The 104,377-nt window shown below is 44.0% G+C and overlaps 1 protein-coding gene across 8 annotated transcripts; it reads right to left on the bottom strand.

Annotated features, from left to right (window-relative positions):
- Positions 1-37,325: 37,325 nt before the first annotated feature.
- MKX (mohawk homeobox) lies at positions 37,326-86,822 on the bottom strand. 8 transcript variants are annotated; one of them, XR_010609938.1, is made up of 8 exons: positions 86,484-86,822; positions 85,782-86,023; positions 83,547-83,706; positions 75,685-75,838; positions 74,275-74,610; positions 72,512-72,552; positions 40,078-40,111; positions 39,907-39,962 (listed from the first exon to the last, which is right to left on the bottom strand). XR_010609938.1 is itself a non-coding variant. In XM_065666640.1 (7 exons), the coding sequence occupies exons 1-7, from the start codon at positions 86,505-86,507 to the stop codon at positions 39,776-39,778; spliced, it is 1,137 nt and encodes a 378-aa protein (XP_065522712.1). In that variant the 5' UTR covers positions 86,508-86,822; the 3' UTR covers positions 37,326-39,775. The 8 variants fall into 8 exon arrangements, 7 of the variants coding, with proteins under 7 accessions (XP_065522712.1, XP_065522714.1, XP_065522716.1 ...); XM_065666640.1 differs by lacking the exon at positions 72,512-72,552 and having other exon boundaries at positions 37,326-39,962; XM_065666642.1 differs by lacking the exon at positions 72,512-72,552 and having other exon boundaries at positions 37,326-39,962; positions 85,782-86,028.
- Positions 86,823-104,377: the final 17,555 nt, after the last annotated feature.

Raw genomic sequence — 104,377 nt, forward strand, 5'->3', positions numbered from 1 at the left:
CTGAGTGGTGGGAGGATGCTGTTACCTTGGACAGCACCAGGCAAGGTCTGATTTATGACTGTCCCCCTGCTGACAACCAAAACAACACAAACACCCAAGTGATTAACAGCAAACACACTGCTTGCAAGATTCCAACCTAGAAGATGAACCTTCAGTGATTTGAGAGGGATGGGGATTTAGTCCTTTGGTTTGAAAAAAAGAACACAGTCAGTGATGGGAATGAATCTTTCTCCTCAAAACCTCAGCCAAGGACTTCAAATGCAAAACAAGGGAAACTGGAACCAGCAAATGCATATAGGTACTTAAAAATATTCTAAAGGGCTAAAATTAATATTGAGAATAGGCATAATTATTTTATGTTTCACAGAACCACTTAAATGCTATGGAATTACTTCTAAGGTTATAATTAACTTTATACTGTCTGCCCAGAAATGTCTTGGACTTTCCACTGGCTGGTGAAGAAAGCTTTTCTGTCTTCAGGAGAATCACAGCCAGTTGTGCATCTTGTTGATTTTACTTATCATCCATAAAATTAAAAAACAGTGGTCCCCAAAACACCCAAATAGAGACGCCCCCAGTGAAAACTGTAATCTGGATTAATGACAACGTACCATTGCTATCACTTCACAAGCTTAATTGGACTTCTGAGAAAAGTAATTTTGAAATACATCAAATGAGTAGTAATTGTCAGGTGCAATTTATTACTTTGCAGAAGTTTGGAAATGAGAACTGTGAAAACTGGCTACTCTAGAGTATCAACAAATCTCTTCTATAGGTTGAGATCAAGCTCACAGCTGAAGTTTGTATGGGTTGTTCCAAAGAATGCATGAAAAAGATTTTGATTCTGACACAATTTATTGAGATTTATTTGTATATAGTCTTCTAACTATATATGTGTATGTTTTTATAATTATAATCTCATTCACACAGAGTAATCTGACTACAGTAAGTCTTCATCTGTAATTTATTTGTGTGTTATCAGAATTACTAAATGTTGGCTTCCACATGTACTGAACCATAGGCTTAATTTAAATGTTTCAGTCATAATATACTAAATGTTTCTTTAAAACTATGGAGAGTATTCAAAACATTGAATGGTAATGGATTATTCTGGTAATGATTTAAAGTGCTTTGTTTATTATTCATCACTTTATGATGGAGGAAATTTCACATTTAGAGGAAAATCTAAATTAGCTTTAGAAAACGTCAGCAGCAAAAAGTATCTTGGGTGGTCTTAGGATTTATAAATATGTACACATGCATGTATAAATGTTTGCATGTGTGGATACACACACAGATACACATGGGATTCAGCTCTATGCTTGATCTCAGCCAGTAGAAGAAATTTTTGCTATTTACGGATAGCCAGTTTTCAAAGTCTTTGTTTCCAAAATTTTGTGAAGTTGTAAACTATACCTGTCACTTAGGAATGTCTCTAGGTTAGTAGCTTGCATGTACTTTATTACTTTGGCTACATAATGATTTATGATCTTTAATTATAAACTCAGACACTGTTACATGTGTGAATACTAGTAGGCATGCTTCATTCAGAGGTGTAATGTGCTTCCAAATTATTACATGTAATTTCTGGCAGCATGTATTGTCTTTGTGATACCTTACCTATCTGCATAATGGTATCTACATTGTGATATATTAGCTATCTGCATATTAATAAGAACTTTCTATTTGTTTAATCTGGTATATTTCTGATGGACACAATTAAGCACAAAAATGGTCTTTAACACATCTGATCATAGACCTAGTGGTGACCTACTTTGAGATAAGATTTTGTACAGACTTTTCTGGACTATTTTGCATCTGTAAGGGATAGATTTATTGGCCCATGTTGTTGCTGTTAGTGCCTAAAGCAGAAACACTGCTTCAGCTTGTTGGCCTGTGTCCGCATGTGGTAGGACTGGAGTGGTTCCCAGGGTGGGCCACAGGCAGGAGAAACAGCCTGTTGCAAGATGACCTACAGGTAAACTATGTAAAATAACTGCTTGGTATAGATGTCAGGTATTCCTTGTGAGAGAAGCTAAAAGCTGGGTAACCCTGTGAGCCCTCCAAATGAGACAGGCAAGATTTCAAGTTGAGTCTTTCAAAACATAAGCCAGCTGAGATGACTGCTGGGCTACCGACAAGGGAAGGGAGGAAAAAAAGACAAACCCACCTTCTCTTCCCTTCTGGGAGCCAGCTAATGAACCTTCTTTTCCACATGTGCCTGTGGAGGAGTTGCAGTAGATGTTTAATCACAAATTGGACACTGTTTCTCTTGATCCAAATCAAGGGATTCATTTTCCCTTTGCAATCTGCCAAACTGAGCACCTGCTTAGCCAAAAGTATGTTCAGCATTGCCAGTCATTTGTACAACCTGGTTACTCAGTTCTGTAAAACTGCCCAATTGAGAGCTTTGCAGTTACATTGCTTTAATTGAATAGAACAAGTACATATCAAACAGCACGTACATGGGTGAAGTTCTCTAAATAAGGTGGCAGTAGACTTCAGAGGGTCGCAAAAGCTAACACCTTTGAGGTACTGAGGTCAAGAGGGTCTGCAGCTGGCTGCGGTGGCAGATACTGCAAGTCAGTAATCCAAAAAGAGATATCAGTCACCAAACAAAAGGCTTACTCCCTCCTCACCTGCACTCCCTTTGCTAGTGGAAAAGGCAAATACTGTCTTTCAGCAGAAGCTTTTGTCAAGAGCTGAACAGTCTTCAGTCACAAGTGGTAGGTGATAAAAGGGAAAAATGTGCATGATTTGATGCATGTAGGTTACCAATGAGCGCAGTGCTGAAAATTCCTGGCCACGGGTCAGTTTAGCATAACATTTGGACAGCATTTCCCTGGACTGAAGTTTCTTAGTCTGGAAATACAAACTGATGATAACAATTAGTTGTTCCCTTTGCTTCTGCCCTTAATTATGAATCTGTAGGGAAAGGCGGGGGAGGGAGGAGAAAAATGAAAGGCAATCAATCATTTTCAAACCTGTCAGAAGGTGAAGGTCAACTTAAATGTAAGCTGCGGCTTATGTTTGATTCATAGTTGATCTGAGCCATCACACACCCCTCAGACTTTAACACATCCTGGCAATCAGACGTTCCAGGGCTGCGTTTTTCCCACTACTTGCCAGACAGCGGCTGGGTGGCTCCCTGAAGAAGGATGTAAGGAACAGAGAAAGATGGGAAGGAGGTCATCAGTGACCACTAAAGGATCAAGGAGGGGAAAGTTGGGCAGTTTCATAAGGCCAGTGATGGTAAATGATTATTATGTGTATATATATATACGTATATGGTAAATGATTTTATATTGCTCAAAGTCCAGCTCTGGCACAGCCCATTGTTACTGCTTTTCTAAATACCCTGACTTGTTCAGAAATGCAGTAAAAGGCTTTCATCCCAGCCCATTCAACTTAAAAAATGGAAAACAAAATCCTCTTAATCCCTCCTTGGATCAGACTGCACAATGAAGTAGCCAAACTGGTAGTCACAGTATTGCTATGGTGCTCAGGCTGCTGTGATTCCTACACCTCGTCCCTCTCAGATCACCAGTGGGATCATTCATCCTCTATTAGGTTGGAAAAGCTCAAAAAATGAGAACAAGAAAAATGTTAAACGTGCTGTGGAATTTCATTCCACTTCTATAATGAGCTTAGCAAACCCTAAAGCAGAGAATACATAATTTTAAACAGATCTTTAAATAGCCTTTTTTGTCAGCGATCTTAGAAGGGCAGAGCCAGCTGATGACACTTTTTCAGGAGCAGAAGCAGCAGCTTTATGGGCTTGATCCCCACAGTGCTGGCTGCTCCTGGCTTCTCCTGCCGTTGCCTGGAGCAGGGTGAGCTGTGCCTTGTGGGATCAGGACCTCTTGGGGGATGGTGAGGGAGATCAAGGGTGCTCATGCTCTCACCAATTGTGTAATGGTAGCAACACAAGAACCCTTGGTAACTTGACATGGAGGCAGTCAGCTGGGCCTTGCAAAGGAACTGGCTCTTTTTCACTGGAGAATGACATTGCACAGCAGTAATTACAGTTTCAATAATATCTCCACCATCTTCATTTAACACCCCCCCCCCCCCAACTTAGCAGATGTCTTCTTTGAAGAAGAGCTTTTCTATTACTTGATTTTTCTTCAGCCTCAAACAATGGCTATAAAGTAGAGGAGGAGGATTACAATCCAACACCATCACATCTCTGACCAGAGTCCTTCTCTTTGTTCTTAGTATCATTTAACTGGTAACTGCTCAGCAGAGCAGAAAAAGAGCATCTGAAGCATCCCATCAATCCAGCACAGACTTTTAACACAGGCCCGTTCAATTATATTATGATGGGTGGCCAAAAATAAGATCCCTGTGCTCTGATAAGTCTCATGAATAAAGTTCTGGATCATCATGCTGTAGTGAATAATTTGAAGCTGAAAGCAAGAAAGTTTCTTGTCTCATTCTTTGTCTAGAAAAGCAGACAACATGGAAAGGATCTGCTGCTCTTGGTTTTAAAAAAAATAGAGCTGGAAATGAAACAGATGAAGCCATTAGTTTATTTCACTTGAAAGCTTCTGCTTTGAGGAGAGCTATGCCATAATGTTCTGTACAAGGACACCAGATTAATCGCCTTTTCTCTCCTTCACCTTTTATAGTGATGCTGCACAAATGGTATCAAGCTGACGGCGAAAATTATAAATATACTGTGGCTGCAATTTAACAGCATTAATCACATGAATTTAGTAGTTTTAGATGGTAGTAGGTCATCCATTAGCTGAAAAGTTGACAGTTGTAGCATAGAAGCCCGAGTTCAGGCCTCATCTTCCCCTTTTAGGTCATCTATTTCTTTCTCAGCAAAAACATCTGGTCATTTCAAAACTGTAATTTTCATACATTTTAGCTAACAGTGGAATGTTGAAAAGCTGTTCTGAAAAACATAGTTCTTTCCTGTGCCAAACCAGTTGGCCTAGATTTAGCAAATGTTGTTATAAATCTTCCCTTTGCTTTTTCAACAGCTCTGAAACTACAGAATTAAATGCTTCATAAAGACTAACCAGTGGACACAGGTTAGCATGCTGAAGAAGCTGAGCATGCAAAGCCACCAAGACCTCCTGAATGCTCCCTAGTCACCCCATGGAACTTATGCCTGCAGAACCCCCAAGCTGCCTCCCAACTCTAAACCTTAAATGGAGAATCCTTTTTCTTTCTTTCTTTCTCTCTCTCCTCCCAAGTGTAGCTTAATGTAGGGCGCTGAGCAGGGTCAGAAGGAAAGTAACAAAAAAGAAAACCTTTCTTCAGTCACTTGTATGCACACTCTCCATTAATGTGTATCATTGCAGATGGTCTTTCTCACTGCTTGTCTTCCAAATCTTACCCCAGCCTTGTGTGTAGAGTCATAAATAGTAGGCTGAAGGATTTCCCCCCCACACCTCATTTGTTTGCCAAGAAGAAGAGAAAACAGACAAAGGGCAGAGAGAGCACCACAGCAGTTTTTGTCAACCCAAAAGAATTAGCAACATGAAGTGAAAATGTTGGAAGTGATGAGATCATTTATTACCTTTCCAAGGTGCATTTAATCCAGAGAGAACTGAGGACATCGGAGGTGTGCCAGCTGGTGAGCTGGTTTGTCCCACCAAACAACCCAAGAGCCTGGGAATGACAAACCCACTTAATTTCCCTCCTCCAATAGATATGCAATGATATATGTCAAATATCAGGGGGACAACACACACACTGGAAGTGCTCTATCCCCACTGATTCTACTGCATGTGGCTGGGGAACACTGTGCAGACTTGCTTTGGTTGGAAACCCTGCTCTGAGTTAGACATAGGGATGTAAAATCCCACTTCCCCTCCCCATACAAGCCTCGTGGCTTCTGCTCTGGAGGCTGGTGCAGGGGATGTACCATCCCCTGTGTTGTCAAGGGAGCATGAATCTGTGGGAGAATTAATGGTGCTTGTAAAAAAACACATAGGAGAACAGGATAACCCACTCAGTCAGGGGCAGGGTTCCTGGTCTGCTGAAAATTCAACACCATTGAAACGTGAGGTCTGAGCCAAAGCAATTTTTTTTAATTATCATTCCAGTTTTGTGGTCCTGACGAGGACAGCAGGAATGGAATGTTCTCCGCTACTGAGTCCTGACGTGCTAACACTGCGCATCTGGACCAGCAGCATCGGGACAAAGCAAGAGGAAAATACTGACTGCATGGGATATCTTCTCAGAGCCATGACAAAATTTCTGGTCAGAGAGAAGAGCCCAGCAGGGCATAATACTTGTTTAATGCATAGAGGAGGATAGTTCAAGTTGCTCTTCCGCACAGTGAGTCCCAAACAAGGACTCAGCTGCCGAAGTGCAGGGGTTCACTCACTGTCATGTTTATCATCTGTCATTAGAGCTGTTCTGCTTTGTGTAAGGATTAACCAGAGTAAAGATTAAAATCCAGCTGCTAAGCTGCAGGCAGAGTGTCTGCCCATGGATCCATGCGCAAGTCAATAGCCAGCAAGCAGCTCTTCCCTTGCGCAGTAGGAGGCAAAGACTTCAAAACCCTTCATTTGAGGAAGAACAGGGTCTTAAGTGCATGTAATCCCCAGAGTAGTTTAACAACCTCAAAACTGGTGTTCTGCATCAGGGATCTTACAGGCTCACTTTTTCTGATCCTACGTGAAATGTGAAATAACTATCTTTTCATTCCGATTTTACACCTTCCCAAAGTAATAGAGGCTGGGAGTCTGAGCAGGAGTTTTTGTGGCCACAGAAGTAGGATCCAGTCATACTTTATGTTAGGAAGATGAACCATGCAGAGAAATTATCTCTGGCCCATTCTGCTTGTCCTGAATGTGATGCCTAGCAGCCTGGTACTTTAGCCACTGGCCTGAGATGCTCAGCACACGAAACCAAGAACACCCTTGCAATCAAGGTACAGCACAACCGTCAAAGGTTGCCTGTTTCTTAACTCGATATTATGATTTGCTTTTGAGGCAGATACCCGCAACTCAGCCAAGGCCTTTTCCAGCCTTGAAGCTATCAAGCAGGCAGATAAGACCCACCCTTGGAATGACAAAGAAACAAAGGTACAGAAAGAAAGGTGTGAATCACAGCTGTTGGCTGGACAAGCTTCCAGGCTCATGTTTCAGCAGGGCCCATGCGGAAAAACACTTCTTATTTCCAAGTTCTTCAGCCAGTCGTGGTAAAATTGCAGACTAGCTCCGTATGAGCCAATGCGTCCTGTCATTTGCTGTCCAGGAATGTGAAAGCACGCTCATTTTCTAAGGGAAATGAATTGAGCAATGCTGTTTGCCTGCCTCCAGTCCAGGACTCTCAAAACACTGGTGATGATATGTAAGAAGTACTTCTACTCTTCACTTCTCCTCAGCCTAAGTCCATGAAGCTTGTATAAACTAGTATAAAATGTTGCTTTGCTGGCATGGTGGTGGTTTAGATCAAAACTACAGACAGATGGTGACTTTGCAAGCTGTTACTTAGGTAGGAACCAGATTTTGATTACCTAAACGACACTTCCATATCCTAGAAACAGACTACCACCTCGCAGATCTGACCATGTACAGGAGGGACAGCTGCAAGATGCAAGACATCTGTTACCCAATCTCCACCACGGGACACTCCAGTCCCTCCACTCTGAAGACTGCTGTTCAAGGCAAAGTTATTTCAATATTGCTGAGAGATTTGACTTTGGTTTTAGCTTGCCACAAATTTAATTCCCTTTTACTTGAACTAGTTGCCCTGCTCTTCCTCACTGCTGGGCATGTTTACCTAAAGCAGGCTGACATTGTGGCTGATACTTATTTTGTAAGAAAGAGCGTTCTCCATCTCACCCATCTCTCTTCTACCTTTACCAGTGGTAGCCACTAAGGCTTCTCTTCCTCTTCCACCCATTGATCTTCTGTTGTAATTAGGGTTTCTGCATGCTCTACAACCAGAGGACCTGTATTGAATTTTAGAAGCTGTGTTTGGGAAGCATGAACTTTCCCCCCACTTTTCCCTCCAGTGGCTGTAACCAGCAGCCCATTTAGAGCTGTGTCTGTGTTGCAAGCTCTGTGAGCTGCTTTAGCCCCTTCTGGGTTGGGAGTGGGTTTTCCTGGCCAGCATTCAGGGCTGGCAGTCACACAGGCTGCGACTGCAAGAGCCAAGGAGAAAAAATTTAGAAAGCTACTTAACAAAGAGATTGCATATGTGCTGCTCGACCTGAGGAATGAACAATTACTTTCCTGACTGGTCTAAAAGGGGGCTGCTTTATTTCAGTATCAGAAAAGAGATTCTGGCTTTCTCCCCCTCTGTGGGCAGAGAAATCCTTCATTACTGATGTTCTGTGCAGCCTGGGAGAAAGCTCAGATCTTTCAGCTTCTTGAGCACGTTCCGATTCATCATTTTCTCCTAAAGCTCTCCATGAACATGAAATGGGTCTCACTGTCAGTTGGGCAGAGCAAGGGAAGATGAGAGCCCTTGCTCGCATCCCAGCACTGTCGGCCTAGATGATTCAGGGAGGGTGGTCTTGTGCACTGTAGGGAAAGAGCCATCACTCCTTTCTCCCACTTTTTCATCCATGCTCTTCTGTTTGGCTCTCCATACAGCGTGAAATAGAAAACTATCCCTACCCGCATGGTCAGCAGGCACAAAACAAAATCAAGGCAAGGACGTGAAATTCCTCCTTTTGATTACATCTGAACCTGCCAATTTAAGATGTGCTGCTGCTTCTCCCCTACCACCATTCTACGCTGCTAAGGGCAACATCTCACATAAGGAACACCTGAGTGAAAGGGGCTTAAAATCCCAGCAGGACCTTAACATGAGCTGTGGGTCCCCTTTTTGCTGGATACATCCGTCACCTCTGAACCCCTTGCAGCAGAGAGGATCTTTTACACAGGTAATGCCCTGTGATGGGGTGGCGTTTATGGACAAAGATTTGAGAGATACTACTGTAATACATATCAGTGCAAAGGGGCCCATGGTGACTGCCAAAAAAGCTGGAGGACTAATTTCTCTGCAAGGTCTATCAGAAGGGGTAGGAACAGTACAGAAAGGGATGGAGGCTGAAGGGGAAGAGGCAGATGAAGTCTTGCATTCAGAAAGTGCTGGAGCCCTTGCAGTGAGCTCAGATTGCTTACAGGGCATTTTGTACAAACTGTTTACAAAGGCCCAAGGTTTAAATTATGGTGGTGTCAGCAACCATTAAAGTTTGCTGCTCTGGAAGTGTTTCATGCTTTCAACATTCAACTTGTGCTCCGATACCCTTGAAAGAATTTCAGAAACAAAAATTAAAGTTAAATGACTTTTTTCTTTTGATTTTATCCTCCTGACCCACAAAAGGTGGGGGGAAACACCATCAATATCCTGAAAACAGCTTCAGTTTCCTAATCATGCTTTCATTGATAAAGTGACATTTCCTGTAGGAATTGGGACAGGCTGTGCCATTCAGAGATTTTATCTCCATGCTTTCTCCAGGGATCTGACTTTTTTCCTTACAATTATTCCTAAGCATTCCCTAAATGCAGTCAGACACTATAGAGAGTGACTGCATAGAAAGAAAAAAACAAACCCTAGGCAACTTTCTCAGCAGATGCACCATAGTCCATGCAGTTTCATACAGAAGAAAGATGAGACTATACAAGCATTTAGGAACAAGTAGCATTTGCACTGTGATAAAAAAGGCACATAATCCCCTCTCACCCCCCTCCAAACATAAAGAAATTATTAATTATCTGTGCTGAATGGAATGAAGCCAAACCTGGAACGTTGATGTTTTCTTCAGGCAGGATCACCCACCTGAGGGTTTAATTGATATTTGAGCCTTACTGGGGTGTATGTGCGAAGGGCTTATCCTGCAGCACAGTGTTTATATTAGACCAACATAGTGGGGTCACTGCTGCTTAAGTCTTAATTTTATCCCAATCCAAACTGCTTGGGCAGGAAACTTCAGGTCTGGTCCACAGCAGTTTCTGAAAGGCAGAACTTGATTTGCCATCTGGGTCTATTCCCAAACTATACAGCAGCACAGCTGGACTCAGAATCCTTCGTGCAAGGAACTTAAGAGATACTTCTCAATACCAGATCTCAGATACCTGCCCTCTCCAGACTAACCAAAGCAATGTTGTGTTTTAATTGACTTGTCCTCCTTTCGTAGGGTTCGAAAGCAAGCCTTCATCTTGGGTTTCCGCAAGCTAACAAGACCCTCAGAAAATAAACATTTGTAATTATCCTCGGCCGCCACTTGGTGTCAGTGATTGCTGGACTTCAGCAGGGGTTTCGGTTGAAAAAATACAGGGCAGCATTTTCATACCTGCCTGAGTCACAGGCAGCACCAGAACCAGGCAGTGAAATTGCAAGCGCGAGTAGATGGTGGGGCACACAAGCTGAGGACCAGATGTGCTGTTTTGTCTCAGGCTAAGTACTTGCCTTTGTACCCGCACATACCTGTATGCACTTGTTTGTGAAAACATCTTTTAAGATGGAGAAGAGACTGGTGAAAAAGAAGTGTCCTTTTGGCTGACAGACGCATTAGAGTTTAACAGTCTTCAATGGACCTGCTCAGGCGTACAAAGGCATTTCAGAAGTTGCACTGTGAAAACGTGGCATTGACACATAGACACAAGGAACACACAGAGAAAGAAAAGGTTGCTTGTTCACAGAACCCTAGAATGGTTTAGCGACAGTCCAGAGCAGAGTGAAGGAGAGCAGGAGGCACGACAGAGCAATACAAAATCTTAGACAGGCACCCCATGATTTTTACAGGCATAGACAGCAAACGTGATAGCTTCTGTGTGCTGGGTGTAATCAGAGTTGATGACTCCAGACTAAGCAGGTCTGTACTTACGCAGGAGTTAGTCATAGAAGCAATACTCTCTGCTATACAGTGCTGCAAAGGCATGCTGGCCTCTATAGGCTTCCCCTATAGATTGCTAAGTCCATGACTGGAAAGAAAAGATGTAAATGGAAACACTTGAAAGCTGATCTGTTAACACAGGATAGCAGCCTTCACGAATAGGGAAGAACCCTTGTAGAAGTAAACTGGATGATAGGAGGGAGGGAAGGAGGGTTAACGTGCTCAATTTGTTCTGTTTCCATAGTTAAAATATGAAGAATGTACACAAGTGCATGAATGATAAAGTAAATAACGACATTACACTGCAGAAGGCAGTTGCAGTGAGTGGCTTCCCCTGGTGTGTGGAGCTCAGAAGAGGCTGTCAGATAGCCCAGACATGAGAAACAGCACAGGGCGCTGCAGCTGACACATCCTCTCTGTGGCATTTGTTGTCCCAAGGGGAAAGAGCAGGCTGCTGGCGATTGCTGGGGTACTTTGTTGGGACAAGGGCACATGGGCTTCCCACTCTCCCCTTGCAAGGAGCTGCCAGGGACAGACCTCAACACTCCTTCTCCCAGAGCTGCTCCATGTCTCCTGCTCCCATTTTCTGTTCTTCATCTCTCCCAGACCCTCATCCCTACCTTACTCTCACAAGAGTTGCTCCCTTCTAGCAAAAGGACCAGAGCAATCCTCCCATCAAGGTGACCACACAGTGCTTGCTTGCAGGAGACTCTGTCTAATCTATTCCTGACAAGGACAGCACTGAAATCAGGTCCTCTGGTCCCCAGAAAAATGTTCTAATGACTGGGATAGATAGGAACGTCAGAGGTTGTATCACTGGACATATTTTATGGATGATTTTCTAATAAAGCGTGGTCTGGGATGTACATGTATATGCTTAGAGAGCAAACTGAATCCTCTGGGGGCTTTGAGAAAAACCTCAGCCCAGCATCCCAAGTATTTTGAGTATGAAGTAGGACTGCTTGCCTAAAATGGTTGAAAATGTGTGTTCTTTGGAGTGCCAAGAAAAAAAAGTGGGCTCTGAAGTGGGGATGTAGGCACTATGAGGGTCACCTCTTAATAGGGGGCTGTTTTCCATATAATCTGTTTTAGACTTTGCTATTTAATTTGTTTGTTTGAGACTTTAAAAACATAAAGTAATAAAGAATCCACCACAGCTCTAGATAAATGTTTTGGTGGAAAAATAACCAAACACTCAAAAGGAAGTGTATTTTAGTACCTTACATACACCTTCAGCAAATTTCATGGCAGCTGGGTAGAAGAAGAAAACGGTTTCATGGCAGCAGCAGTAGAAGATGCTGCTGATACCAGATGGCTATAAGCCTACCTTTATAATTTATGGCATTTTAGTAGCTGTGTGAGATATATTAATAAATCTACAAGAATCTAGTCACAGTATTTCACTGTCCTCCACAGCAGTTGCACACCACTGACCACAATTAGTAAGACACTACAGCAGGTATCAGAGACCAGCTGCCACTAAAAAGATGATGGAGGGAACCTACACGAGTGTCAACTGTGGTGAAGTACCCCACATCCTATCTCAGATGCCTCCAGGCATTTCAACACAACCAGATACAGAAGCTTCACAGTTGTTCCTATACTACAGAGAACCACATGCTTCTGGCAGCTTTGAGCTATGCTACACCTCGGACTGCAGGCAAAGAAGATGAGAGAAGAAGAGTGGCTGAAGGAACGTGAGGTGTTTGCAGCTCCCCTTTGAGCACCTGCTTTGCCCTTGAGTGGTGGCTTTGCACCAAATCGCGGGTACCAGCCACATGCCGTAGCCCAGCGAATCAGTCATGGGGAAGCTGAGCCTGCTTCCCTCTGTCCTCTTGCCACTGCAGCGTATCTGTGACTTTGGAATGCTCATGGAGAGCTGGCATGGAGGGAAACTGTTGTCAGGCTCAAGGAGCTATGTACCTGGTGGTGGGGGGGGGGCTCACACTTGGCTTTTTGTCCTTCTCCACTGGAAAAGCCAGTTCAGGCAGCAGTGCCTGTCACTGTTCTCACTGGGGGGAAGGAGGTCCCAGGACAGCCCTTACACCCCCGCTCTACCTACAGAGAACACGTTCTTTCTGTTAACTGTAGCTCATGCTGAAAAGACACCTTAAAGCCCATTAGCCCGTCACAGAGTAAGCTACTGGGGGTAGCTGATGTGGGGTAAATAAACCTTTCATAACTTCCTAGGAAAACAGGAATAGAGGGTAAAAGTTCTTTGCACAAAGCCTGTTACTGAAAATAAAGACTTCTTTCACTCTATTGTTAATGCAAGTATTGAGACAGTCCTCCCTTTCTAAAGTCTGGTTTTCCTAGCCCACAGGGGCCCGCAACAGGTCAGTACCAGGCTTCACCTACTCTCCCTTGACACCACATCTTTGATGCTGTCATTGGTAAGTGCTTTCATTAAATAAGAAACTGTTTCAATTATTCGCCACAATCACGTGCTCAAAATTGCCTGTTTTACAACTAAAAATGATTCCTTGTCCTAGCTGTCACCATCTTGCTTGTGAATCAGATTTAGCCTCACTGCCACGGGATGTGAATGAATGTTGAGCTTGACTTCAGTGTCAGCTCTGCAGAACTTTGCAGCCATAAGTAAACACTTATGCACTGATGGCCGGCCCTCTCCCACACCAGGTACTGCAAATACAGCAAAATCAGTGGGGACACGTAGATTTCCAGCCTGCCATGCACAGGGTGCGACTGCTTTGCCTTGAAAAGATAGCTATAACAAGTGAAGCAGTTTTCCTTTGTGAGCGTATGCTTTCTGCTTTAATTTTTTGTGAGCAGTATTTTACATTTTCACATATATCCAAAGGCACATTTTAAAAGTCCCTTGGAAAAATGACACACATACTTTATTTCAGATTCAGTGATTTTATGTCACGCTACACAGAAACTTCAGTACTTTATAGCAACCGTATTTCTCTGGATGCATTTACCATTGCTATTAGTAGGCTAGGGAAAGAAGAGTGAAGAAAGCTGGCAGGTGTAAGACTAAGAGGAACACATTTTAGAAGGTCTTTTTCAGACTACCAAGCAAAGTTGTTATATAAGCCCTAATCTTCAGGCTAAAAAAGTCAGCATGAAAAAATTTCTCTCCCTTCTCTTCCAGCCTCCTGCAGTTATCCCATGGTGGTAATTACTGCCCTTGGTCAGAGAGCTCTGACAAAGGGACAGATTAATTTTAGATCTACCTACTCTGTCCTTTCCAACAGCTCATAAGAAGTAAAGTTTCCTTTGAAAGATCTTGTGGTCTTGGGCAATATAACAAAAAGGGCTAGGAGCACCTGTACTACATCAGCAGTGATTGAGCCAGGTTTTTGGACAACCCATTTGACTCACACCAAGAAACATGCCCTAAATGAAGCCAGAGCCCCTAGGTTTAGCCTAATTCTCCATGTAAACTGATCTCACCACCACGCAGCCATCTTCCAGCCCCGGTGGCAGCACAAGTTTCCTGCTGCAGCCTGACCTGTACAGCAGTGCCAGCAGAGCTGGAGCAGGCAGGCTTGCCGCATTCACACAGCCACTGATTTATTATCCTCTGGGCACACACGCATGACTTCCACTGCTAATAATAGACACTGCTTGCACAATGAGGCAGAATAGACTCCCAAAATGCTGCTGCTTGCCTTCTGATCACTGTATCCCATGTCTCCATCATACCCTGTTGAAGCACTTTGCAGTCATTATGGGCTTGATTCTCCACTGCTTCTCACCTTGTGCAGTCATTTGCACCTATGTAAAGTGAGTGAAAAGTGAGTTTACATCTACTTTGCACAGGTGTAAATGATTACACATCCATGGAAGCTTAGACTATATTGAAGCTGCTCTGGCCAGAAATTGCATCTCTTGATGCATAAAGAACCCATAGAGAGCAGGTGATGCAATTACTCAGTAGGGGAGAATAAGGAACATGCCATCAAGGACGAGTCCTTTTGGCTTAGTATGAGCTTGCCACATCTCATAGCACGCAACCATACTTCTCAGACACGCGATAGTAATGCGTAACTTTATATTTGATTCTTTTTAAAGCAACTCTGACATTTGGTATTTTGTTACAGTGGGAGGAGGGTGAAACTGGAAATAAAATATGACTAAATGTTTATTGAAAGAATTTCAGTGGCTTGAAAGAATTTCTAGATAACACAGCTACTGCTAGCACACAGGTGCATGTCACCTCACTTTGGAAAGGGACAGGTTCCTGCCTTGCCTCAGTGCTGCAGAAAACATGGTTTGACAGCTCTTTTTGATGGGGAAAAAAGTGAGTGGTTGTTCTATCAGCAGCCAGTTGATTTTATAATGTAGACAAATTGGTTTGAGGGAATCTATCACTGAGTTAATGTAGGTGAAGAGGGTCTTTTAAAGATGGTGTCATAAATAAGTCTGCCGAAAACTTACATGCAAAGTTCATGTATAGTAATGATAATCTTAAAAAGATTAAGACAAAAGTAGTATTGCCTTTTTGACCTAACTGGTCACAACTTAAAATGCTGCAGGTAGGTTCTGTCAGGGAGAGAAATTGCTCATGAAATAATGAGTTTTTGAGGCTAGCCTCTTTATTCACAGTGATAATCTGAAGTTCTTCCCCTAACACAGTAGGAATTGGATAGCAAGGGGTCACATTCTGCTCAGAGTTCCTTGTGCCTTTTTGCAGGGTGCTTGGCCAAAGAATATTTTTTTTCTTTAGCATTTCACCAAGCTTGCTGGGTCAAGATATTTTCTTTCTTACTCTTCTGCCATATTCTGTCCCTACTTCAGGCATCCATTTCACAAAATGAAACCAAGAGAAGCTTGTCTTTGCACACAGGCATGTGTAGTGATGTCCATGTTTCATATGGTGGCTGTTGAAATTGAGTTCCACAAAAAGACTTAAATCCTTCCAGTTGAAAGGCAGCAGGTACTTTTAATTCACAAAGGCAACTTTGCTCCATTCTCGTCAATGCCATGAGGTTGCCCAGGGATGTTGTGAATGCTCCGTCCTTGGCAGTGTTCAAGGCCAGGTTGGACAGAGCCTTGAGTGACATGGCTTAGTGTGAGGTGTCCCTGCCCATGCAGGGGGGTTTGAACTAGATGACCTTCTGGTCCTTTCCAACCCTAACTATTCTATGATTCTATGAGTCTACAGTGGTGGTAGTCTAAAGAGTACATTCTTGACAAAAAGAAAAATGGTTTATATTGTAATCATATTTTAAGTAGCTATTGTTAAATAATAAATTATTACAGAATTCTACAATGCCTTTTTATCATTTTTCTATTCCACAATGAATTTATTCCATCCAAACAGTAGTGAAGATGTATAAATAAAATTTTTACCCCAAGGTGTGCTTATGATTTATTGTAATACAATAAATCATCTCAGAGACCTGAAACTTTTGTTGTAACTGGGAAACTTTCAAATCCTGTATGTTGCTGTAGCAATAATGTCTCTAAACTAGAAGTTCAGTATCTGTTAGCATCTGTTTCCTATATGAAAGGTATTTTAAAATCCAGAAAAGCAAAGTGTGAATGGTTACAAGAGCCTTTGTAACTCCACAAATGCTAAAACTGTGTTCTAGTGACCATTGAAATGGTTTTCTGCCACAAGCTCACCAGCCTAGCTGGTATTGTGCAGTATCTGCAAACTTAAAAATAAGCCTCTTGTTAGGAAATGAAGTCCTCCCTGATCCTGCACACCCAGGAGGAGCAGCTGTTTCTGGACAGCTCCACTGTCATTTTGTCAGCAGAAATTCCTCCTTCACTCCCCATTAGCCCAAAGCAAACTGCTTTTTTATTAAGAAATACTCTCTTTATTTGGAGCTTTATTGCAGCCTGGCAGACTTAAGCTTGTCTCAGACCATCTGTAAACCCAATAGGTAGGGGCCATGGCTTTTGATGTGTGCAGAGGTACTGCTCCATCAGGGAGTCCTAGGAGCTGGGACAAGAACCAGATGGATGCGTTAGGGTCATGTGGAGATGCTTAAAAGCAGTTTGACTGTGTCACTCACGGATGTGCTTGAGGTATAACCCCTTGCCCTGTGGCAGGGGGTAAGCAGCTATACTCAGTGGCCACTGTGGGCTTCATTCTGCCGCCATGAAGTAGATCTTTCCACTGAGGTCCACAGTTGTTTGTCAGATCTGGAGTGGAAAATTAGGCTGCTGTGATCCTTGCAGGTATGAATGGGACTACCCTTCTTCCTCTGAGCAACCAATGAAGCCCAAAAGTGATGTGAAAGTTCAGTCTTGCCTTTCTGAAATTTCCAGCTGCCCACAATATCTCCTGCACTTGGCTTCAGTTAAAGAGTGAAGTGACTGCTCCATGGCCACCTTCCTGTATTTTGGTCCTGTGCTGCTTTCACAAAGAGGGAGAGGCCAAGTCCAGGAACCTCAGCAGCAAAGGTTTGTAAGCCATCCTCAGCACCAAATACCCAGATGCCTGCATTTATCTCCATTCTTCTTCCCCTGTAGTTTTCTTCTGTATATTTACTACATCTGTTTACTTCATCGTGCTTTCTGGCCCTCATTCTCTTTCCCCCCTTTTTTATTTGCTTCTTGACAGAAATTATAGGCACACAAGGGGGAACAGATTCCTGCTTCCAATACACTAACACTTGAGCAACTAAAACCCCTTTGAGATCTTTGGTCTCAAAACAGGTTTCAACCTCTGGGAAGTAATTTCTTTGGCTAGAAAGCTCCCCTGGCATGTCACTTAGAGCAGTGCCATTCCTTGTTCTCTGCAAAACAGTTGTCTATAAATCATTTTGCTCACCTGTGCCACATACTTGTAAAGGATTTTCACAGGCAGGGGCTGTAAGACATGGTTTCCTGGCACTTACTCAGCTATTAGGCATAATGAAATCCAAACTGTTTATTAGCTCATCCACTATCTTGGCTATCCACAAATCTAGCTCAAACTCCAGATGTCCAATTTGCAAACCCAACTTTCCCAACTGTTGGACAAATGCACATTTCCCTGTCACTGTCTCCATTTGAGACCAATTAGTTGGTTCACTTTTGGACAGTCTACTCCTAACTGGTTTTAGCATGTCTGCTCTATTAATGGTTATCCGTAAGGCAGCATCCACTTTTTCCATGCATTTTACAGATACCAGCAGATGATTCACAGCCAGTCTCCTCCGGTTGCCCAACTGCGAGGATCTAAACAAAAAAAAGGGGGCCTCATTTGTGTACCTCTAGGCTGCAGTGACATAATGTGGTGTCCTTGCAACTCTTATACTGGGAAAGAGGCTTTTTACTAGACTCTTGTGATGTTTTGCTCTGGCCCAGCCTCCTATTATCCACCAAGTTGACGTTTTATAGCAACCTTTTTCACTATACCAGCACTTAACTGCTTTCTTTAGGTTTTGCATTATTGCCAACTTCTCTTGTTTTACAAACCAAGTCTATCACTTTTTCTAATTGTTCAAAAATGCCACAGACCAGACTAGAGTCACCTTTTCCATTTGACATATCTGCGCTCACGGGGCTCATGGCAATTAATGTCCATCTTTCTTGCTAGCAGCTGCTTCCTTTCTTGGTTGGCTGCTGCAGAGAAAAACTCAAATGGTGGGGCAAATTCCCCAAGCCCTTGGGGTGTCTGATTTCCTTTTGCTGATCTGGCCCTGCAGGTTGAAGTCCAGCTGAATGTGTATAAATTGTTCCACTGCCCATTTATCCTGGGAGTCCCTGTTTGCACCGGATTATGCCAAGACCAGGTCTCGCCTGGTCCTCAGCCAGGCCAGAGGATTCAGCTTTCCCCTTGTTGCTCATTCTCTGATCTGGCTCTTTCTGCCTGATGACTGCCTGCGTGCCACATCTCAACAGCTCCTGCAAACTTGGACTGCTCGGTTGTCTGTCGTGGGCTGCTCCGTAGCACGGACAGAGCTGGCGGGCTGGCTGTTGGAAAGCTCTCCTGTTCCTCTTCCTAGCCACTCGCTTGGGTGAGACGCTGAGCAGAGCCAAGAAGCCTGTCAGGGAGTTTTCCCTCAAAGAAATCTAGGTTTGCATTATTTGAACTGGACAATCTCTCCTCTCCCTGATTGGCCTCTGAGGATTATAAATGAAGTAGAAAATGGTTTTACTGAGGTCTTTTGGCTAACCCACTTGTGCAGCCAGGTGGTTGAGTGAGGTCTGCTCTGACCTCTGCCCCTTTCTCAACACAGTTTCTGAGAGCTGTCATTCCTTGCTGCTGCTCGTGTCTATTAGCAGGTCTTTGGTTGTCAAGACACCTCTGCGTGTCCCTGGCTCCATGGAAATCCTCCTCACTCAGACCAGACAGGTCTCTGCTTCCAGCTATGGGGCTTCCCAGTCTGGCTAGACACTGCGTAGCTGTTATTCCAAAAGCAGTTTTGTTTCTACCTGCAAGTTATCTCTCCATTATCAAGACACTTCTGAATGCTTCCTCCTCCTTTATTTCATGCTTTCTCCTCTAATGATGCCTCATGCTGCTGGCTGTAGGTCAAAGGAGATCTTTCTGCTGGTGGACGGGGGTGGGGCTTGAATGCGTTCAAACGTGCCAAGGCTTGTCCCAGCCCTTTCCCAACACCACGCCGGCAATGCAGATAACATTGACAGATATATGGCTGACATGGGATAGCTCTGTCCTTCTACCACTTGGCACCATAGAGTCAAGAGGAGTTGAGGAGGAGAGGAGCACAGGGGAGGAGGAGGCAGGAGAGCCGTGGAGGGCTGGTGGAGCACGGATGGAAGTAGAGCACAACTTCATTTGCCTGCAGGATGCAGCTGCAGATCCTTTCTTCCCACTTGCCTTTCAGATTTGTTTCCACCATGGTTGATTTTGGTGGCATCTGCATTACCCTATCTCCCTTGAGCCTGTGCACCTGCAGGTCCTCAGTTTCTCGTCCTGGAGCCTTGCTTCTGATGTGCACAGTAATGTTTTGCGCTCCAGATTGCTCGCCAAAATTCAGAGTGCTGTGGGCTGTGTTGATTAGGAGATGAAGGTGATGATAGAGTCAGGCTTCGTTACTACCATCCTCTGTCCACAAGGAATTTGCAATGTGCAGTTTCCCCAGACACGGGGTGAATTAGGACCATTTTTTTCATGTTACAATTGTCTTAAATCAGCTTAGGAAAATCTCTCCTCTCCCGTCCTGCCTCTGTTCTTGGAACCATAATCCTAATGTTTGGCATAACTAGGTTTGTTTAGGCTGTGTCCTTGAGATCTCTGGTCTGCTATGCCTTCTTTCCGTAAACACACAAAACCAGTAACCAGTGAGATACGAGACACCTGTAAGTAGAGGTAATTTCTTCATACTATTTGTGCAGGAATGCATGTCTCTGCGTGGAGGCTGCTTTGTTTTTTCTGGTTCCACAAAGCATCTTGAAGGCTTTTGTTGTTTTTATCCCAAAGGGATAGCAGCTCTTACAGTCCTCCTTGACTCATATGAGGACAATTTCAGCACTTGCCTGGCTGTTAAAAGAGCAAATCCCTTTAAAGAAAAGGCAGGGTTGTGTTTTTGCAGGTTATTAACAGCCATTTAGCCCTAATTTGCTTTTAGTGTTAATTAGCCTTAGTTTTCAAGTAGTGCTAAACTTGTTTTAGCACTAATTGAAAGGTCACAAGGTTACTACAAAGTCAGGTATCTTCATGGTGGCCTTAGTCTAGTCCAGTTAGACAGATGTCTGCAGACAAACCACTGCCCTAGCTAAAACAATCTTGGGACCGTTAACTGAAAGTCACAGTAATGTGTAGGTCGGGGGAAGGAATACCTTTCTCTGCCTGTCAAGATGGATTAGCACATTGCCATCAGAAAGGCATCTTGGTGGCTTCTTATGCCTGCTCTGGACAGCAAATGAAGTCTTCAGCCTCAAGACCAGCCTATTAAGGTACTTCTGCCAATGCTAAATTCAATCATTAGGAAAAAAAGTACTCACCAGGGACCTGTTCAAGTGTGCTGCAAAGCAGCATGGGTGGGGAACAGAGGTAGGGAACCAAAGAGTGGCTGGACCAAAGCTCTGGCTTTGTAATAAAAATGGAATGAGTTCAAATCCTTTGAAGGTTGTCCATTTGAAAACATTTCTGCTAACTTTTTTCCTCCATCAATTTGCTTATAGATTAATTTTTATAAGCTTTCCATGGGGGGAAAATTGATAATGTGACCCAAAATATTTCTCTTCCAAAAATGGCCAAGTTACAGTGGAAAAAAACAGTTCAGCCATGTAAAGATGTGATAGTTATAAAAACAATATGAGGGACTTGCACAGCTCTCCACCTGCAGCAGCTAATTAAGAAGCAGCAGCTGAAACCAGGTCTTTCCCCTTCTTTGGAAAGAACTGCTTCCTGTCCACCGACACAGCAAGATTTGGGGCTTGCTTCTGGAATTATCCTCTGCCTCCAGCAGACAGCCAACATGGGGGAAGACTTAAAAGCCCTTTCCCAACAATGACTGCTCTTTACTGGAGGCAGCAGATAATTGCAGAATTAGGCCCTAATTCTTTCTTCCTTGTGGGGCTGCAGCTAGGTGAGTAATCAAAGCAGGAGCATTCTTAGGAAAGGGTTAAGTAAATACGTAATGCAGCCAAATAAACTGGTCCAGCACTCACACTGTTGCTGTTGTGCTAGGTCTTCTGCTTCCAGGTAGAAGGGCAAAGCTGGAGCAGCTTGTCCTTGGCCATGTCCCTTTCAGCTCCTCCATTACATCTGTAGTGTCCAGGGCATCCATAGGGTACCACATACCACAAGCCCTTTCAACATCTCCAGGCACTGTCAATGGACATCTCTCACTGACACCCCTCCACTCCTTGCTGCCCTGCTGTGCCATGCCTACACCACTGCCCCCCTACCCTGGGACTCCCCAGGATCAGCCAAGGTGGAGAGAGTGCAGAAATGTTCACTGAAGACTGGACAGCCGCTAGCGGTGGGGTGCCAGCCACACAGCTAGTCCTATTGCCTGGGATACATGCCAACACAAGCTGTCTCAGATGGACCTGGAGACTGACCAGCGGTGGGCCACAGCTTCTTCTGTAATCTCATTTTGGTAATGGCTGATGCATGCTCTATATTTGTTTTCAGACCATTGCAGTGGTCAACATTTGATGATGCACAGACAGAAAACCAAGTGCTGGATTCAGAGACTGCAAGTGCAGAAGAGAAGATCTTTGTGGCCCTCTTTAACTTTCCATTTACTGTACCTCCACAGATTTGTATTTGTTTCTTACATGCCTCTAAGTTCCAAGCCAGAACAGGTCTGCATGTCTTTTCCATTCTCTATGTAATGTACCTCAAGCTATAGCCTAAAGAAAGTTTCTGCCTACAGCTACTGAATATGGAGTGTGATGCACCTTCTTAACTCATTTCTCAGCCCAAGTGACCTGAAATGGCTGAGCTGAAAACACTTTCTAACCCTGAACACACCAAAACTGTGAGGAAGATGCACCAGTCCCAGGTGAAAGGCTGTCTGCTCCTTTCTGCCCTGCCCTGGGTATTAATATTATCCCTTGCTTCTGCAGCCAGCAGTCCCCAGAGGGCTGCTTCTCCTGGTCTGTTCAAGCTGGGCAGTGCTGGCAACTTGCTGCCACAGGGCATGTCCTGTTCAAGAGACAGAAGAGGGCTGAGCAGAGCAGCCAGCTTGTGGCTGTGATCAGTGGTGCTGGTAATAGCCACATCCAGAGCTGTAGCTATTACCCACCTCTAAGGGCAGGGTTTCACTTGGTGATTGACACCTAAACAGGGGCTTCTGATAGTAGGTGTCCACAGGTGTCTGAGATAGAGAGGTGTAGGCAAGGAAAGATGTAGCAAGGAAATTTTGCTTTAGAGGGAACAAAATTCCTCTGCAGGCTCCACTGGCAGTTTCAATGAGATCTTCCTCATGTCAGTGGGAGTTTAAGTGCCTGGTTCACATGGAAACCTACATTTTGACTCCTAGGTTTGTTGTCTTGAACTGAATCATGCCCATAGGGCTCAGAAGGATCTGCTCCCAGGTGGAGATGCTCATCCACCCGTGGGCTGGCTCATGGACCTGGAAGCCAGTCGCAGGCATGCTGTGAAAACCAGGCTGCTATCTGCAGCTTGCAGTCATCTCCTTCATAGCCTGCGTTTGGGGTATCTGCAATCCCAGCTCCTTGGCATGTTCCTTATAAAATCCAGAGGGAGCATGCCCAGATGGTGCTCTAAGCAGTAAATGCTCTGTAATGCCTGCTGTAGCACCCCTAATCTGGGCTTTATGGTTCTGTGCCGGCTGCTCTTTGGGGCAGATTAGTGCAGCTAAGACCAAAATCTGAGTCTGTTCCCTGTCTGAATCAAGCCACTCATTTGAACCTGGCCTTCTACCTCTCAGCTACCTCCTGCACCCCTTAAACTCTGACATCAATTACTACCTCTGTCCTCATCCCAATTACATTCAGTTGCCTTCAGACAGACCCTCAAGAGAAAGATGACAAGTGGTAGGCTCAGATGTTAGGCTGAACCTCAGTAATGTCCCACAGAGACTGCTGCAGCAGTTGGTCTCAGGACTGTCAGATCTGTCACCAGCCTCTGCCTGGCAGCAGGGAAAGCTTAGTGGCAGCTTCCTCCTTACCCTCCTGGGGTTGAGCCTCAAGTTCACCCCATGCACCTGAACTTAGAAAGAGAGTATGTTTCTTGAAAGCCCCAACTCAGCTGACAGAGCTGTGTATGAAACCAGTTGTCCTTGATGGTCACTGTGGTCCCAGTGTGCAGCACTGGTGTAGCTTTGTTTACCATTGCCTGTACGCGCTCTCCTGGTGCCTTGCACAAAACCAGGCATGACCTCTGCCCGAAGGAATTCAACCAGGCAGTGAGATGTCTAGCTGCTAGAAAATCACCTGCAATTATTCACACCCTCAAAATTGCAGGAGCAAAATGAGTGCCTGCTTTTCAAAATCAGGTCCATTATGTGTCTGCAAAGTATATAATCTCCACATAATTCATCAACACCATTAATCTAAACTCCTAGGTACCTAGCTCAATAGCGCATGTGTTTTCCATGTGTGTGTAATATCAAACAAACCTGTGTTTAACTTGTCAGAATATAATCAACTTCCATTAATTACTTCAGTATGAAGTCTCCAGTACCAATGGTTCTTCATATAATCACTCAAAAAGCTTTTATTGGGGAGCTAAACAGCTCAATAACACTAATTAATTGTGTTTCTTGGACAACTGAGATTGCATAAGTGGAAAGGTGGTTTTGGTACATTTCCCACTACATTGATTTTCACATTTCTGGAACGCATTTCCCCATAATAGTCATTAGTGCACAGAGGGAAGAGTTGGAAAGGTGCAGTAGAAGCACGGCATTCCTGAAATATGATTTGAGATTTGTACTGGATCTACACTGTTTGCCAGAAATTCAAACTCTGGCAAATAACTTAGCCTTTCTAGGCTGTTTGCCCAATAGGCTGAGTGAAAAAAACAGCAAACCTAAAAATCTGCCAATATTTATGTACCAGCGTGTGATTCAATTGTTTTATTGCAGAGTAGAAGTGACACAAGAGAGAGAGGAGGAGGACTGAAACCCTGCGAGTCTGGGGGAAAAATATGAAGCATTTGAATGTTAGTGTTAAAGAATTTAAAGACCTTTAATTAAACCACCCCAAAACTCACAAGCTCAACAAAACCAAAAAAGAAAGAGAAAGAGGGCAATTGCTCTCCTGGGGCTTTCAGGGCTTTGCTTCTACACATATTTTTCTAATTCCACATGGAAGAACAAAGAATGTGCTTTTCCCACCTGAGAAGTGTTGTTTGGTGATTCATGAAGCTTTCTCCCTTCTCTCAAGCAGAGATTTCTCAGTTACGTACCCCAGAGCTGCGCAGCTGCAGGGCGGAAAAGAGCTGGCTGGGATGGGGGACTGCCAGTGGGGATGGTGTGAGGTCTGGGGAGCATTTTGGATCAGCACAATATTACTTAGTGTCATGTGTTTATGTATTTATGTACAGGGAGTAAATGAATTGTTGCACTCAACGGCATGGAAAAGTAAATAAAAAGCCTTGCTCGGCTGGATTGTGAATCGTAGAATCGTAGAATAGTTAGGGTTGGAAAGGACCTTAAGATCATCTAGTTCCAACCCCCCTGCCATGGACAGGGACACCTCACACTAAACCATCCCACCCAAGGCTTCATCCAACCTGGCCTTGAACACTGCCAGGGATGGAGCACTCACAACCTCCCTGGGCAACCGATTCCAGTGTCTCACCACCCTAACAGGAAAGAACTTCCTCCTTATATCCAATCTAAACTTCCCCTGTTTAAGTTTGAACCCGTTACCCCTTGTCCTGTCACTACAGTCCCTAATGAAGAGTCCCTCCCCAGCATCCCTATAGGCCCCCTTCAGATACTGGAAGGCTGCTATGAGGTCTCCGCACAGCCTTCTGTTCTCCAGGCTGAACAGCCCCAACTTTCTCCGGTTGTGGGTTTGGATTCGTGTTTCAGGGCTCTGTTCACTGCTGGTTTTATGTTTTCAGGCCCTCTGTGCAGCTCCAGTGTTATCTCAAAAGCACCATCTTTTTGCCTACACCCATACACAGCAGAACTCGAAATATGAATCTTCTTATCCATTTGTTCACAGCTTTGTGCCTTTGAAGTGTGTTGCTCTCCCCACCATAACATACAAATTCCGCTCCATGGAAACATATGGCACACCCAGTGCCTTGGTAAATCGAGGTCGAAATGTGCTTGAGCCTTGTGGGATTATTCTTATTTAGTATCATGTACTTCTTTAATAGTAAATGTTGTCACAAAGAAGTCATCATTTAGTCCTGTGTCCTATTGATCCAGAGTCTGTGAAAGTCATCTCATCCTTGGGAAAACTTCATCTACAAGGTGGTGAAGTTGTATTGGGAAGTGCAAGACTAGGAGGAGGAAAAGTTGTAGACAAATGTATTGTGATGGTTTTAGGGCTTTACAATTTCCTTTGGCCTAAAGGGCAGAGTTAATTCCAAGCTGTAATTAACTGAGGAATCAGATCTGCATTTTAATTCGGTAGTTCAAAGAAAGTAATTGAATAATAAGTGATAATAATGATTGTCAGGAACTGTAACATCCACTGCTGTTTTGCTTTTGCTGGTAATTTGAACAATAGGTGGTCCAGTGATTTCAAGAAATAGAGAAAAATCTTGTAATTACGTATGACCAGATTGTAGTTTCTTAAAAGATCACTTACAGATTCTTGATGTTTCACATGCTTTCATTCTGACTATGGAGTTAATACTATATTCTCCAGGCATACCTCTCAAAAGCCATTTGATAAACAGCTGGTGCCAAGAGACAGACAACAGTATCACTATTATGCATTGCTCCTGAAAGGTTCTCATGAGACGTTTCTGCCATTTCCGCAAGTATGTTTTCACAAGTAGGTTTTTGCAACTCTTGTTAAAGGAGCAGAATCTTAATACAGGAAAATGATGTTGGCCTAAATAAAGAACTAGGCTTGCAGTCTCGCTGAAATATTGGCAAGTCACAGTCAGGGTCCCTTTAATCCCTGGCACCAGGTGGAGCTTGAAAGAGGAATCTGTGTTCTGTTGCTAACAGGTAATGTCCCATACTGGTCAGATCTTTCAGATCTAGGACATTTGACTGGTTTCCATCCTCCAGTGATCGATAGTTTCGTTTAATAACCAGCTCCCGTTAGCAGTATCTGTAATATTCCTCTTTCCTACCTTGAGAGCCAAAGCCTATTTCTGTCATGCTGCGCTTGGATCTGTTTCAGGTTTCATCATCCTCCTGAACATTTCTGACCACTTATGTGAGTCCTTTACATCAAGAATAGCTCACTCAGCACATACAAACAGTTGGGTTGTCAGTCTTTGCAGTGAACACCTTGTGAATCATGTAGCTGGCAAAGAAAGGGGATTGAATTTGCTATAGCCACTGGATCTGATACAATGGTAATAAAATTCTTGTCTCCTGTATCAAAAGTGATTGTCTATCTGTTTGGCTAATGGAACTGCTGGTGTTTGCAAAAAAAGCATCTTATCGTAATGAATGTATGCAAGACTCTGATATTCTGATTTACTTTCCCCCTTTCTATTTCTGGCTTAGTCTCCATCTTCGTAGATAGCTTGACTTTGCTTTGCCTCCTACTCCCGCCTCTCCATTTCCCTACCCACTAGTTTCTTTCTGAAGTGAGCTGCTTCTATCCAGAAACATATTCAAAGTGCCCCTTTGAGTCAATATGCCAAGTCTCTGCATTCCCAGCAGAGACTTCTTTCTGAATGATCCATCTTGTCACATAAAGAACATTCCTCTTTTTTTTATACATCCTGCCGGCCTGCGCGCTCTCATGGAGCAGCTCTGGGGATTCTCCAGCAGCAATTTCCTTGTCTTTGTGGCACAGAGTGCGAATCCCCACTCGAATGACAGGCATTTGTTTCCCTGTTAGTTAGCGGCATCGACCGCAAACTGCCCTGTCAAAAAGGGTGTTGGTTAACATGTTCAGCAAACCTTTTGAAGCTTGAGGCAAACTGTGAAATAATTTCTTCCCCTGTTGGCATCTTTTGTGAAACTAGAATTTCTCAGCATTGAACATATGCTCTGGAACAAGTGTTACTTGAAGCAGCTTATAGGATCTGTTCTCGTGTTTTTCTTTGTGGTCTGTCTGCCTTTGTCAGGCTCCAGAACACAGTAAAAATGTTCAGTCTCCTGTGACATTGAGTAGAGGGAATACAGGCTAATCCTGCAATGCAGCCTTCAGAAGGCTCAGTGCAGGAACTCCAGGTTCTGCTCAAAACAAACATAACTTCTGGAGGGTTTCTGCCCAAGTATTTTCTATGAAGGCCAAAAGCACTTACAGATCCTTCACGAGTCATTCCATTGCACCTAACTGGAAATTTCCTTGCTTTCTTCTTCTGGGAATTTCAACTTTCATATTAAATGTATGTCCCTCTCTGTCAGCTTTCATGTTTTTCATGTCTGTTGTCTTCCATCTGGGAGTCACCTTTGTCCTTTATGTTAGGCTCTGAAAGGCTGGGAAAGTTAAACAGCCTCCGATGGATGGCTGCCCAGTCTCCTCCACTGGCTGACTGGTGGGATCAGAATTCGTCTGTCCTTCCCCTCCACTCTTACGCCTGGAATGTAAACACTCCTCCCCAAAACAGAGGAATAAACCAGCTGCTATTCACTCTTAACCATCTATTGAGCAACAGACCTCCATGCCATGTTTATAAGGCAGACTGCTGAAATGGAAAATAAGGGTGGGGAGGCGACCTTGAGGGGCCAAAAGTAGGATCAATTACACCTATTTAATTCCTGATTAATATGTCTCTAACTTGTTCTTAAAAAATCTTCAGTAATGGAAATTCCGCCACCCACAGAGGCAATATATTCCAGTGCTTCCCCATCTGATCCTCCTTCTTCTGTTGGTATGTTCTGTCCAGGAACTCACCTACTATCTCCTTTGCTGCAATTAAACTCCATTATTACTCAACTGTAATATGGTACAAAAAAATATTTCCTTCCCCTCTGCTGGCCATATATACCTGAAGATTGTTATCTTCGTTACATTTAGTAGCCCCGCCTCAATCATATCATGTTTGCTCCAAATCTGATAGCTTTGGGTGCCTCCAGTTAGTCCCTATCTCTTGTAAGTGCAGCCCATCAGAGCTCAGTAGAGCAGAAGACATTCACTATAGGTGTCATATAGTCCAACACCTAAATACATAACCCAATGTGTCATTTCCTTTTTTACAATAGCAGGATGGTTTTGATCATCTTTACCTTGTAATCAGCTGTCCTCTTCTGCAGAATTCCTGTCCACCCCACCATGCTCTGTGCAGTTCATCACTTTTGTTCATAGGTCCTTGCAATACAGTTAATTCTGTTATTTTTCAGGCCATTTCTCCAATGTATCAAGGTAATTTTGAATTCCAGCCCTGCCCTCTGATTGATGGTGAGCACCATGTTGACAACAAGAAAAATAACAAGATCCTCCACCAAAAAAGCTCCACTTTTTTTCTGCCTAAGACCACCATGAAGAACAGCAGAGACAGAAGGAACATGCCCTGGCAACAGCAGCCGGAGGCATTTTCTGGACTATATGCTCTCTAAGAACTGGTTGTATTAAACTAATAGCACAGACTGCACAGCTGGGGAACCTCTCCTTTTTAACTATAGCCAAGCTATTGTTGAAAATACTGAACACAAATAGCCAAGGACAGTCCGCTGTGGAAGTCCTTGATGCATACTTCCACTTTGATAATGAGTCCCTGATAACTTCTCCAAGTTGCAGCTTTCACTTGTTTTATACAGCCTTGATGGTAATTATCTTGATGGTAATTATCAAATGTTTCCTCTGCTTCTTTATGAGAATGTCATGCAAGATGTTGCCAAAAGCCTAACTAGACTCCCAGCAGCTGTCTGATCTGTGGATCTTCCGTATACACAATTTACATTACCTTCACGGAAAGAAATCAGATTCGTTCATGTGATTCGTTTAGAAGTCCATGCTGACTGTTACTTTTCGTACCTTCCTGTCTTCTATGTGCTTATTTGCAGCTTGACTGTGTCTGCAGTTCCCTGAGATGTCAGCCAGCAGTCTGGACCTTCCCAATTTGTCCCTTAGGTGGATGAGTTGCTCATGTCTTGGAGGAGCAGTGGGAACCCCCGTGCAGTGCCAGCAGTCAGATATCATGTTGCTGCTCATGCCCTGTGGGATGAAAAGCAGCTCTGTCTCTTACTGCCCTGCTATTACAAAGAAGGTGTAGGCAGGATCTGGGTGCAGGTGAGCCTCAGGTGCTGGTTCTGGTGATATCCTGTTTGATCTGCAGGGACTGGAGAAGTGGGTGAAACACAGATGAATGGGACTTGGCTGTGTCTTACAGTGCTTTGCCTGTGATCTGCCCTCCTGGGTCTGGGTTGGTGAAGCAGCACCTCAGACTAGAATGATGCTGAACCACCAGCGCCTAGGGGCTTACTGCTCAGTGTGCCTCTGCAGCTTCTCTGAAGTATATTTCCTAACTGAGCAATGGGAGCTACCAATAGAAACTACTGAAAACAAGACATGGAAGTATGTTGCCAGGATTCTCAGTATGAGGTGAAAAACAGAGTTTCTGGGATCTCTCAAGCCCAAGTGGAAACCAATATCAAAGCTCCATTGGTTTTGATGAAAGGAGAATTCAGCCTGGGGGCTGTGACATTTAAGACTTCACAGAAGAAAAAATAATGAGTCCTCCTGGTTCTACATGGGACTGTTTTTCTTTTCTTTCTCATACAACAGGTTTAAAAAATTACACTTGGCATTTGGTTTCCATGCTGCCATTTTGTTGCTGTTAAGGGAATGCAGCATGAAGTAGCTAAGTATTAGTTTACATAATAATGTTTCCACATGCCTGTATTTAATTTCCAGTTGTAAATCCGGGTTCCACCAAATCCCACTCTCATGCTGGTACATGTCCTTGTGAAACACATACAGGGAGTATTTCATGTTATAAATTGGGTAGAGAGTTCCCACCTTAGCTGTCCATTAGGAAATTGCAAAGACTTCAACCTTCTTGTATTTTTGTTTCTGAAAGGGAATCTGACTGATGCTTCTTAGCTGTTTGATATCGGCTGCGTTACGTACAGATGCATATATAGTTGTTTTCATAGTAAACAATTTTATTGCAAATAGCCTTGTTTGAGATAGCAGTAGCAGAAATGTGGTTTTCTAGGAACTAAGACCATAAATGAAAGCTTTTATTTAAAAGGTGAGAGAGGGTGGGTAAATATAACTTGTAAACGTATAGCACTTCACACACTTCAAAGTGACAAAAGCACCAGACTTTTCAGCCAGTCTCCTTCAATTTGGCACTGGGCATGGCCTGATGGGGTTATGCCAACCTGGGCATGCTGCTCTCAAGACCTTTCCATTGCCCACCTACAGGCACCTTCCTCAGCAGATGTTAGCTTCAGGAGTGCAGTCAGGGGTTTTAAGGGACTGGAAATTACCAAGTTTTACTTTGCTCTACATCTTGAAGCATGGAGAGGTATCGTTGGCTGTTTGGAGGTTTGTCACATTTTTTTTCTCATGTGGTTTCACTTCCATCAAAGTGTTGCAGCAAATCTTGGACCACTCAAATTTTCTGTTTACCATTACACTGCTCACTGAGAAATGCATTTATTAGTGTTGTTGCAGTCCCTTTTTAAGCAACCAGGATGCCATCTTCAGTCTGATACTCCTGCTTTTTCTTGCTTTCTCTATTGTTTGTAATCAACAGGCATGAACTAACATCACATAGGTTCTTCTATTACCAGAGCAGGTGTCTGCTGTCCAAGGATGACACTTGTTGTTCTTCATTTTCTGGCTGAATGCAAATTCTTTTCATCATCCCAGACAGCAGCAAAAGTCTCACAGTTTCCCTTAGACACTGGTTTTTTTGAAGGCAACAGGACAGTGATACAAAGGTGACCTACAAAAAAAGCAGCATTCCGCTTGTTGAAACGATTCAGCATAAAAACATCATACTCAAAAAATGAAGTACTGAGGTACAGTTTATACCCAAGCAAAAGTGCTCTTATTCTCAAAACACTGAGCATTAAAAATTCTTCCATGCAACTCTGGGGGATGTATTTTTCCATCCTGAGGAAATTTTTGAGATGTTAAAACCTTCTCATTTTAAAATGGGTTGGAAAGCATAAATGTATAAACAAATGAATATGAATAGCCAAAAGATTTTGTAAAATCAGTAAAAAAATTTGGTAACCTCAATATTTTGGTAAGTTTCAATGATTTCCATTTTAGCTTTGATTTCAACCTTTCTTATTATAACTATTTTATATTTCAAGACAAAAAAAAATTAATCTGGAAGACTAGACTTCTTCATTAAAGAAGAAATCCATTCCACTAAAAGAAATCCAAAGAGATTAAAGACAGTTTTCTTGTTCCACAAAATGTTTCAATTTTGCTGACCTGGCATTTAATTTGCAAAGATCTAGCTGAAATGTGGCTGACCACTTTTCACTACTACATTGGCTGCCGCTGAGTACTTGGAAGGTATTTTGTGGCCATTTCAGAAGATCCCCAAAGTTAGATTCACATTTTAAATGCTGCCCAATGTGTTTAGCCATGTATTTCAGTTATACACCCTTGCTCCTCCCTCTGAACAGAAGGCTGGCTTCCTTTTTCTGTGCATGTGAAGTCAGCAAATGTGAATGGGAAATTTACCATTGAAGAAGAACCCATCTGTGCAGTGCTGCGAAGGCACTGAAGCCCCCACTTTGATGTCTATGGGTCTGCTGTCCTATCCTGCCAGACCAGCACAGGGCAGGGTCATCTTTTGCAGCGTGACTTCTGGATTTCTTTGACTCTGATGAACAAATTCCACAGTTTTCAAATCTGGCTGGCAATTTTTGAAAGGGCCTGAAAAAGGAGCTTAAACCCCTTTGAAGTGAAGATTCTCATCCTCACAGCAGTTAATATGAGGAAGATCAGACTGCTCTGCTGAGTATCCCCAAGGATACTCAGGCAGGGTGGTTGGACTAGATGATCTTTTGAGGTCCCTTCCAACCCTTGGGATTCTGTGATTCTGTGATTCTGTGATGGTCCTGAGTGAAACATCTGATCTTACACCTGAACTTACACATCCACAAGTTCCTGGACTGCAAGTGAGTATTTTTTAAGTTGGAAAGACACATTTCACCCTTCCAAGGATGAGGTTTTCCAGGTGCTTCAGTGTGCTCCTCAGTTGATGTTGCAGAGGAAGGTAGGTAGTGGTGGCCTGAGTCCATAAGGTCTCTTCATTGTGTGGGACCTAATGTCTTGTTTCTTGAGAGTGTGGTTTGTTTTCCCTTACTTTGTCTGTGCCAGGTTTGGGCATCCGGTCTCAGTTGGAAGCTTGTTTTCCTGCTGCAGTCAGTGAAGAGGTAGAAGTGCTGCAGATGGTGATACCTGCTCTGGGACATATGCCTGAGATGCAATTTCAAATTGCCCTTACCATCAGATACCTACAGATGCTTAAGTGCATCAAACTGAGTGTGCCACTTCAAACCAGCACTGCTCTCTCCTATCTTGGCAGCCTTATAGCATCAGGGTGAGCAGTGAGGGATGTCTTGTAGATGAGATCCTCATTGTACGTTCCCTGATGCTTAAAGCATCCCCAGGGGATAAAGCCAGTTTTTATGCATGAACCAAACACCTCCCGTGTGAAGACAGGCTGAGAAAGCTGGGGCTGTTCAACCTGGAGAAGAGAAGGCTGCGTGGAGACCTCATAGCAGCCTTCCAGTATCTGAAGGGGGGCTATAGGGATGCTGCGGAGGCACTCTTCATTAGGGACTGTAGTGATAGGACAAGGGGTAATGGGTTAAAACTTAAACAGGGGAAGTTTAGATTTGACATAAGGAGGAAGTTCTTTACTGTGAGGGTGGTGAGGCACTGGAATGGGTTGCCCAAGGAAGCTGTGAATGCTCCATACCTGGTGCTGTTCAAGGCCAGGTTGTACAGAGCCTTGGGTGAGATGGTTTAGTGTGATGTGTCCCTGTCCATGGCAGGGGGGTTAGAACTTGATGAACTTAAGGTCCCTTTCAACCCTAACTATTCTATGATTCTATGAGGCTTGCCTAGGCTCACACAGGAAGCCTGTGGCAGAAAAGGGCCTGCACTCCAGTTCTTCACCAACGAACTATCTTTCTTATGCTCAAGATAATGTGCCTTTACCATAAAGAAAGAAACATCCCTAATTTGTGGTTATTTACAGCACTGTAAATCAGGCACATGCCACGAAGTACCAATAAAAATTGTTTAAAATCAGCCTTAAATAGCTAAACTCTCAACAGCAGCTCATAAAATGAGACTTGGCAGTTCTTAGGTAGTTACGGTTAAATTGACAGTCCTTTGGGGAGTTAAGATAGCCAAAAGCAGTAGTACTTAGGAGTGAAGTGATAGATGGCAAAGCTTGTTGGTTGAAGAGCCCCTATTGCACACTCCTGAGACTTCATATGTTCACTGGCCCTAGGCTAGGAGAAGGGAGATACCAGACTTTGTCATTGAGTGCCACCTTGTTGAATTATACATCCTTCACTATATGGCCCTAGAAACTGCAAAGCCAGAAAAATGAACTTTGGTGGGAAGGATCACATTGCTGTCTGCACAGAGGAGACTTTTCAGGTGGGAAGGTAGAAAGAGAATTGAGTCCAAAACAGGCTGAAAGGAAAGTTTGGGAAATATGAAGAAGGGACCAACACTATGGATGAAAATAAGCTCATCCATAAAGAAACCAGATCTCAGCTCCTTTTAAAAAGTCAGGTGCACAAGTTATATTAGCCTCCAGCCAGGTCTAACTTCCGCTGCCAATAACCACTTCCACTGCCAATAACCCAAGCTGACATAACACCAACATTAAGGAGGTTTGGATTGGTTTTTTTTCTGTTGCATTAGGCATTCATCTCTCTTTTCCACTTCATTTTTTTTCCCTTTTCTCACAAGGTACTTGTATTTTAGCCAACCTCCTTCCTTCTTGTTAAACAAGAGGAGTTTCAAGATGGGGCCCAAAAATAAACACTGGCTCAGCCACCCAGCACTGTGAAAGCCATGAGTTTGGGTCTCGATTATGATGATGATGGAGACTGAGCACACCCAGACACTGGCAAACCAGCTTGTACAACATGAACTTACATCCAGGCTGGATCCCTGTAGCCTCCCTTGCAGTGTGTCAAAGCAGTGTTCTCAGGCAATTCAGCCCTTTCCATCATGCTTCATTTTCCTAGGCTGGGTAGACATTCTACCAGAGCAGCTCCCAGCTATCAGCATCCTTCTACGCACAACAGCTCAGCAATACAGAGCAGTTTTGTTATCCTCTTTGAAATGTGAACCAAAACACAGAGAAATTTGAGGACATAGCAGTGGACAAGTGAAGGCATAGAACAGGCAATGGTCCAAAAGCTGCAGAGACATTGGCACTGTGTTGAGTCCAGTCCATGCTTCTGCTAGGAACCTTCATGTAGGAGCTGGAGCTTGGTTCCAAACTTGGTTACCCAGTTTCTGAACCATGCCACATTTCTGTCCAATGGGCTCAGAGCAGGCATGCAACTGCCTGCACTTGGCCATAGAAACATGCCTTCTCCCTCAGACCTTCAGAAATGCTTGAATCTGTTAGGCTAGGAGCCTGGATCCCTTTGAGGTTCTTTCTAATTCTCCAAGAGTCTCACAGGTTGTTCATACCGACACAGGAATACAACAGGGGTCTGTCATTCTTGAAGCTGTCACTGTGACCACCAAATTGGTGCCCAGTGCAATTTAGAGCTGCTTGTGAAGTACTGGAAGGTCTGGTGTCCTCAGTCTGTGCCAAGCCCAGACTATTTTCCTTCAAGTAACAGGCCAGGATTTTAAAAAGTGTAGTCACACTAAGGGCTGAGTAGAAGCACAAGTTGAGTTAAAGTCTTCATAGCAGAACATGAGATTTCACAGAAAAAAAGCATTGGTATGTGTGAGAAAGCCATGATAGAAGACAGCTGTTCCCTTCCCTTTGCCACATAGCAAAGTGGGCACCTGAGGCAGTACACAGCCCAAGGAACAATGACAAGCTTTGCTGCTGTAACTGCTTTTCTCTCCTGGCAGTGCCAGGATCCCAGCTCTACCAGGGCTGCTTTGAGGTCCTCAGTGCTCTTTTGAATGCAGGGATTATGACTTAGACTCGTATAGACCTGGTGGAGCTCAATTTATAGGGGTTTTGTGCAGCTTTGAAAGGCTGGATGACTAGTCACTCTCATCTGCCACCCCACACAGTATCTGTATCAGCAGATACACCCAGCTCCTACAGCCCTTGGAAGCCATGCAGGGAAATACGACCCAGCGCTTCCTCAAGACCAAAAGAAACAGAGACATCACTGAGCCTGCAAGTGTCTGGAAGGATTCCTGAAGGAGGGTCTGAGCTCAGCGGTTACAGCCTCACTGCTTGGCAGTGCCTTGGTAGGCAGGGCGTGCTGTGCCCCACTGGCATGATACCTGATAGCCCTGACTAGCCCCAGGTGATTCCTTAAGCCAGTATTCGCCCACTGTGTCAAGGCAGTTCCCTGGTACTCCAGAGCCTCTCTAGGGCAGCCACAAACTCCTTTCCCCAATGGGGGTTCCCTTTTAACTAATGCAGACCAATTCCTACAGTCTCTCCCACTGCTGGGGATGGTGCAGGGGGTACAAAGAAGGGCTTTCTGGGCATTAAGAGCATGCAGAGTTCAAAAAGCTTGTGATTATCAGAGATCCCACTAATTTTTATAATCAAGGCTGCTTCCGGCAATAGCATCTCACATTTGGTGGTGTGGATCTCCACTGAAATAGACAGTTAAGTAAAAACATCATTCATCAAAGCCAGGGCACATAATGAAAAATTAGCTGAGCAAAGCTATATTGGAGAAACAGGTTTAAGCCCATATAGCCTTTCCCCTAGCCTAAGATAAATCTATTCTTCCTTGCACAGTACAGAGGTGCTATCAACTTCCCTTCCCCATCTTCTCCTTCTAAGCCACAGTGCAGTGGTTATTTCATCTACTTGCATGTGGGCATCCAAGTCTACCTGTCATTCTTTACCAAAGCCCTAGTTAAAACTTAGGTCACCAAGTTAGCGAATGTCCTCAAAATGGCCTATATATTTTCCCGAGACTTGCTTTCAGTCTTCCTGTTGGAACTGCTTCACCTGGTGTATGCATTTATATATTAGGCCACCAATTGAGAGCATGAGGCCACAAAGCGAACTATAGCTCAGAGGCTGTAGCCATTGTACAATGCTGGAAGAGGAGACTGTAGTCCTGGTCCCAGTGTATATTCTAACTACTGAGCAAGCTGGAAAAACTGAAGGTCCCCTTACTCTCAATGGTTTGTAACAGGCTGGGAATGCTCAGCTCTTGCAAATGATGTTAATAGTTGTTGGGAGCAGAATGAGTTGGTTTCTTCATGTCAGAGTTGGGTGCAAAGTGGATGCTGAGAAGCTCAGCATCATTAGGATATGGGTGTTTCTATGCATTCCCAGCAGCAAAAATCAGGCTGTATATTCCGTCAGGAACTTGTATATCAACTGAATACTCAAACCCACTGACATGTTGGATGTGTGCATATATTACAGTATCACAGATTAGTAGTACATAAAACCTGAAAGTGCCAAGTGCCCACCAAAACATTAGTTATCACTCCTCCCATGTAACTGGAGGAACTTTGCTGAGGCACGCAAGTTAGGAGCCCAGTTGCACTGGGCTCTCATTACTATGAGCACTGACCTTCTAGATGGGCTGAATGCATCTCCTTCCCCACCAAGGCTTCACAGCCAGAGCGTATCTATACACGGTACTATACACAAACATAGCCTGTACTCATAAAAGATCCCTGTACTCATAAAAGATTCCTACATGACCAAAGTCTTTCCCAGCTCGTGTACCTTCTCCAGTGACTCAGTACAATGATTAGCTACGGTTTCCTCTGTATATCAAGGATATGCTAAGCTGCTTCATATAACTGCACTAGGACTAACCCTAACCCTAGCCCTATCCCATCCTTGTATCCTGGTACAGAGAAAGCCTGACTACAGCAGGAAACCAGAAACACAAATGACTAAGGACAGATAAATGAATATTTAATTCAAACCAACAAGATGTTGTTTGCAGTTATTTATTCTACTAAAATGGTTACATATGTTGAAAGAAAGAAGAGCAATAGTAATAATGTTTGTTTTTCCAATATCATAAATAATTATTGAGTCTTCATTAGCTGTTGGCTCAGCACTGATCATGACTTTTGTTAGTTAAAAAAAGACACATGTAATTCATTAGAATTTGTGTTTTCAGAAAACTCTAAAGCAGCAGTAGAAAAAAAAATAAATTAAAGGAAATGGTAACAAGAAATTATGTCAAGTATTTCTTAAATTTAAACCCCACTTGATGAGTTATACAGATTACTCTTTGTGCTTTGATCATTTAAAAAACCCCATGAACAAGTTGTTTATACAATGGCTTGTCTTCTCCAGCTTTAGTCCAGAGAAGTTCTCAAAAGTACCTTTTTTACATGACAAGTTTCATTGTCATTTATACAGACAAAAACACTGTGAATACTTCAAACAGAAAAGTTTGTCAAAACCATCAATTTATTGTCACAAAATATTTAATACCAGAATAACTTATAATAGTATGAACAAAAGTGAAGTATTAGCTCTCTGCTATTAGTTATAAACTCACATTATTATGTCAAAATCCAGTAAAGTATCAAAAATTAATGTCATGGAATCTTAGACATATAATGATGCAAGTCAGTAAAACATGTACTTCAACTGTTCATACAGTCATGACATACATTTCTTGCTTGGCACTTTAAGTCAATGCAAATCAGCAATTTAGAAAACAAAGTAAAAATATATATGTACAAAATATTTTCATATCAAATAATTTTCATTGTACACTAAACAAACCCAACAACATGTTATGTTACATTAAGAAGTTTCCTAAGAATCACACCAAGGCTGATATTTGCAATGTATCTTGACTATTTTAGTGCAACTGAGACAGCCCCTACTTGCAAGTTAATTTCATCATTAGCACAGTCTCGCTTCCACTGAAGTGCGAGTTCTGCCATTACACTCAGTGGGAGCAGGACTAAAGTCATGTCTTGTCCATTGATGGCTCACCAAAAAGAGAAACAAGGAAAGGGGTAAGTAGGAAAAAAACCTGACAGGATACCCACAGGAGAAAAATCCAAATCCTAGCAACAATCAGCTCTTTTCCAGTTTTCTGTAACTGATTCGGTATAAATTGGTTTTGGCTTTGCCACTGTTTATTCAAGCACTGTAAACCTCATTAGACTATTGTTATATGACTTAAGGATAACTTGTACACCTCCCAATAAAACTTAAAAATAAACCTGGTTTTTATGCCTGTTATTATACTCAACAGCAGTCAAGTTTAGAGACATGACATTTAATACATGGTTTAGTATCCACTTAAAACCCTCCCACCTCAAATGCTGAGATTTTTCAATGTTTTGTTTCCCATTTCTGTTTCTAGTTTGGTCTTTGATAAGTTTATATTATAGCTTTTTCTCACTGAAACACAAACTGTCAATCAACTGTCCTAATTTATGCAGTACACACAAAATAAAAATGTTTAAACCACATTAAAGTTGTAAGTTTCACCATGGAAACTTTTTTTGAGCTCCACTGCAAGTAATAAATGGCACTATAGATTTAGTTTTATACAAGAAAAAATTAATTGTACTTCTATCAAAATTTCAGTAAGTCACTAGCAAAGCTTTAAAATTATAGAAATTCAACTTGACTTTGCAGCTAGCCTAGTTAGAACCTTCACAACTGGAAATCTTCCGTGAGCAACACAGCTGGGAGCATATGTATAAGTTCAAAATAATCTGAACAATTATCTCCTAAATTTGTGTGTTCTAGAGTATTGCACTTTTCAAAGGAATGATTTTGGTATTTTAATATACTGCATATACAGGTAAGAAACATGCATAACAACCTCATTGTCACTTTGACAAAACATACTGTACAATTTTTATAACACTGTTGATTAAAAAAAAAGAGAGAGAAAATGATGTAACAACTCCATTAAGACTTGTCAATTTGTAGAAGTCAAATAAGCACAACTCTCCAGGGCCTCCAGCAGTAATGATTTTAGCCCTAGGCTGCTTAAGCCCACTTGGAATAATATACAAAGTTTAAGCATTATGGCATTGTCATTTTGAGGCATAATACTGTTATACTATGCCCACGTTATAGCTTATTTTTTTGAAAGCAAGGCACTTACTGTAATAGCAATGCAAACATCTTATGCGCACTTTGATTAACATAAAATAAGTTAATGTTTTGATAAAAACAGTTTTTTATAATTTACATGCCTTTTATAGAAGCAATTGAACATTTCATTTAATACAATGAAAACGTCTGAGTCAGAAGGAACATTATTTTTTTCAACTGACCATACTGTTAAAGGGGACCTATTTTCGACATTTGCCTCGTAGCCGTGAATCTGATTTTGCTGAAAAACTGATCCTGCAAGGAAAATGTCCATTTGACAGGAAAAAGAAAACAGGACCCATCTCTTAAAACTGCTGAACTAATGGCACTTTAACAGTCTTTACTTCTGATATATGTGATGATTTCTGAATGATGCAGCTGGTAGTTCCCTGCAGTTTATCCTTCCCCTGGGCAAGGTTCGTTAGGGCCATAGCTGCGTTGATCTCCTTCCAATATGTTTCATCTTTGCTGGTTCCTTTTCTGTTAGCTGCGCTAGATTCAAGCAGTAACAAATATTTACACATACAGCTTACAAAGCTATGTGATGTCAGGAAAAGTGTAATAATAACAACAGTCATTTTGGAAAACTGTGAAGTCCTTTACTCACCTTTCACACTTATTTGGTCCATTCTCCAGGGTTTCTGAAAACAGGAAAAAAAGATGTCTGTTTTCTTTTAATAGTTTCAAAACCAAGCAAGTTCATGGAATAGGCATATGGAAAATTAACCCAAGATTAATTCCAAAACTCATAGCAGATTTCCAAATAAAATTTTTGTTTTATCACATATAAAGGGCCAGCTTCATGCAATTGTCTGCCTGGAGACATCTGCACTGAGCTTGGAGCAGGGCACATGTCAAAAGAAATGCTGTGGGGAGGTTCCTGAGACATGACCTTACAGAAATAGGCTTTGGTGAAGCAGAACCTCACTGAGCCTCAGCAGAACTGTGCTGGCAGAACTGGTGCTGAGCCCTGCTCAGCGCATCCCACACCAATCTATGTGCAGGAAAAGGTTATCTCACCATAGTGAGAATAAAGTTGGTTTTGGAGGTTCACCTACATTTTGCAGGGTGATAGAGCTAGTTTTTCAATACATAAATCACAAGGATGTAAGGAATTGCAAAACTAAAAATAAAAATCAGCTTCGTTGCCCCTCAGTGAATACCTTCTTGTAAGCACTAAAAATAGCACTTTCACCCATCTACACATGATGTGTGTGGTTTCTAATGCACCCCTCGGCCAGGCTGCGACTCAGCCACAGAAGCAGGCTGAGAAGAGCACAAGTAACAAGCACATTTGGTTAGCAGCCTTCAAGGATGAAATTGCATCACAGGCATAAGCTACACTTTCCCATCAAGAGTCACATTTGTTCATTCATTAAGTCCTCACGTTGCAGAGAAGCCAGAAATATTTACCAGGTTGAAATGTATAAGCTTGATTCAGTGGGCTTGCTATCCTGACACAGAAACTCACTATAAAGGAGCAAGAAGCCGATGCCTAACTGCAATACCTATGGAGAACAAGTTAAACAAAAGAAACAGAAGTGGCATGAGCACGAAGAGGCTACAGAACCCCAAAAGCCCCTAAATGCAATATAAATTCTCATAAAGTAATGCACCTCTTATGAGCAGCACCTCATTGCCAGATTTCCATCAGATGATAAATTAAAAGTTGATATTATCTTTAAACAGAGCTTCCTGTGGAAGAGATCTCAAAGTACATTGCAACCCTTGGTAGCTCTCCACTTAGGAGCGACTTTGCCCACCTCTGGCCAGCAGCCCATTTTCTCACACAGCCAGCTGATGTCAAACAGCTCAGCCCAAACACACAGCCCAGCACTTGGAAGTGACCACTGAAGACCAGTCCCATCAAAGAAATTCAGGGAGACCAGCTGTAATTTCTTAGGTTAGATGTTTGCCAAGCTATTTGATTTAGCAGGCCTCCTAAAGCAAAACAGCTTTATAAATAAATGTCCACAAGCAACCAAGGTTTGCATTTTGTTCCAAAAGAGTGCATCTTAAATAAGTATCTCTTAGGCTCTCCCAGATCAGTGCTTGAATAGGACTCAAGAGGGGGAAGTTCAACCTATGCATAGGAGAGGGAACCAAGGGAAAAAGAAACATTCGATCCAGAGAGAGGTACTGAATGACACCAAATGTCTCCTTCTTCATGCTGTACTTGGCTACAAATAACTTTTCAGCCTTGCCTAATTTTTTTCTAAACAGAGACAATTTTAAAGAGGAGCTTTAAGACTGAATAGGTCAGTAGGTATAGAAATGGAAATGGCAAGTAATAATGGCCGTCGTTGCCAGAGCAAACCTGGATATAAATACACCTCTCTCAAGCATCTGTTAGTTTCTTTTGCTGTTGGAAAATATTTCCTACGAACAAAAAAATTGCTTGTACAAACTTCTGAGGAAAGTAGGTGTGAATGGTGACACACATTCCAATTCCAGCATTTATTTGAAGGAGTATTTGCAAATATTTTTTACTGGTGTTTAGCCAGCTCTAAAAGAAAGCGCCTTGCCCAGGGTATATAAAAGCAGTAGCAAAGCTAAAAAATAAAATCCATGAGCAGAAAGCTACCCATTCTTTAACTTCGCTGAAGATTTTTCCTGAATTACAAGTCTTCTTTTTTTCTACTTCATTCAGATTTTATGTTTTTCCAGACAAATAATTTATGTCAAAGAAACTCGAAACTGGGTTACAGTAAAACCATCATTGATAATTTGCAAAGCTCTTGCTAATAAGTGCTGTAAAAGCAAGTTAGTACAATGAAGTCTGAAAATCCATCATTTCAAAGCACAGGCTCACTTTTTCTTGCCAAAAATCCTTTTCTGCTATACCAAACCTCTGACGGCATATCCCAGTTTGCACTACCATAGCATTCAAGCAGCCCACGTATGTCTGAACAGCCCTTAGTGAAGGAAATAAGTGTTACCATCATTTTTTTTGGATGGGATGACCACATTGGGAGACGAAGACCATTCCTCATGCTCTCCTTGACATCTTGCCAGTCAAACCAAATTGATCCAACTCCCAAGGAAGGGTAGGGTTCACCTCACTTGCCATAAATATGCCATCCAAGTCATATATCTTTATCCAGGTCTAGCTGTCCAGACTCCATTCATAAACAATGGAGATGTCCTCCAAGTGTTTTCAACACACCTAACACCACACCCCAATGTTCCTGAGTTCTGCTTCAAAACCAGACCACAAAGCCCTCCTTAGAAGAGGCACCCCTCCCACTGTTTCCCTTTGGGCAGCATTATCATCCATGTGGTTATGCTGTTAGCTGGATGAGGGGAGGACAGTGTCTCTCCTTTGGACATTAAATTGGTGGTGTAACTACAGCCTTACCTGCTTAGCTCAGCCTGGTAGAAATGCAGTCTGGCCATGTCTGGCTCTTCACTGATCAGAGAGGGACCACAGGGGACAAGATTTTATCAAATTACAAGAAAAAAAGCTGAATCTTGTCTGGCAATTTGCTTTTTCATCTTTTGTGATCTACCTGATCTACCCCCAACTACTAATTAAAGCTTTGGATAGTTAAAGCTTTTGATATACCTGCACAGCAATTGCAAAGTATACTTCAACTGTAAAAGCAACATTTTGGCAAGAGTCTTTCATGAGTAAACTGAAAACCAACATTCTCAATATGGAAAGTGTTTGGTTCCTTGACCATCGCACAACTTGTTATTTGATAGGATGTACAACGAAGTTCATTAATAGCACACCACTGGCCAGCACACATAACTATCTGAAACAAACTGCAGTTGTGCTCAATAGCATATTTATTACTTGAAACCCAAAAAGAAGCTGATGCTGAAGGTGGTTTGCTCTGTCTCAGGAAGCGATGTGCTTCTTGTTAAAGGATGTTGGTAGGCTTTCAGCATACATTTCATACAGGAAGTCTCTTTGACATTAAACATCAGAAGCATCTTTTAGTTACAAGGTTTGAAATCACATAAACCAGTGATTGTTTGCCTTACAACTGCAAAGTTTTAAGCACCATGAAAATGGAAACTTAATCATTTATAATTAGGGACTGTCATTTATATCTCACTTTCTGGTGCTTCAATCTGCTCCCATTTGCAAGCATCCAGGAAATCAGCTTTTGCCTGGCCAGGAATGTCTCATTCTGCTCTCAACAGCCGTCCAAAGAAACCAGCAAGGCGGGATATTTGTTCCCTCTTGTTTATAATAGGAAGTCACTATAAATCACTTACCAATGGAATCCTGTATACCTTTCCATCAGTATGAGTTTTCAGTATACAGTTTACTGTAGCATGCAGTGCCAAGAGTGTAGTCACTGGACAATATCAGCTTTGTGATACAGTATGGGATTTGTCAGGACTCACGTAATTATTAATAATATATGTGGCAATTTTTCTTCTTTTTTTCACCACAGAATTTCTTCATAAACAGTCAGTGGCTGATCCTGACAGCTCTCTTGCAAGGTAGCTTGCAATCCCATATTAGCGCCGACGGAAATGAGTTTCAGAAGTCCAAACACAACATACCTAAGCAATACTCTGACCATTTCAAAAGCATTTAAGAGCAGAATTTTCCAAGATTTCTTATATTTTAAATGTTTTCTTTTGTTCTGCCACTGTCAGAAAGGCCCACACAAAGAAAATAAACCCCAGGGTTCTTGCAGGCAATCATCCTCAAACTGGACAATTGCATCATGTATGTCTAGTAAATAGCTATTACACCTGACTGTTGTCAAACTAACATACAAATAATTCACAAGAAGATACACATCTAAGTATATATACAGTGCTCTTTTACACACTGCATCCAGTATGAGGTAAGAAAGCCACAGCATAAATGCTGCAGCACATATGCCTTCTCCAGTTTACAACACACAAAGGCTCCCTGGCTACGTGGTGTTTGTGGCACATTCAAATATTTCAGAACAATTCAGACCTTCAGCGTTTGCCGAGTCCAGACTAGTAACTTTTATATACTTGGATGACTTCAGGGGTGTGATAAATAATGTTAATTACAGTTACATTTTATTCTTTGGATCTAAGAATTCTGAACTAAGAATATCACGTGTGTGGTGATGAACTGACTTCACCTAAAGGCCCTGCTGGGAGCAGCAAAGGAAAGACCAACCACTTACGTAGGACCAAGAAGCATCCACGTTGCTCCCCCCACACAGTGTTACAGACAGCTCAAGCTGAACTGCAACAACTGGCTTAAAACTCTGCTTTGTGTTATCAGGTAACACTGACAAAGCAAAGATGGCTTGAAACCAACAGGGGAAAGAACGTGTGAATGAGGGAATGCGACAGAGAGGGAAGGGTACAGAACATTATGTAGCAGGGAAAAAATGGACATGGCAGTCAAGACAAAGTAGATCAGCCCCACATGACCACAATATTTCTTAAAGGCGCTTAAACATGTACAGATTCCCGATGAATTACACACCTTCTATTCTAGCTTAAAACGAAGGGGAAAAAAGAACTGCTGGCCCTAAATGGTGAACACTATAAAATATTTGTTGGTTCAATAAAAGGTTCTGTGTAACTTATCTTCATTTTAAAATTGGCAATGCTATTCAGATGTTTCTCTTGCTGCCTCTCCTGAACTTTTTTTTGTTGGTTTTGGAGACTCTGGCTTAACATGTGTTGACCAGCATTTTCAAAACAAGCAAGAAGAGGAAAAAGAGGGAGGAACAGGAAATAATTTGGGGCAGCTGAATGACAAATGAAGTTTACATGTGTGAGTAAATTAGTGGTGAGATGAGGTATTTCTGTAGGTCACACACACACACCTTGACTCTGGTATTTTCCAAACCTCAGTTTCATGGCACATACAACTTTCAGGTCTCTTGTTCTCCAAGAACAAAACTGGGTTAACTGGAGCTAATATTCCTGCACTCTTCTGCATTCACACAGCTCCTTTTCTCCCTAAGGATCCCAAAGTAAAACCATGAATCGAACATCACTAACATTCACCCACATGTGGCGAGGGAAGGTGTCTTAGCCCAGTCTGCTCAGCAGTGCAAGGGAGAGGAAACTCCAGCCCAAAGCACCAGGCCAGAGTCCATGGTCTTATGAGAAATGTCATTTAATCTTGGTGCAAAGACTAGCATCTTTTGAAGAAACCCGGAAGAGCAGACTTCAGCTCTTCTAGCTTGAATTGGAGGAAGCAGGAGTCGGCCTTCAAATGCTTACAATTGCAGGGCTCCTATTTTGAGCCTGATGTGAACAGACAAACAAGTTTCTGAATGTGGATACTGCTCAGCCAGTGACCCCACTACCAAAGACTTCCTACACACAGACAGGACTCATGCGATCCAGCACAGAAACTCTTAAAACCCTTTGTCTTTTGCAAAGGTTTCCTCAGGAACATAAGACCTGCTAAGGATGATAAGCGCAAGACAGGAAAGCTCACGTTGGAAGAGACTCCAAACCACAGTCTCATACAGAAACGTTCCCCAGACTTGCGCTGGTGGCTGACCTCCTGCAGACCCCAGGCCACCTCCATGTGCGACCTGCTCAGTGTTGCCCTTTGTGAAGCCATTCCTGCCCAGAGCAGGTCCTGTTCTGGGCAGGTTTGTGTGAGAACACCCGGCTGGGGCTGGCAGTGCTTGTGCAGCAGAGCCCTTTGGTGGAGGGACGGAAGTCCCCACTGGAGTTTCGGATGACCTGCAGCTGCAGACACAGCGAGGCAGTGTGACCCGGGAGTGCGCATGATACCCATCGCAGCTGGTCCGATCTCTGCAGGGTACCGGATTTCTACTGACAAAGATTTATTACCATGTCCTTTTGTCGGGTGGGAGGAGGAGAGCTCTCAGAAACTCACAGGAACGAGCTCTGGGCCCAGGCTCCAGAGAAAACTCCTTTTCAGCAAAGTTTTCATTTACCACTGCACTCTCTTTCTTCTAGGAGGAGGCTATGGAGCAGCTTGTAATGAAGCACCCCCATAGCCCTGTTACCTCACTCCTTTGGCTTCACAGTGACACCAAGTGTAACAACTGACCTGTCATCAGTTGTTACATCCTTTCAGATGAACAAGCTGTATAATGACGATTTATGTTCACAGTGACAGCTATAGTGAATATTTTTCCCTGTTCTCACAGTGTTGTTTTATTTTTCCCAGGAACAGTTTTAGCCCTGGTCTGACCTCTTCTATTAAGACCCATACGCTGGGTCTTGCCAGTGTTGGAAATGTCCCTCTGCAGTCACATCTCAGAGCAAGTTTTTTCAGGGGAATATTTCTTTGATATTCTCTCCTTGCACCAAAACACCAGATATAAGCTTTAACTGTGAGGGGCTGGTACCACTCAAGGTTTTTTCTGGAATACCTGGGAACCTGAAGACTTATTTTCCCTGTGCAGCCTGGAGCCTGCTGAAGTGGGAGTAGGCATCTAGTTACATTTTACTACATGTGACTTTTACAAAATGAGTGTGGATGCCCAGAGAGGCTGCGATAGCTGTATTTTATAAACCATAAAAGAGAATTGAGTCTGCAAATCTATATTAATATTTGCATCAAGAAGTGAGCTGAAAGCCCCACAGAATAGTAGACATGGTCCAAATAGTCTTACAGTCTTGGGCTATGCACCTGCATGTAAGAATTTATGAGTTAGCAAACTATATACAAACCTGGTGTAAATCACTTCATTGTTCGGGCTGTCATGGCTAGCTCTAAATTTCCCATGACCAGTGACAGTGTGTTCTCCTCGGTGAGGTGCAGGACACTGTGTGAGATTTGTTTTCTTAGCCAGATCATTAGTAGAGCTTATAATGGGAGTCGGGGCTGCGCAGTGTTGGAGGCGAGCAGTTAATGAACTGACGGTTATATGGTATTATTTTCTTTTCAAGTTTGCTGCAAAGCTGACTGAAATCAAATCTTTCCTCATTGAGTTGGCATGTAATTAATAGTGTAACGTTGTCAGATTCCTTGGTGATAGTCTCCCACATGCATTCCATAATGGACAAACAAATATCTGACCTAGGCTTCACTTTTTGGGGTGTTATTGAGAAAGGGATTTATAGCATGTGCTGTGCTGATTGGAAGAATGACGTGGCTGTCCTCCTTATTGCAAACCATTATGGGTTAACACTGAAAAGCAAGTTAGGCAGCATGGAAAAGGAAGGGCAAAATGAAGAAAAGAGGAGAAAGGATAGGAGGAAATAAAAAAAGGAGGAAATAAAGAAAGGAAGGAATAAAGGAAAGAGTATAGGGGATGTTAAAACAAACAAAAAAACCCCAGAAAATGGCAAATGGATATTCATTAAGAAAATGAAGAGTAAGGGATATGAAGGAGAAAACACACCACTGTGTTCATTTATTTTTAATATAAAAATATCCTTTTCCCACCCAGGAATCTCACTGTTGTGCAGGCAGGCATGTCCAGGCTTTCACTCTGGATCTAAAATGTTTAATTGGGAGCTCTTAAAGACTAAAATAAGGCTTTAAAAGTGAAAAGCTAAAGTCAAATGCAGCCAGGGTAAGCACTATTACACTCCAGCCCGATTGTTTTTCATTAAAAAAGCAGGGTGAAAGGGAGGGTTTCAAAGCCGTATTTCAGCCCTAGGCTGACACTACAGCAGTAAAATCCAATTTTGTTATGTTAGTTGGCTGTGGGTTTGGGAGCAGACCCTACGCATGCAGTGTAACGTTAGGATATGAATGCGTGCACACAGGGTATTTTCAGAAGCCTCCTGCAGAATTCGGAGAAATGTGCCCCCCATTCCTGTGGCCCCGCTCGCAGAAGCCAGCTCCTCTCGAGCCCCTGAAAGCCAAGCACTCAGACACGGCACACGCTGCACAAAGGTACTTTAAATTACAAGGTGCTGTATTTTCAGGCAAGTGAAGGAAGTTCTAAGTGAATGCCAGAACTGATTTCCAGGGTGGGTTTAGCCAGCAGCCTGGAGTAAAGAATGGGCAAGTCTGTCAGAGACAGAAAATTCACTGTTTCCTTCCCTTGCCTGTAAGATAAGGAGAAGACTGATACGTATGACCTTTTTAAACATAGCTACTTCCATCCACTGCATGGGGCACTGGGATGTGCACAATACTTACGTCCAAATGCTAATCCCCAGGTACCTAAGTTATGTCCCAAGCTGACTGCATTCTGTGTGATCACAATCGTAAAAATTCAAGCAGCCTGTAAGGAAGTGCATAAGCACATACAGGGCTCCAACAGTCAAACAGCCATAAAAATGGCTGTAAGCTGTAAAAGAGCTTCATGGTAAACCCAGACAACTGTTACACAACAGATCCCCTACAGATCCCCTGCAAATGTAACCCCTACAAATCATGGGGTTACATGTGAAATTTAAAATATTATGTCTATACAGTAATACATATATATTCATATACATATATCTGTATATACTTATATATTACGTATGCATAAAAATGGGAATGCCTAAGCAGTCTGCCTTCCCACTAAGTGTACCATAAGATACAGTAACGCAATCACACCTGGTGTTTTCTGTGGTCACTGCCACACTCAATGCACAGGACAGACCTGCTCTGGGGCTGAACCTGGAGCAGTACATAAGACCTTTCCCACCACAACCTCAGTGTCATGGGACAGCAGCTCCAAGGCTGTTGCAGGACAGAAATGCAAGAAGATAAAAGATAGGTGGATTCAACAATGCCAAGTAAATCGTGTTAGTGATTGACAGTCTCTGCTTGTGGAAAACATTTTTGCGTGGCTCCGTAAGCTGTTTTAACCAACCTTTTCACAGATGTCATGATACATTCCCCAGTCTCTGGAGTATGAATCAAGAGCCTGAGCTCTCATCTTTAGCAGGGCTGAGCACTCACAAATGTAGTCAACAAGACATGTGATATGAATGTATAAAGAGCCATGAAATCATGAGCATCCACAAGGTCTTAGTGACCTTGTGTGAAGTCTAAAGTGACTTCAAATGTAACTGTTTGGTGCCTCAGTTCCCCATTTGTGAAACCCTACAGACATCCTATAGAATCATAGAACAGTTTGGGTTGGAAGGGATGAAAGCAACTTTATTAAAGTTTGCAAAGGACTAGATGGAACATATGAAATCACACTGAACAGCACATCATAAAATTAATCATCCTGTCCTCAGAGATGCTCAGTTGCATTCACCTCAGTGCTTTGCTGGTAGAGAAGCGCCAACAAGCTGAAAGGATGTGAGTTGGCTTTTGAGGCTTCTTTCAAACTGGCCCAGCTCACATATGTCAGAAAAGAATCTCTTTCCTAATCCAGCTAGAAATGTGGTGGGAACCTCTTTATCACAGGAACCTACATAGAAAGCTGTAGTCACACACCTTCCTGACCATATGCAGTATAACCAGCAGAAAGGATGAGCCACAGGGGGAATAGCAGCCTGTGGATTATTCTTACTTCCAATTGCACAATAATTATTTTAGTGTTTGATTGCACTTTTTTGAGTCAAGTTTTTAGCTCTGCTCTCTTTGCTTTCCCTTGTGAAGCTATTGTTGTCTTCGTGCTCCTGCTCACCACAACTTGTACTGTTGTTATTTCCACTAAAGGATTTCTTCCCAAACCTAAATATTCCCAGCCACCTTCTGAACAAGCCCTCAGAGATTCTAGTAAACTGGGAGGTATCTCAAGAAGGGCTGTGTTTTCAGTTCTAACGAAAACACACTCACTGAGTGCCTGAGAGGCAGCACACCAAACCAGGGAAAAGGGGGAAGGCTCCTGGAGCAGAAGAATCGCATAATTAGAATTACTGAGGAAGATGTACTTATTTGCCAAGAGGTTCTGAAGAAGCAGAAATGCCTCCTTCTTCATTTTGTAGTTGAAGTGGTTTGAGTCCTAGCTCAGTGCAGTTTCAATGGTTCTGCAGGAGAACTGTGATTAGAAGAGCTCAAAGACTACCCTGGCTATTGTGGAGATTGGTGCAGTGTAATAAGTCAGCCAGACCGACCTTGAATCCTTAAGGAGCAGCAAAACCTTAACACTGCAGATGCTCACTAATTGAAAGTTGAAAAAGCCCTTCACAGCAGATTCTGCGTAAGACAGATGATGCTCCTTGCACTCCAAAGGGGCATGTGCAGGAAGTCCGGAAACAATAGCAGGCTGGTATTTAACACTGCAAAGGCCTTGGATGCGAACAGCTTTGTGGAAGAAGATGGAATTGCTCTTTTGGCAAAACACATGGAACTAACTGTGATAATGGGAATGAGAGTAAGGATGCCGGAACAAATATTTGCACTGAATGCCTTGTCAGGACAGGGGAATTGCTACTGATACGATCTTTACTTTCAATGTTACTGCTTCTGACAGTCTTACAGACTTTGCAGATGTTTATTGGCCACTAAATCATTCTTCAAGAATGTTGGCTCCATTCCCAAACCTGAAGAGTCTGAATGTGAAGGGGTTTGTTATTCAACACACACTGCTGCTTTTGGAGACAGTGATTTTGAAGAAACCAGCAGGGAAGCATCGTCAACTGATAATAACAGGGGAGCAAATTCAGACTTCTCAGCACTTGGGGCCTCAGATGTTGAGGCACTCCTGAGCAAATGTGCACCACGTAGCAGGGCATCGTGTATCCACGTGGCATAGCACACTGCCTGAGCCAAGACAGAAGTGCTACACCACTTTAACAGCCCTATACTCTCGCAAAGATTGCTGTGGAGAGACAGGGCTTCATAGCTCATCCTGACCTTGATACACTGCTTGCACAATTGCATGAATTTCGGGGCCTCTGTAAAACTCACTCCATGAGGCTGCAGAGATTATTACTGGGCCGTTTGGCTCCTTTAACTGTAGGACACGCTGCATAACAATGAGGCGTATTCAAATCCCTTGCCATTCATCCCAGGAAGAGCAGTTTGCAAAGATGCAATTGCTGAGCTGTAGAGGACTCTAAGCCACAATATTTCAAGCCAAACAGATTTGCTTTTAAATAGAGAGTATCCGAACCATGGGCAACGTGCCCAGGCTTTTTCTCTGAGTGAAGATGCCAGTTCTCTGAGATCATTGCAAACAGCTCTCACCTGAAAAAGCTACACTAGCCACTGGAAACTATACCTAAATAGCAACTGCACCAAAATAGCAGTAATAATAATTGTGACAATAATAACACAAATATTCTAAATAACGAGTGTTCAAAAAGTAATCCATGCCTTTTCACTAATAAAATGACGAATTACTGAAGCACAATGTATTATTACCAGGAGAAAAATGTATTATGTAGAACTACTAAACATATTTCTCCCAAAAAAGCACCGATTATCTTGACCAGTGTGGCCCAAGTTGCAATAATAGACATGATCTAACAGCAAGTAATGCCAATAGCCTCCTCTAAAACCTAACTGAATTGTTGGCTATCAGCCCTCAAGATTAAAGACAATGTTATCTAAAGCAGCCCCTCACAATATTTTTCCTCCATACAGGGTGAATACTGTTTTAAAATGTCAGGTTGGTGCAGAGATAAGGTGCTTCAAAAGTATGTGATCAGGTGCAGGAGGCAATAATGTCATATTTACTACATATTTGGTTTACATTAGCTCATACAAGTTTTCCTGGAATTAAGGAGGTTTCTATTAGGGACTTCTGCAATAGTTTGCTATATCAGACTTTAAACACACATACCTATTTATGGTAAAGTTGTATGGTATTTATGGTTAAATCAACTGACATAAACAAATATGAATTTTGACTAATTTGAAAGATCTGTAGATCAAATACAACTCAGGAACTTTAACAGCATGTATAAATAGCCAGTCTTCTCTCCTGTTACTATACATCAAAATAACTCTTCACCCCACACTGTTTGCAATCAGGAGAAACTGGGCTACATGTATATGCACAAAAATATGGAAAATATCTGCATTCATAGAATGAAATTCCTCATACAAATGCAGCTGGAAATCACAGTGGACCTTTTCCTGATGGAGCAATCAAATTAATCTCAGAGTAACTCACACTTCTGTCATATGCTTGTGTCTTCCCTGACCTGCTTAGATGCATTCCGAAGGGTAAGCATCATTTGCAGCAATCATGTGTTTGCATAGATAGCGCTGCATCCTCACCTCCCTTTTAAGAATTAAGACCCTGAATTTCCATTTGTAGAGGGAAAAGCAATGAGATAGGATGACATGGTTCCAGACATAAGTAACCTTCATATTTTATAGGGAACAACTATGGTGAAAAAAACCTAAGATCCTTTGATCCCTCCAACATGGTCAAACACTAGTCTTTGAGCTTCTGAACGGAGGATGAGAGGACTCTGAGCAGCCACACAAGCAAAGCAGCTACAACACAAAGGCTTTAAACTCCGTGAACCAAAATGTTGCATGTTCTCTGATTAACTTGCTGCTATTATTAGTGGTTCTTCTGTTTTCACTTTTAAAATGATAAAAGCTTTTTCTTTCATTCTGCAGGGGTATTTTACTTTTAACTTTTGCCTGTGAGCCTAAGCTTTTCTGCAGAACAATAGCCTGTACATTACAGTTGGCAAAGTTTATGGAGACCTGCAAATGAGACAAATTCCACGTGTGGACACCTGCTTCTAAAACAGCAGGCAAACGGACTGTGCACCACCAGCAAATGTTATATTTGAGGGTACAAATTCATCAGGACACAGAAAGCACTCACATAACCTACCTAGCTGGCTGCCACCAACTCCTTTACTTCAGATGAACAAACCAACAAGGTGTCAGCAAAACCAGCCCCTCAGAGCACCGCTGAGAGAGTGGCTCACCCAGCCTGCAGGCAGGACTCTGCTACTGCTGGTATTCACCATCAACCCCAACTATCACTTGAGGTTAAGTATATCTTTTTAAAATACTCTCCTGATAGCACTTCCTAGAAAACTACCATTTCAGGTAGGAGCATCCTGAGGTACATTCATCAGGGACTGTAGCAATAGGACAAAGCGTAATGGGTTTAAACAGGGGAAATTCAGCTTAGATACAAGGAAGAAGTTCTTTACTGTAAGAGTGGTGAGGCACTGGAATGGGTTGCCCAAGGAAGTTGTGAATGCTCCACCTCTGGCAGTGTTCAAGGCCAGGCTGGACAAAGCCTCGGGTGACATGGTTTAGCGTGAGGTGTCCCTGCCCATGGCAGGGGGGATTGGAACTTGATTATCTTAAGGTCCTTTCCAACCCTAACCATTCTATGATTCTATGTACCTCAATGAGGTACATCCTCAACATACCCTGAAGTCTGCTGACCACCCAGAGAACCCATCCACAGCAAGGCTCTTCCCTTCCTCTCACACCTCAAACAGCTGGCTGCTGCACGCTGTTATAACTCAAGGCAAGTTCTGCCTAGTGGTCCTAAGTTTTGCAAGTAGTACATGCCTTGCACCCACCGAACACCCAGAGAACCACTTTGTAGGCTTAGATGACACCTGGCCCATTCTGTTTGTATTTTTACAAGTCCCATTAGCCTTTCTGGTGAAGCAGGAAACCCAAAATAAGAACAAGGATGCCAACAGTCTTAAATGTCTGTAGCCTTAGACCCCAAGGAGGAGCTGCCCAGAGGAAACAACAAAGTGTCTTAAAAACCCTGCCATAAAGGCCATTTCCAGATGATTTTGGTTAATGTTAGGAAGCCACACTGCTGAGCCAGGCCTGGGAGCAGTGTCTCCTGTTTTGTTTCTGAAATCTGCATTTCAATACAGAATATGAAACACAGAAACACAGAGGAATGTATAGGCATATCCACTGATTGCAATTCTCAATTAAAATAGCTTTTCAGTCATGTTGACTTCTTTTCTATCATGTTCTTCCTCTTCCATCCCCTCCCCATTTCCAACTGCATCCTTATTTTTCTTTTACTATTACAGTAGGGGAACTGAAAACTGAAGAAGAGTCTTCTGCTGTGGTTGTTTCAAAAAACCATGGAAGACTACCTGCTGGGATGGTAACTTGGTCTGCAAAGTCAAAACCATGCTTTAGCAACCCATCAAATACAAGGTGCTGTGTATGCTTGGCTGCTGGCATTAAACTGGTGTTGCCGTGGGAATTTGTCTGAAAATTGGAATTGCTGCCCACCCCAAAAAAAGGCAGATTGGGAAGTACGAGTTGTGGATATGAAGCACAAGGACTTTGGGAAAGTTTCCCTTGGCCACAACGCTGCACATGTCCTACCCCTGAATTTGGTGAGTAAGCTGGTTTGTATACAGCACTTAAAATGAGAAAAATATCCCTTCAAAAGAAGTGCCTTGAAACAGAGATATTGGCAGTGGATGAAACTCACTTGCTGTAATAACTGAAAGACAAATTTTGGAGCAAGACTCCTATTTGACTTCCATCCAAAGCCTCCTCGAGACTCCAAATGCTGTGGTCTTTAACATCAAGAGAGCAAAATGTTTTCTGTTCAAATGATTGGTAATGTAAAAGCAGCAAATCCACATACTAAAACTACAGTTGAAATTGTACTCCTGTTTGTCAATGAAATCAGACTCATTTCTTTCTGTGTCTCAGAGAAAAATAGGATTGGAAGAAGACATTCAATAGGAGGCTAAGTTTTAGAAAAATGGATAGAACTTGTAAATGGAGGCACTCATTTTTGAAGGATGATGAAAACAGTATCTAGATTTGTCATGGTATAAAAATTGCCTAAATGCTATGCTTACTTGCACATTAAAACACACACACACACAAAAGAGGCATTTATATTTCAAGGAAAGAGTAGGAAATGTTCTCTGATTATATAATGAAACTTCAGATGAATTTACAGCTTTTCCCCTGTTGTTGCTGTTCTCATAAATGCATGCAAGAAATGTTCCTTTACAAAACATTCCTAAATCCGAAGCAGCGGAAAGGATGCCCTCCTTCGGGCAAATACACACTTTTCATTTATTTGGGGAAAAAAACAAGCCAACCTAAAAACTCAAGAGAACAAATTTCCAATCAACACTTGTTAATTTGAAACACTAGAAATTCTTCCATATTGAAAGCAGATTTTTCTGAAGAAACACTCATTTTCAAGGTCATACAGCCCTGGCAAAACTCAAAAAAGTCGTAGTCCAACTGCTTGCGTTCAGCTGTGTTTACTTAGTCTCAATTTGACAAAAGTCTGCCTCTGATTATACATAGCAGTCATCTGCCCACAGATAAATAGATATTACACAAACGTTTGGAGGGAATGACACTTGGCTACCGTTATTTTTGGAATAATTTACTCTGCATCCTGAACTTAAAACACCAAAATGATTCATAATGTTTTTCGGGCTCAAGTATTTCCATTTAATAAATAAATTCACCTCTATGACCTTTGTGGACTTTATATCCTACACGTTAGTGGATTAAAAAAAGGTAATTTGTTTTAAATATTCTGTATACTTGGGAAAAGTGGATTTATAGAGAATTCAGACCAAAGATAGTGGCATACTCGGTGCACTCACTGCAACAGGTCAGAGCCCAGCACCGGTGCTGCAAAGGGCTCAGGGTGCTGCTGGAGAGCAGGTTCTAACTGCGCTCCAGAAGACATCTCACCCCATCACAACCTGCAAGGACACGCAGACTGCTCAGCTCTCTGCAGACCATGCAACTGCAGTTAAAGTCCACACTAGCAGAAAACCTAACAGCCATATCTGAGATATAAATGTTGTTTTCTATTTCAAATGTACCTATTTCAGAGGTAAACTTTATAGGGTTTTTGCCTATTATTTGTAGGAGTAAAAGTGAATACGTTTTGGATGCCAAACTGAAATTTTGCTTTATCCAAGTCACGTAGTTGTTTCATGACATTTATAAGATAGCTTATATTTTAAAGCAGACCTGCAGTATTTCTCTGATGTGGTTAGAAATTTTGTCCAGTAAAGATATTACTTAGCCTAAGGCATTTTGTGTTATAAATTATCCAGGAATAAGGCAAAAACTTATGAATAAATTATAGTCCCTATTCCCATTCTTTCTCTGACGCCTCTTCTTAATTCTCTCCTCTTTAAGCCTCTGTCAGTTCCCCCAACATCAGCTACCCCAAACCACACTTCCACATCAAGCACTGAGAGTATTGAGGGCAATTCAAAGTCCATGAGGGATATTGTTACTGCTGTACATTTAAAGTGGAAAATGTTTCCAGAGTGTGGTGATAGATGGAAGAATAAAACCTAGACCCGCCAGAGACAGATTAGTTTCTGTAAAGTTAGCATGCTTTCAAAAATGTCTTTTCAATTAGAATACCAAATTAAGAAAGCCTCTGATGCAATAGAAACCATATGTGTTTGACATATCCAGCTTCTCTATCTTTGACATCTAAATTTTCAGTTTAAAGAAAATTAAGACATTTGTTTACAAAGAACTAGTTTATGTGTTTACAAGACTAAACTGAATGGTTTTGGATGGAACTATTATATACTAGTCATTTTCCCTTATTTTCCTTTGTTTCAGGAAGGAATATTACTGTGAAGCAGGAATGTGTTTTTGATGTGGACAGCTGGAGGTACAGAAAACAGATTTCTGTCACATGGAACAAATGCAGCAAATTCCTTCTTTACGGGCTGTTTCCTTATAGAGACTAAGTATTAGGAGCTTATTACGCTATGATGCAAAGCCCAGTCATTCAGAAGTGTGCTAACGATCGCAACCCAGAGAAGAGTTAATTCAGATGGAATCCAGGAAAATGAGGCAGCACAGAAACCTCATCAGCAGTCCAATCACATGACAAAACGCAAGGCATCTCCAAAGCCACTGCCTGCCAAAAAAAGAAAGGCTGCTGCAAGAAAAATACTTTCACAGCTTGATATCTGGGTCTTGTGACTGCTATCCAAACAAGGAGTAAAAGTGGTACTATATAATGTGGCAGGGTAAACAGAACCACCCACTCGTCATCACCAATCTTGTTTTTAATTCAGATAAATTCTGTTTCTTTAAAAGATGATGGAGGGAAAAGAAACAAAACCTTTTGTTCAACTTGAAAATTATATGTAAAATCTGATCTGGCATGACATATCTCAAGTTCATATATATCATGAACTATACAGGAATGCATGATTTGCCATGCAGGATCAAACTATTGGTCCATCCCGGGTGATGCTCTTTCTATGCTACTGAACAATGCTTATCTCAGAGAAGCACAGAGACATTGCCCTCAGCCAACTATGCAACAGGTTAAAAAGATTTTCTGCCTACAACTTGGAGATGATGGCTTGAAAAAAAATTAAACCAAGTGTTTGATCTGAAAAACGAACAAAAAGGAGCAGAGGCAGAACTTTACTTTCAAGAACGCTGGGTGTCAGAGTCCTCCACACTTGGCCAAACTGTCATACAGTAGCCGGCAAACTAGTTCCAGTTCTCAAAACAGATCTTGGTGGGATTCACCAAAGTCTGTCCTGGATCCGATTAAGGCAAAGACTGAAAAATCTTCTATGCTTTTATGTCCAGCTCAGTCAGAGATTGCAGATGAACCAAGAAAGAGGGAAATTAGTAACCACATACCTCATGCGAACAGACACCCCTGTGACTACCACCACTGCCACCAAATTAACAGTATTTCCAGTCCCAGACTTTCTGGTATTTTTACCTGAGTTGTGAGCAACAGTTTGGATTAATTTGCTTTGTATTCTAAGCAAGGTCATACCTTTTTCTGGAAGTGTATTTGCTCTTAGCCTGTGTAACATGGAAAAAAAATGCCAAGACACAGTCATTAGACTCAAAGGTGCTTTCCAAGAAGACTGTCCATATCTTGAATCCTTATCTACCCTCGTTTCTCAAACATTTCGAAAAGGAAAATGTCCAACTTTTGATTTTGGACTGCGAAAAACACTAGTATCTCCTATGCTCCTCCAATTTATTCAGCAGCCCTTCCCCATTACACTCCAGATCCCTACCAGTATTTCCATCATATCTGCTTCCCCAGTATTTTCTCTTCTTACCTTCATCTCTTTGACCTCTTTTCTTTCCTCTTCCTTCCTCTCCATTGCTGCCCCCTTTCCTCTTCTTTTTTGTTGTCCTCAATTCTACATCCCCCTTTCCCTGTCCTCTCCTAGCACTCTTCCTTTCTTTACAATCTTGCAAAAGTCTCTGTTCTTCATTTTCCCACCTGTGTTTGTTTCCTGGCTGTGAGTTTTCCTTTCTCCCATCACTCCTTGCCCTTTCTTCTGTCTTTTGCCTCCTAGAGCTAAAATGATACTCCAGCCGTAACCTACCTGAAAAGCGAGGTACATCTTTTAAGTCCATTGTCAGTACTAGAGGGATGGAAAGTGTTTCAAAAAGAACTAAATGACTATTCCAGTCACTGTCCCGGACAAACAAGTGTAGCTCCCACTGACAGCTGGAGAAGTTCAGCGCCTGAGTCAAGTTATTCCCCATTTGTCGACAGGCACGGTTTGGTGTGGGAGTCCTGCTATAGCAATCCGTCCCCCACACCACGGCACAGAGAGACAGACAGAATTTTGTGCAGTGGCTGCAGGGTGTTGATGATGAGAAAAACAACTTGGGTAATATAAGTCCTTTCTTCACTCTTAAGTAAGAATGGCACCTAACACAAGTGAAAACATTGTTGGAACTTAAAAGATGAAGGCAGAGGCCTGTATAAATATAGACAGCCCTCTGTTCTGCTGGATCTCTAAGAAAATACCAAAACATCACAAGAAAAGATCCCGTATGGCATGCCTCATGCAATTAATGTCACAACTAATGAAAATCTCTGTCTTGGCTTCAAGTGAAGTGTTTTAACATCCTGCAGAAGGGCAGAATTATACCACACAAGCAATTGGGTCAAGAGGATAAAAAGCCTAAGCAGCACTGATTCCCTGAACTTCTTGGGATCTGCCCATCAAAACAGTGTGTTTGCTTTCCAAGATGAAGCAAGCTAACAGAAACATACACCGGAAATAATCTTTATGGCCAACGCTCCAGAGAAAATACTGGGGAACACTTTTGTTTCTCATGGTGAGTGTATTGCCCCTGTAACAACCCCCAGTTGGAAGCCTGGCTCCCTGCTCCAGCTGGTGCTACCTGGGCAAGCTACAGCTCTCTATGCACGGCCCAATCCTACTTGTATACCCAATCTTTCAAAATTTTCCCTGTTTTCTTTGTCTCACTCTTTTTATATTGCTTCTGGTGGTTTTTGTGTGTGTTTTTGGTGCTGCTCACTTCCCACCCTTACCGCTTTCCATCTGCTTGCCGGGCAGGCACAGCAATTCCATGTAAGGAACGCGGGGAAGAGACACATTCCTTGATTTTTCTGTGCACAGTAACTTGCATGACATTTGATCATACACAGAGATTAAGTCATTCATGAATAAGGCCCAAAGGGAGGAACAACTCCAGAAAAACAACCCTCCTCACTGGTAGTGCAGCATCCAGGACTCCACAGTCATTACTGCCACACTTACGGTTCGTAGCCGATCTGGCAAAGTGAGGAATCCAACTGCAGGCTCTGTGGTTTAAATAAAATGTATCTACAGCAGCTTGGATCAATGTTTAAAAATGTTCCATGTTATTTTAGTCCAAGGACAAGCTTTTAAAATTAAAAGAAAACTTTGGCTTTAATTACGGATGAAAAGTGAAAGTTGTTTAATAGAATTCATATTCTGAGAAGAACAGTAATAGAAATGACTTAAAATTTAAAACTCATTCTTCTCTCTCTCAGCATGTGACAAGTCTCCTTGTAAATATTTAGAACTAAACTTTGAAAGCGACTAATTTGTGGACAACATTCAGGGTGCTTCTGCCTCGCTGTCATGGATCTTTGGCATAGCTCAACTTTTTCCTACATTTATACTTTCAAGCTAAAGTGTCAGATTTTGATGCGCATTTCAATGGCCAAAAAAAAAAAAAAACACCCAAAAACCAAAAAAGAATTTTGTTACTACATATGTGTGATGCAGCAAATGTCACCACCCAAGACATAAATGCAAAGGGTTTATTCCAGATCGGCTACGAGCAATGTGATCCCAAAGTGGTTAGGTGCTACAACGGAGAAGCTGCTGCTCTCGGGATGATTTTCAGCAACAATTGCCCATCTGAAAATGATTAGTGCATAGCAGTGGATTTTCCACATGTTCATATGCTGGACAAGCAGGTTGCCCTTGAAGTATGGTTCCCTGGGGGAAGAAGGAAAACCCAGAGAAAAGTATTCTATTGTCAGATCATGGTTTCACTAGAGCCAGACAAAAATATGGTCAAGCATTCACTTGGCTGCTCTGCTGGCAAAACGATAAGGCACCGAAATGGAGACAGCTAATGAGGAAGGCAAAGAATGAAGCTCAGGAAGATCTTAAAGGAATACAGATATTTTTTTCCTTTAAAAATTCAAAATAGGGTTAAGTATACAAATTTAATAACTTTGACCTTTATTTTTATAAGGCCAAAAAGACTTAGAACGGGTAGTATTTTCCCAATAAAGAATGGCATCTTTTAATCCAGCTGTATTTGAAGCATCAATGAGAAAGTATTGAAGGAGCCTGAATAAAAAAGTGTATGAACATAACTAGATAGCAGTTGATATTTAATGCTCCATTAATCGATAATTTGGCTCGAAGGAGGAAAAAAGTTGGCAAAAGGGAATGGAATTCTTTAGCTCCTTGTTTTACTTAAGAAAAATTCCCAGTGGGCTTCACTTAAACAAAGAACTTTAGTTTTCCACTGGAAAGACAAAAAGAAAATCTTGGTCTAGCATGTCCTGCCACATGCTTTAACTACACAGTAAAAGAGTATGTACTTGGATCTCAGACACATTTCAAAAGTGTAGTATTTATTAGCTGCTCTGTTGCCAAGTTCCACTATTATCATTTTATTATAACTAAGGTATATTTTTACTAACTAATTTACGTTTAGGTCTTTAGTTTAAGCTGTTGAAGGTCTCAGAGTGTCACGTACAGATGACACACAATATATCACAGGAATTTGTTGATTTTCTCCCTCCTCCTCTCCTCTATAAACAGTTACCCTGTATCTGTGATCTCAGGGCATTTGACTTTCCTAAACCCATAATCCAGCTGTAAAGATATGCAGGGGACAAGGGAGCAAAATCCTCGGATGGAATGGAGCTCAAGGATGAAGGTGAGCCCTGTTACCAGATAACCTGCAGGTATGCACATCCCTCGCACCCCGAGGGCAGTGAAAACCCACCCCTCCACAGTACCCCCTTCAAACCCCTTGCCTCAACCCTCCTCTGACACCCTTCACCCAGCTCACCCACACCTGGATTTTTGCTGAGACCTCCCTTTCCCAGCTGGGGCTGCTGGATGGTTTTTTGTAAGCCAGGGGTGCTGTGTGGTGGGGCACAGGCTGCCTGTCAGCACCGGTGCACAAGAAAACTGGTGGCTCATGCCGAGATTGTCCCACACACCCTGTTAAAGGACTTTTGGTCCTGTGGGGAGCATGGACCTGCTGCCTGCAGTCTGTAGGAACGGGATGGAAAGAGGACATGGCCATGAGGCAGGAGAGAGTTTTAGTGGGCTCAAATTGGGCCGGGTGTTGCCACTGCTCTGGACCGAGGAGGGGTGTCTCCAAGCAGCCACAATATCCACAGAGAGATGGCAGAGCTCCTCAAACCTCCGCAAGTGCAGCAGTACTGTGGCGCCAAATCCAGCCTTTATTATTCCTATTTTGTGCAAGGAATGAAGGAAGATCAGTACCCAAATATGAGCACTTACATTCTCCCAGGGTCACAGTCTTTGATCTATGAGCAAAGATCCCACTGAAAGCAGCTGGAGTTCACCAAATGAAGTTTGAAGAGTTTTGCAAGCACATGAACACTGTGTGTCAAACCATGTAGAGTGCTTTGGGCCAAAGCACTCAAAAACCAGACCAGATCTTGGCACACTAGATTTTTGCTTTGTCCAACACAACGCATTTCCAAAGGCTTGGTTTTAAAATGTATCTGAGTGCCTGTCCATCCATTATCAGGTGGAGCTAAAGGCACTTTGAGATGGATATCAGATGTAATTATTAGCCCTTTTCGAAATAAAAGGGCAGAGAATAGGCAATGTGAATCTGAGAGCTGAATGAGGTTTGCAGGACTGAGAAATATTTATGACCTTTTCCCTATGTAGATCCATAGCAAATACAACGAACACAAATTAATGCTTATGTGCACTTGTAGCCAGGAGAAATTATTATCACTCACAGTCTCATTAGATGAGGAATGAAAACAGAAGCAGAAATGCTGGGAGACAGTATTAAAAGGCTTTTAAAGATGCCTGCCATTTTTATTCATTTAACATGTTCAAACAAGCATTTCTTTACTTTGATTTAGTCAGCAAAGAAAGGCCTTTGCATAGAGCAGAAGATCACTGGGATCAATACCTGCAGGTCAGCCTCATCTTCTGTGCTGACCCTTGTGAACAGGAGTTTGGGTTTTGCTGAGCAAGCACCTCAGTGAAGGATTTGAAAGGGACAAATCTCTTAATTTGTGAATAATACAGTTAGGAGCCTCTTTTCCTCTATCTTTGCAAAGTTCACCACCATGGTGAACTACTGCACAGCTCTGACCTGGAGGAGTAAGCACAGCAAAACAGCAAGGCAGCAGGTTTGAATTCCACAGATATCATGACCATAATAGAGCACTGAGGAAAATATGTGTGTGTGTGTGTGTGTGTGTGCGAAAAACTGCATGGTTTATAAACACCAAAGCAGTCTTTGCAGCTGGCCAGAGCTGGATAGGTTTTTTGGGTTCTCCCCACTTCAAAAGGTGTTCCTAAACATCCAGTACTACTGAGATTCAGCAATTAGATACCCTGCAACAGTTGCAAAACTGATACTGTAGACAGTGAAGAGTCCCAGGCTTCATCCAGAACCCATGCTCCCCCAGCTGGCATTAGTCCCACAGGCTTCACTGGGCTCCTACTGACCCTTCTTTTGCTGCTGTGCAAACAGCGCTACCCAGAGCTTTCCCTGATAAAGGAACAAAGGCCACTGACTTCTGGAGGAAGCTCCTGTTTGAAGACAATCCTGGGTAAATGAATCAGCGATGTAGTAACCCAACAACTGCACCAGCTAGATAATACGAGAGGGAGAAAAGTAGGACAATGAATTTTAGCGTGTCCATGTAATGGGCAATCCACCACCCCTCCTGTGCAAAGCTGCCATAAATACTCAGAAGCAGACTGTTTAATTTGCACACCAGCTCCAGGAAGTGCTCCCTGAGCAGCTGCTGGTCCAGGCTCCCTATGGCTTAGCCCACAGAAGGGTGAAGCCAGACCCTGCTTTTTGGGGTGTGAAAAGCAATTAGAAGAGCAGGGGCCTGGGATGAAAGCCTCCCTGAAGTCAATAGCTGAGACAAATTCTCCAGCACACCAAGATCTCATTAAACTACCCACAGTGTCTAGCCCACAAAGTACATCTAGTGCAAGGAGAGCAATCCTGCTGCTGTTTTGCAATGCATTACAAAATACCTTGGCTAGCAGAAAGAATTTGAGGCAATTCGCTCCTGAAGAGCCAGGTCGTGAAGAGCCTTCTCTTTTTCCAGCAAACTGGATTTGAGTTGACAAATAGTAACTGAGAATGAAAAAAAAAAAAAAAAAAAGCCTGAACAAAGTACAGGGGAGATGGAGAAACCGACAACATTTAACTTGATCTTCGGCAGTGTAAATCTGTCAATACCCACAAATGACCACAGGCCATATGCCAGTTTTTACTCTGAGATACCGTAACTAAGACATTTGGCTGGTACCTCACATTGGAAAGAAAGTTTTTACATTTAGAAATGTAAAACATTGTAACATTTAAGGAATTTTGGCTACAGCCCACTAGCCAGCCTTCCCCCAGCTTCAGCTAAGGGATTATTTTGAATGTTGCTTTGCTTTTCATGCATCTGTTGCCTAAATCAATGTGGAGGCATGAGGGAGTGACTGAAAATTGGCCCTAGAAATAGCGGTATATTTTAGTGTCATAACTGAGAATCTTGGCAATCCCTTTTAACTTGAAATGTCAGTGCCATACCAAATGATCTGGTCATCATAACCTCAACTCCTGGCCATCAGTGAAAGAACAGAGATTGTCTCCAACATCAGGTTTCAAGGCCACTGTGAAAACTAAGGAAAACACATTTCATGGCTCGTTGGAATTTTGCTTTACCTATTTTTGTGTGCTTCTTCTCAGCTGTTCCAGCTCTAGCTGTTTATCTGATCTCTTTCTGTTTGAATTGTTTTTACTTTTTCCAGATTTTCTACAATGCAGTTTACTTCTCCAACTTACTTTCCCGCTCTAAACTCCCGTTCCTTTTTTTTTGTAGCTCACATAAAACTCACTTAAATTATGCAAGTCTTCTGCGTGCTTTGACTATTAGGACATATTTCCCTTTCAACAGATCTAAAGTAGCTATCTGATGCCAATTTAATGCCATAAAGCATAAAAGACCTCAAATCATCGTTAGTCATCACTGACAATTTCCATATCTACCCCTTGCATCTCATACCCAAACTTTCAAGTCTGGAGTGAATCGGATTAAATATGAATCCAACTCTGCTTCTCTGGTTTTGGATAACTAGAAATTGAACTTTGCAAATGAAGATGAGGGATGTTTTACTGAAACAGGTGTTTTTATGGGCACTCTCCTACCTCCATCAAGATGGCAAAAACCTCCTACACAAACAACACCTGTAGGTTCCCCACATTTTCTTGATACCAGGTATAAGCTCTTAAGCAGCCTGACATTAGTCCAGGTAGACATTCCTTTAATCCACTTCTCTGATTGTGCCAAAACCCTCCTGAAAGCTTCTCTGTGAATACACGTGGAAGATCAGAAGTCTGGTCTTGCTAAACCGCTTTAATCGTTATGTTTCTGGTATTCACATTATGGACAAATGACCTAAAAAATGTCAGTTAAACACATAAAGGAGTTTTTTTAAATTACAGAATGACTTTCAAAAACCACAAACCTGCAAAGGGAAATAGGATTTGCTGGATCAGGTAAGATTACTCGTCTATCTGGTCAGGCACATTCAGCATGTAGCTTTTTAGAAAAGGAAATTAAAATGGGAGGAAATGATGGCAAATAAAACTAATTTTGCTGTCCAATACTGAAGCATTTTGGAAGATACTTTGAGAAGAATCTAATCAAAAAGCCTATTTAAAAGAAAACAAACTGGTCTTTTTTTTTTCCTTCTTTTTTTTTTTTTTCTATTACAATCTCTAGATGGATTCTACTGTTCACACCTGAGTGAATACAATTTCTTACCCTACCTGGGAGTGATCAAACCCTGCTTTGGAGACAGACCCCACAGAGTTTCACGCATTTGCCACCCACATCAAAACATTGCCACGGTAAGGAAAATGCATGTGCTTGTGCATGTAAGCAAACACAGAAAAACCCAAAACATTTTCTTTACTTACAGCTATTTGACTGAACACAAACAAGCTGATATTCACCAGTCTCACCATGGGCATAAACTATTTCAAACTCCAGGACTACTGAGAAGCTCACAGTTTTATTCAGCAGTCATCATGCTCCAAATTTACAAGCCTAACTCAGATGGTTATTACTGGGATGTACCTGCTTAAATCCCTTCCACAGATGGGAGAACGAACACTGCCTATGCCAAGTTTCAGCCTGGATTGAATTTTTACAGCTGGGTCATAAATTTATGGATTAAAAGGGTTCTAATGGAAACACAGATACAGCCTTAACTACACCAACATGCACAGCAGCACTGTAACACTGCACGGGGGACAGTCCATGGTACAAGCAGGATCTACCAGGACATTACCCAAAGTGGCGTTATTTCTCCCCAGCAGCGGAAGGGAGGTTGGGACACGCAGGAACCCCACGCCAGGTATAAAGTTTCAATTCAGACGGTTTTTCCAGAAAGAAGTGAAACTTTTATGGGCTCACCATTCCTTTATATTTACTGTCCCGGAATGTGAGAAGTCCAGCCCTCGTCCTCCTCCTGCTACTACCCTGTCCCACCTGTGCCTGTCTTCCCTGCACATCGTCCCCTCCTGGTCACACTTTGCTGCACTGCATATAGATGAGTGTCTTAGTAAGTGTCACCAAAGACAGCAGTTACTCGTGAAGGAGAACAGATTTCACATGTAATTCATTAGGCAAAAAGGAAGGGTTTTGTCCCTGCAATCTCTCTTCTCTATACAGGTGCCGCAGAGAGGCAGCTGGAGACCCACATGAAGCAGAATGGGCACATTCTGGTGTCAGAGCCTGTCCAAGTCTTTCTTGCAACCTACCACCAGGGTGATCTGCCCCCAGCCATGGCTTTGCCCTCAGAACCGCTTTCCAATCAGTGGTATATAAAGTTAAGTGTGTGATTTCAAAGCCATACCTGATGGGGTGACAGCACACATCTCTGTGTTTCTGGCTTTGCAAACACTCATAGAATCATAGAATAGTTAGGGTTGAAAAAGACCTCAAGATCATCTAGTTCCAACCCCCCTGCCATGGGCAGGGACACCTCACACTGAACCATCTCACCCAAGGCTTCGTCCAACATGGCCTTGGACACTGCCAGGGATGGAGCACTCACAACCTCCCTGGGCAACCCATTGCAGTGCCTCACCACCCTAACAGGAAAGAATCTCTTCCTTATATCCAATCTAAACTTCCCCTGTTTAAGTTTTAACCCATTACCCTTTGTCCTGTCACTACAATCCCTGACGAAGAGTCCCTCCCCAACATCCCTATAGGCCCCCTTCAGATACCAGAAGGCTGCTATGAGGTCCCCACGCAGCTTTCTCTTCTCCAGGCTGAACAGCCCCAACTTCCTCAGCCTGTCTTCATACGGGAGGTGCTCCAGTCCCCTGATCATCCTCATGGCCCTCCTCTGGTCTTGTTCCAACAGCTCCATGTCCTTTTTATGTTGAGGACACCAGAACTGCACACAATACTCCAGGTAAGGTCTCACAAGAGCAGAGTATGTTTTGTTCCTCTTTTTTTCTCTTTCATGTTTAAAATTGTGCCATATTTTTCATGCTCATTGGCCTACTTCCCCTCTTTGTCACAAACAGCTGGTAATCATATTTGCTGCCGGGTTTCCTGCATAGAGGAGAGAGCAGACATACCCTCCTTTGTGCCCCAGAAGCATATGGGGGAAAGCTACAGTGGCAGGGTTGCTCTGCACACACGTCCATGAAGCACAGGGAGGGCAGACTATGGGGATGACCCACAGGATGCAAACCCACTCTCCTGACTGATGCTGCACTGCTCCATCCCTGGCTGCTGCACCTGCACTGCAGCACTGCGACCTTTCTGCTCCTCTTCTTGAACTGGTGCATTTTCCCATTCTCTTGTTATCTCTCTCTCAAACCCCCTTTGCCTTCCTCATTCAAGCAGTGCTTCCTTTTGCAACACATGCAACTGCTTAGAGTAGTGGTGGCTTCAGTTTTGCAAGGTTGAGGATCCCCTGAATCAGTGCAAAAGCCACAGGAGCTGATGCACTGTAAGGCAGGATTGAAGCCTGACTTTTCTGCTGTAAGAGATCTGCCCAGAAATCCAGCTACCAGGAAAATCCTACTCAGGCAGTGGAAGGGGAGAAGGAATCACATCCATTTCACTAAATCAGTTTTCCCAAACCGTAGTTTCACACACTTTTTAAACACTCCTTAAATTAACTGCTAATTTTCTTACTAATTTCCTTATTATATTCATTACTAGCCATGCAGTCTGCAGCTAAAACTGGAAATCAGTCTGATTTATGATCACGTGCTTCTCCATGCACATAATTTCCTGAAACATTCAGATTTGGGTTGGGCCCAGGTTTTAAGACCAAGTATAATTCTAAAGAAGTTTGGAACAATAGGAAAATGGGGATAATTATTTCTTCTTTTTTTTTAACACACACCTTCGCTAAATGAATGCAGTCCAAGGCTTGCCGGGGAGCAGCGCTTACTGAGGCCCGGAGCACTGGCTAACTATAAAGAGGAGTATTAAAATATATCATTGTTAGCCATCAGTGACAGCACCATACATTTTTCCTGCTGTGTCTGGGAGAGATCTTCGGCAAGCGTAGGGGTCTGCTGCTTTTTTGGCTGCTGCTGCGAATACTTGCATTGGGGAATTTTTAATGGTCTCAGAGAAACAGAGGCGAGCTGCTGTACCAGCACAGGCAGCAGCAACCTGTGGCCATGGAAACATGGCTCATCCCCTGATTTTTTTTGATCTCTCTGATTTTCTGGTCAGATGCTGTCATCTTTTCCATTTCAAATCATTCATGTAAGAACATCTTATTCTCTGTGATGATAAAGCTGTCAGGAGTCCTGAAGCAAACTGACTTGAAGAAAATCCTCTGCAGCCAAACAACTGGCTTGAGCTATTTTCTGCTGAAGGACATGGAAAATTGGCCATGACATCAACAGAAGCAAAACCAGCAGAGGCGCACCCCCTCTGCCGCATGGGGTCTCCACAGCAATTATACCTGAATTATGCCCACGAACATGCGGCTATTAGAAGCACAACTGACTTGCACATAGCCGAAAGTCCAAAAGAAAAGAAGCCCAAAACATTCATAGTCATTTGCATCTGTAAACAAACAGATAAGACAAGGATGCAGTGTTTGCACTCAGCACCTGTGAGAAAACAAGCACTCTCTTTTCCCACAAAACTGACCATTAAAAGCAGGGAGTGGAGACAAATGGCTCAGAAAAGCCACTGCTGCCAGGCACTCTGTTTCTCCTTCCCATAGGACTGGCTCCAGGCAAAGCTCTCTCCTGCCTGCCCTCAAGCCTGGGGTGTCCAGGCTTTTGCACAGGTGCTCTGTCCCCAGCACCATCAATGCTCCCAGCCCAGCCAGCACCCCCTGTCCCCCCGCCTGAGAGAGGCTGAGACTCCTACCTTTCCACAAAAAAAAGATTCAGTTTTGACAAAGCACTGTTTTCCAGGGTCATGTGGAAATAATTCTGACCCATTCTCCCTGCAGCTCAAATACTAAGAAACCAAAAGACTAAAAGGAATTAAAAAGCATCTTATCTGATTTTTGCTGTTCAAACTGTAAGAAATACAAAAAGTGAAAAAACAATTGAACTAGCAGGGAACAGGCAGGATCTTTAAAATTCTCATGTTTGGGTTGTCACATCTGGTATATTAAACCTGACATTGTCCCTGTAGTAAAGCCATTTCCTTTTAATCTTTGCTCAGAAAAAAACAACAGAACAGCAAATTAAACGCAATCCTCTCCTCAATTCTCAATTCCATGCTATTTCAGTGTTGACGAATCGGGTCATGCAATAATAAAATTCCTGCAGAAATAGGATCTTAACCGTGTAACCTTCAAATTGCAGTTACGCTGCTGTGTGCATTTAATACTGTACTTGACATTCCCCTTTTCCATTTCACTTCTGGATGACATTAGGATTTGCAACAAGGACCTCCTTCAGCTCTCCCAGGTTACCATTTATTTTAAAGTATCCCCAAGGTCTCCAGCACCGTTTAGATCAAACTTACAAAAGTCCCTGGTACAAGTGGTTTTTGTGGGTCCCTTGAGTTGTCTCTAAAAACAGGTTCCATTGTGTTCATATTATGCCTTTAAATTTTATAGCTCATTTTTAAATTACATGTTAATTTCTAAAAATGTTAAATTGTGAGGAAAAGTTGGCAAGGACCACACAAAATCACAGCGCTGTTCTGCAGCTTGCATGTGCCTCTCTATAGTACTTATGTGCATGGCTACAGCCTTACATTTAAGTGCTCTTTATGAATGCAGGCCTGATCCTGGAGTGTGCTGAGGGTCTCATCAGAGGTGCTCAGTATGCTGCAATAAATGACCCAGGATCATGCTTTATAAATCACAAACTTTGCAAGATCCAAATGAAAGTAAGAAAGGAAGGCAAGAGGAAAGAAAAACGCAGTAGTAATGAAAACATCAGAAACAGAGCACACTCCTGAGTATAAACATCTAAAAATAGAGATCAAACATGCTCAAAAATCAACCATTCACGAGTTTAGTTAAAATCCACCCTCCTTTCCAGGCCTGCAAGTCTTTAGTTTCCTCACTATTTTTATTTGTTCTGGCTTTTCCACTGTGCTAAGTAACATATAAAGTGAAATCAATGAAAACCTGCCTGCAGAAAAAAGTTAGAAAACTCCCTGTCCTGCCATTTCATCTCTCTTTTTCTCATTTTAATTTTTGCTTTCATTCACCAAGTGCAGCTCACCAGACAGCAATACCCCAGAAAGTTGGGATTTTTCATTTCTTTGTGCTGTAACGATACAGAACATTTTGTTCCCGCAGGTGACTGACGATCGGGTACCCGCAGAGCACTGCCGTGTGATTACAGGAAAAGTCAGCATCTTAGGATCCGTAAACCAAAGACTGCTGCTGCCGCTTTAGATTTATGTCCAGCCTCACTATAAACATCATTAGATCTTTCCTTTATGGATTTCTGGGGTGCTTGTTGCAGTCAGTGTTGTTCCTGTGTGCATTTGTACAACAAATACAGATAGGCAAGTCTGGTTTTGGTTATTCCTGTCACACAGAGAACCTGCTGTGAATGACAGCATGCCAAGGAGTTAATGAAAACTTGTTCTCCAACATGGATTTTTAACTAAACACAAACACTGAACCAAGCCTTTCAGTGGTCAGTTTAAGACACATATTTGACCAATTATATATATTTATACATTATACCTTCACTGTGATTAATCCAAACAGAAATTTTCTGCCTCAAGTGAGCACATTCACGTATGTCACGTTATATACATAAGCGTATCAGCTTACGACAGAAACGCTCGCATATGTGACATATCCAAGTACAGTTGCACTCTTTCCCAGCTGCTCCATTCTCCCTGCTGCCTGCGCCACGTCCCGCTGCAGCTCCCCAGCTTCCCAGGACATGCAGCCAGAGTGGTATGGAGTGGCTGGGAGCAGCGGCAGTAAGGGCACCGCACCTGTGAGGCCTCCGGCTCAGGATATGCTGATCCCACCCCAGCACTAAAGCTGCTTTCCATGAACTCGCAATTGTGCAGAGGTATAAAGTGAGGCTGCTCTCCTGACAGTTGGTTATATAGCCTGTTCTCAATCTTTACCTGGGATTTCCCAGTTGCATGAAGCTAGAGTAGCATATGGTCCCGTGTTTATAAGCATGTTAATGACTGCAATGGGAAACCGTAGAGCCCATTTTCCTTATAAACTTTAAACTGTAATGTCTCGGTTTTGTCACTGGACACTGCACTTGTACCCTGTTAATTTGGCACAGGCTGTTGAGGCACTCGTGGCCACCCTGAACCTGGGCACTGGGTGAGCAAAGTCGCTCCAGACACACTGATGTACCCGAACTCAGGGTCTGGCCCGTAACATGAACCAGATGCAGTGAGTAAGCTTTCCACTCACAATCTACTACGAAAAGTTCCTTTTCCAGTGAAACACAATAAGGGATTTGCTTCAATGCCAATGGCTGCCTGCTCTTAGGAGCACAGCAACCTTGCCAAACGTGTCTCAAAAATAAAATGCCAATCACCTTGCACTCTGTGTTTTTTTTAAATACCACTCAAATTGTCTTTATAAACTAAAACATCCAGGAGGGACTCCACAATTCTGCTTCAGCCCCTTTGTGTTAAAAATCAGCTGCTTCGCTTAACAAAAAATTTCAGTGGGGACCTCCTTGTAAGTGGCGATACCTCGCGTAAAAATACACTTGCTGCTTTCAGGAAGGTATGAGTGGTACAGTCAGCCATACCCTGTTATTTTGCTTAGCCAAAATGGATTACAGCTATTTCTGAGAACACAGATACAGCTCTGCTACATGACTGCACTCAAAACTGCTATCCCAGGTATTCAAATCACAGAGAAAAGACACAAAAAATAAAACATCCTTATTTCTCTCTTCACATCTAACAATTATTTGGATAATTTAATCTATTTGTGAACAGATTTTATGAATGAACGATAACTTTACAATATCTGCTTTGCTCATGAAGGGATCAGTTTCTGCATAACATCATTAGAATATCATTAATTAATACTGTAATTTTGCAGCTGGGAAAAGTCTATTTGAACCCATTATTTCCTGAATGCACACACATATATATGAAGGATATACCAAATAACAAAGTATGTGCAAATGATCTGTTTTCTCCCTATCAACAGGTTACTGCTCGCCTGCTTTGGAAGTGTAGAAAGAATAAAACTCTATCCTGAGAGCTGCTGATAGGTTCACATCAAAGACCATAGCACTTCAAAGCATTAATAAAGATATCTAGGAACCGACTTACATAAAATCTCAAGAGGAGCTCCAGCAATGTCAGTTATGAACCTGAAGAACAAATATACCAGTTTTTGTGAACTCGCACAGTTACAGTGTGCCTGTCTCAGCATTCCCATTAAAGACCATGTTTTTCAGTACAGCTTGAAACTTGGCAAGAAGAACTTAATCCAGTAGCAAATTTATTACAATTTTTAAGAAGTCACTGTGTCCATTTTTAAGTTATAGCACAGAAAAGTACAGAAAAACAGAAGTTTCTGTATCTGAGCTGCTGCATCTGTTCTTGAGTAGCTTTTCACTTAAAAATAAAACTTGGCAGACAATATGCCCATAATGCGGTCCAAATGCATTTGGTATATTGGAAAATAAAGCTGAATGAGCAGAGAGAGTTAATTTTGAAACTTACTCATCGTGCTTTCACTATTCTTCCTCCCCAGGAGATCTCATTTCTCCGAAGGGCCCCCACTGTGTCACCTCGGTTATCCCCTGACAAGCTGCACACACTCACGTCCCTCTATGTTCACCAGCACATTCAGCCTCCTGAAGTCCTTGTGGCTCCTCTACAGGAGCAAATAAACACATGAAATGTGCCAGAAAAGAGAGGGCAAAGACTGCAAACTTCGGAGGTTTTAAAGGTGAGGGTCACCTGAACCTGCCTGCCAGAGAAGCCAAGGGAAACCAACATCATCTAAATCTGTATGAACTTTAGTGCGAAGCCCTCCAGTGCTTTTAATCAATATTTATCCATCCCAAAAGCAAAGCTGCCCACAGGGTGGTCCCTGGGAGAATAACCCCCACGAGAAAGTCCCTTGGACAACACGAAGCGCTGCTGTGATGGCTGTAAACCCTGAGGTGCAAGACCTCATGTTTTAGAAAGATAAGGGGGCAGGCAGTCTTTGCCTTACGCCCCACAGGAATACAGAACAAGTTTCACAAGAGGAGCCTTCCAGGACTCCCTGCCCCATGGGGACTGAGCAAGTCCTGATCTCACCCTGATTTACAGCAATTTACTGGCATGAAGCAGGCAGTCCCATGTGCCTTCCTCTGACTGGTAACAAAGCACATGATATAAATAATGCTTTTATATTTTTATTGATAAGATTAAAATAATAAATGATGTGTAACTCTTCAAAAGAACACTAAGCCAAGATACATAATGGTCAAGTCCGTGGCCCCTTAACTCAGTGCACTATCTCTGGACAATGATGCAGAAATTGCTCTAAATTAATCCATCTATTTGTAAGAGATACATGAGCACTAAAGGGCCATGCACTGGATGAAACACTCTGAGGACAGAAAAGATGCTGCACAACAAGGGAAGGTGTGCATGCATGGGAGGCATATGGCTCATGTAAGTTCCACGAACAGCCACCTTGAAATTTCAAAGCCCTTCTTTTCCTCCCAGCTGGGACACCAGTTCTCCCCTAGTCCTCGTGAGTGCTCTAATCGGACCCTAGTCCTCCCCTATTTTAGGAGTTTTCTCCTTTTTCAGGCTTGTCTTAAAGCTCCCAAAACCAGCCTTTAAGTGTCGTTTAAAAAATCATCCCCATAGCTTCAGCTTCATTAGCAGTCAGTAAAAGCATTTAACTACAATACTGCAGGTAGAGCTTCTCCAGTGAATGGAAGTGTGGACAGGAGTTATCCACTCTCATATGAGAGGATGGATAGGAGTTATCCACTCTCATAAAAGGCATGATCAGGTGACACCCATTTCAAGTGACACCATCCACCAAAGCTGGCTGTATTAGAAATGATGCAGAAAGAATCCCTTACCTGTCCGGTAGACAAAATTGCCTTCTGTCTCTGATGATGATGGGGACACCAATTCTTCCTCAAATTCATTGGAACTAAATGAACCAGAGTGATTCCTTTGCCTTGTTTTTTCCATCATAGCTGCATTAGTAGCCATGACATGTCTCAGTGAGTCATTTAGGTAACGATTCAATAAGCTGCTTTTGTATTTGGGGGGTGACACATAATCCTCATTGGCACTTGTTTCTGGTCTCACTCCTGTTTTTATTACTGAATTTTCAGTTTTAATCACAGTGTGATGAACTGGTTTGTTATATCCCCCTTCATTCATATGGTTTCTTGGAGGATTTTCCCCATCTGAAAACAAAAGAACAAAGATGCAGAACACATCAAATACCTAATATTTAAAAAGAAGCTTCCTCTACATGTTTTAAAATGTTATAAATATAGCTAAAAGTAGACAATAACTTCAGCTTCAGAAAATTATTTTCATTTTCTTCTATTCACACATTGCTCACAGCAGTTCCCAAGGTTCTCAGATGCTCCAGCTATTCCAAATTAATTCACTCAGAAAACAGTCTCTGTCTAATTTGTTCAGGAGTAATACAAGGCACGTGGAGAAAAAATGAGAAGTGACCTAAATCACTGGTAAGCATTTAAAAATGTGTGTGAATAAGCTGAGTTCTAACCTGAAGATTGGCTCTCCTGTATACTACAGTATTATACAAACTGAAACTGGAACGAAGGTAATTGAAACATACTCTTCTAAAAATTCACACAAAGATTTCTGACAATGTTCTATAGAATTTGTTCCTGTCAATGTATCTCCATGTCACATCCAACTAAAAAAAGTACCCACCGATGTAATTAATAGAAATGTTCTATTAAAAAACACAGGGTGTTACTTAAAAAAATCCTACATCTGTTCACTTGGATAAAAGAGGGAATTTCAGTGTACCTTTTAAGGAAATAAACTGATGGCAAAATACATAAAATAAATAACAGTAATATTCAGTTTACCATACAATAAGCCTTGCTGAAGTTAATCAGATTCTTTTGTTAATCAGATTCTCTTGTTAATGATGTGATATTGTTATAGCCCTTACATCAAGGAAAGTAACAGCCAAGAGATTTCTCATTTCCTTAAACCAACAAGACTAATAATTTTTTTCCTTTAACGCAGATTAAAGTAATAGTCTTGTAGAATCTAATGAACTAATGACTATTTTTCTAGGAACGATGCTATAACACAAAACCAGACTGTCCCCCAGATTAACCTACACAATCCCACTTTGAAAGGCTGCAGAGTATCTGGGCCCCAAATACAGCACAGAGTATGCTTTGTGAGGAATCAGAGCTAACGTAAGGTACCTGATACTTTCTAAGTACATTTTAATCGGTCTAAAACTGATAAGAAGAGCGTCAACAAACCTTCAGAGCATGAGTCATCGCTGCTCACGCTGAGTCGTTCAGCATTTCCTTGAACGTACTTGTTGTACAGTTTTATTCGTAAAGCCCAGCTAAGATCTGGTTGCCTGACAGTATTCTTCAGACGACGTCTTGCATTGGCAAACCAGTTGGATACCTGCACACAAAACAGTGTATTAGTTTCCCTTGAAAATTATGCAAATAAATAAATCTAACCCATAGAGTTTTCATGAGGTTTATGTAAGAAAACTGCAAACAAGGGAAACATGAACAAAAGTCCATGAATATCCCAGAGCAGAGCAGGAGCCTCAGACAGAAAGGCAGTTTCAGGCTTCCCACCCTTCACAAATGTTAGCAAACCCTCATTATGAACAAAGTTTTAATTAAGGTGTTCTCAAATCCTCCTTTTATATTAATCTTTTTGTTTGTTTTGTTTTAAAGATACTGCCCTGAACTTTTAATATGAACCTTTGATACGCTGCTAATATCCTAAGTTCAAATCAACAGGTAATGTTTGGTAATCTGCCTTTGACATTTATGTAGGCTATAATAAAGCTGTGGAAGAGAAAAAAAAAAAAAAACACATTCTGAATTTGGTTACATAAAAGCCCAAATTCTCCCTCATGTTTTATCAGTACTCTAAGTATGACAGAGAGTGGGTATCACAAAAGTCTTACACAGAATACAATGTACCAATGTACTTGGAGTCACTGCAGAAATCAACCATTTGCCCTACAGAGCAGCAGTTTTTGTGAACTCTTTCTGTTGTGGAAACCCTAAAAACCACTGAGGATGCATATTCTTCACAAGGGGACTACGAAACAAGAGACTGGCTTGTATTCCTTCTCAGCTGCACAGTGTTTTTTAGAGTTTGACATTACAAAAGGGATGCATGTTGGTATCCTTCTAGCATACAGGGTCACCACAAAGGCTCAAACACAAGATTTCACAGTGCTTCAGGCACCATAGCAGCAAAGAGCAAGTACAGTCATCTGAGCCAGCAGTGCTAATTAAACCACCAAGTGGGATGCGTGTACTTGCAGCAACTAAGCATGAAAGCATACCTAAGAAAATGCTGGCCTTGATTCTACTGTAACTTAAAAATATATAAAATAGGAAATACTTGATACTGACAGGGTGACCTTAGCATAACCTTACTACAAGAGAGAGCAGAGGCAAGCTACCTACACTCTAACAATATTTGTTTAATGATAAATCAGGTCTTAAAATGCTATTTACTCCTTGCAGGAATAAGTGTATTTTGACATGACCTCTGCAAGACAGAGGTGGAGTAGCATTACTTGTAAAGGGGAATGTAAAGAATGTCGGGAGTCTATAGTCCCACTCACATCTTTGTGTTGTGAAAGTTCACATAGAGGAAGCGGGAGACCACTGCAGTCATATTCTGACCTGGGAATGATCATACCATTTAATTTATGCTAACCTGCAAAGCAAGTTAACACATAATTTATCAACACATGGTGCCCCACCTACTAGAAAGCCAAACTGTAGACCTCAGTGTTGGATTTTGGCCCTAGTTTTGTCATCTGTCTATTGTAGCTCAGGTTGTATGAACTGCACAGAAGTATTTGGCTGATTACGCTGTATCGATAATCTCTTCTAGGGTGATTATGAGAAAAATACATTATCTGCTTAAAGGGAAAAGAACATTTCTGTTCAAACTCTCACCCAGAAATTAGTAATGGCACCTTTAGCCTGTCACTGTGATTTTACTTAACGTTTGCATGAAACAGGGCTTCACTAAAAACAACAGTGAGCCCTGTATCAGTGTTCAGATGCCAAACACCTAAGTTTACACACCATGTAGTTTACTGCAACGGGTTAGAAGACCAAAACTGTAGCTAGCAGAGAAGAGTAAGTAATTTTCATTCTCTTCCAAGGCTACTTGTTTATATTCATCACATTGACACAGCAATCATAATAAATGAGAAAGGGTGGACTGGAATTTATCCACTTTCTAAAGCTGTTAACAAACTCACTCCAGACTGTTCAGCTGAAGCAGCAGTCACCTGGCTGCTGCATGATTTAGTGTAACTCTGAAATCAAGTATGTAATGATAGAGATGGATCAATCTACAGTCTCACTGAATGTTACAGCAGTTACTGCAGCATCTTACAAAACTGACAGCTTTCCAACCTCTCACGAGAAAAATTTCATTATGCTCCATTTCATTACATACTGAAATATTTCATCAGTGAAGTGCCATATACAGAAAAGAAAGATGGGTAGTATTAGTGTGACTCATACATAAAAGCAATTAAATTTAGCAGGAGTGATTTTTGTATGGTACTCTTGGTTTATTTTGGGCTCATTCTTCCCATGCCAATGCTTTGCTTTCTGCATATCAATATGAAAAGATGAATCATATTTTAAGTCTTCTGCTATGAGAGGAGGAAATAGTAGTATTTGATCATTATTCCCTAATGAGACAAATATATTGCACCCTGTTATCATGCTCTTTATGGAACAGATCATCTTCAGTGCCATCACACAGCATGTACAGGTGCTCAGGCCCAGTCAGCATGGATTTATGAAAGGCAGGTCCTGCTTGACTAACATGATCCGTTTCCATGTTGTCTACCTAGTCTTTAGTAAAGCTTTTGACACCATTACCCACAGCATCCTCCTTGTGAAAACTGGCTCCTCATCACTCGGACAGGCATACTCTTCTCTGGGTATGCCAGATGGCTGGAGAGCCAGGCCCAAAGACTGGTGGTGACTGGAGTTAAATCCAGTTGGCAGCCAGTCACAAGTGGTTCCCCATGGCTCAGCTCGGTCCTGGGGCAAGTTCTGCTTAATACCTTTATAAATTATCTGGATGAGGAGATCGAGTGCACCCTCAGTAAGTTTGCAGATGTTGTCCCACCAAGTTGGATGGGGCTGTTGATCTGCTGGAGTATAGGAAGGCTCTGGAGAGGGATCTGGACAGGCTGGGTGGATGGGCCCAGGCCAATGGTGCGAGGTTTAATAAGTGCTGGCTCCTGTCCTTGGGTCACAACAACCCCGTGCAAAGCCAACAGGCTTATGGAAAAGTGGCTGTAAAACTGCTCAGAGGAAAAGGACCTGGGGGTGTTGGTCAACAGCCGGCTGAACATGAGCCAGCTTGTGCTCAGGTGGCCAAGAAGGCCAAGAGCATCCTGGCCTGTATCAGAAATAGCATAGCCATCAGGGCTAGGAAAGAGATTGTTACCCTATATTCAGCATGGGTGAGGCTGCACCTCGAATACTGTGTTCAGTTCTGGGCACCTCACTACAAGAGAGACATTGAGGTGTTGGAGTGTGTCCGAAGGAGAGCAACAAAGCTGACGAAGTGGCTAGAGAGCAGTCTTATGAAGAGCAGCTGAAGGAACTGGGGTCATTTAGCCTGGAGAAAAGGAGGCTCAAGGAGACCTTATCGCTCTCCACAGCTGCCTGAAAGGAGGTTGTAGTGAGGTGGGTGTTGGTCTCTTCTCTCAAGTAACAAGCGATAGGACAAGAGGAAATGGCCTCAAGTTGTGCCAGGGGAGGTTTAGACTGGATATTAGGAAAATTTCTTCACCGAAGGGGTTGTGAAGCATTGGAACAGGCTGCTCAGTGAAGCAGTGGAGTCACCATCCCTGGAGGTACTTAAAAGATGGCAGATGTGATGCTTAGGGACATGGTTTAGTGATGGACTTGGATAGGTTAACATTTGGACTTTATGATCTTTACGGTCTTTTCCAACCTAAACAATTCTATGATTCTATGATTATGAAAGCATCTGAAGTCAACATTTACAAGAGAAGCTTTCTGCTAAAGCACAAAGCAGCAAACTCACTCCAGAAACACTTATTACAGGCTGCTCCTGGCTCCTTTAAAGCCAAGGTCAGTTTTGTCACTAATTTCAAGCAGCCCAAATGCTACCTTGTGCATTACATGGTCTTTCAAAAGTTGTCTGCCTACTGCTGTAGGTCCCACTCACTACCAGTGCCTGTTTGCACCACACTTACTTAAGAAGAAAAAAATTAAGAAAAAATCAAAGCTGCCAAAAGCCATCCATCCTTTACCATGGTCCCAAGTTACACTACCATGAATTTTGAGAATAATAAAAGAAAACCAAAACAATTACTTAACACAAAAACCAGTGGGAAAATCCTTGTCCCAGAAACCTCACAAAGAACTAAGTAGCTTGAAAAAAAAGGCATGATGAAACTCACTATTCTCGTAAAGTAACGATCGTGCAGTTCTTCAAAAAGTAAACAGACAAAACCCAAGGAGAACGATAATGGATGTGACTTCCAGCGTTCATATTTTATAGCCACTCAGTCATTTCCGAAGAGCATCAGGTACTTAAATTGGCATAATGAAATATTGGCCCTCTGGTTTTACTTCTGAGGAGACTCTTTAGTTTTACTGTAATTTGTTCTGCTTCACTGCTTAAGAGTGGCCAAAGTTTCAGAAAGGGAACAGAAATCAAGCGATTTTCCTCCTCTGGTAATCCAGATATGCCTTTATGAATCTGAATACTATTAAATCCATAGCAGTACATGACCGATATATCAATCCTAGTATTGCAAAAAGCTTCTCTTCAACAATATGGCCATTCATATTTCTTCCTGGAAGGAATATACGGCCATTTTTCTTTTTTATTTTACTAAAACATCTGAACCAAAATTTAAAATAAAATAAATCAAGCACTGTGGTAGTAATACAAATGAAAATGTAGCATATTAATAGGACAAATTATTGGATTCTGCATTGGAATCTAATTGCAGTAAAACATAAAATGCCTTTTCAAACTATATTGCTTTTTTGGTTTCCTGCTTTGGCAGTTGGGGAAGTAGAAAACTTTGGACTGTTAGACTAAAAGCTGCAATAACATTTGCTTTGAGGACTCCTGAAGATGTCGTTGGCCTGCTCAGGAATAAGGCAGCCCAGAATTTGCCCCAGGTTTTGCTGCTACATATTATTAAGAAACAAGGTGATTTATGATTCCTGTGAAACCCTACCTCCTTGAAAGAGTTTGACTTTCCTTCTGCAGTGCAGATAGACATGCAACAGCAACAGCCCCCCTGCTCCTAGGAACAGGAGGATAAGCCAAAGTATTTGTGAGGTGGAACAAGCTGGGTAATACCAAAGCTAATGAAAGTAAGCTGTGAAATCTTACTTTCATGCAGATACTGTCCTAATAGTAACAGCAGAAAACAGGGCTGGATGTTGAAGTTTTTGTCTCACAGAAGGATTGGGTTTATCTATGCCACAGTCCTGCAAAAGCTCCTTTGGATAGATGGTACATACTGGAATAAGGTTCATTAGGTGAAAGAAAAGCATGTGGAGAAGACGTACAACTATATTATCAATACCACTCATGATCAACATCATCTTCCAGGCAGCTGCTGAAGACTTTTTCTAAGGTCAGCAGTCAGGTGAAAACCAAAAAACCCCAACTATTCATTCCCTAAATGGCACTTCGGCCGAGACTCAACAGGGATTTTCAACAGTATCTTCTGCCTTCCCTAGGGCTTCCAATGACAAGGCGTCAGCACACGAGGGATGCTGGGAAGAGGTAACAGCTGTCAGCAGACAACAGCCTCCGCAGGATTTGAAAGATGTGGGGGCAAGCATGCATTCCCAGCCAAGAGCATACACCACAGGACAGCACTGAACAATGGAAGAAGAGTAGGAAACAGGAGACACGTCAGCGAACGTGAAGGCATGAAACCTGGAGAAAACATCATACACCAGCTCCTGGTTAGCCAGTGATGTCTGGTGTTGCTAGATTAGAAAAGCAATCACAGGAGACCGTGGATGATGCTTTTGCAAAGCGGCCCTCCTGGGGCACAAGCAAATATTTCCAACAGATACCGAAGCCCAGACCTAAGCCTGCTTTTGCTAATACCACTCTGCTGAAACAGCTCAGCCTTCAGGGAAGCTATTTCAGATGTGCCCAGTGTGACTGAGGTCACAGCCTGGCGCTTGCTCTCTCACTCTCAGAAAACAAGAATTTTGATCTGGATTACAGTCTTGCTCTTTCTGGTCATCTGAAAAGTAGATGTGGGGTGTGTGTTGTTTTGTCCTTCCAGGCTCAGGAATTACTGCTGGTGCCAGACATACGTATTTACCTCTTGTACATATGCTATTGTATTTCTGTATTAAAAGAGCATTGCACCCAAATGATAGAAGAAACATCTGGGGTTTCTTTTAGATGGTGTGCTTCTGTAAATGAAGATAGATGTGCTGGTTTGCACAGCTCTTTTGGATATTAAAGTTTGTAGAAATAAGGCTACTCAATTCAGCTTCAGTGTAAATTCACTAGAGTCAGGGGGCTCTAACACACATAAATGCAGCCCTCTGTGATTCCTTTTAATTTTATTCTACACCTTACACAGATCATAAAACTCTCTGGAGCAGTGGCCATGGCTCACTTGATGCTTTTATAGAGGCTAACGCGGCATATCTCACATTCCCATCACGATTTACCAAAGCCGCCACAACTCCCCAAATGTCATTAGTGTGAAAGTCTCCCAACATGTATTCTGGGTGTATGTTTTAAAATATGTAAAAATACAAGAATGTTCTAAAAGCCGTAGTCCAATAAAGTACTCCTATTGAATGCGGCATTGAATGGATAGTGTTTATGTAATTGTATTTTTAAAAGTCTGAGCAAACCTTTCATGTGTATTTTTTGAAAGCAGGAGAAGTTGTTTTAACTGTATCTTCCAGTTATAACTGGCATTTTCTGAGACATTAATATTATTTTTGTCAAAGCTAGAGTGGTTTTTTCTAGTGCAACAGTCTCACAGTGAGGTACTAAAGTGTAGAAGTTTCCTGTTTTGCTGTTACTAGGACGAAAGTGCATAGCACGGGCTTTTTTGAAGGAGCACTCAAACTAATAATGCTGAATTACCACCTTCTTTTTCTAGTATTTTATTCGTTCTCTCCATGTCCTTTGCAAAGTGACACATAATGTGTTAGGCAGAGTGCTGAGGGCCCAATCCTGCAAGCACATGTATTTCATTTTATGCACCTAGCAGTAGCCTGCAGCAAGGAAATTAGATTACTCACAATGCATAAATCTTTGCAGCATCCAGACCTGAGATAGCATCACTCAGCAACTGAGAGCATTTAACCACCTACTTCAGCAGAGAGCCAGATGGCAATGAGAACAAAGAAGTGAGATTTATGAACATTCGCAGCCACTTTTATGCCTCTTGCTGCAACCCAACTGCCAGTCATTCCAGTGGAGCTTTACCTGAGAGCAAAATAATTATTCCCCACATCTAATTACATTATGATGATAATTCCTGTAAGACTGTGAAGCACACGCTGCGCCGCTGCACACAGTTTGCATGGGAATACTAACAGCTGTGCAACAGGTGACGATTATTCTCAGAACAACATAACTGTTCTTATTCTTGCCCATTTTCAAAAGGGGAAAGAGTAGCTCTCAACAGCTTCCTCAGCAATTCCTATTCTGTGCTGAAATATCTCATTACTCTTTTCTTTTCCTGGAGATTTTTAAAGACTAAGCAAACATAATTCCGCTTCATTTATAAATGGGATTAAAGGACGAAGACCTTTTCCTAGGAGGGAAAGCACACACCTTTTGCCAACTATCTTTAGCACCTCCTCGGACGGGATAGCACAGATGTGGGGATTCCTGTTTGGGGGATACAGTCCTGCTGGCGTGGAAGCCTTGGGGAGGGCAGAGGGACAGGTGCGCACAGGATCTTGCTGGCCACACTGATGTCTCCCCTGATACCCACTGCTGCCTCTTGTTCAAGTCACAGAGGGGCTTAGGATGCTGCTGTCCCTTGTCCCTGTCCCTCCCATCCATGACATGGCCAGGAGCAGTCGCCGGAGGTGGGGACAGGGGGTTCCCTTACCTGCACCAGGGTCATCTGGGAGCCGAGTGCAAGCAGGATCTTCTCGGTCTTGGTGGGGTAGGGGTTGTCGCGGTGTTTGTAGAGCCACTGCTTGAGCGGCCGCGCCATGTCCTGCAGCGCCTGCCGCTTGTGCCGCACTTTTCCGCCGCTCTGCCGCGCCCTGCCGCGGAGAAGGAGCGCTGAGGGCCGGGGCAGCGGGCACCTGCCCGGCCCCCCCTCCTCGAACGGGGACCCTACTCGGAGGGTTCCGCAGCCCCGGGGCGCGCCCTGCCCGCATCCATCCCCGGCCGGGGGTGCACCCTGTCCGGGGCAGCAGAGCCCGGTCGCCGCGGAGTGTTCGGGGTCTTGCAACGCCGCATCCCTCGCTCAGGAGGCGGCGATGGCAGCGGCTGCCCCGGACGCCCCGTGAGGGTCTGAGAGAGCGGACCCAGAGGGGAGGGACTGGGCCGGCGCTGGCCGCGAATGATGCTGCGGGCTCGGACGGCTCCGCTGCGGGGACTTCGAAGGGGTCCTCCGCCGGTGCAGGGTTTGAGTGTCCCGATGCTTACGATGCCCGGCATCTGCCGGGCGGGCGGGCGAGCAGGCGGTGTTTTTACAGAGGTGCTTTCCAGGGAGGGTAGGGCCCGCCCCGCACGGCCCCGGTCCCGTACCCCCGAGAGAACAGGGCTGCGGTGCGGGCTGCCCCGGAGCCAACCGAGCCCGACCGCCGTCTGAATGTTTGCTCTCGGCATCGAGCACCTCCCGGACTGCTCCTCTGCCTGCAGCCGGCGGCAAGGAGCGCTCCGGAGCAGCCGCGTGCCGTTCCCAGCGCTGCCGGCAGCGAGGCGAGGCGGCCCGCAAAGCCCGAAAGCTGACAGGGGAAAAGGTTAAACCGGGGGGAACGAAACTCAGGTACCGTTAAAAATAAATAAATAAATTCAAAAACCGCAGAAGGTTTCCTTTTGTTAAAAAAAAAAAAAAAGGCAGCTCTAAAATAAAAGCGAGGGAGCAAACCCGGGGCATCAGCGGGAAAACCCAGAGCAGGGCTGGAGCCGGCAGCGAGCGCGGCGGACAGCGCTGCGCGGACCGGCGCGGAGGCTCCGGGAGGCGGCAGCTACCGGCGGCGGCGGCAGGGGGCGCCACGACGCCGTGCCGAGACGAGCCGAGCTGTGCCGGGTCATGCCGGGCGGTGCTGTACGGAGCCCAGCCGAGCTATGCCGTGCCGTGCTGTAACGAGCCCAGCTGCGGTCGCTGCCTCGTCCAGGGCTCCCTCGGCAACCCAGCTTGGCCGCGACCGGCTGCTAATAACATTTCGATGCAACATAACCTGCTCGTTCTACCAACGAGCACCGCCGTTAAAAGTAGGAGCTGATGCAATCATTAAGGTGGAAATTCGGCAGTAGAAGCAGCTCCTCGGGGTTTCTGCCTCCTGACTATCCTCCTTAGTCTTTAGTTTATAAAGGTGACCCGAAATGTCCGGTCCGAGCTCGCCAGTTTAACCGTTCGAGTTAGGGCTGACAAGGCACCGGAACTAACACGTCCTCTCTGCTCACCACCCATTTCACCTGTTCCAGCACACAAAAAACGAGCAGCAGGCGGCTCAACCTCAGCTGCCTTTTTAGCAAAACCGATCCCAAGATCACCCTGCCCAGCCCTTGACTGGCATCGCGCTAGTCCGTTTTAAATCCCACCTCGGGGAACGCACCGACAACGCAGCTCCCTCCCGTCGTTCGCTCAGCGCGCTGCAAACCCGCGGGACGGCGGAGAAAGTGCCGGGAGCCGCGCAGCGCCTGCCCGACTCGGCCCCGACCGCGAACTGGCTGCTTCTGCCCCGCCGGCGAGGTCGGCCCCGCGGCCTTCCCGACCACCAGGTCTTAACGTTCCGCCTTGCCCCCGTATTGTGGGGGATTTAATTACATAAGGCGCCCGATCATACCCGACAAGCCTCTGTTTCCCCGGTCTGTTTTTGTGTAGAGGCAGAGAGGGGAAGGTCAAACACCGCAGGACAGGAGCGCTCTGTCTGGCACATTCCAGCCCAATCGGACGCCTCTGCATCACCTATTGCCGGAATTTCCCACCATAGAGCTGTGGAATGAGAGTCCCAGGGAGAACGGACCCGGGGACGTGAGGAGAACCCATCTAGAAACCCATCTCGCAACCCCAAAACGGGGCCGGGGCGGCCGGGAGCGCCGGCAGCGGCACGCACGGCCGCCCCGCGGAGCCGGTGCACGGCGCGGAGGCGAGCGCTCGTCATACCCCGTCCGCCGGTTGCGCAGGCTGAGGCTCTCCTTGATGGACGGGCTGTCGGGGAGCAGCACCTCGGCGTGGTGCGGCCCCTCCACCACCCCCACGTAGGGCCGGCCGCTCCGCTCCCGCTCCTTGGCGTCCTCCTCGAACAGCACCTGGCCGCTGAGCTTGCTGAAGACGATGGTGTTCATGGTGGGAGGCTGGGGGCCGCCGTCGGGCTGGCCGCCGGCTCCAAGGTGCGGGAGCTCGCTCTGCGCTGCGGGGAGGCGGCAGCGGTCACCGGGCAGCCGCGCCGAACCGCCGAGACCCGCCCGGGGAGACCGGCGGGGGGGCAGCGCGGAGGCACCGGGAGCCGCCTGCCCACCCACGGGGGGGGAGCAGCCCGCCCCTCCCACGGCCCGGCCCGCTCCCACTCCCCCCCCCCCCCCCCAGCCCCGGTCCGCTCCCGCGGCCCGGCCCGCTCCTTTCTCGCTCGCCCCTCACCGCCAGCCTCCGCCGCGCTCCTCGCTCCGTGTCGCAATAGTTCGGAGCGCGGGTTTTCCGTTGGGTTTGGTGTTACTCTCTCCCCTGCTCTCTCTCTTTCCTTTCTCCCCCCCTTTCCCTTCCCCTCCCCTCCCCCGCAATGGTTTTCCCCTTCCCCCTCCCCAAGGGGGGAGGGAAACAAGTTGTTTTTAACGACCACCGAATGCGCAAAGCCGCCCAGCCACTCACGCTGCCAGGGTCGCCGGTCCCCATTCCCTGGGGAGGGTGGCAGGCCCGATGAGGGTACCCCAGAGCCCAGCGAGGGCACGGCCCCCGCCCGGGCAGCGCGGCGTCGGGGGGCGGTGCGTGGAGGGGAGGCAGGAGCGCGGCGAGGGGAGCCGAGCGGACGGCAGTGCGCGGCTGGACAGTCCCCGGTGTGCACGGGGAGTCCCCCGGGAAAAGTGGCTGAGGACACCGGCTGGGGTCACGCTGCCAGCGAGAGAGACCCCCGTAGGGGGCGCGGGGTGGGCGCGGGGCACTCCCGGCTCGGCAACGGCAGCGTGGGCAGCCGCAGCCCTGCGCCGCTCATTAACGCTGGCGTTTAATGAAGGCGAACCAGGAAACATCCCCCCCCACCCTCTTCCGTCTTCTCTTGTGTGTGTGTGTGTTCCCCCCTTACAAGGTTATAAATTAGACCGCAGTCCAAGCCGGGAGACAGCCCATTCCCTTCAGCATCCCCGGCGCGGTCGGCGCGCTGCCGCGGAGACGCGATGCTCGGTGGCCGGCGAGCTCTGAGTGCACCCCTGGCCCGATCCTACGGATGTGCCGCGCGTCCACTGGCCCCTTGCTGCCCTGAGGCGCAGCAGCCCGGCCCCGGCTCCGCCGGGCTTAACACTTCGGTTACTGTGCGCAGAAACGAAGAAGATGGCCACAGTCAATATTTACAAGGATGTAATTCAGACGTTATTTGACCGCCGCGGGTGAGAGGGGCGCAGCCGTCTAAGCCCGCGGGCCGGCGGGACGTGCGCGGCGCGGGCTCTCCTGCGAGCAACACCCCCACGGCACCTCGCTTCCTTGTGGGATCCCTGTCCCCGTCCTGGTCTCCAGGCTGGGGACCACTTGACCCCAAAGGACCCGAGTCTGCACAGCCGCTACCGGCTTTATCTCTTCCCCTCTCCATCACCTTGGCCTCATTTCCTCCCGTGCTTCCACACCAGAGAGGCCACAGCGGAGGGGTACGCGGTTCTGCGCGGCCCTCGGCGCTGGAGCGGTGGGACGGGCGGGCTGGAGGCTGCCGTCCTCCCGGCTCCGGAGTGGCGGCGCTGGCAGGCACCTGCTACAGCCCCTGCCCCGGGCACCTCCGCCCGCAGCCGCCTGCCCCCTCCCGGGCTCTGCCGCTCGGTTTCTGCCCCCCCCTTGGAGTGCTTTCTGTGACCTACCCCTCTGCCTGTACCCCTCCGTCACGGCCGCTGTCTGTCACATCACACAGCCACAGGCGCTGGGAAACGGGGTCCCAGGAGACAGGTACCCTGGAGTCGGCCGTTACCGACCCGATTGTTATTTCTCTGGTTCCAGAAGCTAACTCAGAGGCAGGTTAGGGAAGGGCAGTGTGCTGAGGATGTCCCATCATTAAGGGACAAACCCCTCTATCCCCAGGACGGGAAAAAGAAACCCGCAAACAACTTGTCACCAGACCCCGACCGAAAAAAACAAAGGAAAGAAATGAGTGTGAATACAGATGGTTTCTGAACAGCCTGTGCATCCCGCGCTTTCACGGGCTTTGGGGCAAAGCCTTGTGCAAGGCTCCTCCACAGTGCATGACCTGGCCAGAGAATTCAGAAACAGCTTGAGGGGGAAGGGGGACACGGGGACAGCGTGGGATGAATGCCTCTGTGCGAACGTGCGAACATATTAGGAGCTTGCTGCAAAATACCCAGCCGTTTCCATGCCCAACTGAACTATTTATGACCTTGGAAATACTGTTATTACAGCAAATAAAGACTGAGGAAGCCTTGATCAAAAACAAGCTCCTCAGGGCTCCTGCTCACTCCAACAAAATATGAAGGTGATCTCAAGCATTTGCAGCCTTCAGACAAGTATTTGCCCTGTTGTGTTCCCATTCCCTGCTATTAGCCCTTCTGGCACAGCAGGGGTGAGCCCCTCTGGCAGGGCAGGCACAGGCTCTGGCTTGCAACTCTCCGTGGGAGGCACAGATGGGGTCTCTGGGGACCCTGCAGGCTGAGGCAGCCACTGAAGCAGGGTCAGACCATGCACTGGCAGGGTGCAGAGCAGGTGCCCTTGGAAGAGCATCCGCTCCTGCCTACCTGTCATGGTGGGATGGATGTCCATTCCCTATGTGATGGCCCAGGAGGAATCAAGAAGGCAAAGGTAACCCTCTCCTGTGCCTTCTGATCGTGGTGCCACTTGGCCGTGGGTTCATGAGATCAGTGCCTGTGCTCAAGTGCCTGTCCTCAAGGGCATCTGTGATCCCCAGGAGCAATGGAGGTGCATGTTGCCTGCCCACCTGCCCAGTGCCAGGCAGGCTATGTGCAGCCAGGGCAGCAGGTTCCTGAGGGCCTGGCAGATCCTACACCCGCACCCTGAATAAATCACAGCAACAAGAGCCGAAATCAGCATTTGGAAAGCGGCTCTGGAAAAAACCAAGTGTCTGCGTGGGGCAGGCGCTGCCAAGCGCGGTGAGGCAGCGGCAGGAGCAGTTGGCACCGCGGCGCCTTACAAGCCTCTAAAGCAGCGAGATCTCCCAAATCATCACATGTAAATCTCACACGCGCCCGCCCCCTCCATATTTTATTACTTAGATCACAGTTGAAAAGCTTAAATGAAAACAGGGTTTCTATTTCCAGAGCTTGTTTAACATCGCAAATGTGATACAAACTGTGGGCTTCATGTTTTTAATTAAGGTTACTTACCCAGCCATGCACGGAAAAATAAGTCAATAGCTGCTGGCAGCATACCACGGCCTGCAGCCGGCTCCCCTAAGGATGGTGCAGCACCAAAGGATGGGAACACCAGGGGCTCCCATGCATCCCTCAGTGGGCCAGGCTACTGGGGTGCAGGGGGGCTTTGGGCACCTGCCGAGCTGTAGCTGCAAGAAGCTTCTTGCCAGTCTCTGCAATACCCCTCTCGCAGGCCATGCCTGCGTGTCCAGCCTCAGGCAGCTGGTAGGCCAGGCTGGCATGCCAGAAAGTGGCAGGAAGGCACCTTTCCAAGGGATATCGTGCAGAAAGAGCCTGCAAGTGGTGCTCATGGGCCTAATCTGTCTCTCTGGAGGAGCCAGGAAAATATCAACCTTGTTGTCAGGCTGAGAGAGAGTTTCCTCCTGAGGCTGCAGGCAGTGGAGCTCCCCAGTGACAGCCATGCTCCAGCCAGTGGGGTGGCTGCAGCCCCAGCCCAGATGCTGGCGGTGGGCAGATGCCCCTCAGGGCCTGGCTGGCACTGATGGGGCAGGCTGGAGTGCTGCTCTCCCTGCTCTTCCTTCCCTGTCCAGGAGCAAGGGAAAATCCAAATCCAGTTCGGTAGAGTCCCATCTAAATGCAGTCCTTGTTCCTGGTTTGCACTCACAGCAAAACGTTGCTTTTGTCCCTGCTTCATGCTCTGGTTATTTTTTAAACAAGTTCAGCAAACATTTCCATTCTCACAGCTCCCCCCTCCAGCTGCAGATTCCTCCACAGTAAACATATATGTTTGAAATTCGAAGAATTTCCTCACATCCCTGGTACACTTTGCGCTGTGGCATGCTGGGTGGCTGAATAGCTGCAGCATGTACCTTGAAGGGGCTGAGAAGTCGGGTAGGTGAGAAATTGTTTAGGATTACGCAAAATGATGTGCTATCTGCACTGCAAAATAGCCACACTCGCAAAGGAGAGCAGCTGCAGAGCCCTGTTGCCATCCATAGCAGCAGCCTGGTCCGCTCTGAGCAAAGTCCTGAGGTACACATAGACAAAGATGAACCTGCTTAACCGAATTCACTGAAATGGTGCCTAAAGGGGTTTGCTCTGCTTCTGTGGGCAGCCAGAGCCAATAGAGCTGCAGCCTTAGCAAGGGCTTTTCCTGCTCAAATCACTCAAGACCCCAAAAAAGCACTGGGGTGAAATGAAATAGGAGTGAAGTTAAATCTTGTAACATAGTGTTAAATATAATCCTAAGGAAGCAAGAAGACCTGCCCCACTTGAACACTTCACAGGACCCATTGCCTAGAATTGCCCATCTTACAGTAAGGAGGGCTCAGTCCTCCATCCTTAGGAGCAGTGCTGTCATCATACTGGGCATATGACATCTAAGAGGGGAGATAATTATGTTGGTCTACCAGAAAGCAGAGATAGTTGCCACCTAATTACAGGCCTTTTTGCATGCAAAGTGTTGTGGAAATGAGCTTTGGAAGGTTTCCCAACAGCAGTGAAGGAGCACCTGAAAGGTGAAATGTGTCCTTATTTTTGTCCTTATTTCTCTTCTTTACGGACACTTGTTTTGGAGGGTGTGCTGAAATGGAAACATGCGTGCAAGGAGCGAACACGCCAACATCACATGTGACCATCCTTAAGGCAGCTTTGCTGGTGGTGCTCAGCAGGCAATAAATACTGTCCAGCTGCAGGGACTGTGGGAAGCAAGGAGGCAACAACAGTAAGGTGAAATGGAGAGGCTGTCAAGAGGACATCCTGAAGCCTGGCAGACATGACTGTTAACCAAACCCTGGTTTCATTTCCAGGTCCAGCAAGACTAGACTGAGGTAATATTATAGTCCCTAGCTCCAGTGTAAGACAGCATAACTCGTGTATTTCTTTACCATTTAAATCTGGGAAGAGTGTTCATTAAGGGAGCTGGTCTGCTGTCCATAGGCTGCTGTCTGGTCCATCCACTGCTTTCTGGTGGATGCTTTCAGACCTCTCCTGATGAGAAAGCCGAAAACAAGAACTGCGCCAGGGAGCAGGTGCCTCTTCGGGAGCATCAGCAGGCAGTGCTGCCCCCTGTTTCTGCTAAGAGGCAGGGGGCCCTGTGGGGCGGCCTGCCTGGTGACACCCTCAAACTGGATATAAAGCACTGGGGCTAGTGGCACTGAAACCAGCCGCAGACCTAAAAAATATTCCAACCCATAGATGTTGCTTCATCTGGGAGGGTGGAGGACCCGGTTCTGTTCTGCATCTTCTTGATGTGTTTTGTCCTAAGAATTAATAAACAAAAACATAACTCCAGCCAAGAGCTAGATCTCAGTCCTTTCTAATTCCATGTGAACCCTCTCCCCGCCGCCCTAAAGGGTCAGAAAAACAAGCGTCTGACTGGTTCTCAGGAACTTTATTTTATCGCCCCGCTTTGTTCCACCTCCATTTTTCATTGCATTTTTTAGATTTCCATCCCCTGGGCCATGTAAAACAAAGCACCTTCCATAGGGCCACTGCTGTGCTTCAGCTGCTGCATGCAGTGGCCATGGTGCTTGCAGGAGCTATGTTTTCCTAGGGCTCTTTAATGCGAGCTCTGTCTGGACTGTGACCAGCCACAAGGACAAAAACGCTCCAGAGAGGGGCCAGATGCTTTCCCTGGGAATGACAATGGTGTGTAACCAAGTGTTAATTAGGGGGAAAAGTGAATAGCAGGGGAAGCTCCGCAGTTCTGTCTGGGACAGGGTTAGTAGCTCAACATCAGGCATCTTCCTCATTAAGCTTCATTCACATGTGTTTATCATTCTCCATTTCGTCCTCTTAGGACCTTGGCGGGATGTGTGTGTGCCCCACAGGAGACCCTACTCATGGCTTTTATGGCCCACCTGGCTTTTTCAGTTCTCTGCCCTCCATGGAGTCAACCTCTGTGGGCTGTTGCAGTCTGCACCATCCCTCCTCTGCTTCTCATTTTCACTTAACCCTAAGGAATATAGAGCCAGAGACTCAAGCTTTAAATATGTACATGAGCCTTTGCTTCTGTGCAAACAGGAGCTGAAACATCCCAAAAGAGGCTGATTTTCTTAATTATGTATAATGTATCAATATAATAAAAATCAGTAATTTTGCTGTTACATATATTTTGTTCTTTTCATAACCATGGTTTTTTTTTTAACTGAGTTTTAAAATCTTTATTTAATATTCACTGAGGAAATTCACATCTTCAGTGCCTTTACTGGCCAGGGAACGATTCTGTTTCATTTCATGTAGTATCTCACATGGCTGATGTCTGCTCTGCATTTGGAGAACGAATGTGGATTTGTTTGGGTTTAACATTAATGATTGCAGGCCGCATTGCAGAAATCACTGCTTTGAAATGTTAAGGATAAATGTTGAACAGTTGATAACAATAATAATTATAATTCTAATTTTTCTTCAGCCACCTGTGCAAAAATAAACACTGCACTCTGTGTTATTGAATTCCCTACTATTTATTCCTGTTTTCCCATCTAGCTTCCCTGGAAAGCATAAAGTCAGGTATTTTTACCACAAATATTCTTCAGTGTTACAGACATAGTGGTCAACCCATGACTTTAAATAACTATCTCACACATACGTGCGAGTAAAGGCGGTGCAGTAATGCACAGGGACCCTGCAATTCATGTGTCATCTGCCTGGGGCCGGTCCCCTGGGAATTACTTCACCAGCCCAAACTCTGGACCATTCCAAATACCCAAAACTGTGAACCAACTCGGGAAGGTGAGGAGATGTGCATGGGCTGAGGGGATGGAAGGGGCAACTGTGGGGGGCTGGCTCCATTCCCCACTCGAGCCACATGCGGTTTTGTGTGACCTCGAGGATTTCACAATCCCCGTGCCTCGCTTCTGCAGCTGTAACATGGGAATAATAACGCTTCCTCCCCTTTCTCTGCTTCCCACTCTGCTTTTGGCACACAGCTAATACAACGGGGCTTGATCTCAGTTGGAATCTATCAGTGCTACTGACATGTTAATAATACCAGCAGAAACGTTTCCTCTTTCCTTTGTACTGACAAAGCTCTGAGCAGGGTAGCAGCTCCCAACGCATCAGCCCAGAGTGTATTCACTTTCAACCCCAAATCTGAGGCGTTTTCCGGAGGCAAGACAGAGAGGATACAAGATTCAGGCTGACTTTTAGGATTTTAAACAGGGAGAAGTAGTCATAACATGCTTCAGTTTGATGGCCCTCCAGTTTTTGCATAAAAAACCCTCTGAAATATCCTCAGCCTCTTGGCTGCTTGCACAGCAGAAAACCGTGTGCGGTTGAGTCGGGGTTTCGATGATTTCGATTTCGTCTAGGGGCTCCACCAGTAGCTGTTGGGTCCTGGAGAGGACAGGCAGAGTTGGAGCATGTTGCCTCGGCAACATGGATGCAATTGAGGGGATTTTGCATCTTGAAGGAAAACCCCAAAGTTACTGCCAGTTTCTATAGAAGGGTCGATCCGCAGGGTCGGCACCCAGAGCTGCTTGGGAAGAGCTCCCTCCAGCACACAGTGTCCCCCTCTCTGGCTCTACTCAGGAGTCACCCAGTAGTGAGCTGGTTTCCTTCAAAGGAAGCCTGAGAAAATCTGAGGATAAAATAGGGTTATGGAAAGATATTTCTAAAGATGACTTGCGATGAATGTCTGTGGCCTGAGTTTGAAAATCTCCTTCCTTATTGCGTGCAGTCACATAACATCTTCCCAGTTCCTCCAGCTCTGACATAATTGATAATTTATAAATCTCTTGTGATTTAGAAGTTTTCTTAAAGTTTTTCCAGTAATAATAAATGTGTTTATTCAAGCAGGCTAAAAAGTCGGACTGATCATACTAATCTGTTTAACCAGTGCTGATAGCTGCATTATCTCCTTTTTAAGAGATCTGAAGTTAAACCTCTGTAAATAGTTTTAAAATACACAAATGCTATTTTAGCAGAAGCTAGAGCCAAAGACTCAAAATGCAGTTTGGCTTTGATAGCTATTGCCAGCCTCAAATGTCAATACCCATGGAGAGGCACAAACTCGCACTCTGTGCTTTCTTGCTTGTGTAGAGAATGGATTGGTTCTCTCTCCAAGGTGCAAAACATGAGGTGTAGCAGCATAACTCATGTACAAACCGTTACTATTTATTATTGGTGAGGCTGAGGCATGCAAGCCAGCAAAGGAAATAGCTGGCACATCTTCATTAATTCCTTCTGGTTCTAAAGTAAGTAGTTTTCAGGAAATAATTCTCCAAGACCTTGGCTACACACACAGTGTATTTATTCGGAGTTGGCAGGGGCACCAGAATCCATATAGTTCATAGAGCCCTCGTTTCTTTGGATCCTGAAGGTGTTTGTCAGAAATGATTTTTAGACAGATTAGAGCCACACACATACACGGTAACAGTCCTGCGACACTCGCTGGTGTCTTCAGACACTTTAGGTTTAATCAGAGCCCCCATCCACCCTATGAATAAGCTTCAGAGATTCCTCAGTGACATTAAGGGTTATTCTGAGAATGAGGAGGTATCCACCTCTGCATGTTAAATGAATATTGGTTTTGCAGGGATTTTTTTCCTCCAAGTTATTTGAATATAAGCATTATGTTTTCTTCTACGTTGTGACTATTTGACTTGTGACCTCAGGAATACTTTTCTTGCTGCTTTGAGATCTAGCCATGACTAAACCCAGAAATTTAGAGATATATATTCAGACCTTTTTGTCTGAAAAATGGACTGAAATCTTGAATATCAGTCTCTCTCATGAGATGTCCTGATTTCATGCATTACAGCAGGGCCAGAAATAACATGAGAACAGCTTTTCTCACAGTATTTCGGTAGTTCTTTTCTGGCTATTGCCAAAAGCAGGATGTGAGGACACGTACGAACATTAAAGTAAACTCTTATTAGAATAGTTGAAGTTCCTTTTGCATTGTGGTAAAAATTTGTGTCAATTTGTATTCTATTCAGACTGTTTCAACCCTTTCAGCATTTTAAAAACCCGTCAGTGTTTTTTCTTAATAAATCATTCTGTTTGTGAGCTTGAATGGGATTTGTGGGGTTTCATCTGGGTTTTTTTTTTTTTTCTTTTAAACATAGGCCAAGAATATGACAAAGTGCTCAGACCCAAATTGCGCATTTGATTGTATCCGTAAGTGTTGGCTATCCCACTGGCTATCCCATTGGCTTTGCGGGCATTCCTTCTTTGTGTAATTTTAAGCATCCAGTAAGTGTGTGCTGGATTGGGGCAGAAGCTGCCCTCAGATGTCTGGGGAGGACTGCAGCTGGCATTAGTGGGGATGTGCCACAGGGCATAAGGACAAAATCAGTTTCAGGTTTGCACAGTTATATTGTTTCCTTCAAAGCTGTCAACAAATTCAGGTGCTGGTCACCTCGCAGTGTTTCCACAGTTACCTGCTTCAGCTGCCAGGGTAAAAACAGGGAAGAAGCACGAGCACAAAGCATGGTTGCAGCCTGCTCCCATGTGTAACTCCTCTGGCGTGGGATGAGCCCTGGGCAGGCAGCCTTGGTGGGGCCAGGGCAGATGGTGGTACCTACAGCTGTGAAGTGCTCCTGCCTCTTTTCAGACCGATAGTCTAAACGTGTGCTCTGCCCAGACAGGGTCTCCAGCTGCATCAGAGTCGCGGTGGCATCAGTCAGACTTATGGACCGTTCTGTGGAGTGAGGCTTTCCGGATGTTTGAGCATGGGTGCTTCACATGGAAAAGATGAGGGGTAATGGGTACAAGTCTCTCCTGGGCACATTCCAACTGAACACAAGAGGAAAATTTTTTACACTGAGAATAATCAGACACCGGAATAATGTCTCCAGGAAAGTGGTGGATTCCACAATACTGGACACTTTTAAAATTCATCTGGACAGGGTACTGTGACATCTAGTCTAGGTCATGCTTTGTCTAGAAAGGTTGGAGCAGACAATCCTTGAGGTCCCTTCCAAATGGGTATTCTATGATTCCTAGGGTGCAGCAGAGGTCAGCTAAGCCCTATTAGACTTTAACTTTTCCATCAGGCTGAAGCAAGGCATATCCCAGCTTGTTTTAATAGACCAGGTCATTCCTTGCTTGCCTGTGTTTCCTCTTCACCAGTTCAGTAAAGAAAGAAACATGTGGATGTGGTGAGCAAGTTGTTCATGCAGCATCTGCAGGAGTACTCACTAACACTGGCAGGCTTTTGCTGATGAAGAGCCAGGCACCTTGCCCATAGAGACTTCAATGGGAGGGAAAGTGAACAGAACCTTGGACTGCCCACGGCAGCAGTGGAAGCCCAGATCTCCTCAGCCGGTCTGTTCACTAGCGGCTAACCCCAGATCAGCACAGATCCACCAGGGGTTGGCCTGGTCTTCTTAGGAAAGCTGTCACCTCATCAGATACTGGGTAGAGTTGGGTCAAACCACGACTACACGTACAGGGGAGACCTCTACTGTTCTGCTGAGACTCTCACTGAGGACAACTGAGGTATTAGAGTCATACTCCAGATGGGTAAATCAGAGCCGTGAACTGCTAGGCCATTTACAGGATCTAGTTCAGGGTTGGTGGATCCTGGCCTGGGATTATGAACCACAGGATTTCAAATCGAGAGGGGACTTCAGGAGCAGCCAAATCCTAGCAGAGGGTTCTTCTCTTCACCTTTCTCCAGACAATGACACCTGGCTACAAATCAGTGGAGTTGAAAATCAACCTTCTTCTCAACATCTGTTGCTCCTCATACAGTGCTCTGTAATACCTGCCTCCACTGGTTGGGATGCAGATACCTGGGGTGGAACAGATGGCCTTTTGCAGTGTGCAAGTGACACACTGCTGATTTTATTGCAGAAGCCCTTGAGGAAGACACCCTCAACAGCTGCTGGTCCTCCTGTTGTTCAGAGAGCTCAACTGTGAGACCTATTTCAACGCTATCACAGCCAGTGTCCTGTGAAAGGCTGTGACGGAGGTGCCTGCGCCCCCTCAGAGAGTCTCTCCAAAGAAAAAGGACTTCAATTCATGCCTGTGTTTATATGGGAGACTCTCCATGGATTCAGCCATAAGGTCCCGGTTAAGGTAATTCTGTTTGGCAGCAGCACTAGTTTGCAATGAACATTTACAAACCAGCCAAGGGATATAATTGCTTACATAAATGATCCAGCTTTTTAAGATTCTTACCCGTGGGGCTGCTTCAAGTAGCCCTCATCCCTCCTCCCTTGGATGGACTCTGCAGCCTTGGACCAGGTGGCTGATAATACAGAAATGCTCCAAATGCCTGGAAAGGACACAGTCGTGTCAATCGTCTCCATTGAAGGTAGCAGTCACAAACACATGGGGTTGCCAAAATCCTCTGGCTAGTTCCAAGAAGCCTTCATTTGTTTGTATTGCTAATCTACCAGAGTCTGAGACTGCTCGGAGAGATATCAAGCCTTTCGTAAGCTTTCTTTCACACTGCTTCTGTTAGGATCTGCAGGACAGCAGCCATCTGAGAAGGTCTGGGGAGACTGCAGAGTTATCAGACTGAGACAGAAGGAAATAGTCTGAGCTGGAGGCAAGACAGCCTGTGCAGCTAAATGCTCATTTTCATTCTTCAAGTCTTCCTGCTTCCCCCATGGCTCTGCTGATAGTCAGGGCTGGCAAACTCAAGGTCTTGCTGCAGAGGGGTGTGGACAGGCTGGAGGGATCCCCTCCTGAGATAAATCCACATGAAATTCAGTGAATGCCGTGACACAAGGAGGATATTTGACTCACAGATCGTGTGCAAGAAAGATTTCTGTAAGACGTTGTGAGGTTCCCTTCTCATAGCAGAGCACCAGAACTTTTGAGTCTTTATGGAAAGAGGATCAGCATGAAGGTCACAGCATAGGGTGCGCAGGACACACGTCCTTTTCCTGAGTAGAAGCAGCGCTGTTTCATGACTCATGATGGCTTGAATGATTTCCCAAAAAAGGGGTTGGCTTTGCAACCTGGCAGCTTAGGTTGCCATTGCACCATGTAGCATCCCAACATCTATGTTTATCAAGCTAAGAAACTAAATCATCATTCTTTGCTTCTTAATGAAATTTTTCCTTAATAAACCTCTCCTTCTACCTTGCTTCCTTCCATACAGCAATGTGGCTTCCCAGCACCTCTCCTTGCAGCTGAGGATGTGGATGCACTTGTGCTGGACCTGCAGCAAAGAGCAAGGTGAGAAACAAGAGTGCATAAGCAGAGTCATGCTGCTTGATGCCCCCAGGACTGGATCCCGCTGGGTACCTGTACATCAGCTGCGTATGTGGTAATCACTGGAAATGACTCCCCCATCCCTCCCCTTACTTTTTCTCTGAGCAGGAGTGATATCCTACAATCTATGTTTGGATTATCACTCTGTTATTTATTGCCCAGAGCCACCCAAGGGAGCTGTTCCTGGTCACAGCAAGGCTGGGTTTGCGGCGCATCCTCAGCTGTAAGGAGCTCTCCAGGGGCAGCCCAGTGCATCCTTTGGCTCTCACTCACCCATCATTTCTTTTGCAGTTATCCAAGATGTGTCTACCCAAACCACACGTGCTACTGGCCAACACAAAATGTTACCTGCCCCAGCAAAGTGAGACTTCATCTAATTTTCCACAAACCATATCGATTAAAAACTTAAAGGTGTACCTGAAACTGAATTCCCTCCACATTCTTAATACTTTGTAAAAATGCTACTACTTGAATATAGAAGCAGAATCTGTTACTTTGTTGGCCTGTTTCATTTTAGAAATGTAAATCTTGTGGACTTGTGACAATTACTAACTTTCTCATTGGATTAAATTCTTAGACAGTTTTATTGTTTCATTCTGCAGGGTTTTCCAGGGTTTTCTTTGGCTGGGTCAGCTTTTATAAACTGCCACTTAAATTTGCTATGAAAACATTTGCCTCTTTGCATCCAGTGCACACCCTGCCAGATGCACAGTAGAAGCTCTGAGCCCAGGCTGCTTACCAGGCCCCTGCCCACTGCTGCAGGATGCTAGCATCTCCAGTGGGGTGGGTGGCACTGGGAAACCCCCTGGAGAAGCTCTGTGCTCGATCTCAGCCCTCTCAGGGACATAAACACTTGAGGTTGCAAAGAGATGCTTCACATCACATCGCTAAAGCTGCTTCTGAAATTCAGCATTTTGGCCAGTGCTTTCTGAGGCCCCAGCATCACAGTTGTCTTTTGCCTTAGTTGTAATGGTTGTCCATGATATAAAATAGCTCTTCCCAGGCCACGAGGGTCCTCTCTCACATTGACTTTCTCTGATGGAAACTCTCTGAGACTTGCAGAGCATTCGAGGGTGCTGTGGGGCACTTGAGCCTGTTTTTCCCATCTTCCAGAGCAAGAATATACATGGTGGAGTACAGCATATTTTCTTTTTAAAGCTAAAATATGTTTCAGTTCTTTGGGATGGCAGGTGTGGATGTGGCAGTCATGTAGGAGAGGAGACACATGATTCAAATTCATCTCTAGTAGAAGTTAAAGTGGTTTCTATTACACATTCCTCCAAAGTCCAGAAGAGATTAAGTGGCAATTAGATACTAGTAATTGCCAGTGGAACTAAAATCATAACAAAGATATCAGTAACTGTGGATTTAGAAATGTCGACAACAATGAGTGTACACTGGTGCTTGTAGAGCCGTAAGACTGGTGAAAATGGACATGTTCGAGCAATGGAAGATTTAAAGATACATGAAAATCTGAAAGCAACGTGGCGGGACTGAGAAGAGTTCTGTTTTGGTTTTGTTGTTGTTTTGTTAATGCTCAGTTTGAAAACAATTAGGCATCAGTTTCTCCAGATAAATCACTCCTCTTTGGTTTGTACCTCTTCACGCCACATCAGATCCAGTGCTTGGCAGTCACCTCTATTCCTTAGTTGCTGCACTGAAAAACATTCACCTAGTCATTACATTCTGGGAACCATACCAAGGCTAGCCCACAGATGTCCGCTTTTCCAAATATTTTTCCTTTTACATGACACCCCACCACAGACAGTTGTGGAATGGGTTGGAAGGAGGCATCAGTCTGACCATAACTTTTGCTTCTGAACAGATTTTGCCCCTCATCTGCAAGTGCACATGGAATATTTCTCTTCAAGAGTTCCTCTAGCTCCACTTTGAGTATTTTCCTGCCTCACCTCACACAGGGGTAAGGATCAGGCAGTCTGCTTTCCAAATGCTGTAATCAAAAGTCAGCCATAAGTGAGTTCACTGAAGGTTTTCAGAGCAAGACAGGCAGCTCTGGAGTCAGGAATTTTCCTTACACTGGGCAAACACAGCACAAAAAGTGGCAATCTTAGAGCCTCTACACTATTGCACCCATTGTGACTGAGCACAGTTATCAAGGACAGTGTGACTTTGGTTATCAGACTGAAACAACACTGATCTCTTTTCTCAGAACATCAAGAGCTGGTTTTCCTTTGAGTTGATTGCCCCCTGGAAGGTGGCCACTGGTTTACATAGTGTTGTGCTCCAGTGGGTCTCAGCTTGGTGCAAATCAATGCCAGTCCCATAACCAAGGTTTTATAAACTGCTGACCATCACCACCAGCCCCCTTCTCCTCTTTTTCTTTCACTTTTTGAACGTCTGTTTGTCCCAATATGTGTTCCCCCACCCTTCCGTCACTGGAAGGTTTAATGCTGAGTGAAAAACCACGAACAGCCTTTGAACGTGTTCTGCCAAGTCTCTTTACAGTACAATACTGGCAGGAGTAAAACACTGGGGCCAGGCAAATATGCAAGCTTCATCACATTAAAGGAAGCAGAGCAGCACGGTTATTGCATCATTCTATGGCTTCTCAGACGTTGTTGTTATGTTTTCATTAGAGCAACAGACCTGCACTTGGTGCCTTCTGCTGAAGAGCCAAGGAGGCCCCAAAAGGCTGTCAATTGGAGAAGAGAATGCGGCAACTGGAAAGACGAGTGGTTTACTGCACTAATTTTATAGTGCAGCCTTTACCAGTCTGTGGTGGAGGGAACCAGCAACATGATCTGGGTTCTCATTTTTTTAAAGAAAGACACATAGCCAAAACCTTCAAACTATTTGCTTGTTCAAGACAAGTCATTTGGAAATTTAACTACTACTGAATCAACCGACATTTTTCAACACTAAATCATTTCAATTCCGTATCATATGTTTTTAATTTTATCAGCATCTGTAACTTTTTAATTACAATTTTTATTAAAGCCTTTTTTTCTTTTATTTCAGAAGCCGTACACAAATCCCTAGCTATTTAATCTGGGTATTAGGAGACGCGGTTCAAGGCTCGGCCACTGGAGCAAAATCCTGCTGCCAGATGCACCCATTGGACCACAGGTGCTCTGCGTTGCCCTCCTGCATTCACCAAGCGCCTTGGAGAAGTGGGATGTGTCACAGCACAGATGGGCAAAACCTTACCACCAAGACTGTAATGAACACTTTTGTCCTCCAACAGCTTCTAGGCAGATTCTCATCTAATGAAGAATGGAGGAGCTTTGAAGGCACTCAGGATGCGGGTGTGATGGTGAGTTGGCTAAAAACTGCTGGTTTATGACTTACTGTTACATGGTTCAGCATTAGTATAATGTAATTCTTCTGGTCTTCCTCCAATACACACTCAAAAAGACAATAAGCAAAGGTTTTTACTGGCCAACTATTATGTTGTCACCACATCCATGGTGGAAGAAAACACATGAAATCAGTGAAGATGGTTTTGTGCACCTGGAGAACTGCAAAAAGTGATAGGATTAGACCACAACATATTATATAGCAGACAAAGTCCAAGCTTCCTTATGTGGGTTTATGAGCCTTTCAGAAAAACAAAACCAAACCAAACCAAACAAAACAAACCCAAGCATTTGTGTTCAAAATAGAATTGATTACAGTCTTAAAAGCAAGATCAAGCAGCTGAAGGGTACCATTCTCCATGTAGACTAGGATAAAACACATAACTTGCCAATGACAACAACTGGAAAAGAGAGAGGAACTTGCCAACTGAAAGGTGTCTGGCAGATAACACAGAAACAAGTCTAGAAGATAAACACAGGCCATCTTGTTGCTGCCCTCAGCAAGTTGTGAGCATTACTGAACTGATAACTAGGCAAGAGGGTGAAAAGCACACTTTACAATGTAAAATTGCATTCAAGGAAAACATCCATTAGAGTGGATGAGTTCTGGTTGGCTTCAATAGCCAAAGCAGCAAGATACTGAGCACTGAAGAACATCTCTGTTTAAACAAGGGAGCGAATAGTAATTGGTAAAATTAATCCTTTCAGAAATTGAATGAATTTTACCAATTCCTGCTGTGATGGCCGTGGCTACAGAAACGTGGGTGCTGGCCTGTGTCAGGTCACCAAACAGCAGAAGGCTGTCTGAACTGAGAAGTGGACAAGATGCAGCATTGCTTCCTTCTGTTGTTCTGGATCCTGAGAAGTGTGTGGCAATACGTAAGTGCCTAAAGAAGAAATAGACCACAATTTACAGTTGGGGAGCAGTCAGCTTCTGACTCTGGAAATAAACTATGCAAACAACCTGCATGGAAACTTGAATACCACTGCTGAAGAAACACATTACATGTTTCCATCCTGCTGTCACATGTAAAATAAAGATTATGTTGGTGGAAATGAGCAAGGAACAACCATGTAATTTATTATGAGATGAAATTCTTAAACTAACATATTATCTAGTTCAGCCTCCTGGGACAATTTACATCTGACCCTGGTGTCAGCAGCTCATTCGACTCATTTCAGGAGGCGTGGAATGAAAGAGGTACTGCACTTTCACACAAAGCAATCAGTCAGCCTAAAGCAAATTACGGAGTCAAATCTCAAGGCAGCCCTATGACTCTCAACCTCATTTACTCACCAAAGGAAAGCTTCAGTGATGGAACAGAGTAACAAAACCCCTAATATATCACAGCTCCATCGCACCCAGGCTGGGAAGTTTATATTTCCCTGACAACTTGGAGACAATATCGTGTGTCAGAGCACATGCACATGTCATAAGCATGAACATTAAGAGGAAATGAACATAAATCCCAGATTCAAATGTGTACTTTCAGCATCCTGGGACAATTAAATTATTGATAATGGTTATCTGTCACCAAGCAATAAATCATAAAGTCATGGTATGGTGGAAGAAAAGCTATCTTGCTGCTGACAGACGCATAGACTGAAAGATGTAGTGGGCCTCTAAGGTTCCAGAAATAATTGCATCAAGGTGAAAGATTTCTACTCTTGCTTTTTTTTTTCCTCATCAACTATAGTATTTCCATACTCAAAACAACACTTTCTTGTGACAACTTTTCTTACTTGGGCTCTACACTTTCTGACGTTTTAATGAAAATGTGGAATAAAGCTGAAAATGAGAAGCCGGTGAGGAGCAGGCCTGGCTTTATGGCCAACAGCTGGAGCACAGTGCTCTGTGTGGAGCTGGGAACTGGCTCCTGAAATTGTGAAAAGTGATGGGTACTCCCTGCTGATGGTAACTTCAGTGTAAATAAACTGACACACACCCTCCTTACCCCTTATTACAAGACTGTGAAAATACAGGAATCGCACACTGAGGAGATGCTGGCAAATCAACAGGACTGAGTCTGACCCAACTTTTTAAGTCACTTCATTTCTGCAGCTGAAATAGAACTCTACATTGAATTTGTACATCAATTTGCTCTGCACTGAATATGATATTGAGCTCTCGTGCTTGGTATAGCCATATTTCCTAAGAGGCTACAGGTTTATGTGGACAAGTAGCAGCTGGTGGAAAGAGAGAAGAGTGAAGGCATTTCCCTTCCAGGCACAGGAGCTGGGGAGCAGGAGCTGGCTGGTGCCTGGTTATACATGGTGGGAATGCTGGGTCCAGGCGGCTGAGGCTGCTTGAGTTGGTGCCAGGGCTTGAATAGGCTGGCACTGCCAGCAGGGGTGTGTGAGCAGCAAGTGGGACCCAGCTTTGTGAGGATCCCTTTTCAGAGGCCTGCAGTGCTGTGAAACTCAACATAGCTCTGCAGAGAGAGTGGAAGCTTTTCAAATGTACACGCTGTACTGCACCGTTCAGAGAGGCCAGGGATCACATTCATTTACTCATTTTCCAACAACTAAATCTCCTTATATTAATTGCACAACATCCACCAGTTTGGGCCAAAAAAAGATGTATATTTTTAAATACTGATCCTTTGCCCATGTGGGGATCTGTATCGATTTCAACATTTTGTCTCCTTGTACAGATTTTGAAAACTGCAAGCGCAGTAAAGGAAAAGAAAACAGCACAAATAAGTCATCTTAAGTCTGGGATTAACTGCCTGAGGTC

Source organism: Lathamus discolor, chromosome 2, assembly GCF_037157495.1.
Source record: "Lathamus discolor isolate bLatDis1 chromosome 2, bLatDis1.hap1, whole genome shotgun sequence".
Lineage (NCBI taxonomy): Eukaryota > Metazoa > Chordata > Aves > Psittaciformes > Psittacidae > Lathamus > Lathamus discolor.

Bases quoted from the DNA above. Each gene is read 5' to 3' on its own strand.
- MKX (XM_065666640.1), bottom strand. From the start codon at position 86,507: ATGGGGACCGGCGACCCTGGCAGC. The intron at 83,707-85,781 runs GTATGACGAGCG...TCTCCGCGGCAG, and splicing joins CTGCGCAACCGGCGGACGGG to GGCGCGGCAGAGCGGCGGAA. The intron at 40,112-74,274 runs GTAAGGGATTCT...TCCTGTTTTCAG, and splicing joins CAATTTTGTCTACCGGACAG to AAACCCTGGAGAATGGACCA.